General features: G+C 31.2%; 9 protein-coding genes, 1 long non-coding RNA gene and 1 pseudogene across 11 annotated transcripts; 3 read left to right on the top strand and 8 right to left on the bottom strand.

Moving 5' to 3' along the window:
• The first annotated feature begins 36,679 nt into the window (after positions 1-36,679).
• On the top strand, positions 36,680-39,482 carry LOC130818067 (uncharacterized). The gene is made up of 3 exons (XR_009043918.1): positions 36,680-37,023; positions 38,359-38,434; positions 39,204-39,482. It is a non-coding gene; the product is annotated as an uncharacterized LOC130818067 (long non-coding RNA).
• Positions 39,483-40,642: 1,160 nt separating this feature from the next.
• LOC130818066 (30S ribosomal protein S20, chloroplastic-like) lies at positions 40,643-44,450 on the bottom strand (annotated as a pseudogene).
• Positions 44,451-54,650: 10,200 nt separating this feature from the next.
• LOC130817739 (protein CUP-SHAPED COTYLEDON 1-like) lies at positions 54,651-58,084 on the bottom strand. Its single transcript, XM_057683598.1, has 3 exons — positions 57,868-58,084; positions 57,502-57,785; positions 54,651-55,628 (listed from the first exon to the last, which is right to left on the bottom strand). The coding sequence occupies exons 1-3, from the start codon at positions 58,028-58,030 to the stop codon at positions 55,017-55,019; spliced, it is 1,059 nt and encodes a 352-aa protein (XP_057539581.1). The 5' UTR covers positions 58,031-58,084; the 3' UTR covers positions 54,651-55,016.
• Positions 58,085-80,190: 22,106 nt separating this feature from the next.
• LOC130818678 (protein CUP-SHAPED COTYLEDON 1-like) lies at positions 80,191-83,824 on the bottom strand. The gene is made up of 3 exons (XM_057684836.1): positions 83,662-83,824; positions 83,296-83,579; positions 80,191-80,685 (listed from the first exon to the last, which is right to left on the bottom strand). The coding sequence occupies exons 1-3, from the start codon at positions 83,822-83,824 to the stop codon at positions 80,191-80,193; spliced, it is 942 nt and encodes a 313-aa protein (XP_057540819.1).
• A 4,234-nt stretch (positions 83,825-88,058) lies between these two features.
• On the bottom strand, positions 88,059-89,432 carry LOC130818677 (protein UNUSUAL FLORAL ORGANS). Its single transcript, XM_057684835.1, has one exon. It carries the CDS (start codon positions 89,430-89,432, stop codon positions 88,059-88,061), a length of 1,374 nt encoding a protein of 457 aa, XP_057540818.1.
• A 3,975-nt stretch (positions 89,433-93,407) lies between these two features.
• LOC130818009 (40S ribosomal protein S19-2-like) lies at positions 93,408-96,124 on the bottom strand. The gene is made up of 4 exons (XM_057684029.1): positions 95,789-96,124; positions 94,195-94,285; positions 93,899-94,082; positions 93,408-93,609 (listed from the first exon to the last, which is right to left on the bottom strand). Exons 1-4 carry the CDS (start codon positions 95,885-95,887, stop codon positions 93,543-93,545), a joined length of 441 nt encoding a protein of 146 aa, XP_057540012.1. The 5' UTR covers positions 95,888-96,124; the 3' UTR covers positions 93,408-93,542.
• Positions 96,125-97,757: 1,633 nt separating this feature from the next.
• LOC130818008 (uncharacterized protein At4g28440-like) lies at positions 97,758-100,052 on the bottom strand. The gene is made up of 2 exons (XM_057684028.1): positions 99,647-100,052; positions 97,758-98,284 (listed from the first exon to the last, which is right to left on the bottom strand). The coding sequence occupies exons 1-2, from the start codon at positions 99,903-99,905 to the stop codon at positions 98,088-98,090; spliced, it is 456 nt and encodes a 151-aa protein (XP_057540011.1). The 5' UTR covers positions 99,906-100,052; the 3' UTR covers positions 97,758-98,087.
• A 1,226-nt stretch (positions 100,053-101,278) lies between these two features.
• LOC130817533 (nuclear pore complex protein NUP88) lies at positions 101,279-112,360 on the bottom strand. 2 transcript variants are annotated; one of them, XM_057683290.1, is made up of 9 exons: positions 111,887-112,360; positions 108,219-108,370; positions 106,670-106,792; positions 106,228-106,372; positions 105,903-105,964; positions 105,434-105,647; positions 103,091-103,999; positions 102,260-102,509; positions 101,279-102,058 (listed from the first exon to the last, which is right to left on the bottom strand). In XM_057683290.1, exons 1-9 carry the CDS (start codon positions 112,229-112,231, stop codon positions 101,793-101,795), a joined length of 2,466 nt encoding a protein of 821 aa, XP_057539273.1. In that variant the 5' UTR covers positions 112,232-112,360; the 3' UTR covers positions 101,279-101,792. The 2 variants fall into 2 exon arrangements, with proteins under 2 accessions (XP_057539273.1, XP_057539274.1); XM_057683291.1 differs by lacking the exons at positions 108,219-108,370; positions 111,887-112,360 and adding an exon at positions 107,290-107,470.
• Positions 112,361-128,228: 15,868 nt separating this feature from the next.
• LOC130818130 (uncharacterized exonuclease domain-containing protein At3g15140) lies at positions 128,229-132,375 on the top strand. The gene is made up of 7 exons (XM_057684178.1): positions 128,229-128,588; positions 129,794-129,996; positions 130,775-130,855; positions 131,044-131,169; positions 131,573-131,696; positions 131,864-132,060; positions 132,152-132,375. The coding sequence occupies exons 1-7, from the start codon at positions 128,340-128,342 to the stop codon at positions 132,153-132,155; spliced, it is 984 nt and encodes a 327-aa protein (XP_057540161.1). The 5' UTR covers positions 128,229-128,339; the 3' UTR covers positions 132,156-132,375.
• Positions 132,376-133,712: 1,337 nt separating this feature from the next.
• Positions 133,713-136,108, top strand: LOC130818385 (anthocyanidin 3-O-glucoside 2'''-O-xylosyltransferase-like). Its single transcript, XM_057684550.1, has one exon. It carries the CDS (start codon positions 133,947-133,949, stop codon positions 135,321-135,323), a length of 1,377 nt encoding a protein of 458 aa, XP_057540533.1. The 5' UTR covers positions 133,713-133,946; the 3' UTR covers positions 135,324-136,108.
• Positions 136,109-139,771: 3,663 nt separating this feature from the next.
• On the bottom strand, positions 139,772-142,924 carry LOC130818153 (uncharacterized). The gene is made up of 2 exons (XM_057684213.1): positions 142,188-142,924; positions 139,772-141,073 (listed from the first exon to the last, which is right to left on the bottom strand). Exons 1-2 carry the CDS (start codon positions 142,683-142,685, stop codon positions 140,630-140,632), a joined length of 942 nt encoding a protein of 313 aa, XP_057540196.1. The 5' UTR covers positions 142,686-142,924; the 3' UTR covers positions 139,772-140,629.
• Between the last annotated feature and the right edge of the window lie 1,255 nt (positions 142,925-144,179).

Below are 144,179 nucleotides of genomic sequence, written 5' to 3'. Positions count from 1 at the left end.
TATAGGTAAAACAGAAAACAGTACCAGCGTGAAAGAAAATAAGTCAGCAAAAGCTCTTACGTACAACTCGAGAGCCTAAATGCCTCTAGACAAACTAATTGAAATAAGCGGAAGCGAAAAGAAAACTACACTATCTCCTGTTACAAAAGTACGGAGTTTCTTTCTACTCATAATCCAATACAAAAAAAAAAAGTAAAAGCATAGTCTTGATGATTACGGGTTCTAAGTCGAGACCTCACTCCAGACCCCACCTGCAATCAACCTACTAGTCGTCGTATGACAACACACAGTAGGTTTCGAAGAAACAAACCAATACATGTCAGAGACTTCATACAGATATTAATCAGGTTGAAAAACAAGCAATGTGTTCATCCTAGCATGCATAGGCTCTAATACATTCATGATTAAATAATTCCAACTTGTAACGTTGTCCGTTCTGTTCGGGTCGTTCAAGTATAAATCGTTCATTATTAGATAATTCCAACTTGTAACATTGCTCGTCTTGTTCGGGTCGTTCAAGTATAAACCAAATCTTTTAGAGGAATACACTTGGGAGAGCTAATCCCAAGGCAACCACCGACCTAAGACGTTGCCCGTCCTGTTCGGGTCGTCAAAGGCAAAAGTATGCATACCCCCATGGTGACCGCAATGATCCAAAACTGCCATGGGAACAATAATTGTAATAATCCAAATCCATACGTTAACCTCTTTGGGTAACATAATACATAAATTCTCAATTTTCAATTCATTTCTTTCAAATTATTTGAAGTGTCTAATCCTTATGTGATTTACAATGCCTCGATTAGAAATGAAACAACACTACTTGCACAACCACATAAACAGTATGGTCTAAGCTTGTACCTTTAAGCGCTGCAACCAAACGATGTTTAACCACGATAGAAATTTCGCCCTCTTATGAATAGAGGTCCTAAATAACACACACAAAACGATCACGTATTAGAACGTGTTTACACCTTTAATCCACTCCATACTACTAAGACATCACTAAGATTTGATTATTTTAAATGTTTTCATCGAATTCCTAATAGTTCCAAATTTTAAACTTTAACCAGAGACTTAAATGATCGATTTGGACAGTTTAGAAAATTCAAATGAAAAATCCGTCTTCGCCGTTGCGTCCGGAACGCGTCAATTACCCTGGGTACCAAATTTCATAATTTGTATCATTCAATTACTATTTCTAATTATTTTAAGCGTTTAACGAGTTTTAACACATCGATACATAAAACAACAACGGAACACGACTAACGTTTCCGGATCGGTACCACTACCGTGACAGAACTGCTGCTGCCCGAAATCTATATTTCTTTTTTTTTTCACTATTATTACTATTATTTTACATATATTCATTATTCAAATTATTAACCCTTTAAATCTCATGATCAAAAATAAATCTAACAAGGCCACATTCTCAACTAGTAACACAAAACAAACAAGACTAATTTTTTTTTCTATCACACAATCATTTGATATTTCCATACATATTTAATACTCAAAACCCCATCATCAAAACATATTGTAACACCTCGATATTTTTCCGATATTTTTCCCCGATATATTTAATAATTCACTAGGAATATTATTTCTATAATATATATTTTATTTATTATTGGGCTTAAAATTTCATAAGTTATGATAATTAAATTAAATACTTAATTCTCTTAACAAATTAAAATTTTGTAGAGAATCATAAAACCAAATCACCTCTTTTAAAACAAGACATATATATATATATATATATATATATATATATATATATATATATATATATATATATATATATATATATATATATATATATATATATATATAAACACAATCCTTCAGACAAATTAAATTTTGCTAAAGGATTTATAAATTCTTGGATGACTACATTACTTGATCCATACCATTTAAATTTCATCTAACAAATTGAAATTTTGTTAGAGAAAAGTAAACCATAAGAAATTTATTTAAATATCAATATAATTTTAAATTCTTAGTTCTTATAACAAATTTAAATTTTGTTAAAGAACATTGATCAATAAGTTCTTTTCTTAATCCTTTTAACAAATTAAAGTTTATTAAAGGATTATTAGAGAAAATTTTCATATATAAAAGAAAAATATTCAATCCTCTTATAAGTCATAGGATATCATCATACATAAAATATAATTCATTTTTAGAAATCTTTGTATATAAAATCTATAATTAACAATTCAATTAAACTTACCCTTTGATCAAAAGATTGGATTGGACACAAGGAATTTTTTTTTCTTTTGAATGCCAAAAACAAGGAACAAAGGAAAAGAATTTTTCAGAATTTTTTTTGGCTCTTGAGGCAATTTGGATTGGTTATGAAAATCCAAGGAAGCTTATGAATTACTAATAGGCAATTTAAACAAGACCATAATTGTGCTATAATACACAATTATGAGAGGAGTTACAAGACTCCTCCCATGCACACAACCGGCCACCCCTCTATTTTCCCTATTTATTATCATTAATTTTTTTTAATTAATTAATTAAGTAATTATTATATTATTGTTAAAACAGAAAAGAAACGTCACGCGATAACATCGTACACGATAAAACTCGTTACCGTTAAATTTAACTCACTTTATTTCTTGTAATTATTTATGTAAAATAATATAGTTTAATAACACATATTTATTTTATTTTATTATATTATTTTCTTAAACTCGATAAATTAGGGGGTGTTACACTAATATAAAGATTTAGAATAATTTGCAAATTAAATTACAGTTTTAAAGTTTAGCATATTTGTGAATTACAACCTCAATGTTTATATTTTGCGAATTACAGCCATCAAAATATCAAAGCTTACAAGTTCAAGTCAAAAACACAGAACTCCGACCACTTAAAATAAAATTTCGACCACCAAAATGGTCAGAATTATTTGTTTTGGCCTAAACTTGTAAACATTGATACTCTAGTGGTTGTATTAAGTCGCAAAATCTAAACATTGAGGCTGTAATTCGCAAAAGTGCTAAAATTTATGGCTGTAATTCACAAATTATTCTAAAGATTTATAATTTATTTTTTTTTAAGTGAAGATAAGATAAGAGTGGGTATATAGGTCATGAGTTGTGTGATTGAAATTGATTAATGTGAAAAATTAGAGGCTATAAAAGGGGAGCTCACTCTACTCATTTTAGTCATAAATCAATCAAAATACAAAATATATTATAAAATGAAGAAATTAGCAATGGTAGTAGTAGTAGTAGTAGGGATGATGATGATAATAATGGTGGGTAGTAGCACAACTGCTTCACTGCTAGAAATGGGGGATGAAAATCCACTTAATAACATTATTCGGCAGGAGCTGAAAAGCAGTACTGGTGGTGTTCCTGTATGATTTTATAGGAAAATTAAATACAAATTTAATCTTCTAATTTGTGATTAACAAAGATTAATGCTGGTGTAAGCCCGTCTTTGCTATCTTGCCAAGCTATGCAGTAAGATCGTTTGAGAAGACAATTGTTCCTGTAAAATGCAACAAGGGGTTAGCAGGGCGCGAAATGTTTTTCCGGGGACCCACTCCTACGCCCAAGTCAGTATCAGTTGAAGACAAGTTGCCTAATAGGTCCTTCCAAGAGCACTGTGGCTGCAAGGTGGATTACTACTTAGGAGTTATTTGGACGTGAGGTCTTTGTATTTAATATCTAACAAATGTTTTTTTGAAAATTGATCAGAACAATTGTAATTACTTTTAGATTTGTGATTAGGCTATTAAAAATCTTCTGAAAATCAATGTGGGTCCTTGAAAATCAATGGTATTAACTCCTCAGCAATAAATTACTTTGAGTTCTTTGTCTTTCTCTCTTAATAGTAGAAAATAAATTACCTTATTTATGTGCTCCTTGATGAGTATTTATAGCCTATGATTGTGCATGTAAAATATTCTTTTGTTATTTCATCAATCCCCAAAATTCCCTTGCATGCCACTGTAGTTGTTTGGGATGTGTCAAGTTCCTCTTTACTTTGGTGTTTTTTCCTTTATTTTTCATGGCATTCTTTGTTTCTCCTATTAACGCATGTCCCACTAGCCTATAATGTTTTTCAATAGTTGACAAGTGTCTTCCAACCGCACGTGACCTTCTCATGCACTAATATTACAACATACGTTCGATGCCTTTTCAATCTTCACTAGATGAATGTTGCCAGATTACAAGCTAATCTTAATAATTCCTCCCAGATTAGCACTAATTTAATCCTGCCAGACGATTTTGTACGAGAATTACTTGTAATAAATATTTCACATATAAAATTTGCCCCCCAGACCTATGAATTCTGCTTCAAGAATTCATGGGTCTGTCTTTAAAGTCAATCTCATGTTTAAGCAGATTGTCTTCTTCTAGAATCATGTAAAAATCAAGCAGCCTTTCCCACATTATTCCTTCATCTTCAGTATCAGGTACAGGTTTGAACAGGGTGCTTTTCCTCTCAAATATCTTTGTTGAATTTAATTCTCTGGGACGTTTGGGAGCAAATCTTCATTCTTTAAATTTTTGGCAACATGCAAAATCTTGGTACTTTTGTCCTTTTTCTTTGTCTGGGAAAGTCTAAAAATTTCTTTCATCAATTTCTCTGATTATTTCCCACTTGATACAATTTTTTGAAAAATTGTTGAACACGCCACGAATGTTGCTGCATATTTCATCATTACTCCTATACTTGATGGTAATAACATTAAATGCACATCCAATCATTGTTCCCTACTCCTATAATTTTTGAAATTTTGGCGGTTTCATCTTGACGGTTGATATTCTAATTCAACTTACTTTGTTTCTTGGCGGTTGATCTTCTTCTTTTAAATTTCCTAATGATTATCCTGCCTATAAATATTCTTGTACTTGCATTTATTTCGATTTACGCTTTCTTCAAACCCTAATTACTTTCAAACATTCTTTGATTCAATTTTCTGCAAATTACTCTCTGCAAATCTTTGTTTTCTTCGATTTATTTTCACATTAATTTCAATCATGGTTTCTTCAAAAATTTCCCTTCGTGACCTGACTTTTGACTTCAACAAAGAATTAACCGATGCACCAGTTTTTGAATTTTCCCTTTTTATGCAACCAGAAGAATTATGACACGAACCTCCAACTCTCAACCAGATGGTAGAGGGTAGGGCCTAGTTTGTTTTAGAAGACTACTGCCATATCTCAAAAGAAAAGGGATATTGGTGCAGAATCGATGAAGAAGTGATGATGGCCCATTAATACATCGTCTCTGAAACCAATAAAGAAGACATTTTCATCCTAGTTTGTATATACCATTTTGCTTTTGGTTTACGTTTTCCTCTTCACCCATTTTTCTCCCAGATTTTTATGCCATTTCCATCTTTATCTCAACCAACTTCTTCCTCAAGCTACTAGGAAGATTATGTCTTTTATCTTGACCTATGAATATATGAAGCTTCCTCTGACTCTTAACCTTTTTAAGAGTCTTTTTAAATTAGATGAAAATAAGAACAAGCCCTTTATTACTTTTTCTTCAATAAACGGGGCTATGGTTATCTATCCAGAATTCAATGACCTCAAAGAATGTAAAGAAAAAATCATCTAGGTTAGAGTGCTTAAGACCCGTGGCCTCCCATTCAGATACATGCATGCCTCTAGTCTTGTGGAGTAAATTCAAAGTCAGAAAGATTCTGGGACTGGACGAAATTTTCCATCTTTCTCGAAGAGAAAGACACGCTTTTTTGTATTTTATTAAACCTAAAGACAAGAATCGTCCTTCTGGGTAGATTCCTCATGCTGCAATATTCCAGCAAGACATATGTTTGTCCCTGGTTAAAATATCTTCCTGTCTGAATCCTGGTATGGTATCAATCTCTTTTACTTGCCTGATTTTGATGATGATGATGATGATGATTTTTGTTAACTCATGCTTTTTCTTGTTTACTCTTCCAGATCAGGCAGGTGATTTGGTTCCCTGGAAGATTCTGGGTATTTCTCCCCATGAAAAATATTACAGACCTCTTTCATGGTCCCCTTGGGCTGACAACACAGTTAACAAACATCTTTACAGGATGTGTGTTAGTTGTCCTCCTGTCCCCATAAAAAATTACAAGCAGCGAAGAATTGCTACATTTTACGATGACCCTCTTGGTCTGGCGAAGGCTCCCAGATGGAGGAGGAGCGGCATCTGCCTAGAAAATACTGCTTATTACATTAGGGCAGGGTAGGGTCCTCTTCCTCTTGCCAAAAAAGAGTACATGGATCTTGAGGCCTGGGTTGATCCTCACCCAAATGTCTTCCAGGTCTCAGAACCCTTTGTTAGAGGTGCTTCAAGAAAGGGCAAATCGGGGGGCCCTATTGCTGCTGCTGACCAAATTGGCCAAACAAGGGTCCAGTGAAGAAGAAGAGGAGCCTAAAGAAGAAGAAAGAGGCTGATGTCTCTTCTTTTCAATCTTGTGAAGGTGATGATTTCCCTCTTCTAGTTACTCCTTGTGCTTACCTGCCTCTTGGGAGTTCACAAGTTATTGTGTTGCTCCCAGGTCAAAAATTAGGTGGTTGTTTTCTTACTAAATGAAATTTCATTGATCTCCTTTCTATTTCCCTGATATCTGACTTATCTATCATTTTACAGCAACTGCCAGCACTGCTGCTGCTGAAGGTGCTTCTGTTGAGGATGCTTCTCTTGAACCTATCCAGGAGGAGGTGGTAGAGGAATCTGAAACCACTCTTGGGTCTCCATCTGGGGCCCAGGATGTTGTTGAGGATGTGAACTCTCCATCTCCATCCACATCTCCTGGATACTCAAACATATTTTCTTTCCCAACTGATGATGTTATGGATAAGTTGCTTCAGGGAGCTGGTACAAGTGTTGATTTTTATTTTCAGCTTTCATCGAATAACTTGTTACCTTCTAACATCTTTACTAACCAGATTTCATTCATCATTTCATTTCTTTTTTTTTAGCTGTTGAGCAACCAGCTTCCCCTGTTGTATTCTCCACCGATGATCTCACCCAGACGGAGGGTGATGAAGCAACTAATACTGTTGTTGAACCCTCTGTTCTAGTGACTGAGGTAAGCCTGGTCCCAGCAGATGTTACTGTGGACCCTTCTGCCATCTCTGCCACCCAGGTTGCGGATGCAGTTGAAGATACATCTGTCCTAGAAATTGATGCTGGAACCCAATTTGTACAACCCAATCTCTCAGCCTCTAATGCTGAGGAGATTGTTGGTGAGAGCCCCTTCCATAACTCGCAACATGTTATGGAGGGTGAGGCTGAAACTGGAGAAGTCCTCCCTACTTCACCTCTTAAGAATCTGGTAGGCGGAGACCCCAATTCTGTTGAAGTTGATCCTGTTGAAGGTATTCTTCTTTTTCTTTAATTTTTTTATTACTTTTATTTCAACATTCACTTACATTTTCTCTGCCAGGAACACAAAATGTAAATAAACGGGCTGCTGAGGGCTCTCATCCAGAGGAACCACTTTCTTCCAGACAAAAACTAGATGAGGTGATTACTTCCCAGCAATCTGGGTCAATGGACATCATGGCTAGTGTTGGGAGGTTTCTGGAAGGCCCACACCATAATTTTGATGAGGTAACCAGATCCATACTCAAACTTTAAACTTGACTTTTTCTGTCTTCGATTTGCTAATTGTTTCTGTCTTGCATGCAGTTGATTAATTCCAGATATTCTGAGTTGAGTTCTTTGGTGAAAAGGATATATCCATATCACTTTGATCTTCAGAACCTTCACCAGAAGAATCAAGCTCAAGAAGCTGAGATTAATACTCTTGAGGCTAAGGAGGAGGGTCTCAGAGCAAGGAATCTGGCACTGGAATCTGATACATCCTCTCTTGCAACTGAATCAAAGGGTCTAAATGAGAAAATCCAATTCTCGAAATCTGAACTACTTTCTCACCAGAACAAAATAAATAACTGGAAGGGTAAAATCCAATTTTTGGAGACTAAGCTCAGCACCCAAGTCGAACTGATGACTACTAAAGAAGCTAGGATCTTGACTCTGGATATTGGGCTCACAAAGGCTGAGAAAAGCCTAAATGAGCTTAATGCCAAACATAAGGAGTTGCAGGCTGAGCATATATCCCGGTCCAACTATATTTTAGAACAATAAGCAACCATTGCCAAAGGTACGGTGTTGAAGAATCTGGCCGACTTCAGAAAGATTTGAAGAAGGTTCAGGATACTTTGGCTTCCATTGAGCAATCATCTGCCAAAAAGGACGAGGAAATTTTGCATCTTAGATCTCAGCTTTCAGAGTCCAAGTATCTGACAAGGACTCAAAGAGGCCTAATTGACGATGCAAAGAGTGATAAGAACAGATTGAGGAAGCAGATATCAGCCTTGGAAGCAAATGTTGCCAAACTGGAGATGGAGAAAAAACACCTTAAATTCTAGGAGAGGAAGAAAGCAACTGAATACTTTCAATCCCAGTTCCAAACTCAATCAATGCAGTTTTTACTGCTTATCCTGACCTGGAATGGTCTAAGATTGCACCCTTCTTGGCTCAAGACACTCCAATAGCTCCATGCATTCCATCCCTTAGGGCCCAATTCAATGCATCATCTGGCTAGGGAACGGGTAGTTCTGCTCCTTCTGCCTCAAGGACTCCTCCACCTAGCAAATCATGATTTTTGTTTTTCTTCTTTTCTTTTCTGGAAACTTCAAAAAATTTTGTTGTACATTGAAGTCTTCCAGTTGATTGTAATTATATTTACCCAATAATGAAATAATATTTTTGACTACCTTAATAGTATTTTTATTTTATACACTTCTCATAAGTTAATGATGTTTCTGACTATTCATCTTCATGACTTGAGGAAGTATCTGACTTAATAACTTTATCAAATCTCTTCTTTAATACTTTCCTGCCAGATACTCTTCAACTAAGCTGGCAAATTCTGTCAGATTCACACATATGTTCCTTGAAACTCTATCAAGTACTTTCTCTTATCTGTCTCTTACTCTCCCAACTTTTAAGTATTTTCATAAATGAAAAATACTTAAAAGATTTATGGTTAATTTGAATTTCTTGCATCCTCCCTCATGTCTGATATCTTCTTTAGATACTTTCTGGGTTCCTTACTGATAAAAAATCAGGGCTTCCCCATGAACTCAGCTGAGCTCCTTAACTATAAAAGTCAGGGTTTTCCCACTGGTTCTTTTTCATCATTCCATTATTCATTTGTTTTTCGAAAAATTTTTTACATAAAATGTTACATAATTGTTCGAAAAATGACGGGTCATAAATGAATGATTACAAATATGCTTTTCTTATATACATAATACTTTTTTAATATTCTAATGTTCCATTTATGTTTTAATGGCTCTCCATTTGATGTCTGCAGCTTATATGTTTCGTTGCCACAATCTTCTGATATTATGTAAGGACCTTCCTGTTTTTCTGATAACTTTTCATGTTCACGTTTCTGGGTAGCCTTTGCATTTATGAGAAATAAATCGCCCACTTGGAATGATCTATATTTAACTTTTCTGTTGTATAATCTGACAATCCAATTTTAATAGGCTACCATCTTCCATACAATATTGTAGTTATTTCAACAGTAAGTAAAAGTGCGACGTACAGAATTCTGCAACCTTGGTGTCAATGGTGCCCAGGTAATGGTGCGACTTGCGGTGCTTTAGACCCTTGTTGTCCAGGCTACAAGTGTGACAGCAAGGGCGCCTTTAGTAATGGTGTACGCAAGCCAAAAAGTTGGTGCCCAACACAAGGTGACCCTTGCAGTGACTTTCTACCGTGTTGTGCTGGCTACAAATGCACTGGTGGCATTATTAATGGTACATGCAAAAAGGAATTATTAATTATTAATTATTATCACTAATAAATGATATGAAGTACTCCTATTTTAAATAAGAGGTATTAAATAAGAGGTATTAATTATTATCACTAATAAATAATACTGCTGGAGTGACAGTTACTGGTTCTTCATATATAACATGTATAATATACCTATCACACAGCTCAGTAGTCATCTTTCAATTATTGTCTTATCTTAATTATCTTCACCACAAACAAACTACTTAAAACTACTTAAAGTTTCCGAGGAGATTAAAAGGTAAATTTTACCGTATTGCAATTAGGCCGGCATTCTTATATGGGATAGAATATTGGTCTATAAAGAAGGTTTTCAAACAAATGATGAAAGTAACAGAAATGCGTATACTGAGGTAGATATGTGGTAATACTATGATGAATAGGATAAAAAATCAGATTTTCCGAAATAAGTAACAAGTTGACCTCTCTCCGCAAAGATGCGGGAGAATAGGTTGAGATAATTTGGGCATGTGCAGAGAAAGACACATGTCCCCCCAGTAAGAAGGATCGAATGCAACATAGTGGTGGGCAAGAGAAGTCAAGAAAGACCTAGGAGAACGTGGGAGAAACAGATTAAAAGTGACATGCATGAACTTCACCTCTCCAAGGACCTGACCAGGGATAAGGGCAGTTGGCAGCGCCTTATCCACGTCTTAGATTATTAAACCCGTCCCTTTTATCCATCGTTTGTTATTGTTCATTGCCTTTAATTATCGCTATTTAACTTCTTCTTTACTTTTATCCTTATTTTTAGTTATTTGTATGCATTCTATTTACTCATTTTGTAAGTTGCAGGTTTCACTCTCTCTGAAGACCTTTCTCGAGCCGAGGGACTGTTTGACCGCACTCTACTCTATGGGTATGAGTTGCCGTCGTTCTTCCCTCCTCAGACCCTGACTATAGTTTTCTATGAGTAGGATATACTGGATATAATAATAATAATGATGGTAGGCCGAGAAACGAGAAGATCAGGTAAGATTCGGTGTCAGGACCTTTTTCTTTAAAATTTATGGTCCATGCAATTAAAATGTATTAATCTCTATATTCCATTTTAATTGCTACAAATAATTTTTTGTTTTTTTTTTTTAAGTATGGTTGAAGATAATCAATACAATTAGGAAAGGATTTGGTGACAAATCAAAGTGTTTTGTCGCTATCGTCACTAAACTTTTTTCTCAGAATTTGATTTTAGTTTTAAATTGAATTGGTTTTTTAGTGAATTGATAAGGAAAATTAATTGAACAAAATAAATATTTTTCTTTTCTCAAACACACTACAATAAATTTAACTTCTAACGAAAAATATCATTAGATTCAATGTCACAAATAGTATAATTTTAACTGTTAAAGAGTCTTATAAATGTCACTAAATTCACTATATATACTATTAGAAATTTAGAGTAGTGACATTTAAATTAAATATCACTAAATATTTCACATTAAAAGCAAATTATTATGTTGTATTTATAATATTCCCTTACTAAATGCAACTGATTAGAATTAGAGTTGCATGTATTAAAATTTTAGTAATCTATTCTTACCATTTAAATCAAAATTTAGACTTTTGATTTTTCTTTACATTAATGCATGTTGAAAAAAATAAATTTTCGTATTATAGAAATATAGCGACAAAATTTGGAACAATTAAAAGTTAAATATACAACAACTATTTTACGTCTACCAAAAAATAAATATATAGCGCGTGCATATTATACTCTAATAAGAACTCTAAATCTTCCACTATACATGCAGATGATTTACTCATTGAGCCACAAGTGCTTTTGGTCATTAATTCACTATGCATAACGTCCATAACTATAAATATTGCAGCACCGTTGTTCTCTCAATAATCAAACTATTGAAAACTCATAATTTATTTAGTTAGATTTTTTTTTTGTTAGGTGAAGATAAGACTATAAGTACGAGAAAGCTACGTAGGTACGGCGAGTTGTGTGATTGATATTGATTAATATGAAAAATTAGAGGCTATAAAAGTGGACTTCACTCTACTCATTTTAATCACCAATCAATCAAAATTCAAAATATATATAATCATTAATCAATAAAAATAAAAAATGGGGGTGGTGACAATGAAGAAACTAGCAATGGTGGTTATATTAGGCATGATGATAGTAATAATGGTGGGTAGTAGCGAGGCTTCACGGCTAAAAGTGGTGGATGAAAACCCACTTTATAACATAATCCTGCAAGAGCTGGAAAGCAGTGGTAGTGTTGCGAAAGATTGCTACGGAAAATGCGAAAGTAACGCAGATTGTTGCCATGGTGTAAGCAAATGTCCGACGTACAAATACAAACCTTATTGTCAATGGTGCCCAGGTAATGGTGATACTTGCGGTCTTTTAGACCTTTGTTGTCCAGGCTACAAGTGTCTCAAAATAGGCGTCCTTAGTAATGGTGTATGCAAGCCAAAAAGTTGGTGCCCAACACAAGGTGACCCTTGCAGTAACTATCTACCGTGTTGTGCTGGCTACAAATGCACTGGCGGCATTATTAATGGTACATGCAAAAAGGAATAATTAATTATTAATTATTAATTATTATCACTAATTAATGATATGAAGTACTCCTATTTTAAATAAGAGGTATTATATTCCTCATTCGTACAACTACTATCTGTATTTGATTTTGCATTTCTATCATGTGTTTGTTAGTTTATACTTGTATAGTTTTATGTGATGGGTTTGTATTTCTAAATAATTAAGAGGTATTATATTATCCCTTCTGTTATTTTTTTGTTCTTCTAATTTACTTTCTTTATAGTTTTTAAATTAAATTTTGTGCTTTAATATCCTTATACATGCGTCATAAAAAATTAAAAAAGTGTATAATAAAAAATATATATTAAAAAAATTCTAACTAGATCTCACATGAATATATTTTATCTTTTATACTACCTCCTATTCAGCTGAATTGTCCCATTTTTTTTTTGGCACTATTCACTTATCACTCTTAATTTGTATTTTACTCTTAATCTATAAGTTAAAATATAGTCATATGGGATCTTGTTTGATTTGTCTCAATACAAGGATTATTAATATCAACTTTTTATAATTTTTAATTAAGCATAATTTGAGATATTAAGAGTTAAAATGTTGCCTCGGCAAGTGTGAAAAGTCAAATGGGACAGTTCAGCTGAATAGGAGGGAGTATATGTTTAAAAACCTTGATTAAATTCCCCTCTCCTTAAAGTGAAATATTCTGAACGTAAAGAATATTAGAAAATCAAAAAAGTATTATATTCCTCAGTTGTATAAGTATTGTTGTTTTCACTTATTTTATGTGTATTTAATTTGTGTTTTTATTTGAGTTTTTATTCGTAATGTAATGGGTTCATGTGTACAAGTATAACCCTATCTATATCGAGCAACCCTACGTTATTATCGGGGCATATCCTTATAAAAGTTAAATGATATTGATAATATAAATAAATAAAAAATGTTTTTAAACGCTTTAAAAAACATGCTTATCATCGTTGATTTTAAACCCATTTAACTATTTAAGGTGTTCAAGTGTCGAATGCCCCCAGAAAATAGAAGCCTCATATATTAACAAACTTATTATAGTTTAATTATTAGTTAAATATAGCTTAGTTGGAAATAGTAGTTTTTTTTCTTGTTTCCATAAATAATTTTTTAATTTATATCACAAATTTTAAAGTTAATTAGTCTTGTTTATCCTCATTTTAATATTAAAAAATGCTTATGGTTCCCACATATTTTCCAAATAATTTCATGTTAACATTTTTATACTATTACTTATGGTCCTCACTATTTTCCACTAATTTTATTGTATGTGCGACTAATAGAATCTTGCAACCTTATTATTATATGTGAATGGTATCCGGGTAAGAGTACGGTGGGAGTTGCGTGAATCGTTTGTACTTGTATTTAACAACTTTTACTAGAGATGAACAAAAACAAAAATGCACCTAATTAAGCGTAAAATCTTAATTAAGCGTAAAATCTCAATAAAGCAAGCCTAAAATCTTCATGAGCCGAGAAAATAAGTTTCTTTGAAAAGGTTCTTCATTTTATCTACTTTTAATAACCTATATCTATGATAGTGTCTTAACTAATTTCCTATTATAATGGAAAACAAAGTGTCCAAAAAAGATATTATAAAAGATGTCATACAAGATTTAGGAAATAATCAATGATTAGAATTTTAATTCAATTTTATTCAATTTTTCAGCAATACTAATTAGAATTAAGTCTTCTAATTGATTGATTGAACTAAATTAAGGGGGTGTTTGGTATGGAAAGAGAAAATGTAAGGGAAAGGGAATTAATAAAGAGGGTAAAAGTAAAGATAAGGGTTATGGTTATATGTTAGTAAGGGAAACACTTGTTTACGTTTCCCTTACTTATTGTTTGGTTTGTCACATAAGTTGAATCTTTTCCCATAATATTGCTCAAAAAAAAATAATTCCCACTTTGCATTATGTGGGAGAGTATTTCCCACAATACCGTCCACGTGGAAATTTTTTTTTTTTAATTTTTCAGACAAAACCGCCACTTGAGATGGCGGTTTGCCTTAAGCATTAAACCGCCACATGAAGTAGCGGTTTGTTTACTATTTTTTTAAAAAAAATAAATTAATATGACCTGCTGTTTTGTACTGCTACAAAACCGCTACTTGAAGTGGCGGTTTGCTTACTATTTTTTTATTTTTTATTTTTAAAAAAAAAATTAATATGACCTGTTGTTTTGTACTGCTACAAAATTGCCACTTGAAGTGGCGGTTTGCTTATTATTTTTAAAAAAAAAAAAAAAATTAATATGACCTGCTATTTTGTACTACTACAAATCCGCCACTTCAAGTGGCGGTTTGCTTACTATTTTTAAAAAAAAAAATATTAATATATATAAAACCGCCATTTAATCTAGCGGTTTACTTAGTTTCCTAAACATAACCGCCATTTCAGGTAGCGGTTCTATTAAAAAAAAAAAGGAAAAAAAAATTTCTCACATCTATCCTACGTGGACGGTAATGTGGGAAATAGTTTTCCATTTCAAGCAAAGTCGGAATTTATTTTTTTTTGGCAATATTATGGGAAAACATTCCACTTAAGTTTTCACAATGAAATTTTTTTAATTTCTCAAACAATAAAAATTACTAACGGGTTGGATGATTAGCTTTTGATGTGGAGGCCTGGTTTGTGTGGAGCATAATTAGTAGCCAAGAATGAGATTCGGATTTTAAGAGCAAAGAGAAAAAAATTTGAGAAATAAGAGTGAGATGAAAGAATACATGAGGATTGAGGGAGAAAGATCCGGAAACGTAAAGTGTTTCTCCAACATTTTGAGAGGTAACAAATTAGGGGTATGTATTACCTCTGAGTAACGGTAATTGTTACCCATCTTCTTAAACAAACACTAAATAAACGGTATCAAGTAATTGAATTCGTTACTTGCCCCCTAAAATATCAAACCAAACAACCCCTAAGAGTGTAAGAAATGGTTGCTCGAATGTTTTGGGGGGATAAGTCTTCAAACATTATCATTATCATTATCAACAAGTACATAAAATGTCCAACAATTTGGGAAAGAATTTAATTAACTACTAAGTTTGAAGGATTGAATATATGTAATTTTATACTTTCTTCATTTTCTAATGTTCTTCTCGTTTATGTTTTGCACAGTTTTCAAAGTAAATTTTGAGTCTTAATATCTCTAAATGCGCATCATAAAAAATTATAAAAAATATATAATAAAAAAGTATACTTTAAGACAAATCTAACAAAATCTCACATGGATATATTTTATCATATATATATGTCTTGAAAATCTTAATTAAATTTTTCTCTCCAAAATAAAATATTTTAAATGAGAAGAACATTAAAAAAACGGAGGGAATACTTATTAATAATAACACTAGCTAATAAATTAAAGAGATTGTCTCTGATCGACTACTACTGGTAAATATCATGCGCACAAGTACAACTTTTCATGTAGTGATCAATATTAATACTTATCAATTTATGTAAACAATTGCAAAAGTTATAATCTTTTATTTAATATAATTTTATGATTATGATGATATTTATAACGATTACTTATCAAATTTTAATTATGTTTGAGAAAAATGACATTTACTTATAAATAATTTATTTATTTGCATTTTAACTATTTTTTAATTAATAAGAATAATCAACGATTTAGATTTCAATATGGTTTAGTCAATGCAAGCTTTTGTTTGTTATACTTGATAAAATTGTTATAGGTTGCATTACTAGTCAAAATGTAAAAAAAAAAATGAAACAGAAAGAATAAAACAAAAAAACGAGTTTTACAATTTGTGCAATTCTACGGTGATCCTTACAATCTCTTAAGTGAAACAAAGAAAGTACCAAGTCGATAGACAAGTGATGAATCTGTGGAAAGATCTAGCTGGGACTTAGACTCTTGAATAATTAGACTTTTTGAGGATGTGTGAGGTGATTAATTATACATGTCCCTCTCTTTCTCCCATATATGAAAAAGTCAATAAAAAAAATATGTTAATTTCATAATTAATAAAATAATATATTTATTATATATAAGGCGCAAAATAAAAATTTTTCACATGGCCCCAAAATTTGTAAGACAGCTCTGCTCTTAGAGACAATTATATATTTTCTTCTAATACATGCATTTTTATTGCATGGACAATAAATTTGGTTTTTAAGGTGAAGATAAAATAAGCTTATTATTGTGAGAAAGGTGACTTGTGTGGTTCTTAAAAATATTATACAGACTTTTATATATATATATATATATATATATATATATATATATATATATATATATATATATATGTATGTATGTATGTATGTATGTATGTATGTATGTATGTATGTATGTATGTATGTGAGATAATGTAAAAATTTACTAGATTAGTTATAACAATCGAGCAATAATTTTATGTGATTAGTTTTGAGTTAATGTACTATCTCCATGCTTAATACTTTTTATGTTTCTTAAAGTTGTTCTCGTTTTTTATTTTGAGTTGTTCTATTTGTAGTTTCTATAAGAAATCTTTTTATTTATATTACAAATCTTGACATAATTAACCATGGTCATTCTCATTTTAATATTTTTAATAATACTTATGGTACGATCCACACATATTTTCGACTAACTTTAGTTAATATTTTTATATTGTTTAGAATCCCTACATGGTTTCGTACTAACTTTATTAAAATATTTTTTGTCCCCATATTTCCACTAACTTTATTTTAATATATTTTTAGAAATTATGATTTATATTTTTTCTCTATCAAATTTATTGTTCACTAAGATTATATGTCCACCATATAAAAGATTTGATTTTTTCTTATTTTTTGTAAACAATTCTTGTGGGAACAACGTAGTTCAAGGACCAGAAGGATTTTATCTATAAATATAAATCATAAATATTTAATATTAATAAAATTTACATTGAAACGAATAAAATAAGATCGCACTTGATTATAATTTAACTAAATCATACATTATAAATAAATTATAAATAAATAGTGATTGATAAACAATGTCCACTAACAATATAATGTTGACTTTTTTTCGATAAAAAGTAAATTTCCCAATTAAGGTAAAACTCCACAATATATCATTAGCTATTTTTAGGAAATATACAATAAGTGAAAGTAACAGTTTTGCACGAAATAAAACCACAATCAAGTCTAATTTTACATTGAAAATACTCTGAACATTATTGTTATGAATGGTATGTGTGACTTGAGTGCACAAGTTAATGTGTGTGATCATGTGTGTGACTCTTGGTTTGTGGAATGTAAATGGATGTAATTATGTGGTGAGTATTCATGATGAATTATGGGTGTTAATGAAGATTAATGAAGAAGAAGAAAAAGGGACTTGATTTATGGTAGCTCGATCGAATTCTGACAGAAGGAACAGAAAGGTCGCTCGACCTACCTTCTCGACCGAGCGAGTCATTTTGGTAGGTCGAGTGGTCAGACAGAATGCTCCAGAATCTGCTGATTCTCACTCGACCAAGCCGCTCGATCGAGCGAGCTCCCTGTTTCGGTCGAGCGAATGTTTTAACATGCATGGGATGCAAGTTTTCGACCTTTCAAGTTCTTGGAGTCATATTATTCATTACTCAATATTAATTATGTATTCAAGTGAGCTATTGATATTCTAGTATCTAGTACTATATATAGGGCTCTCATACTCTCATATCAAATACATCAAACACAACCCCTAAGCCAAACACATAGCCTTTTGTTTTTATCTCTTGCTCAATTGTAATTTTTCATTTAGAAGTGTTGTTTATACTCATTCTTGATATAATATAAACCAAAACTACACACCACGGAGGACGTAGCCATCATTGGGTGAACCTCCTTAAATCCTTGTGTCCTTTTGATTAGCTTACATTGTCAAACGTTGTTTTGTTCATTGTTGTTTGTATTGTTCTTAGCATCGTATCGGTTTTGGCAAACGTTTTCAATTGGTATCAGAGCCAAGTTGATTTTACGGTGTCTTAAGAAGTTGTTATTTGAGAATCATGACTACAATAAAGCTTGACATAGAGAAGTTTGATAGGAATGTAAATTTTGGCTTATGGCAAGTCAAAATGAGAGCCATTTTAATCCAAAATGGTGTGCATAAGGCCATTGATGGTGTAGATAAGATGCCGGAAGGAATGTCCGCATTAAGATGGGAAGAGATAGATTCAAAGGCATTGTCGGCAATCCAATTATGCCTTTCCAATGAAGTTCTAAGAGAGGTTGTTAAAGAAACAACAACCAAGGGTATATGGGAGAAGTTGGAATCACTCTATATGGCCAAGAGTGTTACCAATAGGCTACTTTTGAAAAGTAGACTCTACGATCTACGCTTGGAGGAAGGTAAATCCTTGAAACCTCACTTAGATGAATTTTATTCCATTGTTATGGATTTGCAAAACATTGATGTCAAGCTTGATGATGAAGACTTGGCAATTTACCTCTTATGTTCTTTACCCCCTTCTTATAAAAATTTTAGAGAAACTCTACTCTATGGTAGAGATAATTTGAGTAATGATGATGTGAAGAGTGCCTTGACACAAAGGGACCTTATCGATTCACAATTATCACAAAAGTCACAAAGCAATGCTAGTGATGGTTTGTTTGTGAGAGGATGGTCACAAGAGAAAGGTTCCACTAGTGGGAGTGGAAACAAGGGTAAAGGGAGGTCCAAGTCTATTAGGCCAAATAAAAATAAAACTTGTAATTATTGCAAGCTTAAGGGCCACATCAAGAACGATTGTTGGAAGTTAAAAAAGAAAATGAAGAGGAGGCTAGGGAAGGAACTAGTAATGCAAATGCTAGTTATGTGAATGATAGTGATGATGGTGATGTTCTTGTTGCCACACATGGGTACAAAGATAATGATGAGTGGATTCTTGACTCGGGGTGCACATTCCACATGACTCCCAACAAAACTTTCTTCCATACATTTGAAAGTATTGATGGGGAAATGTTACCATGGGAAACAACACTACTTGTAAGGTTGTTGGGATTGGGAGCATTAGAGTGAAGATGTTCGATGGGATTGTGAGGACCTTAACCGATATTAGGTATGTTCCGGGTTTTAAAAAGAATCTTTTATCTTTGGGTACTCTTGACAAGATCGGGTGTAGAATCACTTGTGAAGGTGGAGTTATGAAGGTTGCCAAAGGCTCACTAGTTGTGATGAAGGGTAAGTTGAATGGGGGTTTGTATGCTCTTCAAGGTTCAACCATTCTTGGCTCGGCAAATATTTCCACAAGCACAATGTCCGATCATGACACCAAACTTTGGCATTTGAGGCTTGGTCACATGGGAGAAAGAGGTATGTTTGAACTCTCTAAACAAGGTTTATTTGATGGGAAGAAATTTGGGAACCTTGATTTTTGTGAACATTGTGTTTATGGGAAACACAAGAGAGTTAGTTTCAAACCCGCCATTCACAACGCTAAGGGAATTTTAGATTATGTCCATTCCGATTTGTGGGGGCCTTCACGAATGCCCTCCCTTAGTGGTTGTAATTACATGTTGACCTTTATTGATGATTTTTCAAGAAAAGTTTGGTGTTATTTTGTAAAACATAAAAATGAAGTTTTTGATGTCTTCTTGGAATGGAAGAAGATAATTGAAAAGAAGACCGGTAGGAGCATCAAGACCTTAAGAACCGATAATGGTCTTGAATTTGTTGATAATAAATTTCTGAAATATTGTTCTAATGAAGGCATTGTTAGACATAGAACTTGTGCAGGTCGTCCTCAACAAAATGGCGTTGCGGAGAGGATGAATAAAACATTATTGGAGAGGGCTCGGTGTATGCTAAAACAAGCAAATTTGGGGAAGCAATTTTGGGCCGAAACGGTGGCTACGGCATGTTATTTGATCAACCGTTCTCCTCATACCTCCTTGAAATTCAAGTCGCCACAAGAAGTGTGGTACAACACTCCGGTAAATTATTCTAGTCTTAGAATCTTTGGTTGTCCAGCTTATATTTATGTAAATGATGGTAAGTTAGAACCTAGGGCTAGAAAGTGTATTTTTGTGGGATATGGAGTGGGTGTAAAGGGGTATAGGGTGTGGTGTAATGAATCAAAAAGAATAATTGTTTTTAGAGATGTTGTTTTTGATGAAAATAGCATGCTTGTATCTAGTATAGAAAAGTCCAATGATAATAATGTAAATGATGATGCACAAGTGGAGGGTCAACCTCCCAATATTGAAGATGAGAAAGATGATGATGATGTTCAACAAAGGTCTCCTTCTTTGTCCACAACTAGGCAAAGAAGGAAGATCGTGGCTCCAAGGAGGTACATTGAAGAGTGTGATTATGTGGTATATGCTCTCAACATTGCTAGCGAAGTCGAAGGGTTACATGAACCAAGTACGTACAAAGAGGCTATGGCCTCAAATGACTCAAGCAAGTGGTTGATGGCTATGAAGCAAGAGATGGAGTCTCTTGCAAAGAATGGAACTTGGGATATCGTTGAAGCACCAAAGAAAAAGAAAATTGTTGGGTGCAAGTGGATATTCAAGAGGAAGGAGGGTCCTTCTAGTGACATTCCTCCCATCTACAAAGCAAGGGTAGTTGCAAAGGGATACTCTCAAATTGAGGGTGTTGATTTTCATGAAGTTTTCTCACCGGTGGTGAAACACTCTTCTATAAGGGCATTGCTTGCTTTGGTGGCGATGGAGGATTTGGAGTTACATCAATTGGATGTAAAAACGGCTTTTCTTCACTGTGAGCTTGAAGAAGAAATCTTTATGAAGCAACCGGAAGGTTTTGAGGTAGCCGGTAAGGAAAATCATGTGTGTAGATTGAAGAGGTCATTGTATGGGTTGAAGCAATCTCTGAGGCAATGGTACAAAAGGTTTGATTCCTTTATGATTTCACATGATTTTATTAGAAGTTCTTATGATAGTTGTGTCTATCTTAAGAAATTTGAAGATAGTTCTTTGTTATATTTGCTCTTATATGTTGATGACATGCTAGTAGCATGTAGCTCTTTGTTTAAGGTGGAGAACTTGAAAGAGTTGCTTTCAAGTGAATTTGATATGAAGGATCTTGGTGAAGCCAAGAAGATTCTTGGGATGGAGATTTTGAGAGATCGGGCTAAGGGTATACTATACCTTAGTCAAAAGAAGTACATCGAGAAAGTTGTGCAACGTTTCTCTATGGATGACGCTAAAGGTGTGTCTACTCCCCTTACTTCTCATTTCAAATTATCTAAGAAGTTGTGTCCACAAACAAAGGCGGAAGAAGAGCAAATGGTAAGAATCCCATACACTAGTGCCGATGGTAGTGTTATGTATGCTATGGTGTGTTCTAGACCCGACATTGCTCATGCGGTGAGTTTGGTGAGTAGATATATGTCTAATCCGGGGAAGGGACATTGGGAGGCACTAAAATGGTTATTGAGGTATTTAAAAGGTACTTCTAATGTATGTCTTATGTATAGGAAGAATTCAAGCGAGCTAACCGGGTTTTGTGACTCGGATTATGGTGGTGATCTAGATAATAGAAAGTCCACAAGTGGGTTCGTGTTTACTTTGGGTGGTTCGGCAATAAGTTGGCAATCATCTTTGCAAGATGTGGTTGCTCTCTCAACAACCGAAGCGGGGTACATAGCCGTGGCCGAGTCATTCAAGGAGGCAAAATGGCTTAAAGGTCTTGTTAGTGAAATGTGCAATAAGGTGTGTGAGGTAAGTGTGCATTGTGATAGTCAAAGTGCAATTCACTTGGCTAGGAATCAAAACACATTTCATAGAAGGTCCAAACACATTGATATTAAGTATAACTTCATCCGGGATGAAGTTGAGCACAAGAGGGTGTTATTGAAAAAGATTGACACTATGGAAAATTCGGCCGACATGATGACAAAGTCTTTACCTACAACCAAGTTTGAATTATGTGTTGCCTTGGTTGGTTTAGCTCCTTGCTTGAAATAATGTCTTTGGGGCATTTGGGGTGTGTATGTTTTTATGAAGTAGATTGATGAATGTACTTGACTTGGGTGAACTCAAGTCAAGGTGGAGATTGTTATGAATGGTATGTGTGACTTGAGTGCACAAGTTAATGTGTGTAATCATGTGTGTGACTCTTGGTTTGTGGAATGTAAACGGATGTAATTATGTGGTGAGTATTCATGATGAATTATGGGTGTTAATGAAGATTAATGAAGAAGAAGGGACTTGATTTATGGTAGCTTGATCGAATTCTGACAGAAGGAACAGAAAGGTCGCTCGACCTACCTTCTCGACCGAGCGAGTCATTTTGGTAGGTCGAGCGGTCAGACAGAATGCTCCAGAATCTGCTGATTCTCGCTCGACCGAGCGAGCTCCCTGTTTCGGTCGAGCGGATGTTCTGACATGCATGGGATGCTAGTTTTCGACCTTTCAAGTTCTTGGAGTTATTTCACATTATTCATTACTCAATATTAATTATGTATTCAAGTGAGCTATTGATATTCTAGTATCTAGTACTATATATAGGGCTCTCATACTCTCATATCAAATACATCAAACACAACCCCTAAGCCAAACACATAGCCTTTTGTTTTTATCTCTTGCTCAATTGTAATTCTTCATTTAGAAGTGTTGTTTATGCTCATTCTTGATATAATATAAACCAAAACTACACACCACGGAGGACGTAGCCATCATTGGGTGAACCTCCTTAAATCCTTGTGTCCTTTTGATTAGCTTACATTGTCAAACGTTGTTTTGTTCATTGTTGTTTGTATTGTTCTTAGCATCGTATCGGTTTTGGCAAACGTTTTCAATTATGTTTATAGTTGATCTATTTTTAAATTTGGAATCAAATTAACACTATTTTTTATGAAGAAAAATCAAAAGTGGTAAATGAATACTACTTATTTTAATGTTGAAATATTTCATACATAGTGTATTTATAATTTAGTTTTCACTAGTTGTAATTGTTTAATGCAATTTGTTAAACTCAAATAATGATGGAGTATTTTACAACTGTAACAAAAATATCAAAGCCTTAGATAACGATATTTTCACAATTACAAATTACAATAGTATTTTCATTACCTCGATTTTTATTTTTGAACTTTATAATATCTATACTTATCTCATTTTCTAATATAAAATACGATCTAGTATTTTTTTAATTAATAAAACAAACAAAATTTAAATAAATTATTATAAAACCTAGACCCTTTATATCGATTGATAGGACTAAATATTAAACTATTTACCTTTTTATTTTCAAATTATAATAGAATATAACTAAATATGCACTATTTATGTAACATAACAGAAAATGTTTAGTATCAATCATCAATTAAAAACACCCCACTCTATTTATGATTGGAGTCGAAATAATACTGCTGGAGTGACAGTTACTGGTTCTTCATATATAACATGTATAATATACCTATCACACAGCTCAGTAGTCATCTTTCAATTACTGTCTTATCTTAATTATCTTCACCACAAACAGACTACTTAAAACTACTTAAAGTTTCCGAGGAGATTAAAAGGTAAATTTTATCGTGTTGCAATTAGGTCGACATTGTTATATATGGATAGAATGTTGGCCCATAAATAAGGTTTTCAAACAAAGGATGAAAGTAACAGAAATGCGTATACTGAGGTAGATGTGTGGTAATACTATGATGAATAGGATAAAAAATCAGAAGTTCCCGAATAAGTAACAAGTTGCACCTCTCTCCGCAAAGATGCGGGAGAATAGGTTGAGATAGTTTGGCCATGTGCAGAGAAAGACACATGTCCCCCCAGTAAGAAGGATCGAATGCATCATAGTGGAGGGCAAAAGAAGTCGAGAAAGACCTAGGAGAACGTGGGAGGAACAGATTATAAGTGACATGCATGAACTTCACCTCTCCAAGGACCTGACCAAGGATAAAGGCAGTTGGCGGCGCCTTATCCACGTCTTAGATTACTAAACCCGTCCCTTTTACCCATCGTTTGTTATTGTTCATTGCCTTTAATTATCGCTATCTAACTTCTTCTTTACTTTTATCCTTATTTTTAGTTATTTGTGTGCATTCTATTTACTCTTTTTGTAAGTTTCAGGTTTTTCTCTCTCTGAAGACCTTTCTCGAGCTGAGGGACTATTTGACCGCACTCTCCTCTATGGGTATGACCGTATGAGTTGCCGTCGTTCTTCCCTCCCCAGACCCTGACCATAGTTTTCTATGAGTAGGATACACTGGATATAATGATGATGATGATGGTAGGCCGAGGAACGAGAAGATTAGGTAAGATTCGGTGTCAAGACCTTTTTCTTTAAAATTTATGGTCCATGCAATTAAGATGTATTACTCTCTATATTCCATTTTAGTTGCTACAAATAATTTTTTGTTTTTTTTAAAGTATGGTTGAAGATAATCACTACAATTAGGAAAGGATTTGGCGACAAAACAAAGGATTTTTGTCGCTATCGTCACTAAACTTCTTTTCTCAAAATTTAATTTTAAATTGAATTTTTTTTTTAGTGAATTGATAAGGAAAATTAATTGAACAAAATAAATATTTTTCTTTTCTCAACACACTACAATAAATTTAACTTCTAACAAAAAATATCACTAGATTCTATGTCACAAATAGTATAATTTTAACTGTTAAACAGTCTAATAAATGTCACTAAATTTACTATATATACTATTAGAAATTTAGAGTTGTGACATTTAAATTAAATATCACTAAATATATCACATTAAAAGCAAATTATTATGTTGTATTTATAATATTCCCTTACTAAATGCAACTGATTAGAATTAAAGTTGCATGTATGTATCAAAATTTTAGTAATCTATTCTTACCATTTAAATTCTATCAAAATTTGGACTTTTGATTTTTCTTTACATTAATGCATGTTGAAAAACATAAATTTTCGTATTATAGAAATCTAGCAACAACATTTGAAACAATTAAAAGTTAAATATACAACAACTAATTTAGGTCTACCAAAAAATAAATATATAGCGCGTGCATATTATACTCTAACCAGAAATCTAAACCTTCCACTGTATATGCAGATGATTTACTCATTGAGCCACAAGCGCTTTTGGTCATTAATTCACCATGGAAACGTCCATAATTCTAAACATTGCAGCACCGTTGTTCTCTCAATAATGAAACTATTGAATACCCATAATTTATTAGTTAGATTTTTTTTTTGTTAGGTGAAGATAAGACTAAAAATACGAGAAAGCTACGCAGGTACGGTGAGTTGTGTGATTGATATTGATTAATGTGAAAAATTAGAGGCTATAAAAGTGGACTTCACTCTACTCATTTTAATCACCAATCAATCAAAATTCAAAATATATATAATCATTAATCAATAAAAATAAAAAATGGGGGTGGTGACAATGAAGAAACTAGCAATGGTGGTTATATTAGGCATGATGATAGTAATAATGGTGGGCAGTAGCGAGGCTTCACGGCTAAAAGTGGTGGATGAAAACCCACTTTATAACATAATCCTGCAAGAGCTGGAAAGCAGTGGTAGTGTTGCGAAAGATTGCTACGGAAAATGTAAAAGTCACGCAGATTGTTGCGATGGTGTAAGCAAATGTCCGACGTACAGATTCCCGCAACCTTGGTGTCAATGGTGCCCAGGTAATGATGCGACTTGCGGTTTTTTTGACAGTTGTTGTCCAGGCTACAACTGTATCGGCAAGGGCCTCATAGGTAATGGTGTATGCAAGCCAGAAAATTGGTGCCCAACACAAGGTGACCGTTGCAGTGACTTGGTACCGTGTTGTGCTGGCTACAAATGCACTGGCGGCATTTTTAATGCTAAATGCAAAAAGGAATAATTAATTATTAATTATTATCACTAATAAATGATATGAAGTACTCCTATTTTAAATAAGAGGTATTATATTCCTCATTCGTACAACTACTATCTGTATTTGATTTTGCATTTCTATCATGTGTTTGTTAGTTTGTACTTGTATAGTTGTATGTGATGGGTTTGTATTTCTAAATAATTAAGAGGTATTATATTATCCCTTCGTTATTTTTTATTGTTCTCGTTTACTTTCTTTATAGTTTTCAAAGTAAATTTTGTGCTTTAATATTTCTATATATGCGTCATAAAAAATTATAAAAAGTGTATAATAAAAAATATATATTAAAATAATTCTAACGAGATCTCACATGAACATATTTTATCTTCTATATATGTTTAAAAATCTTTATTAAATTTTCCTCTCCTTAAAGTGAAATATTCTACACGTAAAAAATATTAAAAAATCAAAAAGTATTATTATATATTCCTGATTGTATAAGTATTATTGTTTTCACTTATTTTATGTGTATTTAATTTGTGTTTTTATTTGAGTTTTTATTCGTAATGTAATGGGTTCATGTGTACAAGTATAACCCTATCTATAGCGAGCAACCCTATGTTATTATCGGGGCATATCCTTATAAAAGTTGAATGATATTGATAATATAAATAGATAAAAAAATGTTTTTAAACGCTTCAAAAAACATGCTTATCATTGCTGATTTTAAACCCATTTAAGGTGTTCAAGTGTTGAAGGCCCTCAGAAAATAGGAGCCTCGCATATTAACAAATTTATTATAGTTTAATTATTAGTTAAATGTAGCTTAGTTGGTAATAGCAGTTTTTTTTTCTTGTTTCCATAAATAATTTTTTAATTTATATCACAAATTTTAAAGTTAATTAGTCTTGTTTATCCTCATTTTAATATTAAAAAATGCTTATGGTTCGCACATATTTTCTAAATAATTTCATGTTAACATTTTTATACTATTACTTATAGTCCTCACTATTTTCCACTAATTTTATTGTATGTGCGACTTATAGAATCCTGCAACCTTATTATTTTATGTGAATGGTGTCCGGGTAAGAGTACGGTGGGAGTTGCGTGAGTCGTTTGTACTTGTATTTAACAACTTTTACTTGAAATGGACAAAAAAGAAAATTCACCTAATTAAGCGTAAAATCTCAATAAAGCAAGCCTAAAATCTTCATTTAATCTACTTTTAATAACCTATATCTATGATAGTGTCTTAACTAATTTCCTATTATAATGAAAAATAAAGTGTCCAAAAAAGATATTATAAAAGATGTCATACAAGATTTAGGAAATAATCAATGATTAAAATTTTAATTCAATTTTATTCAATTTTTCAGCATACTAATTAGAATTATAAGTCTTCCAATTGAATGATAGAACTAAATTAAGAGTGTAAGAAATGGTTGCTCGAATGTTTTGGGGGGAATAAGTCTTCAAACATTATCATTATCATCATCAACTAAGTACTTAAAATGTCCAACAATTTGGGAAAGAATTTCATAAACTACTAAGTTTGAAGGATTGAATATATATAATTTTATACTTTCTCCGTTTTCTAATGTTCTTCCCGTTTACTTTTTGCACAGTTTTCAAAGTAAAATTTTGAGTCTTAATATCTCTAAATGCGCATCATAAAAAATTATAAAAAATATATAATAAAAAAATATACTTTAAGACAAATCTAAAAAGATCTCACATGGATATATTTTATCATATATATATGTCTTGAAAATCTTAATTAAGTTTCTCTCTCCAAAATAAAATATGGGAAGAACATTAGAAAACGAAGGGAATACTTATTAATAATAACACTAGCTAACAAATTATAAGAGATTGTCTGATGGACTACTACTAGCAAATATCATGTGCACAAGTACAACTTTTCATGTAGTGATCAATATTAATACTTATCAATTTATGTAAACAATTGCAAAAGTTATAATCTTTTATTTAATATAATTTTATAATTATGATGATATTTATAACGATTACTTATCAAATTTTAATCATATTTGAGAAAAATGACATTTACTTATAAATAATTTATTTATTTGCATTTTAACTATTTTTTAATTAATAAGAATAATCAACGATTTAGACTTCAATATGGTTTAGTCAACGCAAGCTTTTGTTTGTTATACTTGATAAAATGTATAAAAAAAAATGAAACAGAAAGAATTAAAAAAAAAACGAGTTTTACAATTTGTGCAAATCTACGGTGATCCTTACAATCTCTTAAGTGAAACAAAGAAATTACCAAGTTGATAGACAAGTGATGAATCTGTGGAAAGATCTAGCTGGGACTTAGACTCTTAAAAAATTAGACTTTTTGAGGGGGTGCGAGGTATCAATCATACGTGTCCCTCTCTTTCTCCCATATATGAAAAAGTCAATGTGTTATGGTATCATTTACTTATTTATTTATTTATTTAAATTATTAATGTCATTTTACCTTAATGACCTTTGACTTTCTGAATTGATCTTGACTTTCGGTCAATGGGCCTTTGTTTGAATTCCCTCCTCCCTTGAGAGGCCCAAAGGCTGTTTACCTTTCAATACCCTAACTTCCTTCCAGCAAGATAACTTCCCACTCTCCCTCATTTCTTGGCTATCCTTCTTCCAAGGTTGGTAACCACCCACTACTCCCATGATCTTCAACCTCTCCTTTCTGAAGTAACTCCCTTCCCCACCATTATAAATAGGGACAACCATCAGAAAGGAGAGGGACATCTGAAAAATAACCTACAAGAGCCTTACTTGTTCTCTACTTCCTTCCCTACTCCATTAGCATACTCAACTTCCAGCAATACCACCCCCAACATTTTTCTTACATTCGATTTATAATTCTTTACTCCATAATCTCATATCCACGTTCTAACTTGAGCGTCGGAGGGGTTTTCCGGGAGATCACCCCCGGCCAAGGCTAACGCGCTGTTTTGCAGAAATTCAAGTCGCTTCCTTCCACGAGTCGCTGCTCTTGATAACGCTCCCACTCACAGTATTTCAAGTGGTTTCCACTTCCTCGTTTCATCACCGAAACACAATGAAAAAAATATGTTAATTTTATAATTAATAAAATAAATATATTTATTATATATAAGACGCAAAATAAAAATTTTACACATTGCCCCAAAATTTGTAAGACAGCTCTACTCTTAGAGACAAATATATATTTTCTTCTAATACATGCATTTTTATTGCATGGACAATAAATTTGGTTTTTACGGTGAAGATAAAATAAGCTTATTATTGTGAGAAAGGTGACTTGTGTGGTTCTTAAAAATATTATACAGACTTTTATATATATAATATATATATATATATATATATATATATATATATATATATGTGTGTGTGTGTGTGTGTGTGAGAGAGAGATAATGTGAAAAATTACTAGATTAGTTATAACAATCGAGCAATAATTTTATTTGATTAGTTTTAAGTTAATGTACTAACTCCATGCTTAATACTTTTAATGTTTCTTAAAGTTCTCATTTGTTATTTTAAGTTGTTCTATTTGTAGTTTCTATAAGAAATCTTTTTATTTATATTACAAATTTTGGACATAATTAACCATGGTCATTCTCATTTTAATATTATTAATAATACTTATGGTACGATCCTCACATATTTTCAACTAAGTTTAGTTAATATTTTTATATTGCTTAAAATCCCTACATGGTTTCTTACTAACTTTATTAAAATATTTTTTGTCCCCATATTTCCACTAACTTTATTTTAATATTTTTTTAGAGATTATAGTTTCTATTTTTTCGCTATCAAATTTATCGTTGACTAAAATTATATGTCCACCATATAAAAGATTCTATTTTTCTTAATTTTTGTAAACAACTCTTGTGGGAACAACGTAGTTTAAGGACCAGAAGGATTATATCTATAACTATAAATTATAAAAATTTAACATTAATAAAATTTACATTAAAACAAATAAAATAAGATCTTATTTGATTATAGTTTAACTAATTTATATATTATAAATAAATTATAAATAAATAGTGATTGATAAACAATGTCCACTAACAATATAATGTTGACTTTTTTTCGATAAAAAGTAAATTTCCCAATTAAGGTAAAACTCCACAATATATCATTAGCAATTTTTAGGAAATATACAATAAGTGAAAGTAACAGTTTTGCTCGAAATAAAACCACAATCAAGTCTAATTTTACATTGCAAATATGCTGAACATTATGTTTATAGTTGATCTATTTTTAAATTTGGAATCAAATTAACACTATTTTTTATGAAGAAAAATCAAAAGTTGTAAATGAATACTACTTATTTTGATGTTGAAATATTTCATATATAGTGTATTTATAATTTATTTTTCATTAGTTGTAATTGTTTAATGCAATTTGTTAAACTCAAATAATGATGGAGTATTTTACAACTATAACAAAATAAATATTTTTCTTTTCGCAACACACTAGAATAAATTTAACTTCTAACAAAAAATATCACTAGATTTTATGTCACGAATAGTATAATTTTAACTGTTAAAGAGTCTTATAAATGTCACTAAATTCACCATATATACTATTAGAAATTTAAAGTAGTGACATTTAAATTAAATATCACTAAATATTTCACAAGCAAATTATTATGTTGTATTTATAATATTCCCTTACTAAATGCAACTGATTAGAATTAAAGTTGCATGTATTAAAATTTTAGTAATCTATTCTTACCATTTAAATCAAAATTTAGACTTTTGATTTTTCTTTACATTAATGCATGTTGAAAAACATAAATTTTCGTATCATAGAAATGTAGCGACAATATTTGAAACAATTAAAAGTTAAAAAGTTAAATATACAACAACTAATTTACGTCTACCATAAAATAAATATATAGCGCGTGCATATTATACTCTAACCAGAATTCTAAACCTTCCACTGTATATGCAGATGATTTACTCATTGAGCCACAAGCGCTTTTGGTCATTAATTCACCATGGAAACGTCCATAATTCTAAACATTGCAGCACCGTTGTTCTCTCAATAATGAAACTATTGAATACCCATAATTTATTAGTTAGATTTTTTTTTGTTAGGTAGGTGAAGATAAGACTATAAATACGAGAAAGCTACGTATATGGTGAGTTGTGTGATGGATATTGATTAATGTGAAAAATTAGAGGCTATAAAAGTGGACTTCACTCTACTCATTTTAATCACAAATCAATCAAAATTCAAAAAATATATAATCATCATTCAATAAATATAAAAAATGGGGGTGGTGACAATGAAGAAACTAGCAATGGTGGTTATATTAGGCATGATGATAGTAATAATGGTGGGTAGTAGCGAGGCTTCAGTGCTAAAAGTGGTGGATGAAAACCCACTTTATAACATAATCCTGCAAGAGCTGGAAAGCAGTGGTAGTGTTGCGAAAGATTGCTACGGAAAATGTAAAAGTCACGCAGATTGTTGCGATGGTGTAAGCAAATGTGCGACGTACAGAATCCCGCAACCTTATTGTGAATGGTGCCCAGGTAATGGTGGGCGATGCGGTTTTCTTAACAGTTGTTGTCCCGGCTACAAGTGCACCGGCGGCTCTCAAACTAATGGTGTGTGCAGGCCGAATAGCTGGTGCCCAGGACAAGGTGATTTTTGCAGCTTAGCAATATCGTGTTGTCCTGGCTACACATGCACCGGCTATTTTAGTGGTGAATGTAGAAAGAATTAATAATTAAGTTAAATCTTGCTACTTGATCATTTATTTTAAATAAGGGGTATTATATTCCTCATTTGTATCACTATTTGTATTCAGTCTTTCTATTTCTCTTTGTATGTGTATGTGCATGTGTAATTGTATAATGTGATGATGGGTTTCCAAAGTGAGTAACCCTTTATATTGGTGTTAACTTTCCGTGTAACTGTGTTATATTGGTGTGAGAGACGGTCTTTTAAATGGGCTAGGCTTGAGATACGTCTTTTAAAAAGACTGTCTCTCAAGAGATTAGCTGTATACTCGATTAGCTAGCTAGCTGCACACTAAAGTTAAAAAAGTACTACACTAACTAAAATCCGAAATGTGGCTAATCGTGTAGGATGGAGGGGGTACTATCTTTGTTTTTCTTTGATGTTTTTTAGCTTTATACTCAAGATCTTTGTAGTTAATGGGCATATTGAGCCTAGCTAGTCAAGAAACCAACGCGAGTAGGTGTCAAACCAAGCCACTTTAAGCCCACTCGACCAAAATGAGGTGTTTCATATGACCATGCAGAAGGCTTAGTAATTTGAAGATAGTATAAGTTAAGCAGACATGATATAAGTTAAGCCCACTTTAAGTATTTTCTGTGAGTTTAGTGAGTAGTGTATGTGTTAAATGCGATTTTTTGTGGTTGTATTTAACAATTTTTACTTTAAATGGCTAAAAAAATACACCTAACCAAGCGCAAATATATTGTACAAAATCTCAACCTAAATTAGCCAACCAACGGGGTAAAAATATGATTAATACTTATCAACTCATGTAAACAACTGCAAACATTATATTTTTTTTAAATGTCACCAACAAACGGGAGTATAATTTTATGGTTACGGAGTAAAAATATGATTAAAATGCCACCAAAATAGTATAGATGAGGATGGTTAGGAAGACTGATGTATAGATATAATAAGTTTTGTCCTTTAATTTAGGATCAATTATCAACTACAGCTTTGATGTTTAGTCATTTTTAAATAAATAGCCGCAAAGTTTTTTTTTTACAAACAACAGCCTTCAAATTACCAAACACGACAACGATACAGCCACTTCACGGATGACCTGCTAAATGACCGTTGATCAAGGTAAATGACCTTTTGTTAGAATTATGAGTGACTTATATTCACCAAGTAATCAAAAAGATGATTAAGGTAATTAATCATTATAATTAGTAAAGGTTTTTGTGATTTGGTTTTGTTTGGGAACCATAGTACATTGTACTATTGAAAGTATTAAGCTTCTCATGTGAAGGCTAAGTGTGCAAAATTCAGTCCTAAGTGCAAGGTGCAAGAAGCTTGAAGACCGTCAGGCATACACAAAAGAGAAAAGGAAGGCAGCAGGTCACTCTGATCAAGCCGCTCGACCAGCAGCTGACCATGGCTCGACCTGGGTCACTCGAGCAAGGGGCTCGAGCGAAGGCCTCTGGATGCTTCACGTGATCTGCTGGCAGCAGGAGACGAAACCTTCCTTTATAACCTCTTATGAAATGCATAAGAGGAAAATCAAAAGAAGTAAAGAAGCATACATGATCTTGAAATTGGCAGCTAAAATTGTGATGAATCAATTAACCCAATTCAGTAATTAAATCATTCACCATGAATGCCATATCTTCAATTACTTCTTAAGATTAAAAAATTTGGTAAAAAATTATGAGAGAAATATTGTTTAAAACCCAAATTAAAACAACCCCAAAAAGCTGCTACCTTTCTTCAAATTCTCGAAAAATGCTCGTGTTTCAACCATTTTCTTTCCTTCCTGATTCTATACTAGGACTAGAGGTGTTCATTCGGGTCATCGGGTCGGTTTCGGACGGGTGTAATTCGGCTCAGTTGGTTTTCGAATCGGTAAATTTTCGGTTGTATACAACAACGGGTCATACTCGGGTCAGATCGGTTGGTTACGGGTCGGTTTGACAACGGTTGTTCGCATTATCGGGTTCAAACCGGTTTGTTATCGGTTGAAATTCGAGTCGCATGTCAATCGAGCTCGGGTTGTCATCAGTCTTACATTAGTTCGGTTTTTTCGGGCACAAATCGGGTTCGAGCTTTATTTTTCGAGTAGTTATCGGTTACAGACAACTATCGATCGGGTCAATATCAAAATAAGTTAAGAGTCGGGTTTTTAATTGATGTATGCTCATTTTATGGCAGATCAATTTATTTCAATTAGTTTATAATATATATATATATATATATATATATATATATATATATATATATATATATATATATATATATATATTATATATATATTTATATATATATATATATATATATATATATATGACTATTATTTAATAATGCATCATGTTGCTACTTTTGATAATTGATTAAATATTAAAATTCAATAATCGAAACTCGATTTGTTTGAATGAATAATAAGAATAATCTAAACTATCTCATAGGCTATTAGAATATACATTACTCTATTACTCTAATAATCGATTGTATTTCTAAGTTTGATAATTGAAACTTATTATATATAATAAAGTGAATTAGATTAATCAAGTAATCATAACCATTTTATATGATATTATGTATTTATACTTATTAGTGACCTTGAATACTTTAAAATAATAAATCTATTATGCTAATAATTCATCGTATTTAATTTAAAACTTAATAATGTTCGGAACTAGACCTATTGGAGTGAATGAAACTAATACAAACTATCTTATAGAGTTATAGTTACAGTTACAGATTATCATTGACAGTTAACTCAATGCTATTACTTATTAGTTATTAGTATTACTGAATACTGATATTGAATACTCTAAAGTAATTTATAGGCTGTTAGCCTATTAATAATCGATCGTAATTCACTTACCATAATTTGATCTATTAAAGACTTATAGTAAATGAAACTAGTACTCCACCTTTTTTGTTACTTTGAATTAAATAGCCTATATTATGCAATTTTACCAAATTCAATAATAAAAATATTTAATATTTGATATAAAATATTTATATTACTCAAATAAATTATTTTAGATTAAGATAACTAATTGTCCAATTTGATGAATATATTACTCAATTGATACATTACTTGCACAAAATGTTTTTGGTTATTTGGATAGCACACGGATAAGGTGTTTTAGCCGTTGGATTATAATGTTAATATCAGATCAGCGGTCAAGAACGTGTCACGTCATCGTCATTTGATAAAATATGGCTTAAAGTCCCTTTCTTCATCCTTTCCTCCAGCGAGTCAGCGACATTCCCAAATCCCGCCCGAATAAACCCTAACTCAACTCTCTCATCTTCATCCTCTCACTGAAACCGGCGGCCCTCTTACAATACCATCTGTTCTCCTCCAATCCGGCCGGTAGAACACGTTCATCTCCGGCAGCCTGTAGTACCGTAGGTATGAAGCTCTTGTTTTTTTTCTTTTTCTCTGTACCGTAGCAATTGTATCTGTTAGTAGCAATTTGGCATTCTTTATCTTTCAAAATGAGCTGGTAATTGGAATTAGGCACCAAGTTCTACTGTAAAACTCCTTCTTCCTTTTGATCTAACTTTGATTTGCGTTTGAGTTCTAATTTTATAATGGGCTGAATTTTATTTTATCATAGATTTTTTAGGGATGTGATTGAGAGGAATGATGAGTCCACGAGGGTTTTCCAGGCTGCCAAGTTGTGGCAGGTTTTGATTGAGATGATACATAAGAATATGAACTGGAATTGTTTTTCTGATCATTTAGAGATTAGAACGATTGGATCCAATCCCTAAATCGAAATCAAAGTTGTTCAAAGATTTACTAGATTTACCATAATTAGAATTCATATTTTATTCTTTGGATATCAAAATTGAAGTATAGATTTGCAGAATCCTAATGAAAAATAAAAAATTGTGAAAACAGAAAAATTGAAAAAAGTACCTGAGATCAAAATGTTGTTAGTTATATTCATTGTGTTGCTAGTTATATTCAATATGTTGCTAGTTCAATGCTCTTCTGTATGAAGGTTTAGTTCAATTTCTGTATGAGCTGTAATGAACAAACATTGTTGTTGCTGCACAAACCTGCTGAGCTGCTGCTGACTCTTGCTCTTATAATCTGTATGTACTGATACTAGTTAATGGCTGCAACTTATAATCTGTATGTACTTGCTATGCTGATGAATTGAACAATTAAATTGAATAACTAATCTGGATTACATGCTGTTTGACTTCATAATGCACCAATGCACAGATTGTGATCATATTTGGTTGCTCAACACAGGATTGATCTCAAGCATATTCATTCAAATCTGAACTAAGCATATTTGGTTATGTTGGATATTGATTTTTTGTAATTTTTGTTCATGTAATTTTGTAATTTTATGGTGGATATATAACTATATATAGTTGCTGATTGAATGTTAATTTTTGGGGTTAAAAACATGATATTTGTATATTTACATTAGGTGGATGTATAAGTGATGAATGTAAATTTTTGGGGTAAAAAACACTACAAGAAAACTTGTTTTTAGCAACGACTATATTTTTTTCGTTGAGAAAAATACAAGTTGTTGCGAAACCCGTTGTTGTTGCTAAATAATCGTTGCCATAAAAAAATGAGCGCGGGCTTTGAAATAATTAATATTTGTTTTTTGCAACGATACCAGTCATTGCTATAAAGCATTATTAGGTAACGCAACAACACGAGTCGTTGCGAAAAATTGTTTTATTTATTGCAACAACAATGTCATTGCAAAATATTCTTTATTTTATTTCTTCTCTCTTTTCCTTTTCTTTTAATTTGATTAAAAATAATCCTTGTTTTAATTTGATAGAACAAAGTCGTTGCAAAAACCCATATCCTAACAATTTTTTGCAACGATTCCCTAGCTCTTAAAATTAACCCACGCCTCTTTGTCAAAATTTCCCTCTCAAACCTGAAATCCCATCTCCTCTCAAACAAAGTGAAAACCCTATGCTCATCTCTTTTTCTCTGTCTAGACTTCTCCTCTACTGGGCGACACCATTTGCCCCGCCAAAGCAGGAAAGCGGCTAGTCGACCACCGTGAAAGTCAAGACCACCGGCGTGCTAGTGTTCCGATGATTTGGTGCATCAACTATTGTAAGTCGGTGTGGTCCGCTATTTCTTCGGGATTTAATTTGATCGTGCAATGACTTCAAGGTAATGTATGTATGTTTGTTCAATCCTTGTTCTTGTAGTTTCATGGATTGGAAATCATGAATCTATCTCGTTTTGGTGATCTTGACCCTAATTTCATTTCACGATTTAATTTTTTTAGGGTTAAATGTGAGGTATTTTTCCTTTGTCTTTGCTTATACATATGATTTGGATCAAAACCCTAATCTAGTGTAATTGGATGCTATTAGGGTATGTTTTTAAAGTCTTGTGAGTATATGAATCCCATTAATAATGAATTGAAACAGAAATGAATGTACTATATACCAGCCTATAATAGAAACGAATGTATTTTAGGGTTAAATGTGAGAAATTTATCCATTTATTATGTATGAATTTATCTTAAATGTTTTGTCATATGGTTCATCTCACGTGAAATTTCTCAAAGATATGATTTTTTGAGTTTATGGATTCATTCCAAACTTAACTCTTATAAGGGTGGGTAAGTTTGCTGATAGGTATATAATATATACTATATACCAGCCCCTTATGTGTGATGTATCACTAAGGAGATGAAACTATTAATTACCTTTCTGCACATGAGTTCTTTCACACAACCTGAAAATTTGGTTTTAGCAAATGTATCATAGATGGGATTCGCACATCTGTTCTTTCACACAGCCCCTTACTTGTTTTGTTTTGTTGTTCATTGGTTTCTGTCTTTGCCAATTTGTTGTGTAAATAGACTTTGTGAGTATTTATTTTAAGCTTGGTGTTACCCATAGGTATTTATCTCCATTTATCCTTTTGATAAATTATACTTCGATCCATATTTTTTATGTTGAACTTTTGTTAAAATAAATTATGTTGTTTGGTGTTGTAGTGTTTTGCTGTTGGTGTTTGTTTTTGGGCATAGCTCCTGCTATTTTGATTGCAGCTGCATATTCTGTTGTTGTGCCCTTTATTAGGTTGAGTAGTTGGTTTTAGAGTAGGTGGTAAGTGTTGGTTTTGTTTAGGTTTGAGAGAATTTTTAGTAGTTTTAGCTTTAAATCTTAGTGTTCCGTTGCAAATATATTGATTGGAGTCTGGCTAAGGTTTGGGTTGTCTGTTGCTCTGCCAAAAATGTTATTTGATTACAAATTGACAATCCCAAATAAATTTTGTTCAAAGTTGAGTGAATATTTTGTTGTTTTGGCTTTGTTTTCCACCAAGAATAAACTACAATCATTCATTTGATATTGCAATGGAAATTGTTCTCATTATTTCCTATGATTTCTTTGCTAATTTTTACAGTTTTGCAACCTAGAGGTTATCGCTTTTTTAATGTCCTGTGTACCACTATGACCAGGAAGACGTGACTAGATGATTTTCTTTATGCAGTTGAAAAGGATGTGCAAAGAGGGAGCATATTGGGGTGAATGCAAACTTTATTTTAGTGGCAATGCCATCACAAATGGTATGTTTGAAGTTCTGGATTGTAGAGGTTAATAGCAAGTTGCCACTAGTAAAAATATCATTTTGTTTCTTTTATAAGTTTTGACTTTATAAATCTATAGTCTTGATTAAATTTGGTTCTTGAATTAGGTCATGGAAGTGTTAGTGTATTTACTATAGTTTTGAAATGTCAATTGTTCGTTATTGGTATACTGTTGTTGCCTTATTGGATACACTACATGGGGTGTTTGTCGTCTGCATTGTGTTGGCAGTGGTCGAGGCTGTACTCGATGACTTGTCCTCCTCGTGAGAGTCACGTGAGGAACCTTGTACGCAGTAAATTTGCCTAGGTGGCTTCATAGCCTATACTAATAAGAACATCAAATTAAGGGACCAGATCATGAAGTGTAATTGACAGCCTATACTAAGATGTTTGGAATAATTGTAGGTTATCTGTTGAACATCAAATTATAGCTTATACTCACAACCATCCCTTGTTCTCCATCTATCAATTCTAATCAGTATTCTTTTCTTCCTCCTTTATTTTACGAACAAGATGGATTATGCTTATGAGTTTCTCAATGCATCCTTTGATTTCGATCTAGGCTTTCCCTATACACGTAATGCTTTTGTTAGTGAATATCATGCTAAATGCTTTGTTTATTATGTCTCATCAAAAAGTGTAGGGATGGTTTGATTGTGAATATCATGCTAAATGCTTTCCCTATAAAGTGCTCAATAATATTGGGGCTCATTTGATTCTTAATTACTAACAAAATTATTTGGTGTAGGCAAACATATCTTCGTTGGAAATTTTTTGTACTCAATAACAAAGTTGGTGATTGCTACAAGCATTTTGGATGCGCGATGTTTTGGGTTATGAAGTAGCTATATGTGTACTTGTAAATTTTTGGACTTTTTCAAAGTGCCTATCACTTGTAAATTTTTGCATGAAAACTTGTATATGGTAGGAGAATTATTTTGGAAAATTTGTTATCCGTTACATGTATATGAATTACGTATATTTTTGACACAATAATATTTGGGACGTGTGATATTTTGGGATACGAATTAATATATAATGATAATCGGTGATATTAGTTTAGTTGGTTATAAATTATTTATTATTTTAATTGTTTAGTTTATATATAGATTGTAGGTTGTTTCAGAAGATAACAAAGTCGTTGCGAAAAATGTGTATATTTTTTGCAACGGTAATAGTCGTTGCTAAAAACATTAATAACAAATTTTACTTAATTGTATTCCATATAGTAAAGTCGTTGCAAGATTGACTATCATGTATTGCAACAACTTGAATTGTTGTGAAAAATAGAAATTTAACAACGAAAACTGTTGTAGCTAAAAATGCAGAACATTTGGCAACGAGCTTTTTTGTTGCTAAAAACGTTGGGAGGAATTGCAACGATACTTCTTTTGCAACAATAGAACTCGTTGCAAAAAACAGATACCTTTTGCAATCACCATAGTTGTTGCTAAAACCTTTAGCTACGGCTGTACCCGCAACAATGGAATTAGTTGCAAAAAACATTTTTAGCAACGAAATCAGAGTTTTAGCAACAACTTTTTCTGTTGCTAAAAACAAGTTTTCTTGTAGTGAAACTTGATATTTATATATGTTAATTTGGTGGATGTATAAGTGATGGATGTAAATTTTTGGGGTTAAAAACTTAATATTTGTATATTTATATTTGGTCGATGTATAAGTGATGAATGTAAATTTTTGGGGCTTAAAGCTTGAAGAATTGGTGGAATCTTATTGGTTTATAAGTGATTTGCTAAAATATTTATATATAATCTTGTTTACAATCTTTCAATATTAGAAATTAGTTTTCAAATATTCAAAAAAATCATAATTAGAAAACTGAAATTGGACCGAATTTGCTAAAATTAGGTGAAAAATTGATTCGGATTTGTAACAGTTCGATTAACAATCGGTTCGGGTTGGTATCAGTTCGGGTTAAAAACAGTTCGATTAATAATCGATTCGGGTTTGTATCAGTTCGGGTTAAAAACAGTTCGATCTTAATCGGTTTTAGTCAGGTTGCATTCAGTTACGTGCATAATTCGGGTCGAATTTGACTCGGGTCGATAACTGTTCAGTTCGGGTAACATCGGTTAAGGTTTATATGTCGGTTATAAAATTCGGTTGCAGTTCGAGTTTGATTTTGCCCTTTTCGGTTATCAAACGGTTCGAGTGAACTTTCGGTTCGGGTAATTGCGGTTCGGTAAACCTAAAAAACTTACATTTTTCGGGTCGGATAATTTCCGATTCTGGGTCGGATTTTCGGGTCGGGTTAGTTTTGAACAGCTCTAACTAGGACACTTGAAACTTGTGCACATTCAAACCTGCTGCTGTCGTTCTTCAAGTGCACAAAATCTGCTGTTGTTTTAACCCTCTCAAACAACATCCTCATTTCATTCTACTGTTTTAGAAAATCCTCAAATTGATCCACTGGAATCCCTTCTTTTGAACCCAGATGTACTACCTTTTTATTCTAGCCAAATGAGCTTTACGTCATGCACCAGTGTTCCTGTGTAGGGTACCCTTCACCACTGCCTTGTCAATGGCAGAATATGCTTCGGCCATCAGTCTGTCTATTGGTGCAAGTTCTTCAGGGCTAGCATCATTCTTCTTCAACACGTCTAATGCTTCAAAAACCTGAAACATTCTATCAATAATGAATCTCTCGAGTACTCTGAACTCCTATTCTAAGCAAAACTTTGACACGCATGCGTGGTCGTGGTTTCAACTAAATGTTGGGTGCTGGACCATGAGTCGCATGATTCAGAATATGTAATCTAGGTCACGATTTCAATGTTCCGGAAAAATATGAAATTTATTTTACAGTCACAACTAGTACAACACTACAGGGCGAATCTCATAAAATTGTCATAATCTAGGATGAATTTTTCTAACACGTAAACGGCTGTTCTTCGGACATTTTCAGTAATCCATCCTTGTGGAAAGGCAGAAGAAGAAGATGGGCGAGTTGTGAGATAACAAACAATAACTATTCACACATCAGGGCATTTCTCTAAAAATGAGGTTGATTTCATTTTTGGCTTGTTGGTTAAACGAACAAAAGGACAGAGAGATGGTAGAATGTGATCGATAAATTCAACTAGGTTATCACCTAGGAAGAGGAAAGTGGACGGGTTATTTAAAAAACGACAACGCCTAAAAGTTCACATTTCTTTCAGCATTTGAGATCAACAAATTCAATCAAAGTTCTAATTAAACCGTTTGAAGTTTCCGTTTGATTGTGAAGCACCAAATTTGTTGCACTATTGGATCAAATCAAAGAAACAACCTCTATACTTAGAGTCTATGGATTTGTTTTCTTCATCTTATTTTCTCATTTACTACCCCGTCTATTATCAAGTACACAAAAACAATGGATCAAATGGACACATTTCACATAACTAATAACAAGAAACAAAACAGATACCTTCCTCATGCGGGTCTTAACCTCAGATTTGCGGGCTTTATTCCTAAGGCATCGTATCTCAGCTTGGCGTGTTCTTTTAGCTGCAGAATCGGCCTTCTTTTAAGTAGTAGCCTCACAAACAACTGAAAACCCATGTTGTTGCAATGTGCTAAAAGCCAAGCAACCTAGAATACAGATGCCATAACTTAGGTCAAACAATAATCTCGCTACTACGTGACTCAGAAATCAACAGATAGACAATAGACATCAAAAGTCAAGGAAAAATCAAGAGCTATACTAGTTCCTTGCCAGCACAATTTTACATGTTTTAAAACGGTGTTCATGTCTAACTGTCCATGTTATCTAGCACAGGTACTTGAGGCGAAGTAAAGGATGCATGAAATAGAATTTAAGAAAGGTGGAAACGAAAGAACACCACACAACATCCAGAAAACCTCTCATTGTTTATCAAATATAGAGTGTCAAGATTTGAAACACAGGTAAATAGTAATACCCTCAAAGTCTTAAAATATGGAAGCCCAAATATTTTATATACACAAAGGAAACAAAAGAGACTTGCATATACAGTAACTGTCAAGAACGTGGCTTTGTTTGGCAACGGTGTGCACAAATGCGTTAATTGGGAGCTCGGATGGGCTAGCAAAGGCTCGTATGAGCTATCAAAACTATCAGACACAAGGAGAAAGGTGATGTAGGAGATGACTGATTGGGCGACCAAAAGGATCGCTCGTGTGAGCTTTTCATGCAAGGTGGCAGTGACTGGGGCAGAAAACTTGCATAGGAGAGCAAACTGCAGGGGCCAGGATTAGGCTCAAACAAGCACGTTGAGTATTCTGGCAAGAACTTTGCTTCGGAAAGATAACCTTGTCAGAGCATCTATCATTGGCTCATTGCTATTTGTATGCGTGAGGACATTGTGGGGATCGAGGAATGAATCCTCTGACCTTTTGAGGTTTTGAAGAAGAAACTGTAACACCTACAATACCCACTACTCTCAAGACTTATCAAAGGAGGAGAAAGAGGGGTGGGTGACGGGTTAGTTCTTGGATATTATGTGATGATGTAATAATGTTTTCAATATTCTATTTTTAGATATGTGCTTAGGTGGCTTTGGTTTTATGTTTTTGGCTTTGGTGGCATTAGTGCTTTGTCTATATAAGCCCATCTTGTATTCAATAAAGGCTGTCCAGAAAAGTGAATAAGGAAATTGAGAAATAAAGAAGTTTACACAACACTCGAAGTTGTGTGGGAGTTTGCATAGCACTCTAAGCTGTGTGTTCATTCTCTTGTGTTTTCTTTAATTTAGTTGTGTGTGTGTTTGGAGTTTTTGAGACAGGGTGTGTCTCAGAAACTTGAAGCCTGAATTTATTGTGTGGTCAAGTGTGAGACTTGTTGAATGTTCATCAACCTATAAGAAAAGCTCTAAACTAAAATGAGAAGAGAGCACCACTTTAGAGGGAGAAAAATGTTGAAGATTTCTCAATTGTTGTTGGAGATAGGTAACTCAAGTTGAGAGTTTGATTATGCTAAAATTGAGTTCCCAAGGTCCCAAATACATGTGAGGGAGTAAAAAAACAATGAGAGCTAGATAGAGAGCTAAGAGTGCTTGTACTCTATGGTGTGAGCAAACAGCATTGAAGGTAATTAGGCTTGAGAGGCAAAGAACTACAAACTGATCAATTTGATGATTGAAGTGGTATCTTAAGATACCCATTACGCCCGATAGTATGATAGTTTCATGGGTTAGCCTAGTGGTATCTTAAGGTTTTTCTTTCCGCCCTTGTGACAGGGTTCAACTATCACCACCTAGTGGAAGGATTATTCCCTCTTCTCCTAGTGTAGCGATTCTCTAGCCTATTCCGAAGCTCAAAAAATACTCATTACACCACGGTGAGATTATGTGACGAATTGTTAACGGCCTAATAATCTTTCCCCTTCTTTTTCTCTGTATTTGATGTTTGCTCAAGTACATTGTCATTGCTTGTTGTTAATGCTCAATTCTCTATCTTAAGGTGCCTGATTGCGCAACATACATGATTGGTATAATTTTTTGGCTAAAAAATTTAGGTATAGCACCAGTCTGAACTATGAATTTCCACACAAAAAGTCCAGATTCAATGCCAAATTCTCTAGGGGGAAAGAAAGAAAACTCCTAAATAAACGAAAATAAGAAATTCAAGCCAACAATATAATCAAACACAAATTACAACCAAATTGAAACCACACAACAAGAAACAAAATTAAAATCGCTACATTAAAGGTACAGTCACAAAATCTATAGCTTTAAGAAACTAAAATCACAGAAGATATAAAAACTGAAATTGAAATAAATTAGAACCCATGAAACTGAATACCTTACCTTGAGAAAAAACAGATTGGGATATGTTAGTGGAGAAAGTGAGAGGCTTAAGGGATGAATTACGCAATTGGGTTGAAAAAAGAGAGAGATTTTGAAGCTTGGGTGAAAGGAATAAGCACTGAGAAGAAAGGCAAGCCATAGTTATGGCACCCATATCTCTATTTCTCCTTCCGTTTTCAAAAATGGTAACTATAGAGAGGGAAGTTCCCTTATCTGGACAATGACCATCCATGTTGAGCAACCCAGTTATTGGACCTAATACCATTATGAAATCGTTTGCTTCATGTGAATTATGGGCCTATGCATCATCATTATATCCAGTATGCGATGATCATCAAAACATCGAATAAAATAAGCTTTTTTATAAAAATTCTCAAAGTAAGCTCCGGAATTTTAATTCCCAAAAATAAGTTTCTTCGTGTCCGAGCCTAAAGTCAGGTTTGTTCACTGTTGGTAACAGCGAATAAGAGAAAAAAATTACTTTGTTCGCTGTTAGTAACAACGAACAAAAATGCCAATGTCATAATATTTGAAGGGAAAAAAAATAATAGATAATTTGTTCGTTGTTAATAACAATGAAAAAATATTTTTTTTTTTTTTTTTGGTCCCTTTAAATGTTATGACATTGTTCTTCTTTAAACATTTTTTTCTCTTATTCGTTGTTAGTAACAGTCAACAAAACTGACCTTAGGCTTGTACATGAAAATACTTATTTTGGGAATTATTTTTATAAAAAATGTTATTTTATTATCATACCTAATGTATTTTGCATACGGCATATGGTACTTATTATTAGAGTCTAAGAGCTAGGGATAAAAAAAACAGTTAACTATATACTTTTGATAGGAGATTGCGACCAATAAGTCCATATATATCACGTGAAATCACTGTTTTCATGAGTCAAATTTGAATGAAAATTCATTAGACTTAGATCTACACTCTAAATTAAAATATAGGGAAATTATCAATGGTACTCCTGTGTTTTTGCACTTTATCTTTAGCATCTCTGTATTTTTTCGATTATCAATGGTACCCCTAACATTTCATGCTAATTACAACTGTGACATTGTTCAAAGTTTTTGCCGTTAAATCCTTTTGAAAACAAACTATAGTCAGTTTAACCGTAATAAATAACGAACTGACCATGATTTGTTTTTAAAAGGATTTAACGGCAACAACTTGAATAATGTTACGGTTGTAATTAGCATGTAATACTAAGGGTACCATTAATAATCGAAAAAATATAGGGGTACCAAAAAAAAGTGCAAAAAATACAGGGATACTATTGATAATATCCTTAAAATATATATCCTAAATCAAATCCAAATTCATGAAGTCTAAAAAAGCTACACCCTTATTCAAACACTTAGTATTTTGAGTCTGTAGGGTCTAAAAATAAACTATTTATTAAGTTATAACAACTAGTAAAATTTTAAGGTTTGCTATCGAATTTGAGTCTTAAAATTTTAAATAAGCCTTAGCTTTACTATTTGAATTCAAATTTAAACTTGAATACATAAAGTCGCAAAATGATTAAACTCAAGCCATTATATTAAGTGAAATCAATCTAAGATTTGAACCTATGTCAATCTCTAAATAACAAAGAAAAAAAATTCAAGACTATTGCACATATAAGTCAAAAATTTTCAAAATGAAATTTGATAAGTTTAAAGAGCTAGAACAACAAGCTTGTAGATTTTTTCATTTCCAATTTATATGATCAAAGCAAGGGGTTAATGTTCTTTGACAAATTTTTCTATTGAAATAATAAAGTCTACTGTGAAAAGAATCTTAGAACCATGAGGGTTTCTTTATGAGCAATGACATGGTATTAGAGCACATCAAAATTAATTGTCATTTTATATAAAATGTTATTTAAAATGTCATTTTATATTCGGCGTTTGTAATTAGGTTTATTTAGCCCACTTTTCATATTATCCTTTTTGTATGTGTATAGATATGATATGATCATATGCTCTTATGAGCAATAATATAATTCAACGGTTTTATTTCTCTACTGTTAGATGATTAATATAAAATACCACAAAATCTTAAATACATACTACAAGTAATTCTTTGTACATGTGATCACTACAAGAAAAAAGCTTTTAGGCAACAAATGACAAAAGAATGGGCAACAAATTTTTTTTATCGTTGCCTATATTTAAAGTAAAGGCAACGAAAATTATTTTGTTGCACAATCAACATATAGGGCAACAAAATTTTCATTTTGTTGCAGGAACTACAATAATAGATAATAAATTTCATTTTTATTGCACAAAACAAACATTTTGTACAACAAATTTAGTTTTTGTTGTTGAATTATACATTTTGGCAACAACTTTTTTTTGGGTTGCATAATATCTATAATTTGGATAATAAAAATAATTAATTATTGTTTCTTGTATAATTTTTGTTGCAAAATACTAAAGAAAAGGAGCGAAAATTTTCCCTCTTAATATCTTTATCATTTTTCTAAAACTGTATAACTTCCCACTCCATTATCATTCATTCACACGACACCACACACACAGGCTGCTCGACTTAATACAAGAAAACGCAAAGTCCATGCTTGTTCAGTCTGCTTCAGGGCAGAAACTGTATTACTTCCCTCTAATAGCTGATTTCATTCCGATCTCCATTATTATTCACACGACCCGCCAAAGAAAACGCAAGAAACTCCATTAGAAGGAATGGATGGAGTTACAAATTGAGAGAAAACGTCAAAGAAAACGCAAGTAGATTCGGTCCACAGTCTCGAATTAATCGTCAATTAATCGGTCCACAGTCTCCATTATCACCCAGCAATTCCTTCTTCTCCTGGCTCTCAACAAAACGCAAGATTTCATTCCAATTCATTCTCAAGGCTCGAATCTTTTCATCATCAATTCACAACTCTGTTCATTCAATGGGTATGTAATTTAATCGTCTATTAAACTTTTAGGGATTTCAATTTGCTATATATTAGTCCAAAATTCGTTCCGTACTATATTAATTGGTGTCTTATTTATTGAATTAGCATAATTGTCATGGAAATTCCGTTCCATACTTTGGTAATGGTGATGTAGCTTTTTGGTGGTTTTTCTTTAATTTTGACGAGTCTCAATTTGTCATAAAGTATTTAGTAATTGATATTGTTGGATAAATTTGATAGTCGGTTGCATTAGCCATTGGGATTAGATCAATTTAGTAATTCTTCGAATGTATTTTTGTTATTGAAAAAACATATTTCTTTCGTTTCAGATAAAGTATTTTATTTATTTTCGTATAGAATTTAAGAAAATTAAGTTGATGGTTATAATTATTAAAGTTGAGTAACAATAATTAAACTTTCTAAATAAAGAAAATGAACATAAATTTGTATAGTGAAATTGCTCAAAATTAAATTAGGACAATTATTCCGAAACGGATTAAGTAATACATGTTTTTCAATCAATCAATTAATAATCAATAATCAATAATCAATAATCAATAAAATATACTAATGAAGAAGCGACTTTAGACACGTGTCACACTGTCATTAAAAATTTTTCCGTCTTTGTTCTATTATTGACAGAGAAACTTTTGATATTTAGGAATACAATCAACTCATAAAACATGTAATATTTGTTGATTGAATATAACTATATGTGATGATCTATTGAAATAATATATTTTCTTATATAATCAAAAAAATAATATACATGTAAATCTTTATTTTAACTTAGATAATAAATCATCATCATACTCTTATAATAAATAAGCTAACTAATTTGGTTATTTTTTCAACTAAATCCTTCATCTATCTATCATAGTTGATAACTTCTCAAATTTTATTTGTCTCAATTATCAATAATTACTATAAGTATGTTTTAATATTATTGTATGATAAATTATTTATTCACTTTAATAATAATAATATCTTAACAAATACAAAAATTTAATAATTAAGTTTATGTTTTAAATGATTTAATTTTATAAAATAATATCATTATTTATATTAACTCTCTAATTTTAACTAAGCCCATATTAAAGCATGAGACGATCTAGTTACGTTGTATGGGAATTTATTTATAACAATGTCATGATTGTGAATGCAAGGTACTTCAATTATTACAATATAAAATGACATAATATGGTACAATAAATACTACACCCACCTAAAATAAAACTAAAATTTTATTGGGTAAAAGTTTAAAAAAAAAACAGATTCAAAAAGGTATGCTCTTGATAATGTAGTTTTTGCCACAAGTACAATCTTTGTCGAAATTAATAAAATCGAAAAAATTGATAAATAAGTGCAATTTACGAGAAAGTAAGATAAATATATGAATGAGATGAGAAGATAAATTAAATCTACGAATGAAAATTTAGTGAAAAGTATAGGTGATGGCCAAAAATAGAAAGATACTTTCTCCGTTTCAAAATACTTGCAACGTTTAACTTTTCAGACAGTTTAATGCACTACTTTAACCATTAATTTATCCAATTATGTATAATAAAAAATTATAAAAATTTGAAATTAATAATTTTTACATTAAGACAAATTAAATAAAATCTCACTTAACTATATTTTATCTTATAGATAAAAAACTATCACAAATTAAAATTGATAAAAGAATAATATCATATTTACAATATTACAAATAATTTGCAACAAAAAAAATAACAAATTCCGTAAAACATACTAAAATTGAAGATGAAGCAAAAGCCATGAAAGAGAGGAGTTGGTAGTTGGTAGTATCTTTAGAAGTGAGATTCTCCAATGACAATTGAGAATGTATTCAGAGCACGCGGCTGATAACAAACAAAATTTAGCTATGTTATTGCTGTAGTTGGACCACTTCCACTACCCTTCTTCTTCTATGTACTTAAAGCTCTCGTCACCCTTAATCATTATCATGATTTATTAACTTCAACAATGAATATTCCAATATTTTTCTCAAAATTTTAGATATACCATCATAAATTATATTTCAATGACCTCAAAAATCGTAGTGTTTTCATTTCGGATTATCATCGACTATGATTTACTGTATCAGATTTACTTTTATTTAAGTGATATTGTACATGATGTTTCTATTATGGACTATTAAAAACAACAATTTTGTAATTAGTTTATCACTAACAAGATAAGGTTGCATACATCAAACCACCAAACCACACCCTAAGTAGAAGCTGCTTAATGGTTTAGGATAAAGAATAATGAAATGTTGTTATTGATCGTTAATTCCACTAATTAAGGTTTCACCTTTAAAAAATAATTAATCAGTAAAAATTAGTTCTAATAAGTAAAAATCAATTTTAGCCGGCAAAAGTAAGTTACAATCAGTATAATCAGTTACAATTAATTTTAAAAACTATAACTCAGTTATAATTCATAATTAAAAATCAATTTCAATCGATAAAAATCCGTTTTAATTAGTAAAAATTAACAAAATTCAGTAAAATAATGTAAGTGTGTTGAAATTAGGAATACTCATTTAGTCATTTTAGGGTTCTGTTAAGGCAATTTTAAGAGCCTATAAAATGTTTCAAACCAGACTAGTTTTGCATAATTTTCAAATATCATTTTGTTTTTAAACAATACATGTTGTAAATTCAAAAAAAATACGTTGTAACAATAAAGATTTGGCTTGACATCGATAAAATAAGAAGTGTTATTTTCTAATTGATGTTATTGTAATTTATTTTGAATGTAATACGTTTTATAATTTGTCAAATAATAATATTATGTGCCATTTTAAACCATAAAAATCTGAAAGGAGCAATTGCCTCAATCAAATGTTATTAAACATGATTTTCCCTACGTGTTGAATGTAACTTTTTACTTAAATTATCAAAAATAATTGTTTTTTATTAAAATTCGAGCTTAAATAGTATAAAATATAGAGGTTTTTTTTATTTGATCTCTAAATACATGCAAAATATTATAGTGTCACTATATTCACCAAGGCATTCAAGACATTTATTATATAGATATAGAAGTAGGAGTACTCAACTTCTCCCTTTTCATAATGTTTATTGCAATGAAGAATTTCCATCTAACCTAGTAGCACTAGTACAAGCATTTACTAATTGAAGCTTCCTCTGCCACTTAGTGAATGAAAGACAAAAAGGAGGGAGAGAAATGGTTTAAATGTAATATGGTTGTTATTTTAGTCACTTTCACTCGTTCTGATTCAAGTCTTTTTTTATTTTATTCATATAATACATTATCTTTTTATTATTACCAATTAATTATTTTTTTAAAAAAATATATTTTTATTTGATTTTAATTTAAAATGACAAAATAGAATGGTGATCGTATTTAATGTAAAGTCACAAGTGTAATATTGCAAAGATATGGGAACTCTCCAAACCCTAACAGCAAACCAAAGATGTAGATATGTTAGTCGCTAAGTTAGAATTGAACTCAAAGTCTTTTTTTAAAAAGTGGAATTTACTTTCTATTCATATTTAATAATTAACTTTATTGGTTTTTTCCAATAGGCTTTAAATACATTGAAATGTAAAGGTTGATAATAGACACACTCGATAACATTGTTAAGTTTGATATTAAGTTTTATATAAATATAAATCACTAATACTATATATTAGGATAAAAATCATAACTAAGGATTCATGATTTGTGGATGTAATAAAATATAAGTATTGGACAACATATATTTTCTATATTTTAAAGAATTATTCTTATTTTTCTCGTCCAATTATATTTTTCAAATTTTATTTTTGACCATGGCTCACAGTACTCTTTGTTATTCAATTATCGCTTATATATTTAGTTTACATTTTCATCTTATCAATATATTTTTCTTACATTAAATAAATTGTATGTACCTTTTTAAAAAAATTGTAAAAAAGTAAATATAGTCATAATCATCAATCCAGTCACCTACACAAGTGAAAATTCAGGGAAGGTCGATAGCAGACATACCATACACGTACATACACCCATCAAGAAAAGGATAGAGAGGACTCGGCAAACTCAAATAATCCTCCAAAAAATGGTGCATGTAAATAGAAATATGAGTAGTATAAATCTAGGCCAGGAAATCTCCAAAATAAACATATGCAGAGACATACTAGCAATATTTAGAAAGTGTTTGACATTATACGTTGTCAATATTTTAGTTTATGTTTTTGCAATAACAAATTCATATATTGCATGCGATGCGACTGATAAAAAAACCATATTTAGCTTGTAAGTTAGTATTCCAACTTTCTTTTTAAATTTGCTATTAAAAATTATTTTTATAATTTTTAACTTTTTACTTATATTAACAAACTTAACCTCATCATATATTGCATATATTTTAGATATATGAGCATTCAAAGCATGTTTAAAATCAGTTGATCAAACCAACTCAAAAAATCAACTGAACAAATTAATAATTTTAATAAAATATTAGTTATCAGCTATTAGTCATTTGTCAAATATTTTATAATCCCTAAATGAGCTTCAATTTAAGTTACTCAGATTGTTCGCAAAATTGGAACCAAGCAAATTCAATACGTTGCAACTATCCTATGTATGTGACTGTACGATGTTTTTTTAACTAATTTGTTTCTAAAAAATAATTCAATTACTCATTGCTATTCCAAGCATTTCCAACTAGATTTAGCTTTGTACTCCTATTTAATAACAATTACTCGTTTTTATCTAGTTATTTTTAAAAATAAAATAAAAATAACTAGGTAAAAACGAGTAAAAAAATAATACGTAAAAGACAAAAGTAAAAAACAAGAACACCAACTAATAAAATATTTTTAATTTCATTCAATATAGATTTTATTAACTAATTAGTATCTCAATTTTTATAATTTTAAAATACTACATATGATTTAAAGATATTAAAAATTCAATTAATTTATATTGACGTATGGAACCAAATAAGCCAATTCATAAGCTATAAGTTGGGGGTACTACCCTACTAAATTTGGTGAAATTAAAACTTACTATAACTTGTGTTATCTTAGTAGTGGTTAAAGAATATATATATATATATATATATATATATATATATATATATATATATATATATATATATATATATATATATATATATATATATATATATATATATATGTGTGTATTTTGTAACAAACTATTCAATCTTAAGCTTTCCACTTTTTTGAAGGTAAACAAATCTTTTTTTAATTCACGTGTTGATCTTAAGCTTTTATGTAAAACTTAAATTTTTTTCGTTTTCTTGCGATGTTGGTTTTCTATATAGAGGGTCGGAATTTCTAGGTTGGGTGTTACATTTTAACTTGTTAAGTTCTTTGTTAAATTAATACTAATTTCAAACAAATTTTTGAAAAATATGTGTATAAAGGTGATTATGGCGTTTGTTTTTATGAAAAATAGATCGTCATGGTGGTTAATTATTAATGATGTAAATTTAACAAAATCTTAACTTTTACCTATCAGGTAAAAACATTAAAAATTTAAAGTTATCATGTGAATTAAAAAATATTTATCTACCACGTAAAAAAACCAAAAAATTAAAATCATCATATAAAATTTGTCATAATTCTATTAAATTGGTTCACCAATTAACCATCGATGGTATATTGTCATCGTCACTATATTCACCAAGTTATAAAAATAGTTATTATATATTAATATGTTTACTTTTTGTTTAAATTTTTTGGTTACGTGTTAATTAAAATTATAAGGGTTTTTTTTTTAATGTAAAAAGTGTAACGTTGAATCTTGTTAGTATAGAAGTTCAATGAAAAATATGTTAACACGTACAGATCGATAACACACATCCCGAAATTGTGCCGACAAACATAATATAAAAAGAGGGCTAACGCCTTAGTATCGCAAGATGGATAACGATGAATGAAGGTAAATGTTTGATAGCATTTAATGCACATCCTCAAAAGGAAATTATTTTAGAGATGGATGCTACCAATACTTTTCATACTCTCAAGCAACACCACTTGCCCACCACATTCACTCAGCCACCCAGTCGTAAAAATTTTACTAGATCTGTCAAAATGATTCAATGCAAAATTTTCAAATCAGTCATATTTTTCAATTAATTTGATTATGAAATTATGTGCTAATTTTAGATCAGTTTAAGTTTACATCCTATTTAACCAAAAATATTAAGGTGTACGTGGTTTTAATTCTTACTCCGATTGAATGGAGAAATAGAATTAAAGTCCCAATGAAAAGGCAAATGCTAAAGAATAATTGTTATATTACTATAACATATTTTGGGATCTTAATTATTAACTTAAGCTTTTGGTTAAATTGAAATATTTAAAGTGAAATATTCAGTGTTTATGTGCATCCAAACTTCTAGTCCAATAGACTCTCGTGTGTGGGAGCGTGTTAGAGTATGTAACATATCTTGAGATCTCATACCACCAGTTTAAACTTTCTGTTGAATTAGTTTCTTGACAGTAATTAGACACATGAACTTAATTTGGGTTTATTTGGATCAAGGGCTAATTTAGCTAATGACTATTGTCCTTAGCTATTTGTTTGTTTGAGCAATTGAAAAAATTGACCATTGTTGATTTTCAAGCTATTTTTGTTTGGCCATCAAGTTATAAACAATACGGAGTAATAAGGATGTGTTTGGCAAATATAATTGATATTTGATAGCCGATAGTTAATTGAAATTGATGATTTAACCAATTAATTTTAATATTTTATTTGACCCTAGACATTTTTAATTAAATTTTTTAGAAAAAAGTTTTTTCAATTGTATTGCAAACATTTTTTTTCCTAAATTTGCCACAAAATCAAGTTTCCTCACTCCTAATCCTCTATATATTTCTATCTCCTTTAAGAAGTTTTCTTAAACCTAAACAAAAAATAAGTCATTTGCATTTTCACTAAGTAATAAGAACGCCACAAACTATAATCGAAGTCGTCAAGAGAAAATTTGAAAGACAACATAATATACTTGAATCAAAAAAATTAACAAGGTTGCAACTTGTGGAATCCTCAACTGAACAAAGACCCATAACTACAACAAAAAGTTTTCAATACAAAATTAACAAATACCTAACTCTTATTCTAATTGAATGCTGAATTTAATTCGGCACATAATTAATATTTCCTCAATTTCATATTACTTGCACCAAACACATTTTTGCACAATCAATGCATTTGTCAAATCGTTTATATCTAGACTAGAATTATACATAATTAAAAATGAAAAAAATTTAATATTATAAAAATATGCAACGAGACGAATAAAACAAAATCCTACATTATGTTTTTCTTTCATATAATAACTGAAATAGTACAAAAGTTAGTTTGGTACAAGTAATAAAAAACGAATGAAATATTTAATATTTCTTATATTAATATATAAGTTAAAATACATTCTATGAGTGGGCTAATAGTGCCAAAAAAAACACATTAATTAAATTAAAACGAAGTAAAATCTAAAACAACACCATGCATTAAATCATACAAGATCCATCACAATCTAAGATAACATCACTAACTTTATTACAAAGCAACAAAGCAAAGATTCCACCCACAAACATCATTACACAATTACCCAATTATAGGACTACCCTTTTTTTTCTTAATAATAAAAACACCCACAAACAAAGTACTTCTAAGAATAACAACAAAAAAACCTAGGAACTCTAGAATTAAAATATTAATAAATTATTACAATAACCTACATAGCATGCCATAACCCTACAAACTCTGATTAACACAACAACACAAGCTAAAATCCCAAAAGTCAAACCAACTGAAACAAGCAAGATCATATCAGACTCATTTTCTGTCATTCAGTTGTCTTAATCACTTCCTAACTCCACATACAGTCAAGTTCACTTCCACCTATCCCATGGTGGTTATGATCAAAACACCCACCACCACCACCGCCTCCACCGCTAATGCCGCCATTATCGCCGCCCCAAGTGGTGGTGATATTAGGGTTTCCAATCATAGCATTTAGTTCACAACCATTGTACCCGGTTGGAATGGGTGGGGCAACATTGATCCATGGTATGTGTAGGTTATCCTGAAGAAGCCCAAGGCCCATAATGGACCTTTGAGAGTGTTGGGTTGATAATGGTGGTTGTGGAAAAGTGAGATCAAATGGGTTAAAGTTAGTTGAGTTAATGGAGAAACAGGACACGTGCTTTTTTTCGGTAGAGTTAGCTTCATTGACGCCATTGTAAGAGGAATCTAGGAGAGGAGGAAGATGGTGAGAAGCCGAGATCGAAATCGAGGAAGGTGAGCTACAAACTTCATTGTGAGGGTAGTTATAGAAGCTCATAATTGATCCATTGCTTTGAGTTTTCTTTTCTCTAGCGGTAGTTGTGGCGGTGGTGCTGCTTAAACTTGAACCTGTTCCAATACCGGTTCCAGTTCCGTTGCCGGTTTTTTGGAACACCCTTGCAATCACCCATTCATCCTGTAAAAAAAATCATACTTAAATTACACAACAATAATTTTTAAGTCGAGTAATTTTCCAATTTTTCTAATCTTGAGAATACATAGCTACAAATATCTAAACTAAAACAATACTAGATATATACGTGCACTCGTGCATTTTGCACCAATTAAAATCACCGTTTTAGAGAAAATTGAGCTTTTTAACGACCTTTAATTTTAAGTTATACAATAATAATACTGGAGAATTAAACACAATATGATAATAATATTAGAGCCTTCGATCAAGACTAATGATTAGAGTTGAGAATGTACAAAATAATGATAATTAATTACAAAGATTGTCAACATTAACGTCATAATAGAAGCTCATAAATATTATTCAAATGTACCAAACATTTTGAACAATAATTTAAAATTAACTGGAATAATTTTTAAATTGGGGTAAAGTTGTATACATCTAATTATCAAATTTCGTAAAAAACATAATTATTGAATCAAAATCAAAAATAATATAAATGTAATAAATTCAGTGTATTGTACAATGATACTAACTTCATTAGTAACTTTTTTAAGATAACTTTCATTTAAATAAAACAAGAAAAAAATGATGAGTAGTTTTCAACATTGATACTAAAACTATTATCATTTCAAGAAAATAATCATGATCTTTATATAAATGGAAAAAATTGGTGTAGTAAAATTCAGGAAAAGTCAAAATCAAGATGTCATGATCATCTCAAAATGAGTAATAAAAACATGGATTGATAAGATTATATCCACATTGTAAATAATAACTTCAAATCACTCCTTGATGTCGAGTCTTACTTTTTTCACAGAAATCTATTGTACCATTTTAAAGTGTTTCTGTTTTTATTCTTATTTTCAAATTACTTAATTATTAATTTATTTTTTTTTCATGTTTACATGGTAACAAAAATATTAAAAAAATACACTATTTAGAGTACTTACATAATTAGTTTAATTTCTTATTTTCAAAGAACTTAATTATTAATTTAATTTTTTTTTCATGTTTACTTGGTGAAAAAAAACATTAAAAAAACAAAATTTAGAGTACATAATTAATTTAATGTTTGAGAACTTTACATTTTGCACTTGAGATAAGAGTTTTATTATCATCAAATGTAAAGAAAACTAACACCTCTCCTCAATTAAATTGTAAGTTTCTCCAATAGTACCCAAATTAAAAATAAAATTCTAAAATTAATGCTTTTAGAATCTTATATTACTATATGTAGGAATACTACAAAATTGAACTCCTATATATAGAATAAAACATAAAAACATAGAATAACCTAAAAATACAAAAGAGATAAATATAAGTATTAATTAAGTGCCACCAACAAAACAAATACGTTAGTAAACTAATTTTTTTTTAAATTATGAGCTATTAATATGGAATTATTAAACTTAAAAGTTTAGAGCTATGATCTTCAACATATTTTAACATTACTAGTAAACCTTTAGTTTTAACCTAATAAATATAACACATTTACATAACCACTTGATATAATCATAAACTAATAGAAACAAAGATAGGTTATTATTACTTGTAACCCATAATTATTGTAGTACAAGTATTGACTAATCATCATCAACTAATAAAAAATAAAATTAGGTTATTATAAATTTATAATAGCACAATTCCTTAATTAATTTGTTCATATTATCATATTTTTATGGTACCTAATATGATATTATAAAACAAAAAAAAATTAAAAAAAAAAAAACCTACTTCCGTTTTAGATATTGGTTACATAATGATTAAAACGGTGAAATTTATTTTGTGAAAGTGTAACCAGCAAACTGAAATAAAAAATACAAAGAAAAAAATAGAAATTAAAAAAAAAAAAAAAAAAAAAGAAGAAAGATACCTTAGAGGTGCGGGAGAGGTAATGGTAGGAGAATTTGCCTTCAAGACGATATTCATGCATAACCCAATTACTCTTTTCACCCTTAGGAGCTCTTCCTCTGTAAAATACAAGTGTTTTCTTCATACCAACAAGTGAACTTGTTTTAAAGTTATAAATTTCTCTATCTTTCCCGGTTGCCTTCCAATAACCAGCTTCTGTTGCCCGGTTCGTTCTTAATCCTGTGGGATACTTCCTATCTCTTAGGCTGTAAAAGTACCACTCTTTTTCTCCCATTTTTGCCTTTTCTGCAATCATTAATTATCATTACTATATTGTAAATACTTCATCAGTTAGTAATTAGTAGAAAAGAAGGAAGGACATACATACCAGGAAGTTCCCAGGGCTCAGATTTGTTGAGATCAACCTCAGAAATGGCACGAGAATTGAAATTAGAATCAAGAACTTTATTAAGAAGATAATAAGTAATTAATTCTTCATCTGTTGGGTGAAACCTAAAACCAGGTGGTAAAATGTTCTCATTGTTATCCATTTTTCAACAATGTAAAATTCAAGACAATAGAAAAGGGTTTAGCTAAAAAGATGAAAAAGTTGATGAGTTGAGAAAAGATGAGGGAAAATGAATGGATTTAAAGGAGGAAAAAATAGGAGTAAATAATAAAAGGGCAAACCCCAATAAAAAAAAATCTGTAATTTTCTTATTTTCTGTTGTGTAGTGTCCTGTCTTGTTTCTGTTCATTTTTTTATTTTTATTTTTTTGAGAAAAATATTTATTTTTAAAATATAGTGAGGGGTCATTAATGATATTCAGTTGGAGATAGGTAATGATGTATGACATGAAGAGAGAGAGGGAGAAGGGTGTGGGGAGAATGCGTGCGTGTGTTAGGATGTTTTGCAGAGGCTATTCTTTGTCAGTGTACAAAAATACTTCCCTCCCTCCCCCAAACAAATAACCCCAAAACATGAGAAAATTAAACTCATTAAAAAAAACAAAATTACTATTATAAAGAAAAATTAAGAAAAGATATTCCCAATAATCATAGTACTTACTCTCCGGTTGTTGTAAATAATTCTAAATATTGATTATGGGGTGTTTGTTAAAATGACTTATCGAACAATTTTAATTTATTTTGATACAAAAAATTCAATTTGAGCGTTCAAACCAACTAATGCTAATGTTTGATAAATCAGCTGCTTGAAATAGTTTATTGGTATGAATAAGTTATTTTTAAATAAGTTGCTCATAGCGAGTAGCGAGTTCAAAATCAACTAATCAAACCAGTTAATAAAATCAGCCTCTGCATTAGCTATCAGCTACCAACTATCAGTTGTTTTGCGAAATATCTCCTATATCTAAACAATCCAACTTTTGTATATTTTTTGGCTAAAATCTTAAAGGACTATTATAGATAATTTATCCAAAGAGGAATGTAGTTATTCCAATGAAAAAGCATTAGGAGGAAGAAGAAGTGAGTATAACAGATAGTAGATACCTACAGTAGCCGGTTAAAATGTAGAAGATGGTGTTGTTAGCAAAAAGTATACAAAGGTTGGATTATTTAGAAATAATCAATACTAAAGATTATTCACAACAGATAAGCAATAAGTGAGATTATTTAGGATAAATTTATCTAAACATATAGAAGTATATTTTATAAAAAAAAATTGTGAATGTTATTTAAACAAAAAGTTAAATATAGGTTGGAAATTGAAAAAAGAGTTCCACTCGTGTCAAAAATAATATTGTGGCATATTTAATATAGAGGTGTTCATATGCGGTCTTAGGCGAGCAACGTATAGACATCCTTCTAAAACCCTAAATGCGGCCTTTAATTTCTAAACGTCCGCCCACCTTAGAGAGTATACTTTATTTGTTGTTATCCACCTTTGTTATTAGCATTTAGAACCCTCGGACAAACAAACAACTTTTATAATTAAATATATGAATATAGTTTTTGTTTTTATTTAATTAAAACTTAAAACATTCAAATTATATTATCGTTTTAGATATGTGATTTGCTCACATATTTTTAATAATAGTAGAAGGATAATAAAATAAACGGCTCTTTATGATTTCTATATAACTAACAATATTAGTTTTTGCCAATGGGTGTTATAATATCTATAACTAAAACACTCGTAGGCAATGATATCAACATAAAAATTAGAAAATTTAAAATATAAGTCCTTTTTAATTACTGAATATAAAAACAACACCCCGTTAATTAATTTTACCAAAATACTTTATGAGCAAAATTTAGAAGCAATACTGCGAAGAAATGGCGACTAAGAGAGATACTAAATATAAAAATATTTTTGTTGGTTAATTCGTTGCAAATTTCTAATTTAAAAACAAACACTTTGGTAATTTTTAAATTTGTATTTTAAAAACAAAAACATTTTTCGGATGGTGATAGAACTTAGCCTAAAATTTATAATGTTAGCGATCATATAACGACCATTTAATTATCGGTTGCCTATTTGCCCCTTTTAGTTTCAAAATAGTGTTCATGAATATTAAAGTATATTATAACATATTTCAGTTCACCAAATTAATTGCTAATATTAAAAATATTTAATATGATCATACTTCCTCCTTTTTGTAATACTTACTACATTACGCTTTTGACGCTATTTATCGTTCAAACTTATTTTATGAATTGCAACTGATAGGTAAAAAGAAATATAATCAAGTGCGATTTTGTTTGAATCGTTTAATAATACACTTTTATAATATAAAATTTTTATGATTTTAAAATGTGCATATTTCAATATATAAATAATTGAAATGGCACGTTAAATAACGAAGTTAAATATAGCAATTAGCAAATATATAGTAACGCAAGAAATATATATAGTGTAATCTTTGGTTAGATGACATATGGAAAGAAAAATTAGAGTTGAGTTAATGAAATTTTGCAGAGGGAATTTTTTGTCAGTGTAGAAAAAAATTAGAGTTGAGTTATTATCCTGAATTTTTTTTGGGATTATTATCTTGAAGTTTTTTTGGGAGAGAAAAAAGCCGAAATAAAACTGTCATGGTGGGAGGAGATTTCACCATGAACCGATAAAGCTGCAATCCTGTAACAATATCTTAATTTGTCAGTATAGAGCAAAGATTTTTTTTTTAGGAAATGATTAGATCGGGTGTAAATAATTAAGGGGAGAAATAAAGTTAAACTAATGAAATAAAACCAAATAAAAATAAAAATATATTTAAAGTAGTTGAGATAGTTGTGAAAAAGGTAAAATGAGTATTAAAAAAAATAATGAAGGAAAAAGAAGATGACTTCCCCTATTATGGAGGTAATACATTTCCCCGCCCTCCGCTAGAAAATTTTTTTTGCCCCACTAAATTGAGAGCTCCCTTCATTTTCCATCACTTTGTAATTATTCATTTATCTCTACTATAATCAAATTTCACTAATTTCTCATTTATCATCTTTATTTTCTTACTCTGACTTTTTTTCACCTCTTATATTTACACCCAATTCAAAAATGCCCTAAATATTATTTTATTTTACTTCTTTAATACTTCCTCTTTTCTAAAATACCTGCCACTTAATGGTTTTTTACACTTTTCATCGTCTAAGTTTATTTATTCTTCTTTAAATCTTCTTTAAATTATAAAACCGCATATTTTCATAATATTAATTTTTTATAATTTTTAAAATTTATATAGTTCAATATATAAATGATCAAAAATAACTCATTGGATTGCACAAAAAGTAAAAAATGTAACAAGTATAGTGGAACGGAAAAATATATAGAAGTAATTAAGATTGCAATATAGCACTCCGTCTATTTTATTAATATTTTTTATATATATTTATGTAATTTCAATGTAAAAAAAATTATTTTTCTATTTTCTTTAATTTTCTCTATTTATTTCATTTTTATTTTTATATATTCTCTCTTTTTTATTGTTACTTTCTCCGTTCGAAATTATTTGCAACGTTAGACTTTTTACATAATATAATGCATTATTTTGTTTTTAATATCTTAATTATGTATAACAAAAAATTATAAGAAGTGGATATTAATAATCTTTTTATTAAAACAAATCTATTGGGATCCCACTTGACTATATTTAACTTTTAGATTAAAAACAAAAGATAAATAAATGGGATGACTAAATTGTATAAAAGTCCTAAGCATACAAATAATATTGAAACATAAGAAGTATTATTTTAATTTATTATATTCAACTTACTTTTGGTACCAAAAATTATTGAAGCAAAATAGGAGAGAGGGAAGAATAATTTGGAATTGATAAATTTAACAAAAATGATATGGGGGTATTTGGTAAAAGAGATGGTCGGGAAAATTCCAGCTGATTGTGTGATTTAGTTTGTTGAGAGAGTCAAACAAGCTAAAATAGTGTTTCGTAAATTAGCTTATTCAAAGAGCTTGTTGAGATCAATAAGCTGAGTTTCAACTTGCTGGAAAACCCAGCGTGTTCAGCTTGAATCAATTCATTCCCATACTTTTTGACAAAACTACCCCCATTTCCAGTACCCCTAATCTCACTTATCATGTTAATTCCACCACGCCATTACAAGCACAATCATACCATCACAACTTCATCCATGGCAATTACCAATTCCATAGTTAATAGTTATGTCACCAATTACAACTACAACATTACCTCCAACTCAAGCCATAAATCAAGTTAGTCTGGATAGCATCTCGAACAAAGTGACAATCTACTTCAATATGTTTTGTTCTTTCATGAAATACGGGATTTTTGGCAATGTGCAAGGCATATTGACTATCACAAAACTAAGGAATAGCCTTGGGGTGATGGACACCTAAACTCAATAAAAGACCTTTTAACCACTTTAATTCACAAGTGATAGCAGCCATAGATCGATATTCGACCTCCGCAGAGCATTTGGAAACCGTGTTTTGTTTCTTAGTCTTCCAAGAGATAGGGGAATGACCAAGAAAGACCAACCATCCAGTGAGAGACCGCCGAGTGATAGGACATGCAGCCCAATCGGAGTTACACCAACCTTGCAAGGTTAAGTCACTGTCAGAACAAAGTAAAATTCCTTGACCAGGAGTACCTTTCAAATATCAGACAACACGGAGAGCAGCATCCTAATGTGCAACAAGAGGCTCGTACATGAATTGGGACAAAATATGAACTGAGTAGGCCAGATCTGGTCTAGTGACAACAAGATAAATTAATCGATCAACAAGACGACGATAAGATTCAGCATTAGAAAGAATATTTCCAGTAGCTAAGCCAAGCTTATGGTTTTGCTCAATGGGAAATCCGACAGGTTTGGAACCTAATAATCCAGTTTCAGAAATAATGTCAAGTGTGTATTTGCGCTGGCAAAGAAACAAGCCAGAAGAACTTCGAGCAACTTCGACTCCCAAAAAATATTTTAAGGACCCGAGGTCCTTCATATGAAAGCAATCACTGAGATATGATTTGAAGGTCTTTAAAGCAGCAAAATCATTTCTTGAGATAATCAAATCGTCGATATATACAAGAACATTGATCTGAATGAGATGTCGAGTGTAAATAAATAAAGAATAATCAGAGTATGATTGTAAAAAACCATAATCTTTCAGAGCAGACACAAGTTTAGCAAACCAACATTGTGGAGCTTGTTTGAGACCATATAGAGATTTGCGAAGACGACAAACCATATTAGGATGAGAAGTTGCTAAAACAAGAGTAAGTTTCATGTAAGACTTCCTCATTAAGATCACCATGTAAAAAGGCGTTATGAACATCCATTTGGTGAAGTTTCCAATTTTTAGAACCAGCAATGGCAAGAAAAGCTCTAACAGTAACCATTTTAGTTACAGGGGCAAAAGTTTCGGTGTAGTCAATAACCTCTTTTTGATGGTTTCCCAAAACAACCAAACGTGATTTGAGACATTCGATGCTTCCATCAAAATTATACTTGATACGATAGACCAGAGCACGTTTACCAGGAGGAAGAGTTTCCATGGTCCATGTGGAATTATTTTCAAGAGCCTAAATTTCATGTTGCATTGAGTTTCTCCATCCCTCATGTTTAACAGCTTCTTTGAAATATTTAGGTTCTCTGCCAGATGTAACAGTAGCAACAAAGTACGAGACGGAAGAGACACAATTAATATAGTGTGATAGAGGATAAGGAGTACCTGAGGAAGGCGACGGAAGCGAGGTGTTATGATCTGAGGACAAGGATGGACTGGGAGTAAGAACTATGTGAGTAACAAAGTCTTTGAGCAAGACACTAGGATATTTTTCACGCATTCCACGGCTGAGAGCGTTTTCTGTAGTAGAAACCAAAGGGGAAGATAATTGCCCATTGGTAATCTCAGCAGGACCTGGCGAAGAAGAGTTAGAAGATACAATAGCATTGTCTAAAGAACCACATGGAGCTAAAACATGATCTGTAGAAGTAGAATAATCGTCTTCCAGTTCATACAAATTATAATCCATGGTTGTAGGTGATGGTAAGGTAGGAGATGGAGGATGATCGGAAAAGCCTGGTTCAATGTAGGGAAAAGTATCTTCAAAAAAATTAACGTCACGAGATACAAAAAATTCCTGTGAATCAAGATCAAATAATTTCCATCCGTTTTACCAAAAGGTTAACCCACCAAAGATGCATTTGGAACTCCTACTAGCAAACTTATCATGTTTGGCTTTTTAATTATGAGCAAAATAAAGACAACAAAAAGTTCGTATAGTGTTGTAAGAAAGAGTGGTACCAAACAACATCTCGTGAGGAGTTTTGTTTTGGAGTAAAGGAGTAGGTGTGCCATTAATTAAATGAACTGCTTTAAGTACACTCTCTTTCCAAAAACGAATGGGCAAATTGGCTTGAAAACGCAGCCCGTCCGACATTCAAAATATGTTTATGTTTGCGTTCAACCCTCCCATTTTGTTGAGGAATGCCTACGCAAGAAGTTTGGAAGACAATGCCGGTTGCATTAAAAAAATCTCGTAGAAAATTAAATTCAGTGTCATTATCACTTTGGACAACTTTAATAGTTTGAGAAAATTGACGATCAACCATCGCCACAAAGGACATAAATATAGGAAACACTTCAGTTTTAGCAACAAGTAAATCCAAACAGCACGGGAAAAATCATCTACTATAGTTATGAAATAATGCACCCCATGCCACAAGAAGAGGCATGAGTGTAAGGTCCCCACAAGTTACAATGAATCTTTTCAAAAATACGAGAAGCAATTATATCACTTAAGGAAAAATTTTCTCTAGAATGCTTGGCTCGAAAACATACTTCGCAGGCTTTATTTAAACTACCCTTATAATTGTGCACAGGAGGAAGGAGTTTAACCACAGATTTCAAAGGATGACCCATCCGTTTGTGCCACAGCTCCAAGGAAGTGGATGTATTAGACACAGAAACTTTATTAGCCGACGTGTTCCCTTCAAAATAGAATAGTCCATCCCGCCTAACACTAGTTCCAATCAGCCCCCTCGACTAGTCCTGTATAATACACATTTGAGAGTTAAAGTGGATAGTGTAATTGTTATCATCAATCAAGCGAGATACGAAAATTAAGTTGCAACATAAGTCAGGAACATAAAGCACATTGTGAAGAACAAGATTAGAAGAGAGACGAATGGAGCCCTCATGTGATGTTTGGGAAGTATGCCTGTTAGGCAAACCAACATAACAGGGAAAAATTGTGTTAATGTCAATGAGCCATGAATCAATATAAGTAATGTAGCGATTTGCACCCGAATCAATGATCCACAGATTATTGTTAAACTTACCAGATTGGCGATCAGCTGAAATTTTACTGTTACCAATTATACTAGCCAAAGCCTTCCATTTCTCAGTCGTGAAGACAGTGGAAGAAGAGTCAAGAGCAGTAGAAGGAGATGAAGCAGGAGCATCCTGACCACGTCCACTAGTTACAGCAGTATTGGCTCGCGTGGATCCGCGTCCTCGACCACCAGAAAACAATGATTTTCCACGCCCAAGACCATGAATTTTTTATTGGTTGGGCCACCAATCTGGGTAGCCAATGATCTCAAAACAAGTCTTGGCTAAATGACCCGATTTTTTGCAATGAGTGCAGTTGAAGGTAGATTTGTCAATTTTGTCCCCTTTGTCATCGAAATTGTCAAAAGAACCTCTACTACGAGCAACAAAACCAACCATAGCAGAGGAGTGTGCTTCAAAGGCAGGTGTAGCAAGTCGTACATGTTGTTCTTGGATCACAAGTTGATAGGCTCAGTCGAGAGATGGTAACGGGTCATAGGAGAGTATATTGGACTGAGTCTGAGTATAATACTCAGAGAATAATCCCATAAGAAACTCATGAAGTCTGGTTGTGACACGACGACTTTCATGTTCGAGGCTTGCGTTACACTGGGCACTACAAGCACAAGTAATTAATGGTTCAAGAGTGTTTAGTTCCTCCCATAAAGAGGTCATTTTACCAAAATAAGAACTAACAGACATGTTTATGGTCTGTTCACATTTTGCAATGGATGCTTTAATTTGTTGAATTCTGGGATTGTTCACAGTGGCAAAGCGAGTGCGAAGTGTGTCCCATAGACGTTTAGCATCTTTGTACTTGGACAAAGTGCTTTTTATTTCAGGATCAATGGTGTTCATTAAACATGGAGAAGAATAGGTTTGAATGGAGCCATCAAGAAACACGAACTTACGACGAGCTTCCAAAGTCGTTTGGATGTCGCTTGCCCATTCATCATAATTGTCCCCTCGAAGACGAGTAGGAGTAATGAAATCACCAGGACGATCATGAGGACCAAGATAATAAGGGGATGTAATATCAATACGAGTCGCTGGTGGTGGTGGAGAAGACGAGTTAGAATCTCTAACCATTATTATAGTTCCGTGGCGACTGATACCAAGTAGAAATGGAAGGCATAAATATGAGTTTTGAGTTTTCAATGTTGTGTCTGTATTTCATTCAACTGCAATATATATGAGTACAACCTAGAAGAAGCTATGGAATGAAATATTACAGAGCATCCCTTAGAATATTTGATTAGCCTAGGGATCCGACCCGAATCCGTGGATCCGTATCCGTTTTCACGGATCTGGGTCTTAAAAAATTGAACCTGTCGGATCCGGGTCGGATCTGGATCCGTTTAAATTTCACGGGTCCGGATCCGGATATGAGAAAAATACCCAGACCCGGACCCACAGTTCTGGAGGACCCGTTTTATTTTTTTTTTTATTAAATATATATTAAAATTTAAATCCCCATTCCCCTCCCTCACAGTCACTGCCTCACGCACGCCTCATTCCTCACTGCCATTTCCCTCAATCCTCATTCCTCACGAGTACGACGCATCCCGTCATGGGCACTAATGCAGATGTCATCACAAGGTTTCAATTCATATTGTTTTTTTTTATTAATCAACAATTACTCTCTACATTTTTTAAATTATATATGTTTCTTCGATGCAATAAACAAAAACACTAGTATTACCAACAATGTACTTTTATAGCGTAAAATTACAGTTTTAGTTGTGATTTTGGTTATAAGCATATTAATGTGACTGTCAACACATTCAAAAATACAAAAAAAACCTAAAACAAGTCAGACCCGTTTTGGGCCCGGATCCGGATCTGGGTCTTGCAAAACTAGACCCGCGAATCCGGGTCCGGATCTGGATCCTGTTCTTGAAAACGGATCTGGATCCGGGTCCGCATCTGGATCATGTTTTTGAAAATGGATCCAGATCCGACCCATTGCCATCCCTAGATTAGCCTAAAAATATGAAAACTACCCAAAATATAGCTACAAACTAGGAAACTAAATATCATTAAAGAATAATATGATATTATTTCTAACAAAGGAAGATGAAATTTTGGAATCATAATTATGTTTCTTACTTTTGTTTAATTGAAGTTTTGTAGGTTAATTTCATTAGAATAGGAATTGAAGCTTCAAAAATCGTAGTTTTATGAGTTGAAGAAGAAAGGAGAGAGAAAGAGAAGAGGTTGGGGATCAGGAGTTCAAGTAGATAAGAAATGGAAAAATAAAATGTAATTCTAGTGGAGGATTTAGTTGTAAAATACTCCATATAATTAATTAGGTACTTCTTTAGTTTTCCTCTTTCAGTGTTTTTTATATGTATTAGTGTAATATTTAAACATCTAAATTATTTTTTATACATTAATTTGAATACTAATAGTCCATTAATAGTTTGTTAATAAAAGTATACATTTAATAATAAGTTTATCATATCCTTATCGGTTTTTTTACACTAATCAGTTTTTAGCTATCAGCTATATTTTTCTAAACACTTTTTAACAATCAACTAAAACTAGTTAGTCAAATCAGTTAATAAAATCAACTAGTTAAATCAGTTATTTCAATTATCTATCAGCTATCAGCTATTAGCTATTTGCCAAACACTCCCAATAATAGGAGATAAAATTTTGGCAGATAAGTTTGTCCAAGTCTTGAGATAACCCAACGTAATGTAACGTTGTCTGAGTAGTAGTAGTTGGGTAAAGTTACAGGATGGATTGCTAGGATTACAGGATAAATTAAAATCAAATAAAATTTATTTAAATCTTAAATTATATATTGAGCAAAATAGTAAAATAATGAAATAACATATTTAATAAAAATGATACATAGGTTTGTTTTTGGTAAAAATAATTTAGTGTACGTAGTTCAAACCTCATAGCAATTGGTATTTATAAATCATTATACTTGATCCGTTTTATTATATTTGTTATATTTGACTTTTTACGTAATTTAATTTGTATTTTAATTATCTATATATTGAATTACACACATCTGAAAATTAAAAAAAATTAATATTATAAAAGTATACGATTAGACGATTCAAACAAGATCTTATTGATTATATTTTATTTTTATACATCAGCCGCAATAAATAAAATAAACTTGAATAATGAATAATATCAATAATTATGAAGTAGCAAGTATTTTTGAACGGAAAAAGTATATAGTATACCACTATTTAGAAGTGGAGGATGTTTGTATTTCATTCTCCTGGTTCATAATTAATTAAATGCAACTCGTAGTTGATATATCTATGGCAATTATTTAAAATTTAAAAGATTTTTATGCTGTATTGTTATACGTTTAATTTACATAAAAGAGGTCAATTTGTTGAAATGAAAGGTTTTGATGCATTATAATTACATATTAAAATGATTTGGTCAAAATTGGATGTCGAAATGTACAAGACCTCAACATAGTCTCACCATGCTATAACGGTTTAAAATTTAAAATGACTTAACTATTTTTATATATTTAAAGAATATTTTTGTAGATCTCACACCATTTTATATCTTATGCACCGGAAAACTTATTTTAATATTTTTGAATTTAATTTGATTCATTAAACTTTGATATGTAATTTATAACAATTGATATTTTATCCAAAGCTATTTTTAGAGTTCCTAATTATAAGTTCTATAAATTAACAAATTCCACATCTATAAATGTTAAATTAACTGTATTATTTATAAAAGAAAAACAGCATTGCGACTTGTAAATAACAATTAGATTATTTAGGTTAGTTAGACTTATATTATACTTCTAGGAGTATTATTTTGAGTTACCTTTTTGATATTTATTGGTATTAACTAGATTTGGTTGTTTAATTGAATTAGTCAATTTTTAAGATTTTTTTACCAAATTTAAAATTTTATTAATATTTATCTTGTTTTATTTGGTTTTGGTTTTCTTTGTTGTCTTTGTCAAATTGAGGGATTATTTGACAATATTCTCGTATTTAGATACGACATATAATTTTTATGAGAGAGATACACTGAATATGATAATTATAATAAAAATGTTTTGAACCACATGATATATTCCAATCATAAAATTGAACATATAATAAAGTTTCAAGTATTATAAAACAACATACCATACCCTTATAGGAAAAGACACTATTTATTTTACCCTGCTAATAAAATTTTATTGAATTTAATTAAACTAAATATAAGTTATAAATTTATGAAAGTAATAACTGATGGGCAAAAAATTGGATTGTATTAGACTGATATTTTGTAATTAATGATATAATGGGTCTAATCAATCAAGTAATTGTCAAAAGTTAGGTGAGTCTTTTCATGTCAATAGTCAATCACTATCTAGTAACTCTTGAGTTACATAAAAATGAACTAGTTACTGGTTACCACTTTCGATTTGAAGTTAATTATCAATTACAAAATATCCACTTTTAATAAAAAGTTAATACTAATAATCAAGCCAATAAAATAACATTGCATTTAAAAATATTTTAGTTTATTCATTCTAAAATGCTCGTTACACTACGGTTATTGTCACTATTAATTATTTAGAATTATTTGATATATATCACGACTAATGCGCAAGAAAAAATATAGTCAAGTGCGATCTTGTTTGAATCGTCTAATCGCATATTTTCATAATATTAATTTTTTATAATCTAAATGTATATAGTTTTGTTTTATGTATAAATGGTCAAAATAATACATTAAATTGTGTAACAGGTCAAATGTTATAAGTATAGCGAAAGTGTTTATAGATGAAATACTTTTACGCAATTTAATTTGTTATTTGATCATTTATATGAAGTATTAAACTATGTTTATCTAAAAATTACGAAAATGTAATATAATAAAAGCATGCGATTTGATGATTTATACAAAAATCTCATTTAACTATATTTTTTCTTACATATTAGCCATTATATATAAAATAAAGTTAAACAACAAATAGTATCAAACGTTAGTAAAACAATAACAATAATATGGCTATTATTTCAAAACAATATAATTAAAAAAAAAATGTTAATCAAGATCCTTGAGTTGTAGAACTCGCATTTCAAAAAATTCTCGAGTGAAATTGGAAGTGACATTTATCTAAATTCCAAATTCCAAAGTCCAAAATTTTTTTAGAAATGAATTAAGTCAACCAATAGTTTTGGGTTTCATAATATGGTTAGATTTATATTTATCATTAATTTTATTAATATTATATTTATAGGTAATAGGTTGTAGTCTTATAGATCTTCCTATACTTAGCCCCAAACGTCATCATAAAGTGATTAATTCTTTCAGTATCTTTAGAGTTTAGATACCTGCTATTCTGCTAATGCTAAATCTAATCATATTTTACACATCTGTTATTTTCATTAAAGTTGCCTGTAAGATTCTGTTATTTTTATTTTCTCTGTTAATTCCTTTTCTATTCTCTCTCGTCTTGTAATACTACTCCGTACCGTATTACTTGCTATATTACAAAATCACATTATTCATTCACTCTTAATTTATGACTAATTTTTAATCTATGATAAGTTAAAACATAGTGAAGTTAGATCTTGTTTAATTCGTCTCAATAAAAAAATTATTAATATTAAATTTTTATAATTAAGAATATTAAGGATTGAATTAGCGTATTGGAGTGCGTGAAACGTTAAAATATGCAAGTATTTTGTAACGGAGGAAATACTTTTTGAGGCATTCAAAACAGTTCCGATGACTCGATATTTACTCAATAACCCGAAACATGTGATTCGAAATCAACTGGATGACCCAAATGAACACCTCTACTACTTGTGTCCAATAATACTCGCTCCCTTTTCATATGTTATTCTCAAATATAATTTACGAATTTTAGTGTCAAACTATAATTATGATTTCTAATCGATCTATATAAAAAAAACATATTCATGTGTGTTCTTGATAGTTTTGTCTCAATATATATCTTTTAAATAACAACTTTTAAAAATTTTTAAAAACTCACAATTTAAATTATTTGACTTTTAATTTAACATTGGAATCAATGAAAAAATGAACAGGCAACTATTTATTCTACTCTATTCTATGTGTCTTTTTAAAATTGCTTGTAATAATAATATATTATGAGAAAAAATATTACTAACAGTAGTAAGTTTAAAGAGATATGAGAGTATTTATTATATTCGCTTTCCTTGGGCTTCTTCTTTTGAGAACGAGGTGCAATTGATGAGTAAGTTGTGTTAGATAAAGACTTTCAATGCTATAGTTTCTGTGATGGGTTGGACTGAGATGTTATATCAGACTTGGCTCCAAAGAAATGCTAAGGTATTTGAAGGTAAAGCCTTATCCACTCGGCATATGGCTAACGCTTTCAGCTTTTAGACTTACGGATTTTAGGAAAGATAGCCTACTATATAGTTCGTCTTTTTTGTTTTGGTTTGTTCGGCCTTTGTTGTTGGCGGTTTTGCTTTGGTTGGTGCCTCCTTATCGTGTTTAAGGTGGTATTTATTTTTCTTCCTTTTATAGCTTAGGTTGTAAAAAGTATTTTTAGATTAATATAATTACCAAAAAAAAAATTATATATTGTAGTTAATGTGTAAGAAAAAATATAGTCAAGTGAAATCTTATTTGAATCATCTAGTCGCATACTTTCATTATATCATATTTTTGTAATTTTTGTTTAATAATAGTTTGAAATACATGTGATTAAAATCACACGTTGAATTACGTAAAAATGATACATAACAAATATAATAGAACATAATGAATACTATTTGGGATTTGAAAAGTATTAACAATATTTTGGAAATTAGAACAAAATGAATATTTTAGAGAACTTTGGAAAAAATTACTAACTTGATCTTTCTTAGACTGCTGCTTTCTGCTTACTGATTACTTTCTACTACCAGAAATAAAATTTGTATATGCAATCGATTTGCAATCAATATTTGCATAGCAAAAGTTACGCATACGTGCATGATGCAACGCTTTGGAAATAGTGACGAACTGCCCTTTTCTCTATTTTGCTAATTTGCTTCATCATTTAATATATATATATTTTTTCCAAAAATTTTCTCTCACCTATTCACTTTAGGTGTCCCATTTACTTTTAAGACATTATTTATTTATCACTCTTAAATTGCATTATATTATTAATCTATAAGTTAAAACATAGTCATGTGGAATCTTATTTGATTTGTTTTGATGTAAAGATTATTAATATCAACTTTTTATGATTTTTAATTATACATAACTCAATATATTAAGGATTGAATAAGTGTATTTTTTTTCTTCTTACCTATGGTAAATATCAAATGTGTACATTTATTTGTTCCGCTAGATTTTGAATATAATAGTTCAACTTGGTTAATTTAGGGTTTTATATATGTAAACTTTAGTTTGATTAATTGATTTTATATATATGTTAATTTTAATTGGATTTATCATACTCGGTTCGGTTATTTAGATTAAGTTTACTTTTGACAACTATATTGTAATTACATATTTTGTTCACTACCTGCCTACAAATATAATAGATTAAACAAAAATTAGAAATTTTAAAATAATTTAAAGCTTTTTTGTTTGTTTCCTAATTTCCTTGGAATATATCTTAGCAATTGGCCAATTGCTTATTAAAAAAGTTATTTTGTTGTTACTGTTGTCAAACATAGGAAATATAATTTCCTTAGATTGTTATTTGTAATTTGAAATTTTAAAATTTGATGTTGAATATAATTCTTAATATTGATAAAACCTTAGCTTATATTGGAAAAACGTGGAATACTGACATTATAGTGGATTTCAAGTTAGATCTTTTAAATCGATATACTTTCAAGCTTTAAGAAAAAATCACAAATAATATATTCGAATTGATATTGAAGATATTATAAATCATTATCAATTTTTACAAACATGTCATAACCAATTTTACTTTCTTACTTTTGTTTTATTTATAATATTTCAAAAAAAATCAAATATTATTTTCATGTATTTTTTAACTATAATATAATCATGTAAGATCTTGTTAGGTGTATTTTTTTAGTTTATTTTACTTGCAGCACTTTTAAAAACACGCATATAAACACATTTTATTAACTGCTAATAACTCTAGTTGAATATAAATAAATATTTTTAAAATAAATTATTAAAAGTATATATTTAGATGAATCTAACAAAAATCACACGACTATATTTTTTCTTAAACTCTGTTTAATAAATTAAATAAGGTAAAAGTATAGTTTGTGAATAATGTAAAAAAAAGAAAAAAAAACACTTAGAAGTTTTGAAAAAAATAAAAGGAGTATTTTTATATTTATTTTATAATTTTTTTATGACATGAATATACAAATTACATTAAGGCTCACCTGATCACCTCAACATATGGTTTGAAATATATGAAGAAAACACAAATGAGACAAACGGGACAAACCAAACAAATAAGAACAACAGGAGTGAACAACTTATGTACATGCATAACCCATTCATGACATTAAATGCCCTTTCAACTTGCCATAATTGACACCAAAAAAGTTAAATGTATTTTAGGTTGACTTTTAAATAAGATTTTACTTTTATATTAGGATTGGTTAAAAAATTAAAAAGTATGTTTGATAAATAACATTTCAACTAGCTAAATATGAAAAATTATGCTAACAATTAACTTTTTTTAATGACTTTTGTATGACATATGTCTTATCTAAGAAATAATCAATAGATAATTTTTATTTGTTAAATATTTCTATAAATATCAGACTTATCCAATCAGCTAATTAATAGCAAAAAATAAAGCATTTAACTTTGCTACATTTACTTTTATCAAAATGTCTATGCTATTTTATGTTATTTTATTTTAATCCATGTAAATATTCCATTTATGTAACATTATCCATGTAATTTTAATTTCTCCATTGCTCACTTAATATTTATACTAGTTTACATTTACTTTCAATGTCTCATCGAAATTACAATTTTTTTTATTCAAATGTTTTATTTGCATAATGTTGCTAAATGGATAGTACGATGGAGGAGAATAATACTCCTATACCATAGAATTAACTTTATTTTACTTTTCATTTCTTCTTTATTTTAAAGTTTGCTTTATTTATATTTTTAGTCATAGTTCACGAATTATTTTTAAATTTTTATTCATATATAAATTTAAAATTTATTTTATTCATACATTTTCTGGCTTCTACACTAAAAATATTATTTACTACTTTTACTTTTTTTTTTTACTCCATTTGTACCAGAGCTAGGCTAAATGTACGGGACATGAGTAATTTGTATAGGGAGTGAGGGGGTAGGATTATAAGGAGCACTGTACTGTAGAGAGATGAAGATATGTGTGGTGGCAACTGCCAACAACATGAAGATGACATTTTCAACTCAATGTTACAGGAGACGTAACACTAACACTGCCTATCAATTATCAAATATCAAAATCTTCCATCAATATCAATATCAATATCAAAATCCAAATCCAAATCCACATCCCAATCCGATATCTGTTACATTTTGGTTATGGACACTATTTATTATTTAAGTTTATTTTATATATTGCGGCTAATGTGTAAGTAAAAATATAAGAAAGTAAAATTTTGTTTGAATCGTCTAATCGCAAATTTCATAACATTAATTTTAGATGTGTATAAAATAAAAATAATAATGCATTAAATTGCATAAAATTTCAAATGTAGCAAGTATAATGAAACGAAAAAAGTATACTATGTTACTCTATAATTGATACATTTTTTTACACGCAGTTCAATGTATGATATTAAATATAATCTTTATTTTAACTAAACGAAATTTTTTAAAAAATACATATTAAAAAACTAAGTTTAAAGAGAAATAAAACAAAATATTAAATATCATATAATTATGAGTCGAAATTACCTAAATAATATTAAATATAAATAGTGTTGCTCTTGAGATATACTATACGTAATGAGTATTGCAAACGGAGAAAGAACAAGAGATAGATAAATCTCATCAATTTTAACTTCATAATTGATCCGTCTTATTCACGCCTCTCTCCATTCTCAGACTTCATTATCAATATCAATCACACTTAATTACTCCATTCGTCTATAGCGATAATTCAATTTGTATTAATACTCCTATTATACTAAGTGCCTTATTTATTGATTTAGAATAAACTCTACTTCCTTTTATTTTTATTAATTTACTCCCTCCTAGTCTATTCATTATTCTCATTTATTTGTTGTGACTATTAACTTATTACTTTTAATTTGTATTTTATCTTGAGCTATCGGTTCGTTTGATTAGTGGTATTAAATGGTTGTAATAAGAATGATTTATAGTGTAAAATTTCATCAAAAGTTCCATATCATTTCCATGTTAATGAAATTTTAATCACAATTTTTTTTTACAAATTTTCATCACCACCTAATACCACCTCTTCTATTGGTAATGCATTGAAATGAATTTTATGAAGAAAATGAGATGATTAAAGTTGGAGAAGTATAGCCATCAAGGAAGCCAATATATTTTTTCAACCAAAATTACACTAGTTTTTCATTTCCATTACCACTGTTTATTAGCACCTACCAAACGGGCTTTATAAGTTAAATCATAGTCATGTGGGATGTTATTTGGTTCGTCAAAACAAATTAAAGATTATTAATATTAACTATTTATAATTTTTAATTAAGAATAATTAGAGATATTAGAGATTAAAATGTTACTTCGTCGGATATAAAAAACTAAATAAGACTAATGTGTTGAATAAGAGTTACTATTAAATTTTATGAACATTATTCACACAATCTATCTAGCTCTTCACTTAATTGTTGATACTAGATTTATTTTATTATACTAAAAGTTGTCAATATATAAATAAAAACAATTCAAAACCAAATTGATGTTATCTCATTGGGACTGAGTAATTAATAAAATTATAGTCCCTGATCTGTCCCACCAACTTTCCCACAAGAAAATTATTAGTAAAATAGTGAGTAAAATGTTATTTTAAAAAAAATAAAAAAACACGTAAATAAATAAAATGAAAATGTATATTACATACATTTTCTGTTTCAATATACTTGCTACATTTGACCTTTTACGCAATTTAATGTCTTATTTTAATTATTTATATATTGAATTACACACATCCAAAAATTATAAAAACTTAATATTATAAAGTATGCGATTAGACGATTCAAACAAGATCTCACTTGACTATATTTTTTCTTACACATTAGCCGCAATATATAAAATAAGCTTGAACAATAAATAGTATCACAAACCGCTATGTAGCGAGTATTTCAGAGTAGAGGAAGTATTAGCTATCTAGATGATAATTAAGGTAGAGCTGATAATGAAAGGAAGAGTGTCAACATGATACGAATATGATACTCCCTCTGTTACTTAATGAAGTTTTCATAAGAACAATTTACGTGAATTAAGAAAAATGTAATCTTTTAGATGATGAAGATATTATTTATTGAATAATAAATTTAATGGAAGAAAAGTGGGGAGCGTAAATATAAAAAAAATATTAAAAGAAAGTTATTGAAAAAATATGGAGACCACTACCAATAAAAAAATGTTTTTATAAAGTTAGTGACATGTGAGAACCATAAGGAATATAAAAATGTTAAAATAAAATTAGTGGAAAATATATGGGAATCATAAGCATTATTAAAATATTAAAATGAGGACAAGTAAGGTTAATTTTTATCTAAAATTTATAATATAAATAGAAAATTTTTTATAAAAATAACAAATAAAATAAAAAAAATAACAAGAAGCGAGAACTTGTAAAAAAAGGGAAAGACTACAAATTTGTGGAACCAATAAGTAGTAGAACTGTAGGACTAGGTAGTAGTACACTAGTACTTGTATCAGGTTATGATTTATTGGTTATTATCAGATCCGAATATCTGCATTTCATCATTAATAATGATGTTTAACACATAAACTATTCCATCAACAGCGTCTTGCTACATTATTTGAGTGGGACTGGTTTTTCAAATTGTCTTTTTAATTTGTGCCCAAATTTTATTGTTAACTAATATATCCCTCTTGTAACCAAAAGTCTAGTAAATACCCATACTCCTAAGTTGATGTGATTTTGCAATAAATTATAATGATTCCGAGATTATAAAGTTTAAAACTTTCTAATTAATCACTGTGATTTGTAAATCATTATAAAAAAATAAAAAATAATAATAAAATAAAAAAATAGATCTAAATAATAGAACTCTCACCCTATCAAATTCTACCGTATATGAATGATTTGTTAACCTCATAAATAACCGTTATTTATTAAGATCTTTTCTATAACGTTAGGTTGGATGATATAAAACATGAGTAAATATATGAGTTAAAATGATGAAAAAGGTGAAGATAGTCTACTTTTCTTCGCCTTTTAGTTGTAACTAAGGATAATTACACAAATTAATATAGTAGAGAAAATGTAAATGAAAGAACATTCTAAAATTATATTGGCCTTAATTATAATGAAATGAAAATCTAATAATGACAAGTTATTAAGTGAATAAATTAAAGTTTACTTTTTTAGATTCATCTATTATCACAAAATTCGTCAAATATTCACTTCATTCAATCCTTAGTCCTCCAAGATTATTCTTACTAGTATTTTTGGACAATATTTTCTTCAGGTAATTTCATGTAGTCTTAATTCTTAAATATAATTTTTTTTCCCTGAAATGTTGTAGTCTTAAATATTTTGAAAGCCTATTCTAATAATCAAATTTGATTCCCTATAATAACTAACTTTTTTTTTTTTGCCATTTTACTCCCTTATATTGTGTATTGCAAATAACGCGAGTTCTGACAATTTTCGGATTTTAGGCGAAAATTAAAAAAAGGGTCCTTATATAAATAATGTGTTGGTTATATTTTCTCCAACTATGTAGTTCAACAGTGATGGTGCAAGTTCGATTCATACTAAAAGTTACTTATGCAAATACTGATTTTAATTATAACGATAAACTCAAAACTTAGGCCTTTTTATGAATTGTGCCCTAAGCAATTACATCTCAAAACTACCCTCATTAATAACTTTGTTGTAAAGTTTTTTTTGTCTCTAAAATTAAGGGCTAATACGCATTGCTTAAAAATAAAACAAAAGCAAACAATGTAGTCTTGAGCTCTTGGTTCGACTAACATCGGGTTGCATTGACGAGGGCCGCTCACATAAGCCAAGAGTTAGATAAAAAAAAGATCTAATTTTCTTTGATTTTTAAGTTACCGGCTTGTTAAATATGTACGTTATACAACTTGGTTTATATTGACTTTAAGTCGGAGTAAATGTCTTATTTAATTTTTTTTAACATTATCATCAAGTACTTTTAATTTGTATTTTATCTTAATTTAGATCATGTCAAAATATAGTCATGTGAAATCTTATTTAATTCGTCTCAATGTAAATTTTATTAATTAAATTTTGTTTATAATTTTTCATTATACACAGTTAGACATATTTAGAATTAAATTATTGTATTAGATAAAGTGCAAATATTAAATAGGACAATTAGCATTAATTAGAGGGAGTATAAAGTTGATCACCTTTGAGGATATATAATAGTACTTCCTCTTAATTGTTTCGAAATGAATTTTTTGTTTATCACTTTATGGTACTTTAATTATTGCGCTATTATACAATAATAAATTACTTTAATCATTTTGTTACATATTTTTATAATATAATTAAATTCTTAAAGTATAATTTTTAGCTTGTGTATAACTCTAGTCTCTAATCTCTATATATGAATAATTCGTCATACACATTAAACTGCGTATAAAGGTGTTTAGATGCAAGTATAAAAAGTGGAGCAAGTATAGATCAATGTACAAGATCTATCTCAATGAATAACACAACACCAATTTTAAAACTTCCTCCCTTCGATTGAGTTTATAACAATTAAATTTATAATGTAAGAGCTAACTTTTTAAAAGATATGCAAATTTAAAAGGAGAGGAATACTAAGCATTACTGTTGACATGGTTTATTCCATATCGATAAATTAAAAGTGGTTTGCACACTTTATAAATTATTGAAATCCTTTTTTCCACTGCCATATGATTTTGGGATGGTATATATATCTCCACGATTTATGAAATGTGTGTATCTCGTGTCTCCCCGTTAATATACTGATATTTTACAATAAATCCAGCCTAATTTAACAGTTGCAAAGAAAAACTCTCACAAGTACATCATCACATAATTATCCAATAATAGGACCACCTAGCTAGGAGAAACAATAAAACACAACAAAAATTAAGACATGAACAACAACAAAAGACCTAGGATCTCTCAAACTAAAAAAACAATACTTATACAACAAGTTACTTCTATTACAACCACCTAGAAGTATATAGCATACAAAACCCCCACTTATAAGTTTGGTAATTAACACAACACCACAAGCTAAGCACATACCCAAATGTCAAACCAACTGAAACAAGCAACATATATCACTTCTCTACTTTACATGCAACTGATTTTCATTCATTCATTCATTAGTCAGAATCACTAGCTTTCACTACCTCTAGATACTCAGTGAGTTTTATAATATTTTCAGATCATTTATTCTTGTATATAACTAAAATTTATAAAAATTTCATATTATGAAAATATGCGATGAGACGAATAAAATAAAATCCTATAATGATTATGATTTTTTATCGTATAATAGTCGAAATATGTAAATTATTATCGAATGATAAATAGTGTAGGTAATATGCAATGAAGTATTATATTTAATAATAGCATTCAGTTTACAGGCACAGCTACTCTCAACTATTTTCATGAGCGACTGGTGACCCATGCATCACCGACCCATAGAATACCAAGGTTATCATGAAGCTAGAAACCCCGCGGGACAATAACCACCACTATCAAATCAGAATTTTAAATATTATTAAAAGAGTTGTGAAAGTCCGAATCACTAGCTTTCACTACTTCTACATACTTATATTATTCTCACAATAACTATTTCCATGGGCGACGGGTGAACCATCTTCGACCCACGGAATAATAAGATTATCGTGAAGAGACCATAGGCTAGGGAAAGCGAGAAACCCCGCGGGACTATATCCACCACCATCACCACCCTGAGACGGTAGCACTGGCGGCAGAGATGGCGGTGGTGGGAAAGTGATATGATGATCAAATAATGAGTTAAAATTAGGGTTTGTGGAGAAACAGGACACGTGCTTGTTGTTGATCAAATGATTTCCTTGGTCATAAGAGGAGCAACTGATCTCATTGACGTCTCCATAAGAGGAGTCTAGGAGCTGTGGAAGGTGGTGGGAAGGCGAGAGCGAAACCGATGACGATGAGGTGCAGGCTTGATTAAATAGGCTCATGAGTCCGTTGCTTCGGCCTTGTTTTCCTCCAATGGTGGTGGTGGTGCCTGCATCTGTCTTCTTGAACACCCTTGCAATCACCCACTCATCCTACAAAATTGTGGTTTTCTATATTTACAACAGTCCACTGCAATCATACAATCTAAACCGTTGATAACTTATTGGCTAATAGGTTTTATATATTGATCATAAAATAAGTGATACGTACAGTCATTAGTGCAATATATTTAAAACAATTTTAAAAACATATGTACTAGTAAAAATTATATAATTATGTAATGAGTTGTCTATATAAATTATAGAGTTATTCTATCTTATTAAATATATTATTTAATGCAACTTCTGTAACTATATACATATATATTTATATGTACGTAGAAAAATAATTAATTGACTATAAATATTTCCAAAGAGAAAATAACTTTACAAAATATGTAATTTAATACCAAATATATTAATTATTTTTAAATAACGGTCAAACTCAACATGAATGTTTTGATAAATTTGAATTATCTTAAAATTTTATAAATTTTAAGCTTTGAAGTTGAGCCCTATGAAATTCCAATTACATAGTTGATATGACCAACACAAAAAAATAATAAAAAAACAATAAAGATCACACGCAGCTTGAACTTGATTTATTAATTAACAATATTTTAGTTATGTCTATGGCCTACGACATAGAAAAATATTTTTTATACTTCATGTGGATCAGTAGGCTAAGAGAGGTCGTGTATATATAAAGTTCCTGAAAATCCAATTACACCAGGCCTTATACTAAGCCCATAATAGAAACAGTTTTGATAACTCATCATACAAATATAACTCATATTATTACCTCATAACAAAAGGCTCATCAGTTAAAAGTTTCTATTAGTAGGCTATTTAACTTAAATATGAGGCATGTCTCATGATGAAATCTTCTCGTACAATTAGAATTTGCGTATTAGAATATAATATATTTTAACATTATAAAACATTTTTAATGAATACATCATTGATTTTCGTTGAGATGCTTTCACATAAAATGTTCTCTTTTAGGGAATTAATCTTGATATATCTTTTTATTAGAGAAATTAATCATGATCAAAAACATTGAGGCTAAAAGTTGCACCCTATTTTGGGAATTAATCATGATATTTAAAAATAGAGTAGTAAAATTCAGACAAAGTAAAGTTCAAGATGTCATGATCATCTCAAAATGAATAAAAAACAATATGAATTGATGGAATCTGTACTCCTACGATGTAATACTACGCTGTAACCTTCCACAGTACTATCCGTTCCGAGCTTTCGTCCCTTTCGATTTGATACTATTAAAATTACGTGATTATACTTTATCCGATCCACTATACTTGTTATATTTGATTTTTTTCGCAATTTAATGTATTATTTTAATCATTTATATATTAATCTTATACACACTCAAAATTATAAAAAGTACATATTATTATAGTATGCGATTAGACGATTCAAACAATATTTCAATTGACTGTATTTTTCCTTATACATTAACCGCAATATATAAAATAATCTTAAAAAGTGAATAATGTCCAAAACGAAATATAGCAATTATTTCAAAATGAAGGAAGTATTTCACACGTACAATATGTTCTTTTTAGCATCATCAAATTTAAAAGGATAGAGCAGTAAACTCTTCAATATTGATTTTTATACTTTTTTTTCGTTTTGAAATACTCGCTATATTAAATTTATTGTAGAATTTATTTTTCAATTTTTTTATTTTTATTTTTTATTTTTTCACATAAATTGATTGAACCACCATAAAGTGTTTTTATTTTCCTTCTTATTTTCCAATTTTCTTCATTTTACTTTTTTTTAAAAATCATGTTGGCAAAGCTTAAAACAAAATTTGCAACCATTTATTGGATTTCCAAGTAGTTTTTTTTTAACCTTTGGCAATTTATATCAAGTTTTATAAAACTCTACTTTAATAGCAAATTCATAACAAATACTTTTATTTGATTATAAAGTATAAGTAATCTAACTTTACTTTATATCCCATAGTATTCTTCCCCAACCCTAATCCAAAAATAAGATTAGAGAATCGAATTTTATCTTATATTTTTCTCTTATAAACTATCGGGTTGAATTTTTATCTAATCCTCTTTTTGTCGGTCTACTCTGTAAATAAATAAAATACCTGATAAGCTTCTGTCGCAGCTATTGAAGATGGATGTAGTATTACAACATTGTCAAAAACCAATTCAATCAACATCAAATTGAAAAATTTGTGTCACAACTTAAGCCACAGAATGTGTGATAAACTCTAACATGTCATCTCACACGAGTCTTTATGACTAGAAGCGTAGATGCAATGCATATAATATTCATACCTAAAACAAAATATTCTACTTTAACCAAAGGGTTGGTTGGAATTCCAACTTAAACAAACTTAAGCTGATGATTGAGACTTAAAATACGTTAGATACTCTACTGAAACTTTAGGTTAACGTACACTAACCATAATGCATATTGTGGATCATATTCTCATGTCAATACTTAGTAATAAATAGAAATTAAAAAAAAAAAAAACCTACTTCCGTTTTAGATATTGGTTACATAATGATTAAAACGGTGAAATTTATTTTGTGAAAGTGTAACCAGCAAACTGAAATAAAAAATACAAAGAAAAAAATAGAAATTAAAAAAAAAAAAAAAAAAAAAGAAGAAAGATACCTTAGAGGTGCGGGAGAGGTAATGGTAGGAGAATTTGCCTTCAAGACGATATTCATGCATAACCCAATTACTCTTTTCACCCTTAGGAGCTCTTCCTCTGTAAAATACAAGTGTTTTCTTCATACCAACAAGTGAACTTGTTTTAAAGTTATAAATTTCTCTATCTTTCCCGGTTGCCTTCCAATAACCAGCTTCTGTTGCCCGGTTCGTTCTTAATCCTGTGGGATACTTCCTATCTCTTAGGCTGTAAAAGTACCACTCTTTTTCTCCCATTTTTGCCTTTTCTGCAATCATTAATTATCATTACTATATTGTAAATACTTCATCAGTTAGTAATTAGTAGAAAAGAAGGAAGGACATACATACCAGGAAGTTCCCAGGGCTCAGATTTGTTGAGATCAACCTCAGAAATGGCACGAGAATTGAAATTAGAATCAAGAACTTTATTAAGAAGATAATAAGTAATTAATTCTTCATCTGTTGGGTGAAACCTAAAACCAGGTGGTAAAATGTTCTCATTGTTATCCATTTTTCAACAATACTCAACACTTAGATCAGAAGAAATCAACTAAATGTTTGTAGTTGCGCAAGTCTTGAGCTGAATAGGGTAGAGAATTTGAACGGATATTTTATGAAGAGGAGAAAGGTAGAGACAAAATACAATAATTTGTAATATATTTACAAGTAGTACATATTTTTATTTCTGTACAGTCTTGTCTTGTTTGTGTGGAATACTTTTTTTATTTTTTTTATTTATTTTACCTCTCTCTCCTTACGGTTTTGTCTAGATTTTTAGTTTAGTCGGTGAAGTTTACTTCACAATGTCTAAAACAATTTAATTGCAAATATTTTTGTTTTAGGTAATATTCCTTTTGAATCAATTTAGTTGTCCCATTTTTTTATTTAGCAAAGTTTTTTTAGTTTTCTCATTTCTATTTTTATCAATCTTTTTTTACCTAAAAATCTTTAGTTTACACATGTAATTACGAATATACCCCATATACCTTACTTACCCAACTACCCTTCACTACTTACCCTTTACTATTTACCCTTTTTAATGAACCCCACACCATCCTTAATAACCGTGTCCAAGTAAATGGGACATCTAAATTGGTTCGGAGGGAGTATAATACTTTTTTAATTTATAGAAAATAAGATATTTGCTTTTTAATACTATTTACCTATTACTTTTAATTTGTATTATATTTTTAATTTATAAATTAAAATGGTCAAGTGAGATTTTGTTTGATTCGTCTCAATGCAAAGATTATTAATATTCACTTTTTAAAATATTTCGTTTTGTACAATAAGAGATATTAAGCATTGAAAAAGTGCATATGAAAGTGTGAGAAAAATAAATGTCCCTTTTTCTATGAATTGGAGGAAGTATTTACGCTATTTTATTTAATTTTATTTATATGGTTTTTTTTAATGAACTAAGATTAAAGATTGATTTATTATAAAATTATTCAAAATTGAGATTATACACGGTGGACAAGGGAAAATTTGATTTTTAAATCAGTTTTTTCCTATAATATAATTAGACAACTTGATAGGTGGTCGATGAGTTAGTCGGTTATGTAAGAAATAATTTAGGAGACATTGTTGATTGTGTAATTATTGTGTGATTATTTTATCCGTATTTTGTTTCTTAGATTAGATCAAGTAATCTTGTATAAATAGGAGTAATTGTTCCTCATTAATATTCAAATATAAACAATAGTTAAAACCCAAATATTAATCTCTATTTTCATGTCTTCATTATTAATTTCTTTAGGTTATGGTACCACAATTTAGATTTTCAAAATTTGCAATTAGTGTGCATTCAAAAACTAAAAATAATTTAATCAAATACAACTCGTCTTGTAAGCGATCGTTTCACCATGAGAGAGACTCATATAATTAGCTCAATTCTCTAATTGATCACTTTTAAATCGTAAATAATCACTTTAATACACTAAATATCAGGCTATCAGCCAAATAAAAATGGTCTCACTATCAAATTGTCTCATTTAAAAGTTTGTGATTAAGTAATTATGCTTGTGTCCTGCTGACCGCAATGCAGAAACAATTTTGATGTGTTTTGGCCCAACTATTTTTAAAAAAAATCATATCTATATCAGCTACTATTTTAAGAAATCGCTTTTTGATAAGATGATTTTATAAGTATGAGCTCATATTAGGAGAGCTTAGTCTATTTATCCCATGTATATTATAATGACACTGCTTGCTCATATAATAGGAGACGGTCTCTTTGAGACTATTTCTAATTGGGTCGCTAATTGGGTCGGTCCGTTGTATATTTTTTAAAATATTATAAGTAAACATTTAAGATATTAAAAGTAGGCATTAAGGATACGGTAAGTAAGAATTAAGGATAATGTAAGTAGACATTAAAAATACAGTAAGTTGACATTAGTCTTTAATGAACTGGGCTTGAGATACGTATCTCAGGAGACTAGCTAATAATAATTTGTGAATTTATACGTGTAGGTGATAATAGTTTTGATAGAAAAATGTTTGGGCTACGATACAATCCAGCCCAAAGTTTCGAAGTATTCAGATGTTTGCCTATATTACTCCTATTACAGAAGTTTTACAACCTTGAGGCCCATAATAGAAGTTTGATTGCACTACAATGCTAAATAATTGAGGCAAGATGGGCCTAAGGAAAAGACCATCAAGCAAAACCCATAAACTTGTGATCTAGAGATGGCAGGTAGAAAAACTTTCACAAATTGTTGTGAGAGACGATCTCTCGCATTAAACATGTAGGTTAAATAGTCCAATTAATATAAATTAAAGAGAAAATAAAAATGTAGACTTCTTGTTTTGAGATCCTCTCTTTAAGAGGCGGTTTCTCACAACACGGTTTCACAGACTTTTCACACATTTTTAAAGTAAGACCATCTCTACAGATTAACCCATGTACATTTAGTGTGTTAAATTGATCACTTACAACTTTAAAGTGCTCAATTATAAAAAAGACTAATTATATGAGTACGTTTCATGGTAGACGGTCTTATAAGAGACGAGCTAAAATTTTCTCGAATTTTATACTACAACCATCTCAATTGAGGCGGGTATGAATTCGGCAATTGGTGAATAAATATGTGTATGAAAAGTCTTACTTATCGTACGTATTTATTAGTGAGTAGGTAATGTATATGAGTTCTTAATTATCCGCCACATACTCACTTTTCCACACCATACTCACAATATAATATTTTAAATAGTATTGTATATGGAGTATCATGTAGTAATTGACAACAATTTAAAGATAGGAATTATTCTATAATAATCAAGTTAATGATAATTTTTGTTATTGAGCTATAAATAAAAGCTTTTTAAAATAAAAAATAAATATTAATTTCAAGATAAATAATATGATGAATTATTCAATAAAAAATTTGATTTTATCTCAATAATATTTTATGTTTTGATAAAATCAGATTATATACATATAAGGAATAGTGATGGTATTATTACATATAACACAAACATTAAATAATATGGTGTGTATAACTGTGATAAATATACAAAACAAGGGTCTCCTCTTATATTCAAATTAAATTATTAATTATCTAGTGTGATGATTTGCAATCAATTTTTCTAGTAGACTACAAATGATTAGTTTTCAAATTTAAAGGTTTTCAAGTTGTCATTAGCAACTTATTATTCCTATTGAATATCATTTAAAATTTGAAGCCAATGTTAAAAAGTGTAACAATTAAATCAAACAAGGTATTACTCCTATATGTTTAGCGCCTTTTATCATTTAATAATTTTGAGTTACAATGACAACTTTACTTTATCTATTACATTTTTGACAAAATAATAATCCCATCTCAAAATTTTATATATATATATATATATATATATATATATATATATATATATATATATATATATATATATATATATATATATATTACTCTCCGCTTCATAGTTATGTTCTATTTTCTTATTTAAGTTTTTTTTTATGTGTTTCACCTTTTTATAGAAATATTTATAGACGATTTTAATCTAATTAAACATATCTACGGACAGATTAATATTTATTAATATAAAGATCTCACTTGAATCTACTTTTTTTTATTATTTTGTACTAATTTATTGAAATTTCATCTTTAATTATATATGCAAGGAACTAACCATATGAACCACTTGCTTGCAAAAAAAAAAAAAAATTATTAATCGTACTCTTATGTTTTTGCACTTTATTAATGGTACCCCTATATTTAATGCTAATTAATGAAATTACAATTTGAAAGTGGAATAAAACTTTGAAATATGGGAAGAGTACTATATTATAAACCCTAGAATCTACTTTCTTAATAGACTTTATTAATGAAGTTCTTATTTAGTAGATTTTCAATAGTATCCTCATCTCAAAAGGTAGAACAAAGAAACTAGGAGAAACCATTCATTAACAGAAAATCACAACTTACAATGGCAAATAGCAATTTAATTAATCAAACATACAAGCACTAATTAACCCTAAAGAAACATAATACACTTCTACTAACTTACCAATACTCATCAACAAGCTAAACTACTTAACAATAAAACTACCTGAATATATATTATACAATACATACTACATAGCTACTTAGGTATAGTAGTAATTAATAATAATAATAATTAATTAATCCCTAATATTTCACCCACTCATCATCATCATCAACTCAATATCCCACTTGAAAACAGGGTCTGGATAAGGAAAAGTGACGAACAAACCATACCCGTACCACTTATATAGACTAAAATTGATGACCTAATAATTGATGGACAAGATCAATAACAGGAGTAACCAACTTTGGTTCATAACCAAATCCATGCAAATCATTTCCGCCATTATTATCACAACAAATTAAAGGCATCCAAACCCAAATTTTCTTATCAAAATCAAACAATAAACCCTTATTAATACCCTTAATCATAATCACAATAAACTCACCACTTCCAATACAATCAAACCCTCTTTCTCCTTCAACTTCTTCAAATTGAGCATATAACTCTTGAGGCATTCTCTCAATTTCAACCCATTGGGTCCCACACATTTGTAGGACCCACATCCTCAAACTTCTAGGAACATTCAATTTACTCTTTTCAACTGCAGCTATTAAAATAACCTTTTTTTTACTTTCAATTAAGCATGGAGATCTCAAAAATCTCTTCATTGGGGCTTGAATTTTCCACCAATAATTAGAACAAATATCATACGTTAACACACTAAAAGGGCTATAATTCATGCAGTAGAATCTTCCATTTGAATGGATCATTTGACCCGATCCGAAACTTGAGAGTTTGGGTAGGGTAGAAATGGTATCCCATATTGTGTAGAACCCACCCAAATTAGTAAGGAATGTTTCAGATGTAAGATTTTTTACTGCATAAGGAGATATTAAATCATCTCCTGCTAAGATTAGGTTAATAGATGATGTAGTAATGGATAGACCCATTGAAGGGAATAATCTGGGTCTTCGCGTCTGGGGTAATTGGGTTGTGGATCCAAGTAATGGGTTATGTAGGAAAAGGTTTTTTAACCCGGGTCCATCTGAGATCCAGCATATTAACCCACCTGAGGAAGTAGCGGGTGAAAACCCTAGTGGGATAAGTGGAAATGGGATAGTGTACCATTTAAGCTCATACGGGTCAAATAGATATGCTTTTGTATTTGATGATGAAGATGGGGTATTTACCATATTATTATTCGGGTCGTTGGTATTTGTATAAATGATGTTTTTGGTTGGTGTTTTATGGATGAAGAAGATGAACCAATGATGATTAGGGGATACTTTGAGGTAAAGTTGTAGGAAAGACTTGGAGTATAAAAGAGAATACCATCTTTTACAAACGGATCTTGCCCGGAAGAAAGCGGGTAAAGGGAGAAAGGCGAGAATCCGATCCAAGAGTTGTTGTGGAATACGAGTCCAAATATGGGTATCCATATTACATGAGAGGGTGGTATTATAATTAGGAGGCATATTAGGTTGTGGAAAAGGAAGTGTAGGAGTGAAGATATTATTATAAGTTGAGTGAGGAGGAAAAAGAGGAGTGAAATTAGTAACATTTGTAATGCCATAAGTGTATGGAAAAGGAAGGGTTATTGATGAAGTATTGAAAGCTTCCATAAGTTGAGTAGAAATACAAAGATGGCAAGTGTCTAAGGTAGGCGTTTGGTATTGTTTGAGTGGGTTAAGGGATTGAGTGCAAGTCTACTTGAGTTTATTATATAGCGAGAGAATGAATGAGCACCCTCACTAATAATAAGTATTTTAGAGTCACAAATATCTATTAAAAACAATACTCCGTCCTCTTCAAGATATTGATCCCATTTAACTTTTTGATACGTTTTATCAATAATTTGTAATTTGTATTTTATTATTAATTTATAAGAGTTAAATAAGATCTTATATGATTTGTTTCAATATAAAAATTATTAATGTTAGTTATTTATAATTTTAAATTATTATACAATTAGAAATATTAATGATAAAATTATTGCATTGATAAATATGCTCGGTGAAATGAGACTATTAAGATGAATAAGAGGAAGTAACATTTTTATTATTAATTGGGTAAGTAACCCTAAGAAATTTTAGCGAATGATAGATGTATTTTTTGAAATATAGTACTTACTAAAAGTTTTTGTGGTAGTAAATTTGGTGACAAGTTATATCATTTTGCAAAAAATCATGCATGAATCATGATTAGATTGAATCCAAACAACTAAGTAAATATTGGGATTGAAATCCATGGTATAGTAAATGGAAATTTTTTGGATCAAAGATTTATAATTCTTTATTACATTTGAATTATAGATCATAGTAATAAAATGAATTAGCAAATTATAAGTTTTTCTTAATTTATGTGATGTTTTAGATCATATTTACTATTAAATGATCAATTAAAATTTAGAAACTTTTTTTTTATCACTAACAAGTGTATGACAAACTAAGGTTGCATGCTTGCTACCCCAAAGCTCACCCTAACCGGTAGAAGCCATTATTTATTGGTATTGAGACAATAAAAAGTTATATTAATATATTGTCGAGGAAGTCAGATACAAATACTTCATATGTGATATATCCTTTTAAGTTTGCAACATATGATTTAAAAATTCTCACATATTTGAATCATGTACATATATATTTGAGTCATATGGTGAAAATTTAAAGGGACAAATAGAACGAATAATACGTAATACTTTTTCCATTTCATTATACTTGCTCATTTATATGATAAACTAGGCACATCTAAAAATTATAAATCTTAGTTTCATGGTAAAAATTATAAAATAAGCTTAAACAATAAATAACATCAATAATCGTAATGTAGCAAGTATTTTTAAATGGAGGAAGTATATATAGAGTGTATACGTATTAGTACTACAAGATCCATCTATCAGTTCACTATTTACTTATCACTGCCAAGTTTTTGTATTTGTACAAATTAAAGCTACATATAAAACCTGTAATACACCTTTAGACAAATAAAATAAAAGACAGAGTTGAACTGGATATAAAAGTGTAACACAACCTTTTCTTTTTATGTCTTTTAATAAACTGCACAAAATCTTGTATTTGTGCAGCTATCAGTTCATTAATCAGTGCTCTTATTATGTCTTGTTATGTCGTTCTCATAGAAGATAGAATTTTCAACTTCTTTCTATTTTTAGCAATAATATTTTATCTAAATCTAGAAATTTCTTTTCCACTTGAAAAAATTCTAATTATGTTCAAGGTTCATCTTCAGATATAGCAAATTGTGTTTGTCTATAAGAAATCTCCTGAATTATTTCTTCAAAAAGGCATGCATGAATCATGATCATCTTAGCTTCTAGGATCATGAATAGTTCTTCAATGATCCAGTTAGAACTTAACTATGTATTGTTTCATTCAATTAATAGTTCAAAGTCTCGTTTCTTCCTTTTGAAAGGGTGGAGGAAAGATTATATGGGTCTTTTTTTTTTTGAAATTTCTTTTGAAATAGGATTAGGTTTAACGAATTATTAACAAAACTGTATTTAAAGGAATCTATATGAGCTATAAAGCTAAATTGTACAAAAAGTGCATCTTAAAACTAATTTGGGGCCTCTAACATTTGGGGCTCTAAGCGGTTGGACATTAGAGCCACACGGCCATGTCCTTTTCTTCATGTACATTATGGGTTTTCATATGTATTTGAGTGTTTCTATTATGGATCTAGTATCATAGTCTTATTTTCTAATTAGGTTTTCTAGAGTCCTATTATTATTAGGGATCTTATATAAATTATTCTTAACCTTTATACTTTATATTCGGCTCTGCCTATACATTAATAAAATATGTTTTCACTTTGTGTTCGTGAATGTAGCCAATACCTAGTCAATAAATATATTCTACACGTTATTTTTTTGTTTATCATTTTAGCAATTTTAAGAGCTATTATAACATTCATAGTTATTACATTATCTATGTAACATACTTAATATTTGTTACCAAGCGTTGAAACCTCGACATTCAGACATGGATACAACAATTTAACACTTTCTTTAGACCAAAAATATCATAATTGCACTTTTAGGCATTAGTTGTGCATAACCAAGTTCTATTTCCCATCAATTTAAAGGATGGTTATGATTAAATCCCCATAATTATGGTTATTCATGAATGTAAGTTCAAATAATATTCCCTAGTATAACCTCCACTATTTTATACTGAAGAATTAATGATCCGTTTGGTTAGTGGTACTAAATAGTGATAATGAAATAGTATAAAATTTCATTAAAAGTTTCATGTCATTTCCATGATGATGAAATTTTGATTATAAAAAATTTTTTTTTGTACAAGTTTCCATTGCCACTTAATACCACCTCCCAATGGTAATACATTGGAATGAATTTTATAAAGAAAATGAGATGATTAGAGTTGGACAATCATGATCATCAAAGTAGCCAAGAGATTTTTCAATCAAAATTATACTAATTTTTCATTTCCATTACCATTGTTTATTACCAACTATCCAACAAGCCGTTACAGTAATACTCTAATTATTCTTGTCATTGCATTCAGTGAAATGCAATAACTTAGTGCTCATCAAATCTAATTTGACCAATTTTTTAGTCTGCAGCAGATTGATTAGAATTTACTAACTTACCATACTTATTATCCATAATTGTATTTCTAATACTCGTAACATCTAGTAATATTCACTAATCACCAAATAATATCAAAAGATAGCATAATCCTTCACTTCAATATGGAAAATTCTATTTCATCATCATCATCTTACCCAATGTATCCCGCTCATAGAAAAATTATAAATAGGGTTTGAGGAGGAAAAAACGGCAGCAACTCATACCCATAAAGAAGAGCACGACCAAAGGAGTCCCCCGACTTGAGAAAAAATATTAAAAGTTCTATTTGCTTAAAAAAAAAATCCTAAACTTTAAACATGAATCATGATCCAGATCTCCTAGGAGTTTCTTCCACCATTTTTAAAAATTTTTTCATTTTTAAGATAAGATTCAACTAGATTTAATATGGGTATACAAGTCATGTCCAAAAAGATACAAATGAATACAAATTTGGTCTAAAATGAGTCTATAATACAAGATCGATAACATATAATACAACATCCCAGGTAAGTTTACAGCAAGTCTAAATCTATAAAATTGACGCAATTGTATAGTGCCAAAAGATTTAAAAAAATTGTAATTCCATTCAAACTATGCATTGAAATTTGAAACGTGTAAATGAAAATAAAAAAACAGACTAAAACAATCTTACGGACAAAAGAAGTAATTTTTTGAACCAGGACAATTAGTTAGGTTTAAAAAAATGGAATCATACCCTAAATTAAGGTTCAGTAAAAAGCAACCCAAAATAATCTTTTTTATCAGTTTTCTCTATCTGATCTTGCTTGTTCTCTATAGCTGCAAACTGCAAGTTAGATATTTAAATAATAGCATGCATACTGCAAAAAGAGATTGTTATCATTCATCCATCGGCCAAAAATCATCTGGATGTTTGCAGAAGGCACAAATAAAAAGCAAGAACTAATATAGATACTATCTGGATGTTTACACGCAAAAAACAAAAGAGAATATAAACCAACACAATTCATCCATCAGAAAAACAAAATTGTTTAACTTGAACACATACTTTGTCCATCACATGTTCTCAATAAAGTAGAATAAAAACTCTAAATTAAACATAATATTCTTGAATAATCCTCAAAACTTCTAATAATACATTTTTTCATGCAACAATGTGTCCAGCAACTTGGTCAAGATCCCTCTGCCCACTAGATGTGATTTTCCTTCCTCTGATCAAAATTTAACACAAAATATCGTGTTAGAAATTCGAAAATTTTTCAATAAGCAGCCCAGAAAAGATTACACATTTCTACTTGTGGTTCGTAGAAATGCAAATCGTTTAATATACAAATCATCAATCTTATTCATACCACATCTTCAGATGTTATTCAGCTTCCAAGTTCCATTGAATAAGTTAAAGTCTTCAAAATATTCTTACTCATGTTTTTTTCTAAAGAGTAGATGACATTAAATAATGGAGTATAGTGAAACAAAAAATGCAAGGTATATCCTACTCACCCTCTTGGATCAATCTCAACGATTTTCATTTGTTCTAGCTGCTGAAGGATGTGGCGTGCAACAGCACCACTGCTCTTGCCAAAGTGGCGTGGGCGACTTCCATTCCTCTTACTACCACCGTAAATTCTACGGAAAGCACCAACACCAAGTCCACCTCTCAGGTAGATCTTCCTTGCTATTGAAGCTAATGATAGCACACCAATACATCAATGAACACGATTTGATATTCATTTAACAAAGAAAAGTCGCACCATGGTAACCGAAAAAATATAATTGAGGATTCAAGCAATTCTTACCTGCCCTAATGTAGTACCAATCAGGGTCATATGGAGCAAGTTCCTTCAACACTCCAGTCTTAACAATGTCAGTCCAAGGGGGAAGCTCAACCTGTTCAAACAAAATAAAAGGCAAGACAAGCAAGTATAAGCATATAATTAATTAAGGTAACTCCTCTCTTAGCACAACCATATTCTTTATAATGACAAATGACAAACTTTCATCAAAATAAAAAAATATGTGAAGGCAAAACACTGAATTTTAATTTTTCAAAAAAGAAGCTATATCATACCAAATTACCAAACTTATAAGCCACAAATTTCATTCAATACAAGATGCCACAAATTTAATTCAATACAAGAACTTCTAGAAGAGATACATAAACATACTCCCACTATAACAATTGTCTTATGAACTATGAGGCTTCACCCTTAGTTACCTGGCCACAGGACACACATTCGACATGGGTACGAGACCGAATGTCAGACTCAAACTAAATTATACGGAAGAAAAAAATTGGTCCAAAACATAGTGTATGAGTGCAGGTGTAATTAAGGTAAAATGAAGAGTGGCAACAACTTTCAGCTTCTTAAGTGTTCAATTACAGCGTAAAAGTACCGCCACTATAATTTAAAATTTTATAGATTAGCTGCTCACAAAGAGCAATCACTTATCTAAACAAGTCATCAAGTAATGCTGACTGGTGGAAGCAACAGTAGCGCTGAAGAATCAAGAGCTTCATTAAATTTCAAATTTTCTGTCTTGGGAGTTTAACATCATATACTCCAAAGGGTATTTGTTTGAGGGGCTCATCTCCCATGTCCTGCTCTCCCGGGAAATGAGACTTAGATTTTTCTTCACAATTTTCACATACTCACCTCAATGTCTCCCCAAATAAGCAAGAGTCTTGAGAGTAGAGATAAAAAACCTCACCTTTCATGTCACTCATCCCTAAAGGGTATTGGTTGAGGGGCTCATCTCCCATGTCCTGGTCTCTAGGGACATGAGACTTAGATTTTTCTTCAAAATTTTTGCATACTCACCTCAATGTCTCCCAAAATAAGCCAGAGTCTTGAGAGTTGAGAGAGTTGAGACTAAAAAGCCTCACCTCTCATGTCACTCAAACAAATACCCCTAAAGGCTAAAAGACCTATCAGAAACTCGTTTTAAAATTACCTTGACTCATTAATTTTTGCTATTACAAAGAAGAATGTCAAAATAAAACATGAAAGTTACAGAGTAACATTAGTACTGATTTGGTTTATGCTTTTAGTCCTATAGTTTGTTTCAAATACCAACAAATCAATCAAGACATCTAATACTTCTTTAATCGTGTCTAATTTAGTCGATTTAGAACAACTAATCTGTTGCAATAACAAACTATCAAACATTTTTCTCTAAGAGAAAATAACAGGACAAATTCACGATTGCGCCATTAACAGTTCAGGATTGTTAATAAAATTACTAATTACATATTCTCACAATTCCGAAGCATAAAACCTTGTCCAAGACCTTCAAAAGTATATATCATCAAAACATAGAACATCTAAATACAAATTACAACGAACAGTCAATGAATCCAAAATCAAAGAGGAAAACGAACAACAACAATACCTTTCCGGATCGCTTAAGGTGAGCGGCGTATGCCTTGACGAAATCATGAGGAGCAACATCCTTGACAGTTCTTGCAATTTGTTGAGCTTGACCCTCCATTATTGATTTTCTCACCTCTCAAATTCGCTCCGACGCTCCAAACGAAAAATGCGTATGAAGAAGATGGAGGCCGTTCAATATAATTAGGGTTTTTCTTCACTCTTATATTGCTGTAACCTAATTCTATGTTTTATACTCAGTTGCAGTTTCTTCCTTTTTGGGCTTTATTTTCTTTGTTGCCAGTTAATTTTCTAGGCCTTTTTTCTCACTCAAAATTTAAACAAGGCCCAACATATGTGAAACTTTGTTAGTAATGCCAATTTGTAGAACTTTTGAAATAAAAAGGATTTTGTTTGCTGTTAATAAAAACGAACGAAAAGAAAAATAAAGTCATAATTTTTAAAAGAAAATAAAAATACTATTTTTTTATGGAGGCCATTTCAATTAGTTCAGTCTAAATTATTTTAAAATTCAGTTTTCATTTTTTTTTGGCTTTTTCACTAATGGACAACGTGAAACGGGATGAAACAAAAATACATGTTTGAAAGGATAAGTATCATTTGGTTTGCAATTATGAACAGCAAATAACATGTATTTTTTCTTTTAAAGATTATGAATTTGTCTTTATTTTGTTCGCTATTACTAAAAGTAAATAAAATTATAGTAAATTAATTTTTAAAATTGTCTTTACTCTGACCTTAGGCTTGATCAAAAGATCAAGTGATTGACAAATTGTTTTTATTTTTTTGACAATTAAATAAATTATATTATTTTTCAGAAAAATGACATTAAAGGACAGAGCACTAAGCCTCACGTTGGAAAGGTGCACAACACCTGGGAAAAATGCACCACATTAAATCCTTAATTAAGGAGTTAAACTAACTTGGGTTTCATTAATCTGAACTCAACCGCTTGAATATTTACAAATCGGCTTTCAGATGCTATCTACTTATATCTGTTGGATTTTTATTCGACGCAGATATTGATAAAAACATTTGAAAATTAGGGAACTTGATTAGAAAATTTTGACCATAATATAAGAATGACCTGACCCAAAAGAAATTACCGAGTGTTTGATTGACTTTTAGATTGTTTGGTAAAAGCAGTTGAAAAATTAGCTTTTTTTATTGACATTTGGCTTATTGGTTTATTTTTTCTCTAATAACCAATTAACAGCCAGTATTCAAATATACCAAACATCTCCGCAGAAAACGAACTTTTTTAGCTAACAAAAACGGCTAACATTTTCAACTGGTCAAATAAACTAACTAAAAAGCCAACCGCCAACAGCCAACAACCAATTGCAAAACACCTGAAACAACCCGAGTGTAACAAGAACCATTATAACTCATTTTCCCATATTTTTTATTTCCTCAACTCATTTTTAATATTTTTAATCATTTTTTGGTATTTTTTGAATCAATAATTTTTGTTGAAGCTTCAAAAGCTATATATTGATTTTTTTTGGACGAAACTTTTTTATAAAAAAAAAATTATTGCGTTCGGTACAAAATAATTGCTATACACTTGAATAATTTTTACTATTCATTAATAAATATTATTCCTCTATTATTTATTATTCTTTAAATATAAGAAAAAAAAAAGCATTGTGTTAGATTTGTATCAATAATTACTCTTTTTACATCAATTTTTTTTCGCTTTTTAATTATATGCAACCTAATTTATTATGAATCAAAATAATACACTTGATAGCATGAAACCAAGTGTAGCCACTAATTTGAAGCAAAGCCATAGAAAATATTTTTGTTTGAAAAAATTTAATGGAACTTTTTAAAAATACTAAAAAAATGCTTATTTAAGCTGTTGATCAAAGGTTAAAAAGGAGAGTTCATAGAGGCATATTTTCATCACTAGCAGTAAAACCTCAAATTCTTAAATGAGAACATCTCAATATAAAACCATATTTATTGAGAAAATAACAAAAGAGATAAAGATAATCAAACATTTTCATCATTAGCACCATGTTTTTTACAATCCCAATTCCCATGTCTGAGTAAAAAAAGCCCAGGCAAAACCAGGCAATCAAAACTTAGGTACCGACTTTCCGAAATTTAGGAATTACCAATACTAATAACATACCATACCATACCATCCCAAACCAATTACCAATTACTAATTACTAATTACAACCTCAAATCACGATAGTCAATCAACATTAACAGAATTAGATGATAATCGAACATGTTAGAGTAGCCCAAAAACCTTCTTCACACCGAAAGATATCTACCAGCTTCGAAAATCACTGACCCTTGTCCTGCACACTCACAAGCTCGTACTCAACCAAGGAAAGATTATTGTCTTCCTTCACTGTAAATGTAGCTGGTTCAGTCACCTCAATAAGGCCCCATTTGTCAACTACAAGCCTCATTGTTCCTTTGAACATATCGATCTTTGCGTTTCGGACATTGACAGTTGAACCAGGCTTCATTAAGTCAACTAACCAACACAAGTATGGGAAATGTGTAAAGAAAGCAGGAAAAAATCACTACAAAACTCTAGTAATGCCTTTACCACCATGACATTGTAAATATGTGCCGGGCCGAATAAGGGCCTTTGTAATTAAAATGGGCTTAAAATAGGACAGGCTTTCAACGTCCAAGTGTCCAACTCGGCTCATATGTACTACTAAAAATTATTTTAATCCCTATTTATTAATTTAGAACAATTAAACTATCATTTAGAATAATTAAATTGAAAAAATATTAATAATTCCATTGACATCATCATTTATTTATGATATTTAAATTATACATTAATTATGTTATTTACAAAGGCCCGTTTTCGGCCCTTAATGAGCCTTTTGTAACCCACTCCATTTTAATTATAATATAATCCGTTTTCGGCCTGGCGCTTACAAAGCACTTCTAAAAACGGGCTGGATAAGGACTTAAAATAGGGCGCCGGCCCATTTAACACCCCCAGTCTTGACGGAGGGGACGGCCCTGTTACTACTAGCAATGAACTAATGATCATCCCACTTTATTTGTAATTTACAAACAAAGAATTAGGTTCCTATCAAAGTTTAGACGTTCAAACGAGAGAGGAAGTGAGTATGGAAAAAATGTTGGAAAATAAAAAAAAATTCTGAGAAATTATTGTTTTATAAATCTCAAATCAAGAATAAAACTCACAACCAAAACATTTATATTTCAATATTAGTGAAAGGATTGAATACACAACTAGGAAACTATATTTTTTATACAAATCAATTTTTTTTTGATTCAAATTAGTAAAATTTGTTAAAGATAATCACTTCCTGCATTGATCGACCCAAAATATAACATACTATTAGAATAATTTGCCCATAACAATCCAAAAATCTATTAGTCTTCTTAAAATACACCTAATTTATAAGTCCAGAAATATCGTACACAATTTTAATAAGAGAAAAAGAGAGAAAGTCATTCAAATTACATACTCCAAACTTCCAAAAACCTGTTAATCTCTGGATTCAATACCAGAAAGGCCTTCAAATTCATTCTTCAACAATAAAAATCAATTTGATGAAAAAGAATGTTCCATATATCACTATTTACATAACAGAAATCGAAAAACACTTCAAGTATCCCAAAGATCACTCAATTCTCTTAAAAAACAATAACTTAGAATTCGATCACTCCAAATTATAACAATTGCGAACTAAATTGCGCAGAAAATAGGGTATCAAGAATTTAGAAAAAACAAAAATGCCAAACAACAAACAAACTCAGAAAAATACTAGGGTTCCAAATTAAAGAGCGAAAAACCGTAATTAACTTTTGAAATAAAAAAATTAAGAATAAAGAAAGTAAGAAATACCTTGATCATTACGAGCAGTGAAGATAATTGTACCAGTCTCATCACCAATTATACACTCAGCAATGCGAGTTTGACGAAGATTCTGAGAAACTGATCTCCCTTTCTTTATGTTAGAACTCAAAACTTTGACAGTAAGATTATGACCACTAGTACCAGGTTTCAATTCATAAACCTTGATAAAAGTGGGCTTCCTTAATGGCGGTCTAGAAGACACTTGTCCTTGTTTAGAAGAAAATTTGGTTTTGCTTGATGATGCCATGGTCGAGAAATGTTGATAGTTGCGAATGATTTTCAAAACCGAACCCTAAATTGTCACCGGTCCAGAAAATTGCGATGATGTCAATTTGCCCTCTTCTCCCCCGGATTCTCTTTATACGCAGTTACGCACAGCCTAGGGTGACCAAGGTTTTGTTAAAAAAGATAAAAAATAAATAAAAAATAAAAAGTTTGAATCAAAATATATATATATTCCAACTTATTTTGCATTATTTTTGTTTGCAAAATTATTTATTACTTTCTTTAAGTCTCATCTTACATCTTAACTTTTTTTTTAATTTTATTCACATTATTTTTTTCTTATTTATTACCAATATTAACTTTTTTTCTTAAAAATCATAAATTTTCTCGTACCTACAAAGAGGGAATAAATATAAAAAATAAAAAATTAAGGTTTAAATATTAAATTGGTGTTATGGTTGTAGGTTTTTTTATTGTGTAGTTTCTTAGTTTTAAAATATTTTGATTTTTCAATGTAGTCCAATGTACTAATTTTTAATATTCTAATTATATATAATAAAAAATATAAAAAATTAATATTAATAATACTTACATTAAAACGATTCAAACAAAATACCACTTGACTATGTTTTAACTTACAGACTAAACACTAATTACAAATTAAGGTTGATAAAAAATGATGCAATATTTCTAATATTGCAAGTATTTTAAAACGGAAGAAATATTTCGAAATTTATTAACTTTCCAATTTTTAAAATAACAATAGTAAATAACTAAGTATTTCGATCTCATTTAACTTATAAACGAAAAAAATACGACAAATTATGAACAATACTACCTTATTTACCTAGACTAAATTATTACTATAGATGAATAAAACAAAAATAAATAATACTCGTAAGTGATACCTGCTAAGTGCTAACCAATATCCTAAATCAATGATTAAAAAATAAGTAGTTAACATCAAACTAATAAATCATCTTTAACTCATTTTGTTTCTTTTTTTGTCCATTTTACTTTTTCATGTATTTCGAAGTAAAATTTTAATTCTCGATATCTTATAATTCATATAATAAAAAATTATAAAAATTATATATTAAAATTTTTTATATTAAGAGGAATCTAATAAGATCCCACATAAATATATTTTATTTTGAATATGTACTTCGCAAATGTTGTGTTGCAACTATTGATAGAGATTATATGATGACTTGCACATGTTGCTATTCTGACTAAAAGTACGAAGATAAGAGGGTCGACTTTTCCTGATCTCCTTGAAGGCAAAAGCGTGGCAAATATTAACTTTTTACATTATAGTCAAACAACAAAACAAAAAAAGGTAAATAAAAAAAATTTAACTCAAAATGAAAAGCATGGCAAAATCAAAAGGACGAATTGAATAAAGTTTGTCTATACTTCAATAAGAATCCAATTCTTGGAAGCTCGTCGAGACATTTTACTCGTCAGCATATTATCTAGTAATACAATTCGGTTAGAAAGTTCCGTGATTAATATGGCACGTCTTTTAGTTCCGACTTTCTTTTTTTGCTAGTAATACAATTCTACCAGTATTGAATCATTTTCCTCGTGCGATACAAAATAAACAATATACAATAAATAACACCAGATTTCCAGCAAAATGCTGCCATACACGGACAGAGCATGTCAAATCTGTATTTTTTTCTCGCCTAATACTGCGCGAATAAGTACCTGCATTTGAGTATTGCACAAGAGTCTTCTGAATTTCATTGCTTTCTGCAGGGAGAAATGTGAATTTGTTCAAAACCAAAGTCCAAAACCATCAAGGAGCTTGTCATAGTTTGGCCACCAGATTGAATTCAGAGAACATCGGCACAAAAGCATACTTGAAAACCGATCAATAACAGGTGTTTTATCTGACTCGACTCTATTAAGATCTATCATCGTCCCAATTCTTCAGTGCGGTTTCTACTAGTTTAACTTTCTTTGAGTTCTCACTGTTCACAAGTGAAAGTTTTTCAAGTGAATCTTTTAGTTGGTCTAGCTGGGAGTCATGTACCAAGTTGTTCTTCCTGGAGGGGGTCTTCTGAATGTTGGGTGCCTTTCTCTTGAGAGATTGACTGTACCTTCTCAATCTTCCGTTCAACGCTTCAATAGAAGTTCGCAAAGCATCCAGCTCAACAGTCCTAAACCTGTCTGTAGAAACAGCCATATGCAGCAATTAGCTGATGCTACAGATTATAACAATGAATACACTATTGTTATAAAAAAATCGAGTCATCGATATGTAATAACTGAAAACAAAATATATCGATGTAGTAAAAGCAAGGAAGGGAGGGAGGATTGCATTTATAGACTAGAAGCTAGCATGGGAAAAGCAATGTATCAGATCCATACCAAGTTCTGACTTGAACTCACGCTCCGCTCGAGTCAATGGTTTCTTATAAATCCCAGGAAGCCTTCTCAAGTTATGCAAGCGCTTCTCCAAGAGCTGATGGTGCTCAACTGCACGTTTCATCCTGTCATCTAGTTCCGGCTGTTTCTTTTCAACATTCACTAGCTTCTGCTGAGCTTCACTTAACCGTACATTTAGATTTTCTATTATGTTCTTCAGATGAGGCCCATGATGCTTGAGTTCAAAGTATACCTAGGAAAAGAAACAATTTCATGTATAACCAAGATGCATCAAATCTGAACAGGCCACACAAGCTACACATATATAGTTCAAAAGCCAAATCAACTTGAAACATGAAAACATCAAGTTTTCTGTCATACCCGTACCACAGCCTTATTTCTTATTTTGTTTTGTGTGGGTGTGTTGGGGGGGGGGGGGGGGGGGACCCGTAGGATGATGTCATAATGCCACTTCACTTGGTGGTCCCCGAAACACATAGGACGAATTAGAAATAGGGGGGGTTATAGCCAAGCGATGTCACCATATCCACTTTACCTACAACACAACGATGTTAAAAGTCTTAATTACAATAGTCAGCCACATCACATGAACCACGAGTCTATCTCCCCTAGGCCCTACCAAACAGAACTAGGCTAAATCAATATGGTACAGTCATTACAAGGATTTTGTAACGGATATACTGCCACACTAGTCATCTGAATTTCAAAGAAAAAAGTCATTGCTGAGTAGATATCGAGTCAAATAGTTGGGATATAGTATTATGCTGATATGATAAAAAATAATAAAAAATAAAAAAAGCTTTATCGCATCACCTTATGCGCATACTCCACGTAGTTCTCATGGAAAAGTTTGAAATACTCATGCAGGGCTGATCGGCCTTCAATGGAATCAGCAGCAACTGATCGCAAACTAGATCCCTGTGGAACACTAACAATCTGGGGTCCCACAAGGAGCTCTCTACTTATAATATCTGGAGTGATCGTCTCTTCTGTTTCGTCAGACTTGTTGGGTTTCTTCTCCATGTCCATGAGCTTGGGGAGTAAAATATTCCAAGTTTTCATCTCCAGCACGATACATTCACGAGTAGAAGTAACTCCAGCAATCCACGAGTAGCCAAATGAATCAGATAGAACCACAAACCCAGAAAGAGGAGAAGAGGTACCTGTAGATCCCTGGTATGTACTTATCACAGAATGCACAGACGGAGTTTTCATTGTTTCATCCTTCCCACTCGTCTGATGTGCAAATGGTAGAAAGTGCAACACTATTGAATCTACACCTCCATCATGAAGGCAGAATATTCTCTCAGGGATAAGAGGATCAATAAACATAGAAATTACCGAGTCGCTATCAATGGTTCTAGGCAGAGCCAAATCTACAATAACCAGTGTTAATAACGGAGGTGGATGACCTGACCAAGCACAATAATCAAGAGGCTGGTCAAGCCTAATTACAGAAAGCTGATCAGCAACTGATTCACATATCATAGCAAACCCACGTATACGATCTTGGGAATCAAATGAAAGGCGTGGGGGATTTCCAGTACGCCAAAGAGGTTGAGTTTCATCAACTAGGGCATCAAATTGTAATTGCCCGCCACTCCATGCAGTTACCAAGACTGAGTCCTTACCAATGGAGTTGTACAAAAAACTCACAGTACGACCACTGCATTGGAATCCAGGATCACTTTCCTCATTACGGCAAACTTTACGAAGGGGGCCCTGGCAAATTCATAGATATTACTGTTCCAGGTAAGCCGAACAAATATACTTGAGTCAGTCAAAAACTATGAAAGGTGCTAGTAATGTACCGACGCACCAATTGCTTGACAAGTACCATCATCTTCATAAAAAACACAAAAGAGACATGTACTACTAGCAGGTATCATATTGCGAATCCACCAAACATAGGGGAATTAATGGACAATAACATTCCTGCTAAAAAAGTAGTGAACTGCAGGAGATGGATTATTACCAAACAAAAGTGCGCAAATCAAATCCTGGAACTATTTGAGAAAAAATGCAACTTTAGGCCTAAATTTATAATTTATACAGCATGTGCCCCAGTGAAACAGTTTTCATAATAGTGTGACAATGCTTTTACAAGTAGAGAAGCTACTGGTATACTTTTCAAAACTAACACTATGTTTGGATAACATTTTGGAAGGAAGGGAATGGGTGTGGAGGGAAGGGAAGGAAAGGGGAGATGGGTGTGTTTCTTTACAAATCTTTCCAATGTCGGAAGGATTTGTTTTGTTTTAAATGTGAAGGAGTTTACCCCTCCAATTCCCTATGGTATCGAAATGAGTGAAACGTGATTCCTCCCTTTCCATCGATTTCCTCCTATCCAAACATAGAGTAAAAGTGAACATGAAGCAAAATTAGGGGCTTAAATAAAAATGCAACAATAGATATTGTTACTTGATTTGCTATTTTGCTTTTCAAATGCTGAATTCGTCAAAATATGGGCAAAAAAATGAAACCAATCATAATTCACTTGTCTAAATTCGTACAGGAATTGGTGAATTAGGCAACACTGACTAATAGCAGATGTAGATAATAAAGGATTATTTACAAGGAGCATCATTCACTGATGACTGATAAAAGGTTCAGCGTATATTTGTATGGCGTACATCTGTATGGAGGTTGACTTGAATCTCCACCCAAAACACAATACATATCAATTAAATATTAGTGGGATCACAAATTAAACATCAATACCTAGACAAAGAAGCACAGATTAAGCATCACAGCCATCAATCCATATTCGAAAATGCTACAGAAAATATTATCGAGCATATATAAAATCTAATCTTAAACATGTCATGCGCTCACTTGATGAACAGATAAATCCTAATACTCCAACTATCCAAGCAACTTGAACTAAATCCAGAGTCCCAAACTCAGAAAAACTTCTCCTTCAAATAAACACAGTAAGATGATTGATTAGAGGGCTTCAACAAACAAATGAGTACATTGAACTTTGTACTTCATCAATAGGGACTCCGGAAAAGGGAGACAGGGAACAAATAATCATAAATCCTGATACTTGTCATGAGTTAGTATGCAGCAGTCAAATTTTATGCTTCAACATAATTACTTTATATATGTGTTTGAAGCCCGATTTCAAACCACTCACAACAGTGCAGAAATTACCTGCAAGGAAAGTGACATGTCTATCAACACATAGGGACGAGCCTTCACCGCTGAGATGTGACTAGTTTCCATTCCCTGGCCCAGTTCAGGAAATGTTGCTTCCAGCCAAGATATGGCAAGGCTTGAATTACTGATAGCTGTTGAGTTGGCAGATTTCTGACCAAAAGTTTGTGCGTCAGTGTGAATCTCCACTATTGATTCCCACATGAATACACTGTCCCAAGGCAAACAGAATGACAAAAATTAAACATGCTCTAGGATCATACTTCTTCTGGGATGTAATAGTTGCTACACTATCGTTTAAACACTATCCAATGCACTATGTTAACTTTTATTATCTATCATTGCTCATGATTAAAAATTATAAAAGGTTGTTATTATGCAGGATATAAACCATTCAAAAGTCATTTTTAGTTCTTATTGAGTAATGAATTAAACAATTCAAAAGTCAAATATGCAGGAAATAAACCTTCCAAATGGAACCACTGGGCAAAGTACGTAAACAGAACCATCACTGAACAAAATGAAAACCTGCAAGATGTAAAGGCAACATATTAACAAAAGAAACAAGGGATTTCATTTTGATATCAACCCTCCAGGCTCCATGACATCTTTTTCAAGATATGGAACGCAATAAAACAAGTATCCATCTGTTAAGTTGAATCAGAAAAGACCTGGTGTGCTCTCTTCTAGAATTACTAAAGAGTGAAGAGTACTTAAAAGGAATAATCTTTCAAAAACATGATGGCAAAATAAATTTTGAAATCCCTACATAAAAATCTAGCAGTACTCACACTAAATCTGTCCCACAAGTGATCGCGTCCAAAGGAAAAATCAACAGGGCAGATAGATGATGCATTCCGGGATCTACCTGGCTCTAGCGGCTGTAAATAGTATTCCTGCTCAGGCTTATTAAGAGCAGAAGACAGATCAAATATTCTACAAAATAAAATATCACTGATTAGTCATAGTGGCTTCGAGAAAAAGCAAAAACAGTCATAGAAACATTGCATTCGTTATTTAGTAATAAGGTTTATTAGATATGTGTAAACTCAACCCAACCTGTGACTCAAATTGAAACCAGTCCGAAAACATCAGGTTTTGAAAAATGCTTTTTCAACCTGTATAATATTAGGTCAAACTCAATGGAACCTATTTTTGACCCAACCAATCTGATATTTAATTCTTTTTCAGTTTTCTTTTTTGGGGAAGGGGGGAGTGGTGGACATTGCATACCTGAAAACTGAATCAGAAGAAAGAACTGCGACATGTGTATCGCTATAAGGATGCCATGTCACTTGCAATATGCGAATAGCACCATTACTTTTCTCATATAATTCGGAGCCAACAGGGACAGTCCTACAAGAAATATTTGTTGATAAGCAAGAAAAATATAGCATAATAGAATGTATAATTTTAAGAACTACATCAAGCAGAGAACATGATGGTATTCAACAAACTACAAAATGGAAGTGGAATGAGACTTTAAAAGCATGGGCTTAGTCAAATTCACAGAAATCTATTGAAATCATTAGTACTGTACTACCCTAGTATTTGAGCATGTTCTCATACACTCATAATGATCAGCTTCTAAAGCGGTACCATTAAAAATCTTCTACCCCACTAGAAAAGTAAAAATTATACTCGGTCAAAATTCAAAACGCTTGATTCATGTCATAAAAAGTTTTTGGTTAAATTTTGGTGATTGTTTACCATTATAAAATGTTACCCAGTTAGAAAAAAAACTCTTCATCTTCATTTCTTCACGCCACACCATAGAGAAAAAATGTAGTACAGTCACAATCGCAGTAACGGAACGATGATGCAGCAGTGTGGTCAAAAAGCATGAGATATACCTCGAATCGACCCAAAACACCATTTTTTACACCTTTACAACACAGAAAATATCAGTTCGTTTTCAGAACCCTATGCAACAATGCCAATGACATGCAGTGTGGCCTTGTTTTTGCACTATACGCCACATGGTTCTTCATTTCAAAAACATAAAAGCCCTTCATATTTTTGGTGGAGCTTCAAATGGTAGAATTTTAAGGAGCTTAGATAAAGGGTAGCTTCAATGTCGATAACTTCAAGTAGCTTCACAAGAAGAGACATTAATCAAGATGTTAAGCATAAGATTTAGTGTCAGTAGCTCAAATAGAGATGCAATCGAAATATCATGTTATGAAAGAGTGCCACTAAACTTAAAAGTTAAATTTAGCATATTTCCATTTGTATAAAATTCTAGTATGGGTCAAAATGCACGACTTTGAGAAGAGATCATAATTTATTTTGTATAACCCATAGTTACGTAATTTATTTTGATCTGAAACTGAAAATTAAAGTGTGTTTATTTTGTAAATTTTCTTATTAGTACAAGTAACAAAGGTTTTTGATTCTAATGCTCTGCATGTTCTTCTCTAAAGCTAAACTCTTTGCGTAGCGCATGAGTAATCCTCTTACTCAAAGCTGATTCTTTTCATTGCCCCTAAAAGACTTAGAAACGCAATCCTTTGAGTTTTACTAGTAGAACTTGAACTATAAATACAAAACTATTTAAAAACTTTCAAACTCTAATACATTCAATTAAATTTAGACATCTTGAAGGTCTTCTCCATTCACAAGGAGGAACCGTAAGGGTATGGAAACATCTTACACAACAAAATTGTCTACTAAGATCACCCAAAAAGGACATGAATGCCGCATGAAGCCACCACGAGAGTAGGATGCTTGGTCAAAAATATACTACATTTAAATAGCAAGAACATGACAATATATGGCATACCTACAAATAATTGAATTATCCTTCGCAGAAGTACATCCATAAAGGTACATGGCACACATGCCATGTGAACTAGTAAGAAGTAATGCTGAACCATTTCTATTAATAGAGACTTTGGTAACATGAAAATCAAGCTCAATATCCGGTTGCAACACCTAAGACAAGAAAAAATGATCAATAAGTGAAATTAAACCTTTCTCCAAGATTGGAACTCCAAAATATCGGAAAACAATCTCTCGAAGAAAGCATAAGAATCAGTAAGTGGATTCCAGAAACATAAATAGAACAAACAAATTAGAGGTTCGATATCAATCTCATATAAGAGAATTACATAAACGAAGGATTTAAGGCATGATCTAAACTTCATAAGTCATCATCAATATATAAATCAAGTAAGGAACTCAATATCTATCCCACCGATTTTAGGTGTAGGAAGATAAATGACAGCCAAAAGGCCCACATGTATGGACCTGTGTAAATCTCAAACATGAATTAGATATCAAACATGAGAATAGATTTACGTTGCAAAACTGCATAAAAATTACAAAATAAGCATTTTCTTCAAAATAAATAATTGTATTCAAAATATACTCCATATTCTTTTATTTGTCTGACTTTTTGTTTTGGTCCAATTCTTTTTGATTCCCCAAATTTTACATTTTCCTATTTCGGTATACATTATCTTGAACATTACCCACACTTTTTCCACATTCGGACCCACAACTTAATCTTCACTCGCCCATTTATGATACTCCATCCGTCCAAGTTTGACACACTTTCCCTTTTGATATGTCCCTTTGATTTCAAAGTTTAAACCATTTCTATTTAAGGCGTATTATAACATTTTTTTTTCCGATCTCATCCACAACTCATTGTCTTTTCAACTGATGCACTTGTTTTCGGTCTTATTCTCTAACTACAAATTAAAAACACCAACTGCTCCAAGTGTGTCAAACTCAAGGGACAAATAGAGTATAATATATTTCCCACTCTCTAATCCTTTCTATCCCCCACATAGAATTTGTGTATAACTAGATCTTCTTTGGTGTCATAAGGGAAAGTATTAAGGGCAAAAACAATATAGAGGAAGAAGTACAAATAAAATTCGGTAAGCAATCACTTGGGTTCCACTGTCCCACAGATACTTGTGCATCAGTAATACCATATTTAACAACGAAATTAACTTTCAAGAAATGTAATGCCTATTTCAAGAAAAAATGCATTTTGCTTTACAAAATTGGAGCTATCAAGAGTCAAACTCACACAATTTTAATGAAGCCAAGACTGATTTTTGGTTTTGAATACTTAGGAGTAAAGAAAAACGCGCAAAGTAAAGTAAGACTTGTTTTGGGGTTCACCCATAGTACAAAAACAATGTTACATCCCATTGCATCACTTGGGTTCACCCATAGTACAAAAACAATGTTACATCCCATTGCATCACATCGATTGCGTAGTAAAGGTTTTCAAAAAATAAATTGATATTTCTTGTGTCGTTTAAGTGTAAAAAAATGTGTTTTCGGCTATACCAAGGGATATCTCATACTTGTGATCGATATTTGGATACGATAATCACAATATCACATCACTTCTGTTTCGCATTAGCGTTTCGTTACCGCGACCATTACAACATTTTTGCAATATGGGTTTACACTCCGTCATAAAAAGTGAGCCTCGCATTAAGGCTCTATGGGCTCGGCAATTACACTGTTTGCGTTTTGGTATTTAATTGAAGAATATGTTTTCTAGTAACTTGCCACATACAATTAAATAAAATAAATTAATATTTTAAAGAGAAAAGGAAAATAAATAAAGATTTACTCTTTTTATGAAGGGTGAAAAAATAAAAAGGGCAAAAATAAAGATCTGCATTTGCTTACAATTTTACAACTTTATGGACCTCAACTCTCTAGGCGAAGCTGTTTTTTAAATTCTTTTTCTATGCTTGTTGTAGATTCTTTAATTTTTATTTTTTTAGATTTTTCCTTTTTTCTTATAGCTTCTTTGATTTTTTAATCTTTAAGTTATTCTTTTACAAATTTCCTTTTCTTCGATAATTTGTGTATTGTTTTTTATAAGTTTATCTTATATATTTTTGTTCATTTTTGTTCCTTCGATTCCCTGTTTTATTTATGTGTCTTTTCTCTTTCAGATTTTTCATTTTCATTTTCTTATAGGCTCTTTTGTTTCTACAACTAAACAAAGAACAATTAGAAAAAAAATGCTCTAACAAGTAGAACTAGGTACCTTCTCATGCTATTTTTCACAATATTAGTAGATTAGCCCAATGATAATGAATATATTAAGATCTTTAATATTAGCAGATTTGACAAATTGCAATTTGGAATATAGGATTTGAAGTTGAAGTGGAGCCTAATAAAAAATTTCAGGTTGAAATTGGGTTCATATAAATTGAAAGAAAAAACTTTATGTTGCCATAGTTGAGAAATAAGAAAACTTAAGGCAAGGAGATGAAAAAAGAGAAACGAAGAGCCATTGCCAAATGCCAACATTGGCGTTCAGCACTTTATCAATGACGTCAAGAAATTATTTTTGGGCCCTCTAAGGCTCTAACTGATACGCAATATTAATGATGGCGAGAAATTATTTATGAGCTAGAGTTTTCAAATAATTTTTTGGAAGAAGAAAACCAATTAAACATCTCGATTACTACCTATTTTTTAGTTTACTAATGGCTTTTTTATTACCCTCTAACTACAATGATAATAATTTTTAAAATTTTAGCCTTGGGCGATTACCCCTTTGGCCTATGCCCAAAGTCAGGCCTAGTTGAAAGGGAGTGAAACCTTTCAAAGAATAGGAGATAGAACTAGGTTTTCGGTAGTACGTAGATGTGGTGGACATACGCCTATAGACACATGGATACCAACACATTGTGAGAATAAAGGATTCGGAGGGAGAAGAGAAGAGAAAGAGACTGGTTTATTTCCTCTTAGCTGGATAGCTATTCATGGAAGTGAAGGAATGCGGGGGAATGGAAAGAAAATTATCCCTTGTTTTAGAAACAATTCTCTGTTAAAATGGTTCCTTCTTCCCTACCCTCTCTTTCACTTCAATCTCCTTCCTTATCCGTCCTATTTTACTATCCAAATTCCAAAGTCTAAACAATGTGCAATAAGTTTCTGCTTTCCATAACAAACAGATAATTCAAATGAAAAGGCAGAATTCTGCTCTGATTATCTATTTCTTGAAGATCCCCACAAAAATTAACCACATCACAAACATAAATACTCAGAAATAACCAAATCATTAACAAACGAAAATTTTTATTCATTCACACCAAACCTAAACCCTATTTAGTGAAAAAAAACAGCTAAACTATTTCCAAAAAAGAATTAAAACCTGTAACACTAGTACAAACAATACAAAAAACAATTCAAAACCAGCAAATCGCAAGAAGCTCCAGCAAGTCAAAATAATACTTCACGAGATAATACACTATAGTAATGCTTACGTTTAATCCAAAACCAATAAAGTTTTCAGCTCCGGAAAAAAAAAATCACTCAAGCCAAACAATTAAATGTCCGATAAACCCTAAACCTCTAGCAATCCAAAAACAACAAGAAACCAAAAAAGACAAAACAAAACATCAAAATAACACAAATGCAAATTAACTGATAAAAATAGAAAGAGATTTCATTAAAGAGAACCTTAGATGGAGTAGCAGCAAGAACGGAAGTAGGTTCAGGTTCACCTAAGCGAACAGAAAAACGGTGCAAACATTTATTTTCCGAATCCCAAAAGTAGATTCTAGAAGCTCCATCCCAAGCCATAAAATTGGTCCGACATCGATTATCGGATGACTCCCCAACACCGGAGTACTGAGCAGTAGAAGAAGAGAAGAAAGGGTTGTCTTGAAGAGGCAGCCATTGAAGTTTGTCATTGGGAGTTGAAGGAGAAGGAGAAGAAAAAGGAATTAGGGATTTGGATTGGGATTTGTGGTCTGCCTCATGATCCTCAATGCTTGCATCCGACATCTCGAAATTGAACCTCATTTTTGTAGTTACTGGAAATTACAGTCTCTTTCGTAAGTTTTTGGCTTCCGATGAGACAGAATAATAGGAGGGACGAGTTTTGAAGCGACAGGACGAGTGCTTGGTTCGGGGAATTACAAGAGTTTTGAACCTCATCCAACTAAAAGTGTTTCGGATTGAATTTAAATTCCGATTTTATATTTACGTTGATTTTTATATAATTTGTAAATTTATTTTTTAAGTTTGATCAAAGTTAGACTTGACTATAAGGTAAGATATAAGTTGAATCGTTACGTCTATTTTAAATATTTTTAGTTGTATGAGTAACTCTAAGTAATCATAATTGAATTTCATTGTTAGTGTTGTGCGTCTCAGTCCCTTTCTCCTAGCTTCTCAATCTCTCAACCAACCATGTCTTCTAAAAAAATACATAACTTATACTACCTTGTTCTATTTTAGTTGCAATATAGTGACTTTGCACAATATTTAAGAAACATATTTTTTTAAAGCAAAATTACAATTTTACCTCACTTCACGTGAGTAAGGTTGATAATGATACGTGGGTAAAAGAATAAAGTATGGTAAAATAGATAATTTTATAGTTGCTTTTTGCTAAAAATGATAATGTTGCAAGTAATATGAAATTTCTAAAAGTGAAAAGTATTACAAGTAAATTGGAACGAAAAATGTATTTTCATTTAAATTCTAGTAGGACGTAATTATTTAAATTTTGATTTGTGTAACCCTTTAATTAAGATATTTTTATAAATCTCCTTTTTTTTGACAATTGTTATTTATTTTAATTATATAATTAAAATGAAGTCACTGTGATTCAAAGTTATCTTTTGTGTAAAAGTCACTCACTAGTTGTATTCTTTGACATACATTTTGAAGAATGGAATAGAAAATAAATGGACATTTTATTATTTTTAACTTAAAAACGTACTTATAATTAAGATAGAGTTATTAGTAAGTGAAAACTAGCCAAGACTCATTTTAAAAAGTAATTAAAAATTTACTAATTAGTATATATGTGTTACTTGTCCAACAAACAACATTAATCATTCATTGAAGTCACAATATTTTCTAGTCTCGTTGTTAATCTAAGAAAATTATTTATACATATACTTCTATATAATATTTTAATATTCTATGTAATTTTCCATCCTTCCACATAAAATTCATTTTCTAATGTCATGTATCAATAAAAAATCGCAATCCTTAAACATCGCCATCCTTTTCATTTTATCACCACTCCTATTCTACTAAATTTACGATTTTACCCCTAGACTTAAAATTTATTTTATATACTCCAACCTCACTAAATAACACTCTTATCACTCTTGAAGCACTAAATTACAACATAAAATTTGTGGAGCAAAAACTAAGGAATTCAAACCGCAAACAATTAATCGAGGTAATTTTTATTCGAATTTAAGTAAATTAAATTTTTTAAAAAAATAAAAAAAATAAATAAATAAATATTGGATGAGTCGCTGGCGACTCGGCCGTGGATCAGTCGCACAAAACCCGCGGCCGTTTGTGCGACTGAGCCACGACCGAGTCGTGGGTTTTGTGCGACTGACCCACGGCCGAGTCACCTGTGACTCAACCAATGTTTTTTTTGTTCAAAATAATATATTTAATAATATTATTATTATTTTTATTTTTCTTATTATTGTTATTGTTATTATTATTATTATTATTATTATTATTATTATTATTATTATTATTATTATTATTATTATTATTATTGTTATTATTATTATTATTATTATTATTATTATTATTATTATTATTATTATTATTATTATTATTATTATTATTATTATTATTATTATTGTTATTGTTATTATTATTGTTGATATTATTACTATTATTATTGTTTATAAATTTTTTGTATATTATTATTATTATTATTATTATTTTTTTTAAAATATTATTATTATTATTATTATTATTATTATTATTATTATTATTATTATTGTTATTATTATTATTGTTATTATTATTAACTTTTTATTTTTCTTTTAAATATTATTTTTATTATTTTTATTGTTGATATTGTTGTTATTATTATTGTTAGTAAAAAAAATTTTTTATGTTATTTTTAAATATTTTTTTATCATTATTATTATTATTATTATTATTATTATTATTATTATTATTATTATTATTATTATTATTATTATTATTACTATTATTATTATTATTATTACTATTATTATTAATAATATTATTATTATTATTATTAATTTAGAAAATTAATTACAATATTAATAATAATAATAATAATAATAATAATAATAATAATAATAATAATAATAATCAATATTTTTGTTGTTAAATTATAGTTGTTGATAATGATTAGTTAAATATTGTTGTTGTTAAATTATATTTGTTGATAATGAGTAGTTTAAAATGTTAATTAATTATTGTCTTTTGTTCATGTGGTTAATTTAACGTAACGTTTGATTATTTTTATTTATTAATAATAGTTAATTAAATTATCAAAAATGTAGTAAATGGCTGGTAATCAAGGGAAAGAAAAGGGTTTTTTTAGACACTTGTTGAGTGGTAATAGTTCTAGGCCTATCCTACTCAGAGGGGACCCTCATGAGAAGGGGGTTACGGGTTCTGCTATAAGGGGTAGGCAGGAAGAGGCTGCCAGACACAGTGAAGCCCAACGGTTGAGTACGCTGCACCAAGTGCGCACTCGGTTTGATGACCAGGCTAGTGTCCAGAGTAGTTAGGGGGTTTCTAGTGATGATGATGATGATGAGTACCAAGGCGCTGTTGGTCGCCCAGTGGATTAAACTGTTGTCCGCGGGCTCGACGGTAAATTCACACGTGCTGGCCCTAGTTCTGCAGGCGCATCTGAGCATGCCGAAAATAGTCACGTTGATAATGAGCCGCCACGGGGGAGCAGGCGCTCACAGTCCGCTGGAACGGACTGGTTGATCACATCGCCCCAGCCCGAGGGTGTAACACCCCTGAATTTCCGACCCCTTAACGAAACCAAAACCGTAAAGGACGGGAGGAAATTCGGGTGTTACATAAAAGAAAAAGGAAAGAATTTGGATAAATGTTAAATATTAACTTTAAAAAGGTGCGTGGAAATTTCGGCAGCATCTCTTCTAAAATCGAACATGTGGTATAGCAATTAGCAATATAAAAACATTAAACTAATCTAAGGCATCATTGCCTTTAAAATCTCACACCACAGCGGAATGATTCGTCGCCGACTTCTCAAATCAACATGCCAAGCATGGATCGTGGATCCAGTGTCGACGTTTGCGTTAAAAAAAAGACTTAATTCCTTAAAACCATACAGAGTTATAAACTACGCAGTGAAAATACAAATATATAAGGGAGGACACAAGACCTCATAACAAAACATATACAACCAAAGCTTACAAAAGATAACAAGAGCTACAAGATCGAAAGATAATGGTATGACACAGGTTATGCTTCACCCTCATCACTCTCCCCCAATGCAATGCAATGCAAAAGAAGCTCCAATACCTGCTACGCCTGTCTATGATCCTCCCGCTGCTCAACATTAGACCAAAGGCCAATGTGTCATAGCAGGACAATCATAGAAAGTCATCAACAATCAAACATAAACACAAACACGTACACGTCAGTAACTAGCATCAAATATAATAAGGCCAACTACTAGATAACATTATATTATAAAACAACATAAGATGATTTCATAAGACGCAAGCACAGATTGTAACCGTTTATCGGCCACTTATACTTCTTAATTTCATTACGTGCTTTCCAACCCGAAGTACGTGTTCTTGGGTAGAATGCAGGTCTTCACGCTCCTCTTTTCAAACATAAACTCTTGCAAAACATGTATAGTATCAACTCGACCAAGGAATTAACAGAATACCTAATACATGACCTTATAGAGCTTGTTTATCTTAAGGTAAGTGTGATCATAGTCTGTATTACCCTTGAGGTATCTTAACTTAGGCACACTTCTCACTAGCATAAACTATTCTATCAATAAGTAGATGTTCTATTCATGAGTAAACGTTCTATCAATGTGTAAGCTTTCTATCAAATAATGAACTTTCTATCATTAAATAACTTTCAATCAATAAATAAACTTTCTATCACTGAATAACTTTATATTAGTGGATCTTTGCTCTACTTCCTGGCATAGTGACACGGCCAAGGGCGTTATCGGCCATCCGGCGCCCATAGCAAAGTGTGAGCTCATGCCCCCTCTAGCTGACCCTCTCGGGTCCTACCTTCGGGAAAAACTAACACACTAGGGTTCTAAACCAGTGAAGAGGCCACCATATTGGGGTTTGCAAGGCCCGCATGGTAACACCTCGGTCAAGGGATGGTATCGGCCATCCGGCGCCCAGTGACCCAAGCATGCTCATACCCCCCTTACGGTGGTCCCGTCAAACCTCACCTAGGGGACTACTAAATCAACCGAACATAATCTCGTTGAGTCACGCCAGCTAATCATAATCTAATACTTTATCAGATGGGAATAACTTCCACTTTCGACTAATAATGAGCGCCCTGGGATAGCAGCACGCCAAAACCCACTGAGCCACTCATCAAAATATGAAATTCATTTCTAAAGGAGTCATTCTAACTCCAAGTAAGGCATTATTCAATTCCTAAATAGATAAGGGGGGTGGTCCCCGCCTCCTACTAACACTCTCGTTCTCTATAACTATTCTAAGCGCAAGGATTTCATAGTCGATAGCTTTTCGTATAAAGTGTATTCACTAGTACCTCATAGTTTACAATGCATACTATCACAATAAACAATAATGTCTTAAAGCAAATTGCATATAAGGGTTAGTTACTGCGTGTACGTACTTGTAAGCGTCACTGCACGATCAAAAGTCACAAAATCACCCCAACTAAGGCTCTACTTTCCTCTTACGAAATGGACACCTATATAAGTTATGAGTAGAACTAATAAGTTCCCTTAACTACTTTGACATGCCAAACTAAATATCAAAGTAACCGCTATCACCCATTCAACATGAGTTTCCGATGACTCTAGCACGCACACAACTTATTCAATACAAGTCAAAATCATTAACTCAACACAACATAAGTCTTTCCATCAATTTAAAGTAGAAGTATGTGTGAATCGTTTCTTTACATTAACTAATTTTGAGCATATTGGCTCGCGTTATCCAAAAATAACTAATCACAACTAAATCTTACAATTTTAATATAACATTAATATAACGATAAGGCAAATCTTAGAGTTATCGTATCGGGATATCATTTGTTACATTCTCCAAAGCTATTAAGAACTATAGTCAAAACAACACGACAAATTACTTTAGCAACCATTGACGATAAGTTGACATTATGCTCTTGGCTTACTAATATCATGTATCTATAACTTCAATAACAACCTAATAAGGGTATTTGTAATTCACAACAATCAAACCACAACAATTAGTAACTATTATTCTCAATTTAATCAATCAAAATCACTTTCATAGTCAACTAACATCATCACCATTACTAATTATTCACAATACTAACCAATCGACCAAATCTTAAAACAACTTTTAAAGTTATTTAATCAATCATCACCAAAATATAGTATAAAACACACATTATTAGTAATTTCATCTCTAAATCCAGGCCCTAATCGTTTCGTGTTCAAAAGATAACATGTTTAATTACTACCCATACTAAGATTCGAAGAAACTAATACAAAATCAACACACAACCCATAATTTCAAATCACACTCTAAACCCTAAGTCATAAACATGTTTAATTCATCAATCAAATTCTTACCCACAAAAAGACTCAATGAACTTAACACAAAATCAACATCAAACTCAATACACTTAATAAAACTCCAAATAAAACTAGAAAATTAATTAGAGAAAAGAGAAGAGATGGTTCACAAAGGTGAAACTAGGAGATGGACAAGGAGGTAGGTGGTTTTTGTGGTGGTGGTGACTCGCTGTGCGAAATGGGGTGAAGGAGTCACACGGACTGTCCCCTGCTGGCGGTACAATAGCCGAGCTGGTGGTGGTGGGGAGATCTACAGTTTGCTGCTGCCGTAAGGGAGAGACACGCAGCCTACCTGCTGCTGGCTGCCGTGAGGGAGGAGATAAGCAGTCTTCCTGCTGCCGGCTGCCGTGAGTGAGGAGAGAAACAACCTTCATGCTACCGGCTTCCGTGAGTGAGGCTGGAGGTACTGTTGGGAGGCTTCAGACGTGAGGTTTTGAGGGAGTATGGTGTCACAGGGAGAAGAGGAAGAGGGAGAGGGAAGAAGTAGGGAGAAGAGGAAGAGGGAGAGTGTAACACCCCGATATTTTTCCGATATATTAAATGATTTACTAGTAATATTATTATTATTATTTTTTTGAAGAATATATTATTTATTAAATTATATTAAATTATTTATTTTGTTAGTAGGTTAAATCATGAGATTTCAACTTTTAAGGCAATAAAAACCACTTTAAGTCCAAATCTTTTTCCTAATCTATCTTTAATTTCAAAAAAAAAAATTAAAAAGAGGGAATTTGATAGGGTGGCCGGCCATAGGGAAGATTTGGGGAAGATTGTAACTTCCATTTTGGCAAATGAATGGTTAAGGCAATTATCATCAATAAAATCCCATAATCCCTTAATTAATTCCTTGCTTTACATCCTTCATTTTAAAACCTTGCAAGTAAAGAAAACACTCCCAAAAACTCCCTAATTCTCACGCCTAAATCCTCCAATTTGGTTCATCAATTTTGGTGTTGTTCTTGAGCAATTGTGAGTAATTCTTAACCTAGTTTTATTTTTAAGTTTTAATTTAAATTTCTATGATTTTTATGTGTGTGTTATTTTATAGTTTATGATTGTTCATGATTTAAAATTCATGTGTGAAAGTATGATGTTTTTCTATCTAAATTAATGTATGGTTTTTAGGGTTTAGATATGTTTACATGTGTGTGAAGAATTGATTGATGAATGATTGAAAAAAAATATATATATATATGTATATACATAAAAAAAAAAGAATGGTTGCTCATATAAAAAAATGTATGTGGTGTTAGGAATTTATTTATTTATTTTTATTGATTACTAGAAGGGATTTACAATGTTGGTAGAGAAAAAAAAATATACATGTAAATTTGTGATGTGTATGTGTGTATACAATTGTGTAAAAAGAATTATATTGAAAATATATATATATATATATATATATATAATAATAATTCATTAAAATTTATTTTTATGTAAATTTTGTTGTTTAGATTTAATAGGACATAAAGCATTGATATTTATATTTTTGTGATAAAAAAATGATGGAATGACAAAATCCCGTAGGTTTTGAAAATGGTGAAAAAAAATGTGTTTTTGGAGCATTTTTGGCTTTGAAATTAAGTTAAAAATACTTATACTATGTTATAAATTATGAAAATTGGTACCCGGGGGTTTTGACGCCTTCCGGACGCAACGGTGAAGTCGGATTTTCAGTTTGACAGTTTTAAGTTGAGTTTCTGGACAGATTGTATAGGGTGTCCGGTTTTGTGTATATACCATGTTATAGTATGTGATGGATGTTCATGTTGTGTGTAGTGTTCTAGGTATGGAAGTGATTGTATATGTGTGTTATGGATGATTTGAGGAAAATGTGTATGTGTGCTTAATTCCCGAATACGATTGAACCTTGTAGGAAGTCGATTCGTGACCGGGAATTGATTAAGACGCTTGTGAGTTGGTTATCTTGCTTAAGGTATGTACACGCAGCGTGGTTCGCACTAGTCCGATGTATCATATAATAATGATATACAAAAGTAAAGCAGGGATAAATAGTACGAATAATGTTATCTTTCGAATCAGTAATTTTTATACATTGTTTTGATAAGCAGAGGTAGTATGACCTCACTAACTTTAAAGTGGACGTAGTATGACGTCAATTGGTGGAAAAGAATTACTCGCGGTTTATGAGGGCATTATGAGCCACCGCGGGGGTATGCATACTTAACCATAGACACCGAAGTAAGGCGAGTGTCTATGGTAGAGACTTGCTTAGGGGTTAGCTCCCCCTAATGTATTGTCTCCCTTATGGAGTTTGAAGTGTACCGGCAGTATGGCTGGATAGTACAGCAGTATGGCTGACTAACTTTTACATGAAAATAAATATTCTTAGTAAGCATGTTCGAAGCGTACGGTTCTGTGAATTGTCAGCTAATAAATTAAAACTTTCTCTTGTGTTATTATTTATTTGGTATGCGACGTTTGCTGACGTGTACTTTTGGTCTTAACGACCCTGCGATGATGTTGTTTCCTATCTAGGCAATGACTAGCAGTAAGTTAAGTTGCAGGTCTGGGGAGTGAGGATTGACCCTTGAAGAAATAAATTGTTAGGATATAGAAGTCTTGATAAGAACTTCTAAATTAAGTTTAAAGAACATTTGGTTTTATGAGGCGATTTTCGTTCTCAAGTTGTAATAAGTTGATTTAACTTTCGTTCTTATCCGCTGCTAAGAATTTCTTATATCTAGTAGTTTATAATAACACTAATAGAACTCGGTCCGCAAGCTTTCCTTAACTTCAAACCCGTTTAAACTGTCTTCTAACATCCCGGTTTGACTCGGATAATACTTATCTCGTTTTTAAAAGGTCATTTTCTCTTTTCGTACGACCCGAGTTATTCCGAGATGTTACAAGGGAAGAAATATCGGCCTTCGTGGAGAGGTGGCAGCCAAATACGAACACCTTCCACATGCCCTGGGGGAGATGACGATCATGTTGCACGACGTGCAATGCATATTGGGCATAAGTATTAAAGGTTCACTACCAGGTGAACCTGCTGAGGGGGAGTGGAAGCTCGCTATTGCTGGTGTAACGACCCGGTTTAAGTGACCCGGAAAATCATATGGAAACATGATTCCGGTTCACAAACGGACACAAAAGAAAATTCACTTTTACTCGGATCGTCAACGTTCTAACGGTAAAAGGAATATGGTCAACACAGGAAACAACGCCAAGCAAAATAAAACAAGTCAGCGGAAGTCTTTACATACAACTCAAGAGCCCACAGGCCTCTAGACTAGCTAAAAGTTGTACGAGATAAAAAGAAAACGTCAAAAACTTTGGTTACATAAACTGAGTTATTTCGACTCATTACAAAGTATGTCTAGATTTGATGGTTACGGGTTCTAAGCTGAATCCTCACTCCAGTCCCCTCCTGCAGTCAACCTGCTGCACGTCGTATGATAACACGTAGCAGGTTCCAAAGAACAACCAATACATGTCAGAGACTTCATACATATATTAAACAGGTTGAATACAAGCATTGTGTTTACCCTAGCATGCAAAGGCTCTAATACATATTCTTTATTCAATATTTCCAATCTTGTAACGTTGCCCGTCCTGTTCGGGTCGTACAAGTATAATTTCAAATTTGTTTTGGTGGAATACACTTGGGAGAGCTAATCCCAAGGCAACCACCTACCTAAGACGTTGCCCGTCCTGTTCGGGTCGCCAAAGACTAAAGTATGCATACCCCCATGGTGACCGTAATGATCCACAACTGCCATGGGAAAAATAATTTATAATATTCCAAACCATTTGTTAACCCTTTTGGGTAACATAACCAAACGTCAACCCTTCTGGGTGACAAACACATAAATTCTCAATTTACTCTTAATTATTTCATATTATTTGAGGTGTCTAATCCTTATGTGATTACAAATGCCTCGATTAAGAATAAAACAACATTACTTGCACAACCATATAAACAGTATGGTCTAAGCGTGTACCTTTGAATGCTGCAAACACACGTTGTTCAAGCACAATTAGAATTTCGCCCTCTTATGAAACGAGGTCCTAAATAACACACACACACAAAACGATCACGTATTAGACCGTGTTTAAACATTTAATCCACTCAATACCATTAAAATATCACTAAGACTTGATAATTTCAAATGTTTTCATCAAACTCCCAATAGTTCCAAATTTTTTTACATTATGACCAGAAAGTTTTATGGCCATTTCGGACAGTTTAGAAAATTCAAATTAAAAATCCGACTTCATCGCTGCGTCTGGAACGCATCAATTACCTTGGGTACCAAATTTCATAATTTCTAGCATCCAATTACTATTTTTAATTATTTTAAGCGTTTTAATGAGTTTTAAAACGCATCGGTTAAATAAAACAACAACGAAACACACCCAACGCTCGGATCGGGGCGCCACTATCGAGGCAGCAGCTGCTGTCCAAAATTCCTTTTACTTTAATTATTTTTATTTTATATTTTTTTCTATTTAAATTATTTAATCCTTTTTAAATCTCATTACCAAGATACACTTAACCGAAACCGAATTTACATTCTACTAAAATAAAACAAACAAAACCAATTCTCCTATCACACAACCACTTGATATTTCCACACATCTAACAATACACAAAATCCCATCAACAATCTAAACCATCATCAAAAACATAAAGCTAGCAACTTAAGACATACTCATCCACAAGATCCTTCAAGAGCACTTAAAATTTCATAAACCATAATCATAAAATTAAATACTTGATTCTCTTATCAAATTAAAATTTTATAGAGAATCATATATCATCATTTTTGAATCAAAACATATATATAAGGACAATCCTTTAAACAAATCAAATTTTGTTTAAGGATTTATAAACTCTTGGATACCTACATTACTTAATTCATACACTTAAAATTTCTTCTAACAAACTAAAATCTTGCTAGAGAAATATAAATCGTAAAATAAATCCATTTTAACCTTTGAATAGACTTTATTCTTATAACAAATTTAAACTTTGTTAAAGAATGCAAATCAAGGAAAATTTTATATAATAGAAATAGGATTTAATCCTTTTAACAAACCAATTTTATCAAATGATTATTAAAAAAAACTTATATAAAATACTCAATCCTCCTAATAAGTCATAGGATATCATCATAAAAAGAAAGAAGATTATGTAATCCCATACTAAAATTTCTTATAAATAAAAATAGTAATTAACAACTTAACTTACCCTTTGATTAGAAGATTGGATTGAGCAAAGAAAATGTTTTTTTTTTCTTCTTGAGTGCCGAAACCAAGAACACAAAGGGAAAAATTTCTGAATTTTTTTCTCACTAAGAAGATTAAAAATGTGATTAGGAATGTGAGGAATTCAAATTGAAGCTTAAGGATTAATAGGGAAATTAAGGTCCAACTTAATTACTCCTAATCACACCATTATGAGAGGAGTTACAAGACTCCTCCCATACTCACCCAAACCGGCAGCCCTTCACCTCCCTTCCATAATTTTTTTTTTATTAATTGAGTAATTATTATACTTTTGTTAAAACAGCAAGAAACGTCATGCGATAACATCGTACGCGACAAAACTTGTTACCGTTAAAATTAAACCTACTTTATTTCTTGTAATTAACTATGTAAAATAATATAATTTAATATTACTTATTTATTTTATTTTATTATATTTTATTTATTTTTAAACCCGATAAATTACGGGGTGTTACAGCTGGTCTGTTTGGGGAGCCCATGTCCGAGCTACAAAGGAAAGCGATATTCATTAGCGGTTGCATCAACGTTGGTGAAGTTATGCACTTGTGCCATCGGTCCCAGGTTATGGAGACCCAGTCGACAGCCTATTACATGGCTATTGTCGGCTCTACACTGCTGGCGGATACGACCAAAACCGCATGGGACCTCACCCGATACTAACTGTCAATGTCGATCAGGATGAGATCGCTTGGGGTACGGTGACGCTGGTGTACATGTATCGGTAACTGGGAATGACGTCTAGGGCTGGTTGCAAGACCATTGCTGGTTGCCTCACATTGCTTCAAACATGGATTTACGAGTACTTTCCAGCCTTCCGCCCCCATCCTCGTCAAGCAGATGTGCCTAATAAGACTAGGGCGAATATGTGGTCCACGCCCAAGCCAAGTCGTGAGATCACAAGGCTGTGGGACTGCAGGAGTATATTGGACTCCCTGACGGAAACTCAGGTATTGTACATCACGTCACACTTTGTTATGCATGTTATTTTAATTTTAGATTATTTTTTTATGTTAATTTAGCTTGTATGCAGATGGAATGCACTCCGTACACTATGCACTCCCGCTGCTTTCCTTAACGAAAGAATTAAACAGTTATAGTATGGATTACCGTCAATAGAACCATAATAAGCAATGCCAATGTTAAGAAATGTTGTTGCAAAGTACAATGCCATCGGTGCATCCAACCAGTGTATAAACGGAGTAGGTCCATTGCTATGCGAACCAATACTAAATATAGCGTTATCTAACGCCTCTGCCGATAGATACACACGTAGGTATTACTCTCTGTTCATTTGAATTTCCATACACATTGCACGTGTTAAAAGAGGCCATGCCTCCTCGCCTCCAACTTTGTGATGGCAATAGCTCTAAATCCACAATTACCGTCACCCATAACATCAATCCAATCAAACAAGTAAGGAGGGAGAATATGCGGGATGTGATTCGGCCATGGAAACAGTGAAAAATCACGACCTGCTGGACCATCTGCAATTATTAAAAATAAAGTTAGTAACATTATGCTGTAATAAACGTATGTGAATAACGTAAAGGAAAGTCATGTACCGGATAAGTTGAAACTAAACTTAATTCCAACGGAGGATTGCGTTTCTCGACCACTAGATCTCCTGGAGATGAAGATCTAGACCCTCGACCACGAGAAGATGATCTGCTATATTCAAATGCACTTTTATTTCTTCTAAGGGTTTTTCTTGTGGTTGGTCTTTCTTTTCTAGGTGGACTTGCGTAAGGCTTAGGTATATCGGCTCCATCAAGGTGTAATTCATCTTCAAGTACCTGAGACAAGCGTCGTACAACTGCGGGATCAACTTTTAAGACTTCATCGACCAACGATTGAAAGTACTCTTTGTCGTCGGCGTTTGCATGCCGTACTCCTTCGTTGGTTTTAGCTCCTACCTCTGTGTACGTCAAAGTTCTCCAGAATGGCTGAATGTCATCCAAATACAAAGAACCATGTGACTTGAGCGACAGATAGAAATAACAAGCACACGACAATCCATGGGTGCGTTGAAGTACACAGCCGCATTTGTCAAATAGTTAATCATCCAAATCTAACATACGGTTATGCTCAAGCCGCAACTGTTCCAAGGCAAAAACAGATACATGGCGATATAAAGTTCTAAAGAAATGATGTCGCAACGACCTTGAAATAGAATTCATGGATTCCTGTAACGCTTGTCGGATCCTGGCTTGTTGATTTGTTATCTGAGCGTGTGCCCTTTTAAACAGGGTATCAAATGAGCTATTACCGCTACCAAGATAATACTTGAAAAACGAGTTTTGGCTTTCAACTCTGCTGATAGTCTGGTACCCATGTGTAAAAAGAAATTCGTCTATGCACGCACAAATTTCTCTTTAAGTGGAATCCATGTTCCAACCAAATATCGAACGACCTTTCTGTTCCTAACCGACCAGGTAGTCACAATCGATTGCCATCTGTCTTCAAATTCGACGAGTGTAGAAATGTCAACCAAGGGGTTCCATCTACTTTTCCTGAATACCTGCCCTTGTTGATTTCTTTTCCCGCCACACAACTTGTCCACCATGTTCTCAACATCGTTGGTAATATGTCATACGCATAACAAATGTCTCACATCTACATTAAACACAACACTGAACGTAATTAAGACATATTCAATAAATAGAACGACAATAATTAATCAACAAAACCTTTTTACCTAGGAAGACATCACGAATAGCTGCAGATAAACCCTCATCTCGATCAGTTACAATGACGCTAGGAGTCTGAGCTGTGCCAAAAATATCTCTTAATCCCTGCAACACCCACAAATATGACATAGCCGCCTCATCTCGCATCAAACAAAACGCAACCAAGAAGTTGTGATTGGTTGGCGTCATTCCGATTACTTCACACAGTAGCCTCTTTCGTTTGTTTGTTTTGTACGTTGTATCTATCAACACAGCATACGGCCACGTACGTATCATCTAGATGGAGGTAGGATTTGCAACTAATAATCTGCTCAATTCCCTTTCACTATCCAAGTCTGTCCAAACCACATAATTATACTCTGTGGCCATATAAAGACAGTGTTGAAGGGGAGTCTTACCCTCCATCTCTTCTCTCCTTATTGATTGTCTAACATTATATATCTGATTCATACTAGCAAAAAAACCAGGAAAATTTTCTCTAATTGAAGTCATGATAAAGGCAGATTGCATGCCGGTTGCACTAAGCTCTCGTATGTGCTGCTGAATTTCTACATTCAACCTATTTGCCCTTACATGACCATCTTTGTACACTAAGAATCGGTTGTTATGTCTACCTTTTTCATCAGGACATACCCTCACCGTCCAAGGTCTTTATCCTGTCCAAGGTCTTTATCCTGGTTTACGACTACATACTACAATCATAAATTTACACCATCATGTTCTCCTTTTAGAACCAGGTCGAGTAACATTATCTAGGTTATGCAAATCACCCCTAATATTACCATAGCGGTGACATCTGAAGTACAAACTAACCCTAGAACGTCCTTCTTTTTGTTTATAAGAAGCACATGTAAATTGAAAATCAATTCCTATTGCTATCTCATCGGCCCAATTATGTAATTCATCTACGGAATCAAATTCCCTATCCGTAACAAATCTACCAGAGTAATCTACATTGTCCCCTAAGTTTTCAAAGTCTTGCAAATTTAAAATATGAAATAAACCATATATTAGGTTAATAAAACATTATACAGACAAACATTAATAATAAAAATATTCAATATTAAATAAAAAATAATTTACTTTAATAATTAAAATTTCAACTACATTAAAATATATATAAAATAAAATAATTTTAATAGTGATAAAAAACATAATAATATTAAATAATACTAACAAAATAATAATAATAATAATAATAATAATAATAATAATAATAATAATAATAATAAATAATAATAATAATAATAATAATAATAATAATAATAATAATAATAATAATAATAATAATAATAATAATAATAGTAATAATAACAATAATAATAATGATAATAATAATAAGAAAATAATTATTATAATAATAATAATATATTTTAAAGTATTTAAATTACTAATATTAATAATAATAACAATAATAATATAAATAATAATAATAATAATAATAATAATAATAATAATAATAATAATAAAAATAATAATAATAATAATTTAAATTATAATAACAGTAATTATAAAAATAATAATAATATAATTTACTAAATAAATAAATAAATAAAATAAAAATAATAATAATAATAACAATAATATTAATAATAATAATAATAATAATAATAATAATAATAATAATAATAATAATAATGGTAACAGTAATTATAAAAATAATAATAATATAATTTACTAAATAAATAAAAAATTATTTATATAATTTAGATAATAATAATGTAAAATAATCAAAAATAAAAAAATAAAAAATTGGGTCGCGTGCGACTGGACCACGGATGAGTCGCACGTTTTGTGCGACTCATCCGTGGTTCATTCGCACATTTTTTACGACTTCAAATTTTATTTTTTTTTTTAAAAAAACACCCATTTGAATCGATTAAAGTACGTACCAATCGGATTCGTAGTCGCTTTCGTTAGCCATTGTAAATCGATTCCAACTTTTAGCTTGTTTAAACTCAAAAACGTTTTTAGAGAGATTTTAGAGAGATATTACCTTATTTGAGTTCGTATATTACGCAGGGGCGCTACAAGAAATTCAATATATATAAGGTCGACTTTTGATTTAATGTTTTTAAAGTGATAATAGTATTATTAAGTAAGATTTAAGTGTGTTAAACAAATTTAAAATCTAAGAACATTTTTATCATTTCATTAAGGCGGGGCGATGAATAATAATCTCCTAAAAAATAAATTGCAATTTGCATTTATTATGTACTTAATTGTCAATATGTTAATTTTCTTATGACATAATATCCTAGCAGAGACTAGAGTAGTGCTCCACTACTAAATCATATTGGCCGAACTTTAAGACCATGGATAACACAAGACCGACATGAATGACTTCTGAGACTTACTCAAGTTTCTAATTCCCCCAACAATGGCGTCCTACACCAGGACTTGTTTGTCGCGGATTCCACCTCTTTATCGGTGTTCTTCTCTTTCCTCTTCCATCCTTTTGTCTCCTTCTTTAACTCCTCCATTCTCAGCTATTCGTGGCTTCAATGTATCAGCTTCTATTTCAACCCAAGACTCAAGCCAATCTGCTAATCCACATTCCCTTATCAAAACCACTAGACCCTTTTGGAAACCAATGTGCTTGTACTACACTCAAGGAAAGTGTACCCTTGTGAGTTCAATCTTTTCCTTGTCTTCCATCGTCTCTTTAATTGTTATTTTGTTTAGAATATGGCAGTGATTCCGCGAATCGAATTTGATAGTTTGTGCTTATACTGGTTGTTGGGGGATGGCTTTTGTTATTCCACTTACAATTTTTTAAGGATTTGGGGAGTAATTTGAATTGGGTAGTTCACGTTGTATTTCATGCCAAGTATTCGATAAAATGCCTTACTTAATTGTATGACAGTAAATTTCAATGTTAATCTGCCTATCATGATATCTAACTTTGTTTTGGAATTTTATGTGCTAATTAAATTGAATTCAAATTATGTCTTCTTTGAATATTATTGTAATGAAGGAGAAGTGTTCTTAAAAAGATGCCTCCGTAAGTTTAGCATGAATCCATAGTAAACAGTATTTAATTCTGTGTCATCCATGTTAGTTACTGCACTGTGTGTCATTACTTAATCTATTATGGAAAAGTGGGAAACTCATGAACCATGAAATGAATTTATCTATCTCATTTGATGTCATAGACCCAAGATCATGGGTACTTATTGAGAGTCTTGGCAATTTATGAGATTTGTCTCAGTTTTGTGAAGTTCTGTTGGAGCTAATATGGATTAGCAGTTAGTGAGATTTGTCTCATCATGTGGAGCTCTACTTGGAGCCAAGATTGATCCTAGATTTTCTCTCTTTGGCAGCAGCCCTTTTGAATTTGTATCCTTATCTTGGACCCTTGCCTTTGTATCTGGTGATCTTAGATTAAGACAATATTTATTTGCACAGAAGATCTTATGTTCAGATTTTTGGACTTGTGGCTATATATGATTAAAGTATAAAATATTTCCTGTGTTGTGGGATTTGTTTGTTTGTGTAATTTAGCATCGGTTGCATAGAACGCTCTTAGTGATTGATTCAGGATGAGTGAATGATAAAGAAGCTCATCTGTTAAATAATAATCATGAAACTAGATTGCTTCTCACGTAATTTTGTTTCAAGTTGGTTAGATCTTGTCAAAGATTTAATCTTCTGTCTAGGAAAAATAAGAACTCTCTCCAATGCATAGTGGAGTGTAAGATGAGGATACTACTGGGTACTGCAAATATTTTTTGATTAGGAGTAACATTTTCAGTTTCTTGTCAAAGAAAGTGAAAAACAGACATTGAGATATAGTTTTAGCAAACATTTTTATGCAATGGCTTCAATATGCAGATGAATGATCCTTCCCATTTGGAGAAGTTCAATCACAATTACAGTTTGCCCCCTGAAGAAAATATTTCTAAGTCTGAAAATGTCCACTCACAACATGTAGATTTCTTTTTGGTGCTTGATTTGGAAGGAAAAGTTGAGATTCTTGAATTTCCTGTTATAATGATTGATGCTAAGACAATGCAAGTTGTTGATGGCTTCCACAGGTTTTGTTTTTTTACCAAATTCGATACTTATTGTACTTCCTCATTGCTATTATGATGATTTGTTCTCGAAACTTTTTGTCATTTTAATGCATGGCTGGTCATGGTACCCATATAATATTGTGTTACATCCTATCTTTCAATGAATTTCCATTCGAAACACCCTCCCGCCTCAAGATCCCAGAAAATAGAGGATATATATTATGTATAATGAAGGATGATTCATGTAATAACATAGTATTATTGTATTGGAACTTATCGCTAAAGTTTCATCTCTAAAACAATATTCCACCGCCTCAATGCCAAGTGGGTCCCATCTAGGTGAGGTTTAGAGGTTGGATGTACACAACTTTCCCCTTGTGATTATTTAAATGTTGTTTTTGATTGACTTTTGTTTGAAAACATCCTAGAAGTGCAGATGATTTGATGATTCATTTAACTATAATCCAAAATCAAATAACTAAATAAGTTTTTTACTTCATCGAGGATGAACATGCTCAAGTTTCATCTCTTTTCTATTACAACAAAATGCTGTGTTTGGCAATATTTTCACAGTTCATTAATCATGTCGCTACTTAGAGTATGCAAAACTGTCTACTACTTCTATTTAACTTCTTAGATGCCCCTTTCAAATTCCTCGTATTACTTCAAAATGTTGCTTTATACACATTTCCTAGAATTTGCAAAGTATACCTCTTCATTAACTGTTTAGCTATAATCTTTTGCAAGCTATATGATGGGTTATAATGGCCTATGAACTTCTTTTAGATATGTTCTCCAGATTTGTGAGGCCTTCAAAAATGAGCGAGCAAAGGATTAATGGATATATCGCAGGAAAGTACGGGAAATTTGGCGTTGACCGGTAAGTTTACAAGATCAGACATTTTAAAATTGGATTTTGACCGATCTCTTTTTCTTGTTTCTTAAATAAGAACCATATGATCCATCAAGTTTTTGAATGTACTCTACATGTTTTGGCTATTTAGTGTCCGTTCTCAGCGTACCTGTCAAAATTATTGGAAATTTTCTTGTCATGTGAAATGTTTGCAGTGTTTGGCATGATACAGCTATGCCATTTAATGAAGTCATTCAAGAATTTGAGGATTGGATTTCTAGCCATAACTTGTGGCAAAAGGAGCTTGGTGGACCTCTAAACAGCGCTGCATTTGTAACTTGGTTAGTGTATTTTTTTTCCTTTCAAAGCAGTTACATGCATTCAAAATTGCATATGGATCAAATATTTGGTTGCATTATTTGGTTTGTTAAGGAATGGAGGTTGAAAATTCAATTCTTTTCGGTTCTATGTTCAGGTTTTAAAAAATTTCCTGGAAGTTACTTCCTGAAAACTTCTTGATTTCAGATTATTATGTATTGGCATACTGTTTAGGCCGTAGCAATGTCACATTATTCGCTAATCTTCTTGCGAATCGCGAATCGCAAAAAGCGAATTATGGTCGGTTTTAGGCTATTATTGGGTCATTTTGAGCGAATTGTGAATTTAAAAAGCGAATTAACTAGCGAATTATGTAGCATTGGGATGTAGTTTAAAACCATTGACTATTCTTTGTTTACTGTATAGTGGCAATTGGGATGTCAAAACAAAAATTCCCGAGCAATGTCAAGTATGCCGCATGAAGATACCCCCGTATTTTATGGAGTGGATTAATGTGAAGGATATCTACTTGAACTTCTATAATAGTCCGGTAATTTCCTGTTGGCAGTTTTCTTGTCTGTGTTCAAGAATTAAAAACTCGATTGATACTTGAAATCAGTCGGTCATAGGCATTCAATTTTCCTGACTGATTACAGTGTAAAAGTGCTGAAGTTGTCGTTTCGTTTATACATGACATTCTTGATTATTATGCACCAGGCTACAGGAATGAAGACGATGTTGAATCAACTTAGAATTCCACAATTAGGAAGTCATCACCTTGGAATCGATGACGCGAAGAACATAGCAAGGGTGGTACAACGGATGTTAGCAGACGGTGCATTATTGCAGATTACCGCTAGGAGAAGCCCTGCAAATTTCGGAAGTGTTGAATTCCTTTTCAAAAACCGAATTAGGTATCGATTAGTTACATATTCCCAATTATAAGTGAGTATAGCGTGTTATGTGAATGTCGTAAACTTGTATTTAATGTTCCTCTATCTGAAGGTGAGTCTCGGTTGGATTTGCTACAAGCAACTGAAAAAGTTCTCTATGGAGAAGCACGGAGGCTTGGAATGCTAGATGATGGACTCTTCACTCTCATGACTCATGAGGATGTCTTGGAACTTAATTTTAAATTTGGAGGGGTACATGGCAACCCCATGTGATGAAAGAGCATTTTGTATAAATATATTTGGCTCAATATCATGATTATAAGTTCTTAGATTCGATTATTATCTAGCCCTTTTCCTTACCTCAGCCTACTCTGTATTAAAAAAAACTATAGTTGACATTTGGATACCGCAACAACTATAGTTGCCTAGTTGGGTATCTTGATGTTAGGTAATGGTGCTCAATGTTATTATCGTTACAAGTTACAATTCATTGCTTTGTCTTTTGAGATTTCTCTATCTAACTAATAAGAATTGATATAATTAGCGGATTATAGTTTTGTGAATTATGAATAAAACATTTATGGAAATAATATAAAATTATCCAAAATTATGATAAAAAACATTCAACAAAATAAATTGACATTTGAATTGAACTATAACTAACTTTTCCTAATATATAGGTAGGCAAGAGTCGAAGCGGAGCCTAATGCAAATCAAACTAATGTATCACGTAATATTTGATTCTCAGTTCTCATATCTTATTCTAATAGAACATTTGTAGTACAACTTTAAATTATGATTGAATATATATATATATATATATATATATATATATATATATATATATATATATATATATATATATATATATATATATATATATAAAGTCTATAATATTTTAATATAATCTGTGTATTAAAAATGAAACATATGAAATTTAGAGTTTAATTTGTTTATAAAAAATGACTCATAAACTTGAAATCTTTAACTGGTAAAGATCTTTGTTTTCAAAAAAAATTGTAAAAACATCTTGTGGGGGATTGCAATGGCGATTCTAAGGGTGTTTCGGGTGCCCAACTGCACAGAGTAGTTAGTGAAAGTTTTACTTAACATATTAATAGTCATAAAATCAAATCTTATTAATTACATTTTTTTTTCTTTCGTTTCTTTTATCAATTTCCAAAGCAATCTTTTTAACCCCAAAATCTTCTATTACATCATTTATTTTCACCCATTAATTAAACATAAATAGTCACTAAAAATAATCAATATTTTATTTCTTAATTTTTCATTCTTTTAAACTTTACACTTTTTTCAACCATTACCTTTTTTCACTTTGATCCTTCTTTAACATTAGAGATGAAAATTAGCTTTTAATAAATTAATTTAATTTATTTTTATAAAATTAATATTAATGTAGTTAAAAAATACGTTGAGTTTTTATTTAATTATAATACTTAAAAATATAATTGTATTGAGTTTTTATTTTAATTTAAGAAAATTTTTCTTTTTATAATGAATCACAAATTTAAAAGTTTATAAAAAAGAAATCGGGCTTGGAAATACATTGCTTGTAATTAATTTGATGCCAACTAGAATTTTTATAACTTTGTTAATATTTTCTAATGAAAATTGCTTTTACGTAAATATTTGTTGATAAATCACAATCCTACGCAGTGTATTACTGGCCCTTCATTTCTAATCAAAATTAAACTTTTTTTGATTGATCTCCAACATAACCCGCCATATTTCTCGTGATCTAAGTTAATAATCACATAATTTCCCTAAAATAAATCATCATCCTCATCATCCTCATCGTATCAAACTATACGACACAGAACAAATTAAATTTACCCTTGAATAATCATAATCGTCATCGTAATCTCTTCATCTTCCTCATCAAAATCATGGGTAGACAGCTAAACTTAGTAATGTTTCCATGGTTTGCAATTGGACACATTACACCATTTCTACACTTAGCTAACAAGCTAGCACAAAATGGTCATAAAACCATTCTTTTACTACCCACCAAAGCTAAGATCCATCTTGATACCTTAAATTATCATCCTTCTCTTATAACTCTCCAACCCATTTTAGTCCCCCATGTTGAGCCTCTCCCACCCGGCACCGACACCGCCTCCAATATCCCTATCCACCTCCATACCCACCTCGCCACCGCCCTCGACCTAACCCGTCCACAAGTCGAATCTCTCATTACGGATCTAGACCCGAAACCGGATCTCATATTCTATGATTTGGCTTATTGGATCCCGGATATTGCCTCAAAGTTTAAGATCAAGACTGTTTGTTATAAGGTACTATCCGCTGCTTCCCAAGCCATTGCCCTGGTTCCGGCTCTTAAATTACCCAAGGATAGACCCTTATCCGAGGCGGATTTAGCCCACCCACCATTGGGATACCCGTCTTCTAACGTTGTTTTTCGTGGGTACGAAACCAAAAGTCTTCTTTTTATCGGATTCGAGTTTGGGAGCGGCATGAAATTCTACGATCGAGTAATGGCGTCTCTTACAGATTGCGATGTAATCGCCATACGAACATGTCGTGAGATTGAAGCTGATTTTTGCGATTATATATCAAATCAATACAATAAACCAGTTTTTCTTACTGGCCCGATTCTTTCCGAACCAGAACCAAATAAAAACTCACTAAACCCTAATTTGGATGAGTGGCTACACACATTTGATGCTAAATCGGTCATTTTCTGTTCATTTGGGAGTCAATTTATCTTCGAAAAAGACCAATTTCAAGAGCTGGTTCTTGGATTTGAGCTCACAAAAAAACCCTTTTTAGTAGCTGTAAAACCACCAATAGGGTGTTCTACCATTGAAGAGGCATTACCAAATGGGTTCAAAGAAAGGGTGGGAAATAGAGGGAAAATAGAGGGTGATTGGGTGCAACAAACATTAATTTTAGGTCATCCTTCAATTGGGTGTTTTGTTACTCATTGTGGGTTTGGATCCATGTGGGAGGGTTTAAAGGCTAAATGTCAAATAGTGATGGTCCCACAATTGGGTGATCAAATTCTTAATACTAGGTTAATGGCTAATGAGCTTGAGGTTGGGGTTGAGGTTGAGAGAGGAGAAAATGGGTGGGTTTCTAAAGAGAGTTTGTGTAAAGCTATTGAATTGGTAATGGAGGATAATGAGGTGAGTTTTAGGGTTAGAAAGAATCATGCAAAATGGAGAGATGTTTTGATTAGTGAAAGGTTTATCAAGGATTATATTGATAATTTTGTTAAAGATTTGGAAAATTTGGTGGGTTGAGTTTACACTAAATTAATATTTAATGTTTTTTACAGGTAAGGGGAAGGGAAATTAATCATCATGTAAGTGATCAATATTGAAATATTATCGTAAGAATGAAAAAAGCGCTTTTAACTATTAAGTTAAATTACGATTTTTGATTCTGTGATCAATTATTAGTTCTAGGCATATTAGAGAGGTATCAAACTAGTACATAATCTTTTTGATGTTTTTCTAGAATGAGTATCATTATTTACATTAACTAATTAAAAGTTTAATTTTTTAGTTATAATTTATAAATATTTTTGTATGGATAGATAATCATATTTATTAGTACTCTCAAAGTTTTAAATTCTCTATATACTTTCATTTTTGGTGATCTAGTTGATGACAATTAAGATTTGCATATGTTGTAATATTGGACACACAATAGAAGAAAAGAAAGATAAAAAACCAAGAGAAAAACAAAAACAACACACATAAAGAACTTTGTGAGGAACAACGGAAAAACACTACAAATTTGTAGTAGTACCTTAAAGGTACCCTCCCCACTAACTAAAATTTTTATTTCTTAATTGGAATTCAACAATAATAATAAATAAATCACACCCAATTTAAAATGCTCACTTTCTAGAGCTTAGAATGCAAGGACTCCAATGAAGTTTCTCTCAAAATACAACAAAAGCTCTCACAATAGTCAACAATAACTCAAACTTTCTCTTCCTCTAGCTTCCTCATGCTTCTTCATATTCACCTTTAATAGTGGTGAATTTAGAGTTTTTATCTAAGAGGTGTCTGAAATAGTTCATAATGATTAGACAAAAAAAATTAGGAGGCTATGCTATTTTTTATTTGATATGTTTAACGTTTTGCAATTTTTTTCGTAATTTGATATAATTTATAATTTATGGTTGGACATGACACTCCTAATACCTAATATAGGTGTGTCCATGCTTATGAATTCCCAAAGGAATAACGCATAGAAAACGCGAAAACCAAGTCATTGGCAGGCCGCTCAATTGAGCAACACCTTTCGCTTCATCAGGCACACATTCAACATCCTACAATTTGCTTTGTTGATGCTTGACTCGATTGTGCCATGGGTTGCAAGGTTGAGCCACCCATGTTTCACCATATTTTCCTTCTTCTCATACTTCATACTCTTAAAACATGATATCTTTACCTTCCTCATCATTGCCTTCACTTATGCAAGCTAATTTTAACCCATCACGGGATTAAAGTCGTCATCATGTGGGTGATTTGATTTTTGCACAAATAATCTAAGTCGTTTTTTCAATTTAATTAAAGAATAGGGAGAAACATGGATAACATGTGTGAATAAGAGGGAGTAAAATTTTGATTCCTTTATGAAAAAAAAGAGTTTTCTCAACTCACTTTAAATGGTCTCTCACTCCTCCTTGATTTTGATACAAAATTTAAATGTCACATTCTCTATGAATAGGAGGGAGTAAAATTTTGATTCCGAGGTACTTATAAAAATATTTCCCTTTGCTCTCTTGTATATAGAGTGACTCTAACTTAAAGTTAGCATGGAAAAATTCAATTTTGTTTTAAGAAGTAAGTTTAACTAAAACTAAATATTCTCTTGGGTTCTATAATTTAGTCACTTTTTTATGTCCCTCTTATTTAATACACAATATTATCTTTTATTTTAGTTGTCCTTTTTATCTTGTATTATTTTATTTTAGTTTTTCTCTTTTATTTTGTATTATTTTTATTTTTAGATAATTGTCCACTATTTTTTACCATATCCATACATATTAACTTTTTTTAATTTTATTCATATAATTTATTTTATATCTTCATTTTTTACCAAATAAAAATATTATTTTTTTATAAATAAATAAATACCTTACCTCTTTGCTATTATCTTAGTTGAACATCAGATAATGTGGTCGATGAATTCTCAACCCTGAGTGCTCTAACTTGCCCCAAAGTGTACTATCACGGAAAGACTGCCTTTTTCCAATCTTTTTCCAACTTTTTATTTAATTACTCATCAACTTCTAAAGATGAAATATACTCACCCAGTACCTTTTAGAGGGGCAATAAAAATAATTTGCATAAATATTAAAAACAATAAGATTATTTAAATTATATAAAAAATAATAAAAGAGAGTAAAAAACTTAAAATGTGAAAATCAGAAGAAAATAAAGTGATAAAGTTATTTTCATAAGAAAAAATTATAACAAAATAAAAACAACAGATTAAAAAAGTGACAAAGTCACAAGGACAGAGCTAACATCCTATTTGACACGAATTAATTATATTACACATAGTCATACTTTGTGGCTATGTTTCCACGAATCTGCAACTGCAACACCGTAAAATGACAAAAATATTAAACAGTATTCTCCGTTGTTTTAAGTTTGTCCAATTTGAGCTTTTTACCCTTATTAAAAAATATAGAATTTTTTATTGTAGTGGGTATTATTTTAATTAAATATTAGTGTAAAGTAATGATTATATTAAAAGTATGAGAGAGAAAATTAAAATAAAACAAAATTTAAAGAAAAAAAAGGAGTGAGAGAATGATTATACTAGAGAAATAAGTGAGAGAGAAAAATTTGGGTATATTAGAGAAAAAATATTTCAAAAAATGAAAAGTATTCTAAAGTGGACAAACTTTTAAAACTACACGTTATAATAAGGTGGATAAACTTAAAAGAATGGAGGGAGTAGTATAATTGTGTTAACTAAAAGAATATGTCTAAATGCAAATTAAAGAAAATGGTAAGAATGTTTTTTTAAGGGTAATGAAATTTACAACTCTAAGGGTTGTATATAATCAATAAATTCTCTTTATTATTAATTTTTTAGCTTTTTAAGAGAATCTAGCATGAAATTTGGAAATAATTAATATTTTAAGTAATTATTTTATATTTTCAAAAAAGAATAAAATTAAAATAATAAAATATAATAAAATATCTTATATTTGCAAGACAAATATTATACTGAATTATATTAAATATTTGCTAGATTTTTTCTTATGTACAACTCTAATTTAACAATATGAACATAAAACCTTTCAATTGTACAAGAAACTCCTCAAAGTCATAAAATGATGTGGAACAATGTATATGTGTGTAAGTATAACAAATTAACGATAACACTTAAACATTGGTAATACTTCATCTTTTCGATCAAATTTGCCCCATAAAAAATAAAAAAATGAATAAATTAGTATTTTTTGTGAATATGAGAAAAATAAATATAAATGACATAAAAATATATAAGTTAAAATATATATGTTAATGAAATTTAAGCATCATAACAAAAATAAAATTAGAACAACTTTAGTGTCACGAATTACTAAAAGTGATTCAACCTTTCAGTTTTGAACATTATTATTACGGATATTTATATACCACTGAATTTCTCCGAAATTCACCATATATCACACGAAATGTTTTAATTCATCATATACAATTGAGTTTTAGTACGTTAGCACAAAATACCATTAATGACAACTGCTGTCAGTGTGCCATTTGTGGTAAATTACCAGTATGCCCTTACACATTCAACTGGCGCCATTGTTAGGATTGATTTCCCCAAATACAACGTATATCTTCCAAATATTGACCCCCCCATATTTCTTCTTCAAAAAATTGCACCATTGTTACGCAAATTATTGTTAACGTCGCTCTGATATTTTCTTTCATGATAATTATTTAACAGTTCCTTAGCAACTTCCTCTACTCTCGAACCTTCCGGCGGACAACGGCGTTTTACTGAGGCATGAACGGGAGTAGGAAGATGCTGTTGATGGTGTTGACGTGCAGAATTTCTGACCGTTGGATGAGGTTATTGATGATGAGATCTTCGGTTTTTAGGATGCGTTTGAGTTGAATAACGAGTTGAGAAAACTCGTGAGTTTTCCACCTGGTGAAATCGGTTGTTTCACTTTTTTTAAATCGCCCTACAGCTTCAACGCTCTTTTTTGAAGATCTCCTTTGTTCTTCTCAGCTGGAATTTCATCGGAGTAATAATAATAATAATAATAATAATAATAATAATAATAATAATAATTATTATTATTATTATTATTATTATTATTATTATTATTATTCCTTTGAAATAATTCCTGCTGATTTACTGACGATTTTATAGGTTTTAATTTGAAGCTCTTGGATTTCGATTTTGAAGATCCGTAAAAGGAATCAGTATCCGAAGAAGAAAATTCGCCCATTCCAGAGCTAGAATCAGAGGAGCTAGAAGAAGAAGATGAATTAAACTTAACAGTAGAATAATTCATAACAGCCATTGAATTTCTTCGAAGCTTAAGAAAATGGTATTTGATGAAAAAAAAAGTAATGGTATATGGTGAATTATTAATTTACCACAAACGACACACTGACGGCAATTATCATTAATGGTATTCTATGCTAACGTACGAAAACTCAATAGTATATGGTGAATTAAAACATTTTATGTGGTATATGGTGAATTTCGAAGAAATTCAGTGATATATCATAAAATATATCATGAAATATATCCGTTATTATTATATTGATTGTGATGCTACGAAGTACAAAATTGAAAGAGTACAACATTTGCCCATCATGGCAAGTTGACAACGATCCACTCGGTATAGCTAAACTTTGTATACCAACAATCAACAAAATCCAAATTCGGGCCTTTTTATGTCGTGACCCAAACCAATTAAATAAAAAATCAAATTAATATTGAATTATGTTAGATATAAAATAGAAAATTACTTTTTCGTCTCCTTGAGTTTGTTATTTAGACTATTGACAAAAACATTAAAAAATAGTCTAATTATTTGGAAAACAAGACATAATATTTGAAACGAATAAATGACATTAAAAGACGAAAAGAAAATACTAAAAGTGTCACACTAGGTAAGAGGGAGAAAAATGAAAATTGTATCTAACTCAAGGGCACAAAAGGAGTAATTTTCAAGTTCGTTCAACACACGATGCAAATTTAGAAATTGATGTTTAACCCGCACGGTTGATGCAAATTTAGAAATCAATGTTCGACCCGCACTGATGATGCAAATTTAGAAATCAATGTTCGGTGCACACTGTTGATGCAAATTTAGAAATCAATGTGCGACCAGCACTTTTAAAGCAAATTTAGAAATTAATGTTCGGCCAGCACTGTTGATGCAAATTTAGAAATCAATGTTCGGCGCACAATATTGATGCAAATTTAGAAATTAATGTTCGGTGCACACTGTTAATGCAAATTGAGAAATCAATGTTCGACCCGCACTGTTGATGCAAATTTAGAAATCAATATCCGGCCGCAATCTATATTAACTTTGTGGATTCGCCACTGATCAGCATTCTTGGCGAACATTTGAAGCGACAGCCCGAGCCCAAAATTTGATCTGAGCTTTCATATCATCACTAGAAGAAACTTTCTCATCTTTCCTTTTAGGAACAAGTGGTGCTGATGAAGGAGAAGATGGAGATTTCCATGATTCGGAAAGATAAGGTCTTGTAACACTAAGCTTATTATTACTATCAAGGCTAGCTCTTCTTTGTAAGGCAGGAATTACTTGTTTTACACTTGGACTTATTGTGTCTTTGCTATCGAATCTAAATCCTAAATCTTTAAATCCTTGTAATTCCTCGATTTCTAGATCGCTTAAACTCTTTTGAGACTTGCTTCTGTCGAGTTTTTGGGGTTTGATCTCGGTTTTTGCAGCTGAATTTATGCTTGAAGGCTCGAGTTTTCGCTGTGAACGGTTCTTTTGGTTGCTTGTACTTGGCTTTGTGCCCTGCAATGCCATTGAAGTTGTCAAATTTCAACGTCTTAGCCTCCAGATATATTATATATAATATATACATATTTTTTATTTTGAGTAAGATAGGAAAATAAATTGAAGATGAGGAAGAAAAATTTTAGATTTTGACCCGTCAATAGTTTTATTTGACAGTCAATTGAAAGATAACGTTACTTGGTACTCTTCGAAAGAGAAAAAAAATTATTAGGTTTTTTTGGCAAAACTTTTTGTATTAGGTACTTTTTGGAAAAAATTATTAGGTACATTCTGATAATTTTTCATATATATGTATATATATATATTAACAGGTTCTTTATTGAACTTGACATGACTTTTAATACTTAGTCGAAAAATAATTTAACTAAAAATTTAAATCGTTAACTTTATAGAATTATTATTATAGATTCACTATATGTTACATACTCTATTAGTTTTTCATGAAATTGCCACAAGGATACGTAGAATCTTAGCAAACCATTTGGGATGCAAGAGTAATAAATGGCCTTTATTGATTAAACAACAATAATGACAATAAATGTGTACTGAAAAACTGATCAAAATCAGTAACTTTGTAATAGATACACAATCAAGTGTCTAAAATATCCATTTCACCAAAAGCTTAATTAGGCTTATGATTATTACTGACAATATATTATATATTATAATACTTTTTTAACATAAAGATATTTTGAGCTAGAAATTTATATGCATCATATTCTAGCTTTATTCATACTTAGCGCTATATAATTTTACGAGGAATTGATGAAATACGTGATAAATTTAAATTTGTGTACAAGAACAACACAAGAAGAGAGCTGATTGCATACAAACTCGATAAAGTTCCATTCTAAGACCAATTGGTAATATGAGAAATAGACCACCAAGCTTTTAAGTTAATCAACCTCTCTATAATTCATGGGATCATATATATGGGTTGCTTTTCCAAAAATTCGTTCCTATAACTTTCCTGTTACATCAACGTGTAATACCATGTCAAAAAACCAATTCACCTAAAAACTTAAGAGTACTATTGACTTGGTTGATTGACTTGGTTTTTTGATTTGGTTTTTTGACATAAGTCAGTTAAAACCAAGTAAGAAATCCATACCTTAGAAGTAGAACTTTTAGGAGGCAACAAGGAAGAATCAATAGAAGCTCTTCTAGTAAGTTTAGCTATAGCAATAGGACCTTTCTCAAGCACCAATCCATGACCTTTCATGGCATCTTTACCCCTACAAGGTGGCAAAGACGGCGTACGATCCAGTCTTCTTCCAGTCATAGTCATAGGCACAGGCATAGGCATGGCTTGCCTAATCAAATCACCCATTCTATGCTCATCTTCATCTTCATGTTGTTCATCATTATCATCATCATTATGATCAAAACACAATGGAAGAGAAGGAGTTCTAAGAAGATTACTCTTCTTTAAAGGGTCTTGATCATGATTGATCATATTTTCTTGATCATTTGAGCTTGATGATGAACAAGGATCAGAATTACACCTTACCATTGTTTTTGATGATTTTGATGATCTTAATAAGCTGTTTCCAAAAAACCAACTATCTTCAAAAAGATTGCTGAAATGCCCATTTATCTCTGATCCCATATTTATGTATATTTGTGACTTTAGACTTGTGAGGCTTTAGTTAGTTCAACTAAAGTTAAGACTTTTGTGCACCATAAATAAAATCTGTGTTTTGCTAGTTATACACGTATCTAGGCATGTCTCGATGAACCGAAATCAAGTATGACATGATCCGATCCGATCTGAAATAGCTCGTATATAAAATCAAAATATTATACCTTAAACTCCGTCTAAACATTTGAATGGATACTAAAAAAGCTTAAACTTTTGGTTGAATTGGTTTCTTGACATGGTATCAGAAATCAAGGTGACAAGAGGTCATGAATTTGAATCTCAATCACTCCTCATTTAAAGTGGAATATTTAGCGCCAGATATAAAGATGTATGTGTCGCGTTCACTCTTCTAGCCAAGGGGTGTTTTAGAATATATAACATATCTTTAACATAAAGCATCAATTGGAACTTTTGGTTAAATTGATTCTTTTACGCTACACGTATCCGGCCACATGGCAGATCTAAAGGTTTAGCTGATCTAAAATGTAATTTGTGATGTTCAATACATAGATAGTTGTGAATTGGCAAAGTTTGGTTGGCCATGTGAAGAAAGCAATCATAATCATAGGAAATAATATAATGTTTGATATTTTGTATTATATGTTAGTTTACACACATACTAATCCCCTGAAATGGTTGCATTATTGGCAAGAAATGATGGTAAAACTGTATCAATCATATTTATTAAAGTCTTTTTTGTAGGTGATACTTTTGCTCTCAATCATGAAATCCTATCTTGGTTATTGAGATCATGAACCTTTACTTGCAAAGATTTTCTAGTTTGGTCTTTGGATAATTACTAAATTGGTATTTTATTTTTTTGAATTTATTAAATTGTAATTTAGTTCTATATATAAAGCTTTTGTTAACCAAATAGACATTAATTTTGCTTTGTTGATCTAATTCAATTGAAGTTATTAAGCATTCAAAATGTAAAAGTGATAGAAAAAAGTAATATAAATTAAATTATTATAATGATACTTAATTGGATTGAATAAATTGTGAAGATAAGTTGGAGCGAGTTTATACACCAAAATGAAAAGAAATTATTTCTTTTTCCGAGAAAGAGTTACTCTTGTGAGAGATCATTTAAACGACCTCAAATAAGGAGCCCATATTCTCATAATATGTATGAGATAAGCTATTTAACCCATATATATGAGTAATGAGGTATGTCTTTCGGTGAAACCGTATCATACAACAATTTGTGTTAAAAAAATAGATCATTATTTATGTCTATTATTATCATAAGTTAGATATAAGTCCCTTTAAATTTACTATTAAAAGTTTGCTTTCAATATATCACTTTCAATAGCAGACTTAACGAGAATACACATTTAGTCAAATTGAAAAATGTGAAATATTGGAATGGTATATTGATGAATGGCTAGAGAGGATTAATTGCGCACAAATTGGTGGAAGGAGTGACTAAGTGAGGCGCATAGTAAGGCAATGCCAGCT

Source organism: Amaranthus tricolor, chromosome 7, assembly GCF_026212465.1.
Source record: "Amaranthus tricolor cultivar Red isolate AtriRed21 chromosome 7, ASM2621246v1, whole genome shotgun sequence".
Classification (NCBI taxonomy): domain Eukaryota; kingdom Viridiplantae; phylum Streptophyta; class Magnoliopsida; order Caryophyllales; family Amaranthaceae; genus Amaranthus; species Amaranthus tricolor.
This window is presented reverse-complemented; position numbering and strand designations above follow the sequence as displayed.

What these genes read in the sequence shown, in the direction of transcription:
- LOC130818153 (XM_057684213.1), bottom strand. Translation starts at nt 142,685, where the DNA reads ATGGGATCAGAGATAAATGGGCATTTCAGCAATCTTTTTGAAGATAGT. An exon ending in CTAAAAGTTCTACTTCTAAG is followed by an intron (nt 141,074 to 142,187) that starts GTATGGATTTCT and finishes ATGGCATTGCAG; the next exon opens with GGCACAAAGCCAAGTACAAG.
- LOC130818385 (XM_057684550.1), top strand. Translation starts at nt 133,947, where the DNA reads ATGGGTAGACAGCTAAACTTAGTAATGTTTCCATGGTTTGCAATTGGA.
- LOC130818008 (XM_057684028.1), bottom strand. Translation starts at nt 99,905, where the DNA reads ATGGCATCATCAAGCAAAACCAAATTTTCTTCTAAACAAGGACAAGTG. An exon ending in CACTGCTCGTAATGATCAAG is followed by an intron (nt 98,285 to 99,646) that starts GTATTTCTTACT and finishes TGTGTTGGTTAG; the next exon opens with TTGACTTAATGAAGCCTGGT.
- LOC130818130 (XM_057684178.1), top strand. Translation starts at nt 128,340, where the DNA reads ATGGCGTCCTACACCAGGACTTGTTTGTCGCGGATTCCACCTCTTTAT. An exon ending in AGCGCTGCATTTGTAACTTG is followed by an intron (nt 131,170 to 131,572) that starts GTTAGTGTATTT and finishes TTTACTGTATAG; the next exon opens with TGGCAATTGGGATGTCAAAA. An exon ending in TGAACTTCTATAATAGTCCG is followed by an intron (nt 131,697 to 131,863) that starts GTAATTTCCTGT and finishes ATTATGCACCAG; the next exon opens with GCTACAGGAATGAAGACGAT.
- LOC130817739 (XM_057683598.1), bottom strand. Translation starts at nt 58,030, where the DNA reads ATGGATAACAATGAGAACATTTTACCACCTGGTTTTAGGTTTCACCCA. An exon ending in TGAGCCCTGGGAACTTCCTG is followed by an intron (nt 57,786 to 57,867) that starts GTATGTATGTCC and finishes TAATGATTGCAG; the next exon opens with AAAAGGCAAAAATGGGAGAA. An exon ending in ACCTCTCCCGCACCTCTAAG is followed by an intron (nt 55,629 to 57,501) that starts GTATCTTTCTTC and finishes TTTTTTTTACAG; the next exon opens with GATGAATGGGTGATTGCAAG.
- LOC130818678 (XM_057684836.1), bottom strand. Translation starts at nt 83,824, where the DNA reads ATGGATAACAATGAGAACATTTTACCACCTGGTTTTAGGTTTCACCCA. An exon ending in TGAGCCCTGGGAACTTCCTG is followed by an intron (nt 83,580 to 83,661) that starts GTATGTATGTCC and finishes TAATGATTGCAG; the next exon opens with AAAAGGCAAAAATGGGAGAA. An exon ending in ACCTCTCCCGCACCTCTAAG is followed by an intron (nt 80,686 to 83,295) that starts GTATCTTTCTTC and finishes ACAATTTTGTAG; the next exon opens with GATGAGTGGGTGATTGCAAG.
- LOC130818677 (XM_057684835.1), bottom strand. Translation starts at nt 89,432, where the DNA reads ATGGAAGCTTTCAATACTTCATCAATAACCCTTCCTTTTCCATACACT.
- LOC130818009 (XM_057684029.1), bottom strand. Translation starts at nt 95,887, where the DNA reads ATGGAGGGTCAAGCTCAACAAATTGCAAGAACTGTCAAGGATGTTGCT. An exon ending in ACCTTAAGCGATCCGGAAAG is followed by an intron (nt 94,286 to 95,788) that starts GTATTGTTGTTG and finishes TTGTTTGAACAG; the next exon opens with GTTGAGCTTCCCCCTTGGAC. An exon ending in GTTGAGATTGATCCAAGAGG is followed by an intron (nt 93,610 to 93,898) that starts GTGAGTAGGATA and finishes AATTTTGATCAG; the next exon opens with AGGAAGGAAAATCACATCTA.
- LOC130817533 (XM_057683290.1), bottom strand. Translation starts at nt 112,231, where the DNA reads ATGAGGTTCAATTTCGAGATGTCGGATGCAAGCATTGAGGATCATGAG. An exon ending in GATAATTCAATTATTTGTAG is followed by an intron (nt 106,793 to 108,218) that starts GTATGCCATATA and finishes TATTTCTTGTAG; the next exon opens with GACTGTCCCTGTTGGCTCCG. An exon ending in TCTTCTGATTCAGTTTTCAG is followed by an intron (nt 106,373 to 106,669) that starts GTATGCAATGTC and finishes TTTATTTTGTAG; the next exon opens with AATATTTGATCTGTCTTCTG.